This window comes from Rhipicephalus microplus, chromosome X (genome assembly GCF_043290135.1).
Source record: "Rhipicephalus microplus isolate Deutch F79 chromosome X, USDA_Rmic, whole genome shotgun sequence".
In the NCBI taxonomy this organism is placed as follows: domain Eukaryota; kingdom Metazoa; phylum Arthropoda; class Arachnida; order Ixodida; family Ixodidae; genus Rhipicephalus; species Rhipicephalus microplus.
In genome coordinates this window covers 459604690-459748868 of record NC_134710.1, presented here as the reverse complement: position 1 = coordinate 459748868, position 144179 = coordinate 459604690, and the positions used below count along the sequence as shown (strand labels likewise).

At 46.3% G+C, this 144179-nt stretch overlaps 1 protein-coding gene across 1 annotated transcript; it reads left to right on the top strand.

Annotated features, from left to right (window-relative positions):
* The first annotated feature begins 68325 nt into the window (after positions 1-68325).
* Awh (LIM/homeobox protein arrowhead) lies at positions 68326-143190 on the top strand. Its single transcript, XM_037414292.2, has 4 exons — positions 68326-68665; positions 129188-129405; positions 134237-134509; positions 141388-143190. The coding sequence occupies exons 1-4, from the start codon at positions 68469-68471 to the stop codon at positions 141495-141497; spliced, it is 798 nt and encodes a 265-aa protein (XP_037270189.2). The 5' UTR covers positions 68326-68468; the 3' UTR covers positions 141498-143190.
* The last annotated feature ends 989 nt before the right edge of the window (positions 143191-144179 follow it).

The following is a 144179-nucleotide window of genomic DNA, read 5'->3' as shown; positions in this document are numbered from 1 at the left end:
AGGGTTCTGTGTGGATGCGGAAGGAAGGCGCTACTCCGATGGACGCTGTGATTCCTCGCAGGAGCAGGAGCGGGACATGGAGCAGGAGCGGGACTCGAGGCGAGTCCGGGATTGGGAGCGCGTCCGGGATTTGAAGCGGGTCCGGGACTTAGAGCAGGTATTTGACTTGCGATGTGATTTGGATCGGCTCTTGCAGCGCGACTCTTCTGCTTTCATCGGGGTGCGCGAATGGCGGGTCTCGGCAGCCTTGTTTGACGCGGTATGGTCAGTGCAGGGTTGGAGTTGACACAGTTCATTTTCAAAGGCTTTCCGCACCCATACCATGTTGAGTGCCTGCCTCTCACGCCGAAGGCAGTTTGGATCCGTCGTAGGGTGAGGTCCGTCACAGGATTTGAAGTGTGGAGTGAATGGATGCGACTGGGTGGGGTTGTCTATGCCGCACGTCGTGCATATTACGTCTTGCGTAGGGCAATGGTCATCCAGATGACCCAGCTTGTGGCAAATCTTGCAGACCACTTGCCGGAGGCGATGTAGGTACGAGCGCAGTTCAACCCCGTAGAAGCGCACGTAGCGAGGGACCTTCAATCCTTTGAAATAGACCTTCGCAATTTTGGTCTGACCCATCATGCTTCCTTGAAATATTTGGGTTGCAGGAGCCACAAGTTCATCTACTAGCGTGTAAGACGACGTACCGGGCACGATGTCAGGAAGAGTACCTTTGCAAGAGTTGTTCGGAGCCGCAAAGTATATGTTGTGATGGGATAAACACGCTCACCGAGTCTCAGCTCCCGCACCCTGTATAACGCGTCGGCCACATGTGACCGGGGCGTGCTGGTGATTGCTAGGTTTCGCAGTGGTCGCAGTCAGAACATGATGTCTTCGCGATCCTTGGTAGTCAAACCAGCAGCACTTCAGAGAGCGCCGGCGAGTTTAAAGGACGTCCATTTATCCAGGCTAAGCCCTTCATGAGGGCGTAGAATAATCTTTTCATCGTGTGTAGAAAGTCGAGACAGATGCCGGTTCCCACTCTGTTTGCATACACTGCGCTGAGAGACGCCCGAGATGCTATCGCTTGATTTAGTTTCCCTGTGGGCTTTCATTTTGTGGGCGCGTCGCTTCTTAATGACGGTCTTCCAACAGCCATTTTTATCGTCGTCATCGGTGTGGTCAGCAGGACAGTTCGAAGCAGCATCGTCCGACATTCTTGCCCCAGTCAAAATGTCATTTTGTTGTCCGCAAGGAGAACTGATGAAAGCTGATTCAGATGTGAGCTTCACGCTGTGCGTCTCGAATGTCATTTCTGCCGCGCAACTCCCGGCAGCGTTCTCCGTCACCGACAACGACCCTTGCTCATTGGAAGACGGCATTACGGTGGTTGAATGCTCCATCGACACTGAGTCGTGAGTTCTCTGAGTGCCCTTTGTACTGATGCTTGCTACGGGCCCATAGTATGGGACGCGGAAACCACGCTGCAAGAGCAGCAGCCGCGTAGAGGCCGCCTCAGAGCGTCAGAGTTGCACGGATGGGTGGACGAAATATCAACTCACTGCGACAAGCTTGACTTCGGTAAGGTTACGACCACTTGCTGAGTTGAACGGTTGCACCAGTAAGGCGAAAAGTCTTAGTCGAAAAATGTGCATGATGCAGGCGAATAAACGGGGAGCGTTGCATGACACGCCGCAGCGTCTCCCTCAAACACAGGAGCTCCAAACAGCACGTCCACTCTCCATGGACGCGAGAGCCAGACCCCCCCGTCAGCGAGGAGGAGGAGAAAAAAACCTTTATTGATGCTGTCTGTGCCAGATAGCCCTTATCCCCACCGGGCTGGTTGGCATCCCTAGTCCGGGACGTCATTAGTCGAGGCCGCCACCCGAGCCCGCTGGACTAGAGTTCGCTGTTCCTATAGTGTGGAGCTATTGAGTAGGGTCGTCTCCCAGTCCTCTTTGTTGGGGTTGGGAAAGGGGGTTAATTTTGGGTTCATTTGGCAGGCCCAGACCATATGGTAAGTGTTGGCCACTTCCCCACAGTACTGGCACTGCCCACTTATTTTAGGGTCGTAATATTTTAGTATGGCTGGACAGAGCAGCGTATTTGTCTGTAGGCGCCGCAGGATGCGCTCCTCCGTTTTTGAGAGTCCCTTCGCTGGTGCGGGATACAAGCGGCGTTGCTCAATGTAGTATTCTTTGATTTCTCGAAACCGTGTTAAAGGTGTGGGACGTTCAGGTCTATCAGGGGAACGGGGAGTTTCCCGGGAAGTAAGCACGCGGGCCGCTGCATGTGCAGCCTCGTTACCCTGTAGACCCTGATGTCCCGGAGTTCATATAAGACGTTTTGGGGTAGGATCGCGGTTCCTGATGCTGAATTTTAAAAGTCTATTAGCCAATGGAGAGATTTCTCCTGCAAGATAGCTCTCGCAGGCTCGTCGAGAGTCTTTAACTATTTGTTTTGAGTTTGGTTGGGATACTGCCAGTGCAATGGCCACCTCCTCCGCCTTACTTGAGCTTGTGGCTTTGAAAGTGAGGCCGTCCACCTGCATTTCTTGATGTATTACCGCCACCGTGTAGTATCCCCTAGGTGACGGCCCGGCCACATCGACGTAGTAGACCCTATTACGGGAGCCAAGTCGTTGTTCAAGTGCCTCAGCGCGCACTTGCCTTCTACCCTGGTGCACCTCCCTGGTCATATTGCGGGGAAGCGGAGACACCCAGAGTTTTGTTCTCCAAAGTTCAGTAATACGCTCCGCGTTTTCGATTTCGCATTCGTGCCGGAACAAGAGGCGGTCCAGTAGGCGCCGACCGGGGGGCGTCTGCGTAAGACGCGTATATTGATTTGTGAGGTGGGCTTCTTGGAGCTCTTGTATAGAGTTAAAGACTCCCAATGCAGAGTTTCTGATTTGAAGTGCTGATGGGTAAATCAAGTGCGCGCTTAATTACATTCGTAAGAATAGCATCGACTCTGTTCTCTTCGTGTTTCCGTCAGCGAGAAGAAGCCGCAAGCCAGCGGGTTCGCGCGCCTCGACAAACTCGCGGCGCCGATGATGGGGACCGCGTGCCGCTGCTTGCCGCGCGATCGCGGCGGTGGGCGGGACGCCGTCGAGGCATGATTACCGCTAGTGTGCGCATACCTTTCCCGGCGGTCGCCGGCATTGCGAGGGTGAGCGAAGCCGATTGCGTTCACGAATGGTGACGTCAACACTGACGAGGTGCGAGCCAGGGAAGCCGAACGCAAGCGTCGGCAGTGGAAGACCAGCGACACCGACGAGGTGCTAGTCAAGAACACTGATCGCGTTCGAGAATACAGACGGCGCGTGGGTAACGCCGACGAGACGCAAGCGAAAAAAGCCGAACACAAGCGTCTTCAACGCGTCCTTCCTCCGGTGTCTTTGCGTTGCAAACAAACGTTTACTCCATTAAATGCTACACCGAGTTTCGCTTCAAACCGTTCTTCCAGCACCCGCGGCGATGCCCGTTCGAACCGAGTTAACGCCGTGTGCACCGCTGCTGCTTCGCATCCCACCAGGGTTCCTTTTGGGGAGATGGTCCATAATTATTTACTTCTCATGGCACTTGCACAGCGAAATGAGCTCTGTTCGTCCAAATTGTTTCTGCATAACTGCGTGTAAAAAAGCACGCATCCTTACAACTTCTTCCCTCCCCCCCCCCAAAAAAAAAGAAAGGGATGTCCAAAGACCACTCGAGTGTGCAGAAATGTGTGGCATCGCGGTGCAAAGATGGCAACGTATCGTTCCATAACTTTCCGAAGGGTGCAGACGACGCATAACGCAGAACGGCGCAAATCGGAAAGAAGGGGACACGATGGTATGTTCCAATCAGTTCGATTTCGACTACTTATTTCTTCTCGGTTACTAAACCATTATTTAGCGTGTGCAACTCGTATTAATATTCGGGCTTCTCGAAGCGCTAAGTACAGTTTGTTTATATGAGCAAGCACTTTAGGAAATTTGTTGCGTTACACGTGTGACTGTATTTTTCGCATATGCTTGTTTTTTGCGCAAGCAGTGGTGCTACTCATCCTTGAATTAAGCTGCTGTAATTGCTGCCCCGGAACATTTTTGGTTTCGCGTGTACGCACGCAAAGGCGCGCGCAAAGGTCGCGCATGCGCAGCGTGCGTGCATGTACGGTCGTGCGCATATATATTGTGTCCGTGCATACTTAGCGTGCCTGCTGACATCTGCTTTGAATATCATCTACACCAACACGAACAAGCGAGTGTTGAGAAGCACACGATCTTTTTTCATTAGAAGCCTAATAACATAGATTGGTGAACGAACAGAAAGGAGCATTCTTCTATTTCTGTTATCTCAAGATACACTGGCTCAGGCAAAGCTTTGTTCTCTAATTATGTGAATGGCACGCGTATTCAGCGTTCGACAGGAAAATGGGACTTAATGAGATAGATGCAGTCAGCAGCACGAGTCGCTGCGTAGTTTACTCCAAAACTGTTAAGGCATTGCCTGTCAGTGTAGTGACGCAGAAGTGCTATAGCATCTTTCAGAGACGCCCGCTACACAAGAGCAGTTGCCTTCTTCCTCCTTGGGCTCGCAAGACAGGTTTTTCACCTTGAAGTAAATCTGATGCGGTTAGCCGAATAGGCTAGACGTTTGCACGCATAACGCAACTATTTCCGCTGTAATGCCAATTAAATCCTTGCTTCATGACCAGCACCTTTCTGCCTTCGACCACGCAAAGCGATACCACGCCACAATTAAGAAATCTCAGCACAGTGCCAAGAGAAATTGCTGCGTTAACCCTGTTAAGCGTAGCTATCTTAGTTTTTCGGCCAGTGTTGCCAGCAGATGGAGCATTTCATGGAGTTCCGAATACCATGGTGCATGAATGGGACAGGCGTCGTAAGCGTTGTTGGTGAAATACAGAGCTGCGGAGGGATGAAATATTATGGTTAGAGCCACGATCGAGCCCAGGGATTCTACATGGCAGTGAGGTATTCGTTCATTTAGCTACGTGAGGTCAAAGCGGACAAATAGTATTTACGTAAGTGATTAAAAAATGCTCGCGAAGAAGTCCCTATAATGCGGTTGCGGTCAACTGCGGTTGCAGTGTTCGGTATTGACGTTTGTAATGATATAACAAACATTACATATTAACTCTCGCGAGTCGCCAAGCTATGGTCAACCATTTCTCAACCTGTAGAAATACCGCAGTATTGCTGCTTATTCTGTGCACATCTTCGTGCTCTAGCGTACAGTTCAAGTCAATAAAAACTGGCACCTGCGCTTTTTGACGAGTACCAATGTCACATCGGCCCATATACGTGCCTGTTATGCACACGATCTATCCCGTAGCCAGAAGAAAGGAGTGAGGGATCCTCAGAGCCCTCCCGTTCTCCCCCCCCCTCTAAAACGTTTTGCCTTTGAACTCTTTCCATTTAACGGCATTGCATGGAGCACTGTTTAAAAAAAAACGTTTATTTCTCTCCTTCACTCTCTTTACGAAACATGTACTTTCAACAAAACAACAAAAGAGGTGCTTTTCTCAAAGAGTCAAGTTCCTCAGCAAGGCCTCCCTTCTATCCTTAGCCACCCTGAAAAAAATCCTCGCTAAGGGCCTGCCTACGATATAACATAAGAATTCATTCTGCACGAGTAAGTCGGCACAACTGGCAACCCCCGCCGCGTTAGTCTACAGGCTAAAGTACTCGGCTGCTGACCTGCAAGTCGGGAGATCTTATCTGGGGTGCGGCGGTTGCATTTTTGATGGAGGCGAAAATGCTGTCTGCCTGTGTGCTGAGATTTGGTTTCAAGTTAAAGAGCCCCAGGTGATGGAAATTTCCGGAGCCCTCCACTACGGCGTCTTTCATAATTATGGTAATTTTGGGACGTTAAACTCCACATATGAATAAAATCAATCAACTGCAGCAACGCTTCACTCCAAAAAACAAACAAAATCAACAGAGGCCACAATTCGCCTCGCATGACATCAACTTCCAGAATGAGCGGCATCGGCAGAATGTTTGTTGTTTTTTTCAGTGTGATAACCACTACACACAGCTCATGCCATTGCGGCGACACAGCCTTGCGACGTCGAATTGGATTTCGCCTTCGTCACTTGCTCTCGCAATGTTTCGCGGGATCTCGTAGTTCCTCTCCAGCTTTTGTTTTCCAGCGAAAATTATTATATAGAATACTCCGGACCGTTTATGCAAGCCCAAGTGTAACCTGTTTTCAAAGGTGTGCTACCTTCTCAGGCTGCAAACTGTAAGCAGTGCAACAAATTTATGCGAAAATGAGCGCATCACAACTGTTATATGCTGAGTATATGCAATAACCATCGGGTATTTTTCGATGTAGTGCCTATAGCAAAAGGATCGCAAGTGGACATAGACTGCGGAATAATACATGTTGTACTACAGGTAATTGCAACGACAGCCCAAAGTAAAGAAATCGTTCGATCATGAACAATGCAACAAAAACAGGCTCGCAGAGAAGTAAAAAAAGGCTGAGAACATTTGCGGAAAAGAGGTCTCTCATAGTACACGGGTGGCCCTTCCCTTAGCTCGCTAACGTCTTTAGCTGCAGCTGTAACGGCTTTCTAGTAAAGCTGTCATTAGCCCCTGCCCTCCCCCATGGGGAAAAGGTGGAGGCGAGGCAGCCTTGGCCTGACGTCTCTTGTGATTAGAATAAAGTGCGCGATGCAGGATCTTCGCAACACCTTGGGTTCCAGTGGGAGGATCGCATACATCTTTGGGGAGGTCAGGACAGAAGACGCGCGGAGTCTAAACCAGAGCAGAGGAATCTTAGCTTGAACCAGTTGGTATATTGACACATAAGTGAAGAAATATTTCGGTGCAAGTTTCTTCCCTGAATCAGACCAGCTTTGGTGCCACTACTACCTTTTTATGGCACTTGATGCGGCGCTTGTCTCATACTATGCTTAATAAGGGCACGGCTTTTCCACATTTACATTGCTTAAATTCTTGATTGACCCCTCAGTCGGTCCTAACCCTCCGTACACTGTAAACAGAAATAAGCCGAGATTGGAGTAAATGACCTAGTCCTCTAGCGCACGTCCTGATGGGAGTTTTATAAACACCGTCAGGACGGAGTAGAAAATTTACTCCCCATCAGTAGGGGGTTTTTGCATGGTGCCAGGGAGGTTTTTATTTACATCCATCAGGAAACTTTTTCAGGTCAGTATAGGAGTAAATTTTTTGCATCGACTAAGAAAAAAATTACGTCAGCAGCCGTACCATGCGCAAGCATAGCATTAATTGCATTGCCTCCGAAGCACACAACGATTACAGTACGCAAACATTCTCTCAACGGTTACGTAATATTACAACACTCACACTCACTACAGCTTCATACCCGCAGTGCAGACCTACCATTCAGTCACCGACTATATATAGGCACCACATTCAGACCCCCCATGCAGCCCCGGAGGAACACTTTTTTTGCTAATATTTAAGAAATAAGCACGCACGATGTAAGTATGGAATTGCGTTGGCCTGATGTAAGCACTTGAACACACATGCCTTTCATCCTAAGCCAGCCTAATATTCACCATTGTTCAACTATAGCGAAAAAGGTTTATTAGTTGGCGCTCTCTCGTACGGGCTGAATTTGCATTAGCAGTACTGTTTCTGGATCCGTAAAATGCACTGAATCATACATAAAGCTCACGCGGCCTTGAATGAACACATTAACGAGGCACATTCAGCAGCTCCAGCGATGAACCGAGGTAGACCACCGCTACCGCGCTCGACGACTAGGCCTCACTCACGAGTACGGCACGGTGATTCGATGAATGACAGCTGGCGATCACGAAATGCTTGCTGATGTGCAGTTTACGTCTCATTATTTTTCCTATGCACAGAAATAGGTGTCCGCTATCCACACCGTTTAAGCTACAGATCGATTGACTTAAACGAACGAGACGGTCCGCAGTCGCTGTTCCCGTTGCTCGCATGCATTGCATGGACATACATACATGCCGTACGCTGTTTCTGTGTGTCTCCGCCTCGTTCGGCGCTCGCCTTTGAGTTAGTCATTTGACATCAAGTCTGTTATTCATTCCAGCAGACTTTATTTTTTGGTAAAACACATTCATTGTCCCGCCGGTAGTCAGTGTTATCACTCTAAAAAAAAAAAAAAGGGAGCGAGAATGGAGAAACAGGCTCCGTTCCTCCTTCGGCGCAGCGACTTCCTCCCTTTCGGGCGCTTTACCCGTCGCGCCCTCTCGCGGCAAGGACCAAAGGAGCAACGTTCCTCTTTCAGCGTTAGAGTTCCTCCTCCATCCCGGGGGTCTTGCTCGCGCGTATGCGCACGCCAAGCCTATAGCCGGCCGCGGCCAGTCGCGAGCGATTGCTTTTACCTAAGATAGTTGTAAGCAATGCAGGAATGACGTTTTCTTTTGTTTTATTAGTATAGAGTAAAAGCCTCTCTTTTTTTTATCGTCAGGCACTCGCACGATGCTCCGCAGACTTCCATGTGTGTCTCGTGTTGTTTCATACTACCAATTTGTCACGAATACAAGGAGCTCTGCTTCCCAAGCAGTCTTGCTTTATCGATTACCTTAGAGTGTAAAAAAAATAAGGATTTTTTTCAGGCCCACGCATTTTCAGTTTCGCACGGCACCAACAGCACTCATGAATTCAACGAGGCGCGTAAAAAAGCATCACACTTATTTTTTTCAATAGTGTAGGAAACCTGATACCACTCTACAGTCGTTATATAAGCTGGCGCGCTTTCATAGTAAGGTGTGAGTAAACACGTCGAGGTGTGGGCCGTTGGTGTGAATGGTTGATTGGGTTCTTGTTGCGTACTTGTTAGCGTATACGCTAGTGTATTTGTTGCGTACTATATGTGTACTATGTGACCATGTGTGCACTAGTAGCTATATGGATTGCATAACACATATTAGGCTTTCGGTGTCCGTAAGTTATCTTGAATGGGTTGATGCGTAAACAATCGGCAAGGGAGCCGTGATAGTGGGTAATAACAACGTACGTCGCGGCAGTCAACTTTTTTTTATTTTGTTCAATCCCTCGAGATGGCGCCACCTACCACCTACTTCATTGCTATGACGCTCTCACACCTCCAGTCATTTATGTAACGTTGAACATCTATCTATTAAAGCTGCAGTACGGATTCGGAATGGTTTTGCTGCGATCGAGTGTACGGTTTCGAGGCACATATCGTGACCTGCGGACCCGTAAGCGCATGGATAACGTCGCTACATTATGTGAATCTGCGAAAAATAAATACAGCAAGCCTAGCATGCACTCTTCAGGTAAGGGCTCTGCAGAATCCGTGTCTTTCGGAGTGAACGTGGCTTCGCTGACCGAACGAAACGTACTTGGTCCATCGTTCTCTTTCGCGATGTGTTCACCGCCACAGGTTCGTCTGCTTGTTTTTATAATCATTGCGTGCAATATCAAGCTCAGCGGGACCGTTTTTTGTAACTTTCAGTGCCGTGTACTCCTTACCAGTCGAGAATCGTTGCATTTGCTAAGCCTACTCGCTTCGCCGGGGGGCAGCGATGTTGATTTTTATAAAGAGGAACGTGTTTCTCCGTGGATGAAAAAGCAACGTTTCTCTATTTAAAGACGAACATTGGGGACATCGCCGTTCCTCCCTAAATGGAGAGTACGTCACTCCATTTTTTTAAGAGTGTAGCTAGCTCGCAGAGCTCGCCACGGCGGCCGGTTCGCAGTGCGAGCTCGATACAATTCCGGCTTGATACCAACGGCATAGCGAGGCTTTCCTACCGCTTAGATGCTGCAGCCGGTGAAATACCGGTGGCACTCTGAGAAGCCACTATCGGTGGAGACGGGCGAGCACGTCGCCGGCGAAACTCTCACACCGGTTGCCTGCCAGCCTGCCGTAGTCGAGCGGAGCCTACTTCAGGCCGCTTTGAAGTTTTTGACGGTGAAACCCCAGGAGCAGCCGCTTACGATGGTAACAGGTTACTTTTGCTACCATTAATTCATCTTCGAAGTTTTTTGTTACTCGGCACTTTGAAGCACGGCATTCACGGCGTTTTGTTGAGGAATCGGACCGATGGGCAGCGTGGTTTAACAGTGCGAAATACATTGAAATGTTCATAGTAAATAACAACCGGTCGTTGCTATTCTTCCCTGCACTTATAATTTCGTTGCTTGTTGACAGATGCTCCCACAGTTAGCAACACAAAGCACCTGTGTTTCACACCGACGTTCAGACATGTTCCCGTACACACACAAACATATGCCCGTACGCACAAACACACACACACACACACACACACACACACACACACACACACACACACACGCGCGCGCGCGCGCGCATTAAATTTATAATGGGTTTTAATGCTCCAATAGAGAGTTTGTAACCACGTGACCTGAAACTCCCTGGGGAGTTTGACAAGGTCATGTCGTTCATAAACTCTGTCATTAGGCAGGGGGCGTTTTACGACGACATGTGCCGAGATCGCTCCCTACCAGGGAGTAAATAATTGGGGCAGGGGAGGTTTGCTGGCTCATGTGCTGGAGAAACTCCCATCTCGGCTAACTTTTGCTTACAGTGTAAGATATTCGCTCGCGCTTTCACATTCTCTCGTCATGCGTCATGTTACGCTTTAGACGTTTTATCTCGATTGAAATCCAGAGTGTCATTCGGGCGGGGATTGTGTATCCTGTCCTATTGTTTTGTTGCGAAAGTGGGACAGCAGGTAGATAGTTTTCAATGTTTGAGCAAAAACTTACACGAAAGAAATCCTCGAAGCAGATAGAGATATTTTGCGCACTGTCATTCATACGCGCTCCACACATTGTGCACGTCGACTCCTTTGCAATGGAATTAAACTACTCGACAAAAAGTAACAGAAGAAAGGCGTGAAAAGTGGTTGGTTTCTTCGCAAGATACGTGTTTCTGGGAGCAAAGCCGCATCTTAGATTATTTGGAGTGGGCCCTCGAAATGTCACCTCAAACTGACCCTGTTCACCATCGTGTGTACACTGATTCCCAGGCTGCCCATCGGGCATGCGCTAATGTTCTTTACACAGATCCTGTACTCCAGAAGATCCGACACCAGACGCGCCTGCTCCGCGAATGTGGTCATGACGTTACCATCCACTGGGTCCCCGGGCATTGCGGTATCCCCGGAAACGAGAAGGCTCACAGATTAGCGCGCGCTCATCTCCTCACCGCGCTAGCCAGAGCTTCCGATACTCCTTCCACTTTTCTGGCTACCCCACCCGAGCTAGCAGATCCGATAGCAGATAAGCACATTACCAAACAACGTCGCGCCGCCTACCTCACAGCAGTGGGTAATCCACTCTCGATACCATTGCTTCCTTCGAAGGTATTCACACGGAGAGAGTCTGTCCTGCTTCGGAGAATTCAGGCAGGAACACTCCTTACCCCTTTCTTGCTGAACCGTTTCCACAGGGGTGACACGCCACCACCCGTGACAGGTCTCTGCTCCACGTGCAACTGCCGGGCTGATCTCAACCACTTGTGCTGGGAGTGCCCTGTGTACAACCCGCCTAGGCTCCGTGCCCTGGCCACCATAAAACGGGGACCCTGGCCTTCTTCTCTCCGGACATGGGCCTGCCCGGAGCCTTCGCCCCCTGATCGCGCCATCGAGTTCTGGCGAGCACTCATCATGTTCCTCCAGGACCCGGCCGCGCCACCGGTTGGCGACCGGCTCCGCGACAGCCACAAGATTCAAGCCATTCAAGCGGCCCCCACTTAGCTGCCTCCATGACGTCCGGTAATAAAACGGAGGCAGCTCTACCCCCCCCCCCCCCCCTGCTATAGTGCCCTGACTGTCCACCGCAGCGCCTTCGGCGCGAACAAAGTGGAATAAACATGGTTTCATTCATTCATTCCAGCGCCAAAAGGCCCGCGTGCGAGTGGGCCGAAAGGCACGTGGCCGTTCCACGATCGATGTCTCTGAGCCGTAATTCACGACGACGCGTGGCGGCTTACTTCTGTGAGAATGCCGTATGTGCGCGAGGAGGCTAGAGAGGGACTCAATGGTGAACGTCACTTAGCGTCTCGTGTAGGCAAAAGCCACAGTTGACCCCGCGGCGCCGATTGACGCCGCGTCTCAAGCGGGCGCGCGCGCTGAGAGAGGGCCCGCCGTTGTGTATACATTAGCAGGGACAGACATATGGCACACCTGCAAGAGCCGCGTGCTACGAAGATCCCGCAAGCTACTTGTCAACTTGAGCTGAAGAAAAAAAAACGCCTATTTTGACTTTCGATCTGGGCGTTTCTAACATTACTGAATTGCTAGTACAGCAGATAAGAGGCTAACCAGCAGGGTACTTAACTTATTTCTCCTATATCAGAAGCCATGCATGTCACGCCCGCTCTCCTTCCAGGAAAGAAGAAAAAAAATACGAGCTCACTGCGTTTCACGCGCGCAATCGGATGGCAACGCCGCGACCTGCACATGGACACGTAGCATGGTGGTCAATAATCAATTCTTGGGTCCCTCGACGTAGGTTTACAAGAGACTTACAGAGGTTCACATTTAGAGAAGCTGTGCATTGTCATTCAAACAAAATCACGCTGTACGCCAACACGATATGCGATGCCAGCATGCAAGGGTGGCACACCGTCACCTTGCAAGAAGCGCGCGTGGTATTTGGAAATCACGAACAGACATAAGGACAAGGCGATGTCTGGAAAATACCGCACAATTGTATGTTCCGACAACAGTAGCTAAATGTGGCTAACCATATTGCCGGCAAACAGACGCGGGTGAAGTGTAGAACACCGGGCACCAAGCACACCAACGTAAACGCAGGTGATATATATATATATATGTATATATATATATATATATATATATATATATATATATATATATATATATATATATATATATATATATATATATATATGTTTGTGTGTGTGTGTGTGTGTGTGTATTAGGCGTCTCAGTTGTCTTTTCTGAAAATACTGAAAACACACAGCTTTGCAGATAAGTTATCCATCCAGGGCAACACAAACTGTCTGTGCTCTGACGACATATCCCGCTGCAACCTTTAGTTGCGGCTTGCACTAATGCGCATGGAAGACAGTGAGCGTCTGGCCTGTAATCTCATCTCAAAACGGGTCGAAGGAACAGGTAAAGATGATAACGATTACTTGGTCACTACCGGCTAGCAAACAGGAAGCAGCCATTCCTCGTCACAACAAGCGCGAACATTGCGCCGATCCGCATAGCTTTGCACGGGTAACAGAGAAAACGTGCAATTAAATTTATGAGATGCATCTACCATTCTATCTAGCTAGAAGTGTTGTCTCGGGATCGCTCCCACTTCGGGGTGGTACCGGGCATTGCTTAGAACACTTTTGCCAGAAGAAACGCTTATTTCTCTTTCTTCATCAAATAGGTACTTTCAACAAAATAGGTGCTTTCTTCAAATAGGCAAGCGCTCCCGCCCCTCCACCCTTAGCCACCCCAAAAAACGTCCTCTCGACGGGCATGCCTACGGTATAACAACTATAGCAATAAACGAAATAGGCTGACGCCACTATTCGCCAAGTACGTCACATGACATCTATCTATCTATCTATCTATCTATCTATCTATCTATCTATCTATCTATCTATCTATCTATCTATCTATCTATCTATCTATCTATCTATCTATCTATCTATCTATCTATCTATCTATCTATCTATCTATCTATCTATCTATCTATCTGTCTGTCTGTCTGTCTGTCTGTCTGTCTGTCTGTCTGTCTGTCTGTCTGTCTGTCTGTCTGTCTGTCTGTCTGTCTGTCTGTCTGTCTGTCTGTCTGTCTGTCTGTCCACCTACACGCTTTCTACGGAATCCATGCAAACGCAATAACGCAAAAGAACGTTTCCGCAACGAGTCCCCGTAGCCGCTGTGTATCAGTGGCTACAGGGTGCTTGGCTGCTGTCCCGAAGGTCATGTGTTCGATCCCAGCCGCAGTGTTCGCATTTCAAAGGAGGCGAATGGTAGAGGCCCGTGTACATTGCGAGGTTAGTGCACGATTAAGATCACCACAATGTCGAGAATTTCTGGAGCCATCGCGTATAAGGCCTCCCTCATCATCGATCATATCGTGGTTTTTGAACGTAAAACACCTGATATCATTAAGGGTTTCGCAAATAAAATTTATCTGAACTTTGAAAGAAAGTTTGCAGGCGTTTTTATTTTGAAGACGATAGTCTTTCTTGGGGATTTTTGATGCAAAAATTTTGCTGTTTACATGTGTCTGCCTGCCACCCTTAACGGTACCCTAGACGGCACCAGACGATATCCCAGACGGCCAACCCCATCCGATGCGCCCACCAATATTGCTCAAGATTTGGCATTCATACTTGTGTGATGGTCAATTAAAAACAATTATTGCGCATATCAGAAGCACAATAACAACACGTCAATATTCTGTATATGCGTATTTTACCAGGAAAGGCATACATAAGTAATTCTAAGGACCGTAGCGTTTATCACGCTGCGATGACCATGTAACGCTTGCACGAAAAGGGCAGTATTTCGAACGGTTTGCTAAGACGACACGGTAGTGGCAACTACCCGTCGCCTTGCGTTCTACACCTTATCACTTCCGAGACGGGCATGCACGGCACGCGCTTCGTTTTCCAGGATAACTACCAGATAGCGCTCATGTCTCACGTGTGACGTGATGTCTCACGTGTGACGTTTGAGGCCAGGACGGGAGTACTGCGAACGAAGACATATCGGGCCAAATACGAAGGGGTAGACACAGTATGCAGTGCGTGTGGAGAGGAAGAAGAAACTGCCGAACACTTGATAATGTTCTGTAAAGGGCTTCACCCTATAGTTCAGGATGAAGGCGCAGAGTTTTTCAAAGCACCGGGGTTTAGGGACCGGGAGGGCAAAATAAACTTTAAGCGGGTAGACTTAACTAGATGGAGGTTATCTGATTGGGGGCTAAAGTCAAGGCACGACTGAAAATTAAACTCTTACTGTAAAGTACGAATCCTCAAACTCACTTTTTAAGGGAAAAAAATAAATATAGTTTTTGATTCATTAGGTATTACGGCTTGGTGGGGCTAGCCACCGCCCGATCTAAAGGGTACAGCCATATCCATCCATCCATCCATGACGTGACTTGATGTGCTCGTTCGCCTCCGCTGCACGCTCGAGGCACTCTAACGCGGCGCCTCCGGAATAACATTCACCGATTTTCTTGCGCAGAACATGAAATTTGTTCTTGCGCAGAACATGTTTTGTTCACTCTCTCCAGACGCAACACTATGGTCTTTCGACGACATTTTCAGTGTAACATTACATACAAGGCCATTTTTTTTTGTTTTGTTCTCTCATGACTGTTCTGAGTGTGGAAAAAAATACTTTTTTTCATTGCGTTGGAATCGTAGCGAAATCTGATCAGATTATACGAATTGCGGTTCACCAAGCACGTTGACAGTGGACACCCTTGCAAACAAATGCAGGTCCAGATCCGTGCAGTCGGCTAGAAACAGTTAAAAAACAAAAACGCAACCCCTTTTTGCTTACATTACGATCTATGCCCACTTAGCGTATTTTAACCATTCAAGAGCTTGCCAGTGCCGCGAAATGCGAGTATTCCAGAAAGGAAACCGATAGCGACAAAGTATCTCACTTCCGTGCGAGTCACTACGCCGTGATAGCCGCCGATGAATGGCGCGTTCTTTTTCAAGCGAGAGATGAGCAATAAATCACGCAGGTAAGTGCCTTCGCGGAGTAATGCGCCACTTTCACGGCTGCCATTCAACGCGAAAGGCATCGCGTTTTTCTCTGAACCCATTTGTCTCGCTTCGAAAAGTGGCCGCACAACAGCCTTTCTTTGTCTCGACGCATTTCGTTTCGCGTTTTGTCACGTTCCCTCAATGGTCGCCACGTGAAAAGAAAACAGCCCTTTCCAGCGAAGTGCCGATATTTCTTGGCGAGTGAAAACTGTAATTCTTTCATGAGGAACGAGCTAAACGTGCCGTTACTATATACCCGAATGTGTGGATATTTTAAAAGCCGAGTGTTCAAGCAAGAATTCTGTACTATTATATTTAGCTGATTTTTAAAACTATGTTTGTTGCTCACGTTATTCAATTCCATTATTGAGCTTTCTAGCATTCTTTTTATACGCATGCAAAATACACTTTTGCCAGTTTGCGAGCGTGCTAATTTTATTGTATATAGCTATTCACATCTGGTTAATCGCTCTGAGGTAAACGTGGTTCGTGATTTTATTTTAGAGTCAGTGTCACTTGAGAGAAACCGGGTGTCTCAATTCTTACATGTCAAACGAAGGAACCAGTTTATGAAGGTGATACTTTGTGTCAAGAACAGCAACCTGCAGAGAGATCTGTAGGTATTTTTAACTAACATCCGATAAACACGTATTTACAAAATACACTGCACCACCCATTTCTGTGATTTGTGGCACCCTTGCTCTTTGGCGCATTTCTCGTTCGCGTTAAAAAAACCTATGCAGTACCTAAGGAGCTCTTATATTGTCTTAATGGGAGGAAGTTTGAGTATACTAGTCACTCATTTAAATATGTCGTTGAAAATGTTTGTGGTGTGGCGGCGTTCTTTTCTGTGGTTCCTGCTTACGAAGTCGCAACAGCGTAAGGCGAAAAACCGGTTCTATGAAAGGCGCAAAGAGCGCCAATCCTATGAAGTTTCGTCTAGTAAAGCACTTGACAGTTACAGCCAAACCACGTTACCCATCCTCAAAGATGCTCATGAGTCATGAGACTCACGACCATCGCTTGCAGCAACGATCACGCAGTAGTGATGCGATCAATCACGTCAAGAAATTCTAAAAAAGGTTGTGTGAACTAGAGCGTCACTGATGTACGATATTAGAGGTTTCACGTCCCAAAATTCACGATAAGAATAATAAAGGTGCCATTGTGAAGTTCACCGAAATCTTTGAACGTATGCTGCTCAATAAACGTGCGCCGACATTGAGCCCGCGATCTTGGGGTTAGAAACTGAGCATCGTTGCCATTTATCCACGGTGGCAGATTTTCCGCGCCTTGTAGCAGAAGATAATTTAAAAAATTGCCCTACGTCCCCGAAGGGAATCCTGAGGAAATGCGAATGCAAGCCTTGCGCCGAGAGAGGGTATCGTTGGCGTTACACATTCGCTTTCACAGACTTCTGCCATCACCTTCAAAGGTTTCCAGCCAGCGAACAGTCGAGAGCGAGGAGCAAGCGAATGGGAGGGTTAGGGGCCAGCGTTTTCGGCTTACGGATGTTCTTGAGAGGCGCCCAGCCAGCGATAGGTCGAGAGGGAGGCACGAGCGGACGGGAGTTAGGGTGCCTTAATGCCCGCGCGCTCCGCTGAGAGTGAGAACAGCCGCGTCGTCTGCTTCGGCCGCCGCCATTGCGCCTCCCCACCACAACTCGACGGTATGCGAAGCGCGCTCCGCAACGCGCGTGTGGTGCCCTGATACGCCCGGAAACAAGTGAAAGCTAGCGAGCTTGTCTTCTTATTGAAGCTTGGACATCATTTAGAGTTAGTTTTGCCTGAATGCATGCAGAGAGCACATATTTCATGTAAGCTGACGGCTTGCGCATGAGTTACGCGCTAGTGGCAGACGCTGACTCTTTTATGTTGAAAACAAATCCCTACGCCGGACACCACAGCGGGGATTCTAAATCTATGTCGGTGGTGTCGTATATATGCCTTCTTTGTTAGGAACAGTGAGGGCAATGAGGAACAGGGACAGTGAGGACAAAATAGACTTTGAGCGGGTAGAATTAACTAGAAGGAGGTTATCTGATTGGTGGCTAAAGTCAAGGCACGAGTGAAAATTATACCCTACACTGCAAAGTACAAATCCTCAACCTCGCTATTTAAGGGAAAAAAATAAATCTAGTTTTTGCTTCATTAAGTATTACGTCTTGGTGGCGCTAGCCACCGCCTGATCTAAAGGGTACAGCCATATCCATCGAGGCACGCATCGAGGCACTCTAACGGGAGTGTGTGGTGCAGGAAGGAGAGAGAGGGAACGGCGAAAGAAGAAGCGGCGTAGCAGTACGCCTTAGAGTGCATTGATGCGCGCGCCCCCGCTTAGAGTGGTGTCAGCCTTTGTAAGGGCAGGTGCCGCCTTCTCGGCCTTAGCGGCGGCATGGCCGCCATTTTGACTCCACTCAGTCACTTCTGCGTGTTCGCTGCGCCCGAATAATTGTGCTGGCGCTCACTTTTCTCCGGTTTAATGCGCTCGCTACCGTCACCGTAGCGGGTATTGCGTGCCGCAGGGCACTAATCATTGCAGAAACTCTGGAAGCTGTATCGTTTCTTAAGAGACGCGAAATGAAGGCCTTTTCAACAGTGAAAATCAAACATGACAAGTGGCATCCGACAAACAGATCATCCATTCACAGCGTAAGTTTCCAGCCGGTATTCCGCATGCATAATTTGTACCGGCACCAATTTCGTGTAAGCAACAGACACGCTGATGGCTGTATGCTTGATTCTCGTGTGCATGAATCGCGTATTTCACTTCGTAAACATTGCTTGCTGCTCTTGGTTGGTACTGTATCTGCCCTTCATTCTTGGTTTCACTATGTGCGATGAGAACTTTATCATTAAATATATATTACACGTGTTTTTTTGCAGATGATATCCTTGTTTTTTTTCGTAATATTCATTTGTGGGAATAAAGCTTTGCGCAGCAGTGTTGTCGTACCAAATGAAGTTTGAAGAGTGTGTGTATGTTCCGGAATCACCATATGATCACGAGAGACGCGGTATACATTGGAGGACTTCGGAAATTTTGAACAGGTGTTTTTATGTAACTTGCACCTAAGTTTAAGAACTCCGACATTTCATTTCCATGGAAGTGGGGCCACTGCGGCCGGAATTCGATTACCGACCGTTCGAGCGCCCGAACCATTACAAAGCCACGCAGGTTCTTTCTTTCTACGATCTTTTCTTCGGTTTAGGTACGCCTTCTATACTGGTGTGATGACCCTTGTAAGAATGTGTGCTGTTCAATTTTTTTTTCATTGTTCCGGTACTTTAGGTTTTCTTTTCGTCCTGTCTAGAATCATTACGCAATTGATATTGTTTTTTTAATAATTTACGACCACTGCGAAGCAACTAGTGACAGGACTCAGTGAATTCAGCCATGGGGCGTATAATTTGAATTGCTTCTGGCAGCGCTGCTATAATGCGCAAAAATAAATTATTTCTACACTGGATGATAATAGGGAAAACGGCAAGCGTGTACACACGCACACACACACACCGCCAGTATTTAAACTCTTTCAGCATGCATTATTATTTAGGTAAATACTTTATTTATTAATACTGTGATCCATCAGGGATCATACAGAAGTGCTTATGCAAATTGTACTCGCAAAGCGTCCATACAAAGACAATGCATGAAGACAAGACGGGGCACCGCTGTGTAGAATGAACACGCTATGTCGCAAAAAAAAACAAGTCAAGTTGTGCGATGAGAAGATCGTGGAGAAATAGTTAATGCAATAAGAAAGGCGTCCGCCTCAGTGGTACCGTGGTCACGGTGCTCGGTTTCTGACGCGAGGCTCGCGGTTTCGATCCAGGCCACGGTGGTCTCATTTTGAAGAACGTAAAACACCGAAGCCCATGTACTGTGTCAGTGCAGGCAAAAAAAAAAAGATTGTCGAAATTGCCGCAGTACTGCAATGAGGCGTGGTTTTAGAATGTAAAAGCCTCAGATAATAATTAACACTAACATGAATGGATGGATGGATAGATATGGCTGTACCCTTTAGATCAGGCGGTGGCTAGCGCCACCAAGACGTAATACTTAATGAATCAAAAACTAGATTTATTATTTTCCCTTAAATGGTGAGGTTGAGGATTTGTACTTTGCAGTGAAGGGTATAACTTTCACTAGTGTCTTGACTTTAGCCACCATTCAGATAACCTCCTTCTAGTTAATTCTACCCGCTTAAAGTCTATTTTGTCCTCACTGTCCCTGTTCCTCATTGCCCTCACTGTTCCTAACAAAGGAGGCATATATACGACACCACCGATATAGATTTAGAATCCCCACTGTGGTGTCCGGCGTAGGGATTTGTTTTCAACATAAAGAGTCAGCATCTGCCACTAGCGCGTAACTCATGCGCAAGCCGTCAGCTTACATGAAATATGTGCTCCCTGCATGCATTCAGGCAAAACTAACTCTAAAAGATGTCCATGCTTCAATAAGAAGAAAAGCTCGCTAGCTTTCACTTGTTTCCGGGCGTATCAGGGCACCACACGCGCGTTGCGGAGCGCGCTTCGCATACCGTCGAGTTGTGGTGGGGAGGCGCAATGGCGGAGGTCGTAGCAGACGACGCGGCTGTCCTCACTCTCAGCGGAGCGCGCGGGCATTAAGGCACCCTAGTACGCCTACCCTCTCACGCACTCCCCTACATGCTCCCGTTGATAGGGGCGAAGATAAGCGCGCGTGCCCACAGCTGGTGCTATGGGCGCTGGAGTGAGAGTGGAGAAATAACACCGACCGGTGCGCGGACAGCGCCGCCAAAAACGCCGGATGCCTTACATCGCCCGACTGAGAAATACATTCGCATCAAAAAAAAAAAAAAATTGCGGTAGCGCAGTGGTTAGCGTACTCCACAAAGGAACCCTAGCAGCTGGCGCCGTTGTAGAGGATCAGATACTTCCGGTGGGAAATTTTAGTTACATTGACATTACGCTATACTATTGTGCGCCATTTTGCCGCCGAATCACCTCGCAGTGGCACCGCATGAAGAGAACGCGTAAACTACGCTAGTAAAACGTGCGCATAGCGCGCGTTCGCTGTCGAGCGTCGAAGCTCTGATACAGTAAGCTTACGTGCGCCCAATGTGTTGAAGAACTTGAAATTCTTCAAACGTAGTTTTGTCTTCTGCAATTCACATCCTTATATCACGGTAAGTTCAAAATTTCCTTATGCTTCGATGTCTTTTAGTGTATTCAGTCCACACACACACACAAACACACACACACACACACACACACACATATATATATATATATATATATATATATATATATATATATATATATATATATATATATATATATATATATATATATATATGAATATATTCAATTCCCCGCGACGGTGGTCTAGTGGCTAAGGTACTCGGCTGCTGACCCGCAAGTCGCGGGATCAAATCCCGGCTGTGGTGGCTGCATTTCCGATGGAGGCGGAAATGTAGGCCCGTGTGCTCAGATTTGGGTGCACGTTAAAGAACCCCAGGTGGTCAAAATTTCCGGAGCCCTCCACTGCGGCGTCTCTCATAATCAAATGGTGGTTTTGGGACGTTAAACCCCACAAATCAATCAAATCAATATATATATTCAAGACACCTGTTCTAAATCGTTTGAACCTCCTGCCCCAATGGCGCGCGCATCGAGAAGGACTGCGAACGACGAAGAAAAAAACGTCAGGAAATAGAACACGCTCTTTTCCAATGGATGCTCGGATTTGCGTCTCTTTCATTTGGCGCCTTTAAACGCCCAAGCGTGGTTTTCCCACAACACCGGTGGTTGCATCTATTATAAACTATGGTAGACAATTTGTGACGCGAGTAACTTTGCCCGGGTTCATAACAAAAGAGGGTCGCCATGCAGTTGAATGCGACGTGCGCATCTGGCGCTTAAATGTGATCTAATGCATCACACATGGTAACTGACAACCACCGTGGTAACTTGCAATAAGCTAAGGTTTCACGCTGCTATATAATCTCGAGGTTTGATCACCAGCCTTGGCCGCTGCATTTTGATAGCGGTGAAACGCAAGAGATGACGGTGTACTTATAATTCAGTGTATTAGAATGCTGGGTAATTAAAAGACTAATTCTGAGTCCCCCAGTACGGCGTGCTGTGTTCGTGTGTTCTAAATGTGCATGCATCGAAACTGTCACGCGCAAGTAAGAGGAACTTATACTTTCTTGATAAAAAAATGAAAGAAAGTACGACACCTCAGCAGACATGGTTTCGACAAATAGCAGGAGCGCAGCCTCTAAACGGTGCGTTTTCATAACTCTCTCCACCACGTTTAGAAACTGCTCAACGTACAGACGCTGCGACGTGCAGATGATTCGCACTCACCCCTAGTGTGTGCGGATCGCCGCGTTTCGCAATGCGTAACGCGCGAGGGGCCAATGTATTGCCATTTTTTCGACACGTTGTAGCAACTGTGCTGTCGTAAAGCGGGATTTCGCAAGAGAGCAGGCAGTGGCGTACTAACTGTTTTGCAAGTGAGGAGGCAAACCTACCTCACTCGTCTTCCACTGGGATATATATAAATATATATATATATATATATATATATATATACTCGCACTTTGATATCAATTTGCATACACAGAGGTAGAGGTGCCATGACTCGCTTTCCAAGGTACCACGAAGTTCAATAACATTTTAACTGAGGAATGGCACCCTTAGCCGGATTTCCGCGACCAAAACGATTTGCAACAATTTCGACGGAGCAGCGATGACGATATATTCTTTTTGAAGAAAATTATTTATTATTTTCCTGAAGCAGCAAATGATTTGACTGGTCTCTAAAATGTTTGCTCGTTCGCATCCATAACTTCATCAACAAGTGACAGCACAATAAAGCATGAACAATAGATGTAATATTATAGGCCCCTGTTAAGCGCTTACCGGCTCTGCAATACTGCAGCACAAGACTCAAAGGAGTCGCGTAGGCGACCCGCACCGCAAAGAGCCCACAAGGAAAATCATAACAGAGGAAGTGTTAGCAAAATTTCACTATGTTGTAACATTGCCTCGTAATTTTCATTCTCCCGTAAAAACATAACTGAGTAATTCCTGTTGGGACGGAAAACTTCACCGTACTAGTTGGGTTCCCCAGCGCGCATCAAGAGTGACTACTGTCATAAGCGGGGCGGGCGGGGGCTCAGGCCCCCCAAACTTTCCTCAGTGAGAGGATAGTGCCTCCCTTGCCCCCCCCCCCCCCCCGGCTGATGCGCCTATGAGAGCAGGTCAGCAGGCTACCACTACGCTGTGATTCTGTGACAACTGTCGGAATCATAAGAGACTCGAAGGTGAGACATGCAACCTTGCGCACCACGCTTCGCAATGCCTTCACTTCCCTTGTATGTCGCACGTCTTCTTAAGTACTACACTACATGTTGTGCTAGCATTTGTAGCCCTTTCATCAAGCCATCAGACTAGCTTGTTGTTGTGCGTATAGGTGCTCACCTGTGCCACAGATAAGCAATCGTAAAAGAATCGATAAATACACAGTGCCGTTTGGCTAAACGTTTCGTCCGTGTAACATCAACACCTCTTATTTCTACGCTGCAGCACAAGATTTACAGTGCTTGCAGCTAGAGAAATTTTTTATGTAGGGCAGGCAATGTGGAGTTTATGAAATTAGGACTTTCAAAATTACATAACGTAGAATTCCACGTGTCATAACTCATTCTTAACGCAGGTACACACAGCGTGTAGACAAAAACACGTTCTTTCCCGACAGGTAAATTTTGGGACGATAACTAGGGTAGCCTAATGAAAGCCGCATTTTTCCCCTGCAGGTGACGCATGCACATGCGTTAAAGCCAGGTTGGTAACTGAATCTAAGTGCTCTGTCGTAATCATTGCTATGTGGGGATTGACATCCCAAAACCGCCATATGATTATGAGAGACGCTGTAGTTGTGGGCTCCGGAAATTTCGACCACCTGGGGTTATTTAACGTGCACCCAAATCTGAGCACGCAGGCCTACAGCATTTCATTTTGCCTCCATCAAAAATGCAGCCGCCGCCGCCGGGATCCGATCTCGCAACCTGCGGGTCAGCAGCCGAGTACCTTATCCACCAGATCACCGTGGTGGGGCCGCGTTATTGTAATGCTTCTGGAAAATACTTGTCAATAAACGAAGTGACAAAAGATAACAGGTGCGAATTCAGCGTGTCGCCAGCGGCGGCTGCTCACGCCGAAGCAAACTTACGCCATGTGAGCGACAGGATAATTTTCATTTTCTCGTGATGATGTTTCTACGCCGAAGGTTAAATTGGCCCGTCGAATACATGTGTGTTCTATCCTGTGCGAAAATGAAAGGCACAAGCTTCTTACTACAACGACACAAGAATCAAGATACTCAGGGCTGTTTGTGTTCTCTTTGTTTCATGAACTTTGCATTTTGGCGCGCCAAACGGACTTTGATGGACTTTTGGACATTATAATTACGTTGGACTTGAATTCACTTGGTGAAAAAACTCGACAGTCACTTTAAACACTAAATCACGCACTGAACGTGCAGCTGGTTAATAGCGAACGTCTCCATCTACGTTTAATTTATTACTTCTCGAGTTGCGGAAAATGTTAACCCTAGTGTGTAGCCTTGGCGTAAATTCATGAAGACCACAAAGGGGGACAAACATCTTGCTGTGGCTGTCGTTTTGTTTCTATGCGTATACTTTATTTTTTATGACATGAAGCTTAAATTGCACATTCACATGTAATAATAATATTAATAATAATAATAATAATAATAATAATAATAATAATAATAATAATAATAATAATAATAATAATAATAATAATAATAATAATAATAATAATAATAATAATAATAATAATAGGTCATTTATTCCTTAGGTCTCAATAAGTCACATTTCATTATTATTATTATTATTATTAATATTATTAAGTCAGAAGAAATAGCGATAAGTAACCAACAGTGTGTATAAGCACCGTCACAGTTACTTTCTAATAGCAACTTGTGGGCAGGTGCTAACATTTTCGCAGCTGTATCATTCGTGTTAAAGCATGCAATAAAAACGGTAGCACTTTTTGTGATAACGCGTGAATGTATTGGCCATTGCATCTGCTGGAAGTGTACTTCATTTCGGCTCAATGAAAGTGGTCCACATATCAGACTTAGTTTTACGGAAAGTGCACTGTCCTTGACTGTCAGGCAATTCAACTGGGATATTGGGAATATAAATCTTGGTGGAGCACAATTGCACGGTGTCTTGCTCCCATCCTGAACACAGGGGAGGGGGGTTTCTCCACCTCATGATTTACGCCACTGGTACGCATTCCCTCAACCCCACAATGCAAGCGATAAGAATATGGAGAAACTAATTTTGACCCGGGGTGATTACGAACTGCCTTAGAAGTCTCCTCACCTCCTATGCCTATCGTCGGAGCTGCTGCGAGGACGTCTCGTGAGCCGCCCCTGGTCACTGTTTTGTCCCTTTTGAAGATGAAAGCTGAGCGATTACTTACGAATCCTCCCAAAGCATGTACCTTGATGTACAGGTCTGCCCGCTAGCGATGCCGATGGCGTCGGGGAATTTGTGTGGATTAATTTAATTTAGGCGTGCTAAGGATGGGTACCAGCTGTTTCGAGGTAAGTGCAACAAGACCACGTGTGCCGAGGGGTATGCGCTTCTGCGCATCCCAAACCTGCAGGACCAAATCGTGGCCGTCCAGTGCGGCTGTCACAGGGCCGTTATAGGCTCGACCTGCTGGTGCCCACGTGGGAGTAGCTGGGTGGCGCGGAGCAACCTCAGCGTCTACACCGGACTTTAATTAAGTTGTACCCTTACTCTCTCTCATAACAATGCCTTTACAGTCATGAAGTGTCGGTGTGGTTTGCTCGTGTACCGCGAAGAACAGCAATACCTTGTTAACTGAGCATACCTGGCATAATACAGTGCCCTCGAACGCCACATACCGCATGGAGGTGAAACACCGGACACGCTAGATTACGATAAGGTGGCGCAATGCTTTAAAAAAAGCAGCCTTGTTGTGAATTTCGCGAAGCCATAATATACCACCAAAATTTATCTGTCCTCGCATAAGTATCGTTGTGGTGCCCGTGTCGCTGGAGTAAAGTACTACACTGTGCAGTTTCGCAGTTCTCGCTGTTCCGCCAGCATCATTACTGTCAGATCAAGATCAGACGAAGACGTGCTGTTCTACTAGTGACGCCATGCGTCACATTTATATTACGTAACCCGAGTACCCCATATGAACGGCAAGTGGAAGTTTCGCTGCTGCGCCCTCTATAGAGCAAGGGCACGTGCTACAGCGCGCCTGGTTGCGGCACGTAATACCCAAGCCTTGCACTTACAGTGCACGGTGATTAATGATCAGGAAAGACTGAACAAAACCACGCGTTCTACTGATGGGCTCGGTTCAAGGTCAATTGATATCGTATTTTGCATCTCACGTTGCGGACCTATTTGCAGCGATGAAACGCGGAATACGTAGACGCAAGCACTGTTGCAGAACTCCATCTGACGAGGCTATGACCTTAATGTGATGGCTGGTCTAGAGAGTGTCTGCTCTAGTCCAACCATCGCCATGATTGCTTCTCTGTGAATCGTCTCTTAGGCACGCGTCCTGTGGCCGCACGCAACTGGGCAAGCCATGGTCGAGGGGATCTTCGAATTCCTCTCGACCATGGCTTGCACTTCTGGCGTTTTTTTTATTTCTGGCGTTTTTTTATTCAGGTGCTTAGGCCTATAATATAAATAATATGATAATAATAATAAGAACAATAATAATAAAATATTATTATTAGTATTGCTGAGCGAAGCAAACATGTGTCGTCATCAGGACCTTAGCCAGAATTTTTTTTCGGGGGAGGGGGGGTTAAATCAGACTTGTATATGTAGAATGGGACACTCCCAAGTTAGCCTCACACCTTTTCGACGCCAGTGGTGGTGATGATGATCAATACGGCGCATTTCATTGCACATTTCGTCAATAATTTCTGGATGGCAGTGAAACTATAGTGTGTAATAGGAGTGGCTAGACGTTGTTTGACACCATGACGAAACCACCGTTGAAACTTATACGTTGAAACCTCGACTATTTGAAGAGCAACGGAGAAAAAGGTGCCCCGAAAAGATGTATGTGTACCGCGCGGGCATGTTTTCGATGTCATATAGTATATATGAAACGCGTGGTGGCACACGTGAACAGCATCAATTAAAAGCATGCTGCAGAAGACGCATTGAGGTCGTTACGGGTTCAGGAATTTTGAGGAGGCAAAACTGCAAGATTCTACCGGCGTCTGTAACTGTAATCGAAAAGAAGAGAAGGGTTAATATTACATTAAAAAAGTTGCAACACCGTAGTGAAAAGGTTAGCGAGCGCGCGTGGCTGAGTTACTGCTCCTCTTTAGAAAAGAGAAACGCAGTTCTGACGGAGAGGCACGCGCCGGGCACATGCGGACGCCTGCTTTGTGCGGGTGGACGTTTATGGGCGCGCATCCATTGTGGCTCGCATCGACGCGCACGAGCCGACGTTGGCGGCAGCCGTAAACGGGCCACTCTGCATAGTGTCGACGAAAATGTTGTTCTAACCCGCATGTGCGCGAGTGTGTCTGGCGAGTCGGCGCATGCACCGCCTGTCTTGCAACGAGTTAACGGGAAAGCATCTCTCTCGTACAAAGGTTGCAACCGCCGGTTTCGACAGAATACCTCTTCAGCTTCCTGCTTTCTTTCTTTTTCTGCGCACTCACGTACGTGCTACCGGTGTTTCACGCAAAGGACAGCTGCGGACTGTTCTGCAAGACGCGCCCAGCTCAGGAGAGGGTCCGCAGCAACTTCATTCTTGGTTCAGTGCGATTTTCTTACGATGCGGCTGATAGAGATTAGTGGCTAATCTTATATATATATATATATATATATATATATATATATATATATATATATATATATATATATATATATATATATATATAGGAGAAAGAAGTGTATACCTAAGTGTTCATTTTTCCGTGTGTATACACAATAATAATGAGATCTAACAGCCAATATATGCCAAGGAATGTATAGGGGAAGTTATTAGACCAAAATGTAAGGTAAATATAACGAAAGAAAAGCGGGTGCAAAGATAGCTTGCCGTGAGCAGGAACCGGTTGCTGCTCACGGCAAGCAATCTTTTCATCCACTTTTCTTTCTTCATATTTACGTTACAATTGATCTAATACCTTCCCAAATACATTCTTGGCATTATTGGCTGTTAGATCACATAATATATATATATATATATATATATATATATATATATATATATATATATATATATATATATATATATATATATATTTATATCTATATATATATATGTATGCTAGCGGATGTGCGGGGGCGTTTTTTAATTGGGTCAAGATGCATTTTTATTGCTTACAAAACGCTGCGAACGTAAGGCACTCGTCGTCTCGGAACTGAAACGCGGAATAGCGCTACTGCTGTACTCTTCCAAGTTTTCTGGACCAGCGCGCTTTGTTGAACCAATCAACGATCAACTTTGCTTCCTGCTTGCACGTGTTTGGTTTGCGATAAGAGCTCGTATGTTATCTAATGCGGAAGAACCAACATGACTACAATCACCGTCGTGAACAGTGACCCCATTGTGGTGTACTGCTCACTGCGCTCATCGGAGGTTTGGTTTCGGTTCGCCGGAGGATTAGGTTGAATTTTACCGCTCCGCAATAACCAGGAGATGACGGTGTCAAAATCCTGAAACAGCAATCAGGTATTTGTGGTAAGAAAAGCAATTCTCCCATGTGACCCGGTCGCCTGTGACCGCTAATTAAAACATGATTATTTTTGATATTCTATTCACCATATATTTGATAATTTGATTTGATTTGTGGGGTTTAACGTCCCAAAACCACCATATGAATATGAGAGACGCCGTAGTGGAGGGCTCCGGAAATTTTGACCACCTGGGGTTCTTTAACGTGCACCCAAATCTGAGCACACGGGCCTCGACATTTCCGCCTCCATCGGAAATGCAGCCGCCGCAGCCGGGAATCGAACCCGCGACCTGCGGGTCAGCAGCCGAGTACCTTAGCCACTAGACCACCGCGGCGGGGCAGATAATTTGCGGACACATCGTCTGAAACACCGTGTACATAAGGTGACTGGTACAGCGGCACAATGCGGAGTAATGGAATGAAAGGTGAACTGTAAATTGATGCGACTAAACTGGGAAAGTTGCAGGCCCTCATTGTCAGAGTTGAACTGAAATTTCAATGAGATCGTTCTTACGAGAGCACGAAATATGCTGATGACGACACAGGGTATCCGTTGGAACCACCGCAACTGTGACCATGGCCAGCAAAAAAAAAAAAAAGTTGCAGTAATTGCATTCCTGTCGCGCCAATTGATGCTTGCACAAAAGGGCCCCGAGGAGGCCGAGCGACAGCCGGGGCTCGACAGACGCACCCTGAATGCCGTCTGTTGATGCGGGGCTTCGAAAGGGCCCTATGCACTAGCCATTAGAAGAACAAGTGTGCCGTTGAACGGAGCGGCTGGGGCCCTCGTCTCAATCGCTTACTGACTGATGCGATTTCACTCACTCAACTATAATGGATCAGTTGGTATAATAAAACAGTTGTTTCTTTCTGCGCCCCGTTTTAACACACCGTGGCTATAGTGCGAGTCCTTGTTCGCTCTTCTAACCTGACACAATTACCAAGCGGCTCTATCAGCACAATATCACGGGTTCAATGGCCCATCACGGCGTTTATGTTTTAATGCCCATGAAATGCCAGAGCGTGCAAGATGACATAAAACGACCAATAAAGCACCAGACCTAAATTGAACTCATTCACACTCGATTCTACGGAATTTTTTTTTGTGAATGGCCTACCGATGAGGGCATAAATTGCTCCCCTTATTATATTTACGTTGCGCAATTACTTGTTGATCAATATTCACTAATGACAAAAGATTCTTCACGACCCCTTGTTGAACTTCGTCAAGGCAGGTCGAGCGCAGCAGTTACCCCTCCTTTGTTCAGTAGATGGACAGCGTATCGTGAAAGGCCATTGTATATCCCGTGGTACACGAGGAACGCTGCAATCAGAAATCAAAATGCTTAAAGTTGGGCCGTCATGGATGTATTGATTGATTTGTGGGGTTTAACGTCCCAAAACCACCATTTGATTATGAGAGACGCCGTAGTGGAGGGCTCCGGAAATTTTGACCACCTGGGGTTCTTTAACGTGCACCCAAATCTGAGTACACGGGCCTACAACATTTCCGCCTCCACCGGAAATGCAGCCGCCGCAGCCGGGAATCGAACCCGCGACCTGCGGGCCAGCAGCCGAGTACCTTAGCCACTAGGCCACCGCGGCGGGGCGTCATGGATGTATTAGCTAAATATTTTTGAAATAACACACGGTTAGTCAATGCTGGTTTCATTGTGTTTGTTCGATTACTGTCCTGTTCGCAAATCACTTTACCTTCTAAATGGAAATTGCTAAACAGGCAGCGTACGTAGTTATTCAAGTGGCTCTAAATAGTGTGCAACGGTCTACCTGTCAAGGGAAGTGGCTCCTAATCGCTGTTCGCTTCGATGGAGCCCTCGGAAACGAAGCTGTGCAAAAGTGCCAAGGCACGGCATAGTTCTCGATGTCGCATTCGCGAGGAAAACTTCTAGCCGTCTCGGAGCGAGGCTCGCGCGTTCGAATCGACAACGAGAATTGCGCCGCTCTGCCGCGATGACGACTTTCTACCACTGCCAGCTGTCGCAGGCGTTGGCTCGTGTCGCCACAAGCCAAGCTCGCGACACCTCGAGGAAGCACGACAAACTAACCGCGCGATGAGCGGCCGCTTCGGGTCTTGCGAATCGCGAAAGCTTTGCGTCGTCTTCACCTCCCTCAGTGGTACACAGGTTACACTTTGGCTACGACATAAGGCAGTGATCTGGAAACTGATACTCGCTCTACTTCGTCGCCCATTGCGATTGATAACGCTTGGTTCAGGTAAGCTTTTTGAGAAGCGACTGTCCGCAAACATTCCTTTGTCGGCTACGTCACCTGATCATCACTTGTTAAAACAACCGTGGAAGGAATATATATATATATATATATATATATATATATATATATATATATATATATATATATATATATATATATATATATATATATATATATATATATATATATATATATTGTATAATTAAGGCCGTGGGGTTGAGTTCCAGCCGCGCGGGCGCGCCTTCGATGGAGGCGAAGATGCTTCGGGCACGTGTTCTTATATAGATATGCTCACGTGGTCAAAATTTTCGGAGCTCTCCACTACGGTGTCCCTCGTAATTACTTAAATTCCCGAGAATAATATTTTATTATAAATATGGATTTCACAAACCGTGTCCATTATTTAACTCTCGGGACCCCGCTAGGTTGTTAGAATCAGTATTCCAAATAAAATTCCTTTCAGTATTCATCTGATGATTGATTGAAATGGGGGGTTTAACGTCCCGAAACATCTATATGATTATGAGAGACGCCATAATGAAGGGCTCCGGAAATTTCGACTCCCTGGGGCTCTTTAACGTGCACTCAATCAAATCTGAGCACACGGGCCGACAGCATTTTCGCCTCAATTGATAATGCAGCCGCAGCAGCCAGGATTCCATCCCGCGACCTGCGGGTCAGCAGTCGAGTACCTTAGCCACTAGACCACCGCGGCGGGGCAATCAGGATTCATCCATATATAAGCTATAAGAAATACGTAATTTATTATGGTAGTGTTATGTCACATAAAGTTAACCTTCCCCCTCCTCATCTGCTTCACTGTCCCGACCCTTGCAGGACGGGATTTTTCCGACTGTGGCCCGCTAGCTGAATTAAGTATGGGACCCCTTCTATTAACCCCGAAAACGAACACTGGCGTCGCTGCGGTCACGGTGATGTGACGTCGCGGCACGGATTCGCCTGCGCTTTTTCAGCGCCCGCCGTGTACACGCTTCTTAGCGGTAAGGTGGTGATTATTATTCAAGTTCGTGACGCAAAGTTCTCAGCATACAAGGTGCAAGGTTTCACAAGTAGTGAGAGTTTTAAAAGCTGCAAGATGTTTCCGTAATTTAGCTTAGAATAGGCAGACTACCGTCCGAACGGAAGATTTATTATGAACATGGTGACGCAGGAGAAGGAGATCGTTGTTTTTAACGCGTACACCTCAGAACTGGTGCTAACAAAATAAGCTAAGTGGTACTAATTTTATTACAACTAGGCATAGACTCCGGGATTAGAACACATCTGTGTCGAAGTATGAGAAATGAAATTGGGACGTCTTCAATTCACTAAATACATTTGCACTTTTCCGTTCAAGTTGCGCCTGCATCTGCGAACGATCTAAATTAATTGACAGAACTGCGCTTTCTCCAGCAGGAGACATTACGCGAATATGACTGTCATAAGCACTCACGTAACATATTCGTGAAACAAACAAAATATTACTGCCGCACGCACAATGATTTCAAAAATAATGAGATATTTCCGTTCACTGGGACTCGTATGTACTGGTTTGTTCTCAACAATCGCCAGGAATTATGTAGTCCATGATCTGCGTGAAATCTTGGAGTGTTCTACCACCGCGTCAGGACGCTAATGAGAGCTTCACTCGGGAGCACCGCTAATAGCAACAATTTCAACACAAACGCCAGAAACTCGAAATGAACTCTCTGTATGGCGCACTCACGGACAAGGCCCAAGCATTGGCGTAACCAAGGGTTGTTCACCGGGCCTGTCCCCTACCACGCAAAATGTTTTTTCCCATCCAAAAAGATAAATGACCATTTGAAATAGGTGGCCCCCCTCCAAATCCTGAAAAACAATTCAACTCATAGGCTCCTGGACCCATGTCTAAACAACCTTCGCCTCGATGAGGCGACAACTGTTGTCGAACGTTATGTGCACCGACAGGTAGTCAAATGCAAAGAAATTTAACATATGAGGTGGCTATCTAAACTATCAGTTCGGAGCGCGACCACACCGTTGCTACGACAGATTGTGACCGCAATGGGGATTTCCACACATAACACCAAGCGCGCTTAACTTCAATAATTTCGGTCAATTAACGCATCAAGTTCTTGCGAGAGAAATATAAAACTAAACTACATGTTCAGTGAGCAAATACTTGAGAAAAACACACAACAGTGGCGGTGGTATTCTAGGGCGAGCACCTTTCGGTATGTGTTGCGTTACTTGATGCCGAACGCGAGCGCGAGGCTTGATACACTTTTGAAAGCGCTATCAGTATATGCGTGGATTCTTCCGGTACAATTTATTCCAGGGGAGAAGAAGCCCTGATATCCCCGAATGTAATCACCAATGCACATCTCAAACTTATAATTTCAAATATGGTGTCTTAATTCCTTCTGTAAATCACATCCGTCAATTAGTTTGATTGATATGTGGGGTTTAACGTCCCAAAACCACATATGATTATGAGAGACGCCCGTCAATTAGTTTGTTGTATCCAAACAGAAGCGTGTTCTTGATTTTCACACCCGTCGAAATGCGGCTGTCGACGCCGTAAATGAAATCCATCGTCTGGGTTATTAGCGTGACACAAACATTTTGACTCATTTACCATTGATATACGACACAGCGCGTGATTTTGCAGGAGCAAAAGTAAACTTTTTATCGTTTTACCTGAAACATTACAAAATCTACTTTCTCCATTCATCCTCAGCTTGTGACAAGCAAAAAGGGAACGAAAACATTGGAACAGCGCACGAAGCGAGCGCATCATCATGTAGACGCGCCGCGGCTCGCATCGAAGAGTCCGTGTCATGGCGTCACCCGCAACGCGGCGCCACTCCAACGCGGCTCATAAGGGCCCAGAGACCACCACGAGTTCGAGCACGCCGAGCCTAGCGCAGAGTGCTGCATCCGTGCTTTTTCATTTGCAATGTAATACGCGTGAGTCGCTTACTCTTAAAGATTTGAGACCCGCTATTTTAAAGACAATATTATTTTCTGAAATACCTGAACGCAAAAAAATGTGTCTCTCTGTCTGGTGTTTCTGTTTATCGCACGATTCATCCACCTAGCTAAAGTTTAAGCCCTTGCTCAACGCTTAGCCATCTTCATATGATGACTGCGTCCATACTTTGGACATTGTGGATTAAAAAGTAAATATTGCGCATATCTGAAGCGCAACAATAATACGCAAATTTTAAATAGTGTGTTTCTTTATTATAAAATGCACAGATACGTTATTCTAAACACCATAGTGTTTTTATGCTCCTGTCATATGGCACGGATAACGTCATTCGCAGTGAATGACAATCAAAACGAATGTCATTGCAATACTGCATTCTGGGTCTACACTGCTATGTGAAATGACATTCACAATTGATGTCAACGTTTATCGGCAGACGACTATGTTCACAAAAAGTTACAAATAATGCTTCTAACTTACATGACTTTGACCGGCTGGATCAAAGTATACTACCATCAGTAGAAAAATAACCTTCGTACATATCCAAAGCAAGACTAGCTTAAAGCTACTCAGAACATGTAGTCTGCAGTATACTTGGTACTGTGACAGCGTTCATGGCTTTGTGGCCGCGATGGCTGATGATCAGTGTAAACGAACGTTAACTAGCCTCCAGCTGCTGCAAATGAAGCATCAAAATCGACTGAAGCGCCTCAAGCTTGCTATTCAAAAAAAAAAAAAGATCATAGGCCACAAAGAATTCGGTGCTCTGTCTGGACTACAATTTATGTGCGTTGGCTGCTCTTTCGCCTTCGACTTCGTCAGCGGTTAACAGAAAACCGTGGTGCTTCTCAAAAAAGAAAAAAAAACAGTTTAAAAACACTGTCCTAAAACTGGTGTCTAACACGTGCGTGCATACTCTGCTACCTGCGAGTCTAAGTGGCGACTGCTGCACCAAAACAACAGTGAACGTGTGGGTGACAGGAAGCGCACTATAGCGTCAAGTCCAAGCTATAAAGAAAATATAGTGGCACATGTTGCCTAAACTATCGCTTTGCACGTTGAAGATTCACAGAAAAGTAAACAGCAACTTTTCATAAACATCTCAGCATCGTTCACTCGTGCATTAAGGTCTCAATTTTGTAATCTTTTGTCAAACGGCTGTTGATCAGAGCACAGATATCACGCTTCCATGAGTTTAGTGAACGTACTCAACGGGCGAATGTCATTCGCTACGCCCTTGTAGCAGCAACAAAAATGAAATTAACAACTAATGTAATTCACAGCGAATGACAATACATGTGTCGTATGACAGGACTATTAGGCTGGGCTCACAATGTGATGCTAAGAACAAAAAAGCGGGTGTTTCCTACGCTTCGCTAAAACGACAAGGTGCTGCCACCTACCCCGTTTCTTGTTATCACTGCCAGACGGCTCCCATTTTCACGCTGCGTAAAGACCCTAGAAAAATTGATGGACCATCTCTCCTAAGAGAACCTTGATGGGATGCAAACCAGCAGTTGTGCGCAGGCCGTTGACCCGGTTGAAACGGGCGTCGACGTGGTTGCAGGAAGCACGCTTTGAAGGGAAATTCAGTGTAGCGTTTATTCGAGTAAACATTTCTTTGAAGCACAGAGACACGGGAGGCGCGACGCGTCGAAGACGCTTGCGCTCGCCTTCCTTGGCTCTCGTCTCGTCGGTTTTACCCGCGTGCCGTCTGTATTCTCGAACGCGATCGGTGTTCTTGACTCGCACCTTGTTGGTGTCGTTGATTTTCCACTGCTAACGCTTGCATTTAACTTCTCTGGCTGGCGCCTCGTCGGTGTTGACGTCGCCATTCGCGAACGCGATCGGCCTTGCTAACCCTCGTAACGCTGACGACAGCCCGGAAAGGTACGCGCGCACAAGCGGGAAGTGTGCCGCAACGTTGTCCCATCCGTCGGCGCGATCGCGCGGCAACCAGCGGCGCGCTGTTCACATTGTTGTCGGCGCCGCGAGATTGTCGTGATGCGCGCATCCGCTGGCCCGCGGCTTCTTCTTCGCGGCCGGGCGTTGCGGCTTCAGACCTACGGCCCCACCGCACGTGGTTTAGCAAAAAGTTGGCAGATCCCACGCACAGTAGGAATCGACGATATGCAAAGCACGAATGAGAAAGGTTGATACGGGACTCTAAAATCAGCACAACGTTACGAGGAGGACGTAAATCATGCCGTACAAGACTTCCATGTTATCATTATCGTGTTTGGCCGTGTCATTTACCTTCGTCGTCTATTCAAGTCACATGATACTAAATTTGATATATGAGGAGCTAGCGAAACGGCCGCGAGCTTGCTATAAGCGTATGGCATGTAGTCATGTTTTACATGACAAGCAAATTATGATTATCATGTTGGGACGTGTCGTTTACCCTTTTCGTCTATTCACGTCACGTGATAGTAAATTGGTACATGGAGAGCTAGCGAAAGGGCCGCGAGCTTGCTATGAGCGTATGGCATGTAGTAATAATGTTTTACATCAGACGCATGCCATGATTATCACGTTTGGACGTATCATTTACTTTTTTTATCTATTCACGTCACGTGATAGTAAATCGGTATATGATGAGCTAGCGAAATGGCCGCAAGCGCGCTATGAGCGTATGGCATGTAGTAATGTTTTACATGAGACGCATGCCATGATTATCATAATTGGACGTGTCATTTACATTTGTCGTCTACTCCCGTCACATGATACTAAATTTGGCATATGTGGAGCTAGCGAAGCGGCCTCGAGCATGCTATGAGCGTAGCATGTAGTCGTGTTTTACATGACACGTATATCATAATTATGTTTAGACGTGTAATTTACCTTCGTCGTCGATTCACGTCACGTGATACCAAATACGGTATGAGAGAAGCTAGTGAAACGACCGCGAGCGCAATGTGAGCGTAGAATGTAGTTATGTTTTACTTGACACGCATGTGATGATTATTATGTTTGGACGTCATTTACCTTAGACATCCATCGAGGTAACGTAATACCAAATATGGTATTGGTGAAGCTAGTGAAACGGCCGCATCCGAATCATAAGTGTGATATGTTGACATGTTCAGACATGACATGCATTTTATGATTGCCATGTTTGCACCAGTCATATACCTTCGTGATTCATTGACGTCACGTAGCACCAAATTTGGTATATGCGTGTGAAGCTAGCGAAACAAGCGTGAGCGCACCATGAGCCTATCATGTAGTCATGTTTTACATGACATGGATCTCATTATTATCATGTTTGGACGTCTGATTTACCTTCGTTGTCCGCTCGCACCACAGAATACCAGATTTGGTTTATGTAAAGCTAGCGAACCGGCCGCGAGCACATTATGAGCGTGGCATGTAGCGATGTTGTTACATAACACGCGTATCATGGCCATGCCGCGGTGGTCTAGTGGCTACGGCACACAGCTGCTGACTCGCAGGTCGTGGGATCGAATCCTGGCTGTGGCGACTGTATTTTTGATGGAGGCGAAAATTCTGTAGGCCCGTGTGCTCAAGCTTGGGTGCAATATAAAGAACCCCAGATGATCGAAATTTCCGGAGCCCTTCATTACGGCATCTCTCATAATCATGTGATGGCTGTGGGACGTTAAACCCCACATGTCAATCAATCAACACGCATCTCACGATTATCATGTTTGCACCAGTCATATACTTTTGTAATCCATTCACATACCGTAATAATTACCTTCGTATATGTGAAGCTGGCGAAACGAGTGCCAGCGCACCATTAGTGTGGCATGTAGTCATGACCTACATGTCATGCTTGTCTTGATTTCCACGTTAGGGTCCGTCACTTGTGTTCGCCATGCGGTCATGTCATACCATGCCAGTTTTCGAATATGTCATGTGAACGAAACCAATGCAAGAGCATCAAGACCATGAAATGTAAATCATGACATTCATAGCATACATATCATGATTGTCATGTTATGTCTAGTCACTTATGCTCGTCATATAGTGATGTTATGTGATACCAATTTTGGTATGAATAACACGATCGAAACGGCCAGGAGAGCTAAATGTCGTAGGTGGCTAGATAGATAAATAGATAGATACGCTCAAGGTCGCTGAAGTTTGTAAAGAAATTCTTTGCATTAAAAAATACCCAATGAATTGGTCCGAGGACTCGATTGATATAGCTGTAAAATCGCTATTCACAGCACGCGTAATCGCTCTCCCCTTTCGGCGATATTTTCCCTTTGTTTTTTAAACAGAGAAATCTGAATTCATAACTATTTTTACAAACAGTCATTGCATTCTGTTAATCTTTGCTTTATGCCAATTTCTGGCTGTTGTCTCGGTTCTCTCTCTAAAAAAATCTTGATGCACTACAGCGTAAGAAACGCACGAAAGAACACACACATTGGCCGGGCACAAACGACGACGGCGAGCACTAAACTTTCAACAAGAAACAACCGAAAGTGTAGAAGATTGCTCGTCGACATTTGTCTACCGTCTGTTGCGTGTGTGTTTCTTGCGCTGCTGTGTAGCAGAATACTGCAGCAACAATACCAACTCAACCCTTTAACCTTAGTAGATCGCTTAATTTCACAACTTTGTGACTTTTGTTTCCCGTTGCCGATTTCGCACAAATATTGCTGTACAGTTCGGCAAAACCAGATGAGGTGGCTGACTACATTCATATTATTACCGATTTTAACGGGTATTGCAGGGTTTCGTGATGGAACCTGTACGGCATTACTTTGTTTTCCAACTTATCTAAATTATATCACGTATATATGGTTCCGAGGACATGTTGGTGCGCCGGCGAGCGGTCACTCGAGTGAATAAAAAAAATGACCCCTCGTCGCCGAGAGGAATCGTGTGAAAATGCGAATGCATTTCTTGCGCCGACAGTACACGGCGTAATAAATTTATGGCGTAAATTAATGACGAGATGAGGACTTGTACCGTAACCATTTATGTACACAATCATCAGCACCTGTTCGTGTTGTCACTGTACTTGACGGCCATAGTGCCAGCGTCTTATCAACAAAAACGCTACACAAATGCCGGCATCGCAAACGCTACAAACGCGTTTCAAACGCACTGCATTGAGGCGGCGGCAAGTCACGTTCAAGTCAAGGAGGTGGGGGCTCCGGTTGCTAGGGACAAGCATAAGTACGCGTGCCTGCAGCTGTTGCTGACAGCTACCGACGCCGAAGCGTGACATGTCGGGGGCCCCGGTTGCTAGGGACGCGCGTGCCCGCAGCTGTTGCTATGGGAGAGGGCGGTGGAAGGAAGCCGACGTACGCCTGGCATAGCCCGATAAAAAATTGCCTTCGCACTTAAAAACATCCCAGCATATCCACGAGGTGACTGATGACGAGTGGGACGAATCTCTCCGCAGCCCGTCGTCACGATAATACGAGTGCGTAAGACCAACGAGGAATGGGCAAACGTCAGTGCCTCGTCCACAGATGTCTGGAACCTCAACATCGTTCAGAGAAAGTACGAGACCAGACCGCCCGAAATGGGCGCATGGACAGATGAACGGACGGCGGATGGACTGACGAACGCTTCGCCCCCTTCATCATCATTCACTCTATGGATATCCTGTGACGCGGTTTTTGTTGACATGCAATGCAATGCAACTAGCTAACTAGGACGATTACGACGACACAGGACGTACAGCGGTGAGCACTGTTATAGTGAACACGTGAGCGCGTGGCTGTGCTTAGCGCAGCGCCAGTGTGCTGGTGCGGGCACGCATCGAAGCGTAGCAACTCATGCGCACACGGACACGCGGGAGCTGCTTTACGACATCGGCTACATCTCTTGAGAATGCCATTACGTAGTAACGTAGTAGCCAAGCGCCGAACTCGCTTGTCTGTAGTACAGCAAGAGCGGCACGCTCGTGTGCGCCTGCGCGCCACTTAGATTCCATGCGCGTCCGCGCCAACTGCACTGGCGCGCCGCAGAGCGCAGCCACGCAAAGCCGTGTTCGTTCTAACAGTGCTCACCACCGTACGACCCACGGCGTAAGGAGCTTCACCCCTATTAATAGTGCAAAATAAAAACGTTGAACCAACCGCAACTTTCTCCGTCCACAACTCATTCCACGAGCATGTAGACCAGCCGACTACCAACTGATTCTTTCTCCTGAAACTTGCATCAATCTAAACTAAGCTGTTCGAACTAAAGACACCACAGCTATGCAAGAGATAGCGACCACTGAACGCGATTCTAGTTAATATAGTGTGCACCGAATCAATTAAAAAATTGGCCTTCGTGCCAGGAGGTGGCACATCAGACTCGCTCCCCCCTCTTCCCCATGGGAGTTTTTTAGCGCCCTCGACGATGCAGATAAGTATCGCTGCGCGAAATGTGTGAACAATGCGGTATAAAACACAGACAAGGGTATACTGCATAGCGTGTTTTTTAAAACTCCACTGGAGTTCTTTACTGCAATGCAGAACAACGAACAGCCACAGAGGATGTTTTTACTCGGCAATTGATTTGTGTAACTTCGTCGTACATATACAGCTGCCACTTAAGGAAAAAATAAAAACAATGAAAAAACACGGAGGTAATTTCGAAAGCTCGGGAAATATTGCGCTATAAAAAAATGATAGCAACCTAATCCTAGCGTTGGCGTGCTTGAAGTATTGCTTTTGCTTCTCTCGTCCTTTCTTTCTTATTTTTATATTGCATCGCGTAATACTTCTAACTCTTCCCTAGCTCCATACCGGTGAACTGGACCGTCAACCACGTGTCTAGCAGCGCAACAGTTTGGTTGCGAAAGAGAACGACGATGCTCGTGTGTTTATATGCAGACAAGCACTTCTTTTTGTCATGCCGAAGATTCAAAAGTTAAAGAAAAAGACTACTACAAGAACCTCTAGGAAGTTTAACTTAAACTTGTCACTTCCGGTGATTCTTTTATTTGGCGCAATTGATTGATTGATATGTAAGTTTTAACGTCCCAAAACCACCATATGATTTTGAGCGACGCTGTAGTGGAGGGCTCCGGAAATTTCGACCACCTGGGGTTCCTTAACGTGCACCCAAATCTGAGCACACGGGCCTACAACATTTCCGCCTCCATCGGAAATGCAGCCGCCGTAGCCGGGATTCGAACCCGCGAACTGCTGGTCAGCAGCCGAGTACCTTAGCCACTATACCACCACGGCGGGGCCATATTTGGCGCAATCGCATTTGGTTTTAGCCACAGGGGCATTTTTACCGCTGTTACAAATTCTTACGAGAGCCTAAAAGAATAGAATGCTAAACGTAGCTATAGATTCAGTTGTTCTATGCGTAGACGGTTTTTTTTTCTCTCTTTTTGTGTTTATTAAGTCAACGTTTTCATAGTTTTTTGTTTTGTTTTAAAATCTTACCAATTTTAAATATTACCTGTATTACCTAATGAATTCAACCCTTTCCTTCAAGAAGTGAATTATTTTAAAAAGCAAGGCACCGTCTGAGTCACGGCCTATCCCCCTAGGTGGGTTGCGCCAAGTTGTCGAGGAACCAACAAACCAACAATGAAACATAATAACGATGGCAACGTAAAAAGGCAAGTCACTAAGATGAAAGGTAATTTTACCATAATAGAAGGTTGTGATCGCCTACAAACACAAAATTGAGAGAGCCTCAAACATTGCACAACGGCGCATGCAAATACGCGCGCAACCATTACACCTTTGAGGGCCGCATTTGTGCATGCTCGGCAGCACTGTTTTTGTGCTTGTGTATGTGTATGACTTCGCTTATAACACTAAACTAAAATACGATAGAGAGGTCTAACCACTATATATCTCGCACAAGATGAAACAATTCTTCAAAGAAGCAAGCGCGAGCTTCAGGTGAGAATCAATAGAAAATTCTACAGAAGAGCGAAAACAAAATACATCGCCGGATTGCCCATACTAATTTGTCACCAAATGCATCATCTTTAATACACGATAGTTACGCAGACGAAGCCGGCGCGTAAAATGCATGCCGAGAGACTCGCACACGATCATGCCAACAAATGAAGAAACAACAAAACATTGCACGTTGCCCACAGCACTTGCTGCACCCCAGTGGAATGCACGCTAAAATATCGAGGTCCATGAATTTAACATTTTTTTCGAATAGTTATGAAATGGAGGTTGGTAAAGAAATACCACTGGGACCTTTCAAGCGGCCGCATCGTATATTTGCAAACAAACATCGAAATAATGAAAAAAGGGGAGAATATTCTGCAATTTATTAGCTGGAAAGATGTGAATCCGTCGCACGCTTTGAGTTCTGTGTCCTTTCTTTTGAACCCATTGATGACCTCTACCACGCCTCGGTCATTGCAATCACGTGTACGGGGCAAAGTGTTTGCCAAAAGACAGCTGTCCTTACGCAAGGTCCATTTAGGAGCACGTCAAGATTGTTTGTGACGAGTAGTAGCGTGAGCAAGGGGGCGGGGGTGATAGCAGGATGTACTCCGGGTATAACCTCCTCGCCTTGGGTACGTGGTTGTGCATTCCAGACACTGCTGGATTTCTTTCATATATTTGTCCTCAAAGATGAAGTCTCAAATACGATCTGTTTCTCGCCCTCGAAGTGGTTCCACCAAATGCATTTAGATGAATATGAAAGACTATTTTTCGCTCATTGAACCAGGGAGAACTCTCGCGAGCTCGTGTAGATTTCGCCCTACCTCATACACGCTCATGCGCAGGCTTCATAACGGCTTACCCGTAACGTTAATACCTGCTAAAATACAAACCAAGCCAACTGATCCCGAAAAAAACCACGCTTTTCCTCGTGGTATTGGAAGATGGCCGCGCTCGTTGTCACGCAGCGGTGATTCAAGTAAAGACTACGTCAAAAGAAGACCGAGTCGTTTTTTATGCCAAAGCAAACGAACAATAAAGTGCACATTGTGAATTGTGACGAAATACTTATCACTGAATGAAACGTATTCTATTTTAATGAAAGAAGCAAAGAATTGAGCACATTAAATAAAAGCTCTGCATATACGTGCATAATGTAAGTACAAGTGGAATAACGGCCTCTGTGATTAACAGGTTGTGAGCATGATGTTTTGGTTCATAGTTTTACCACATGGAGAGAGAGACGTTGGTCTGTGCGTTGAATTAAGAATATCGATCCTGGCTTAGTGAGGGTTGAAAATAAACATGCTTGCTTGTGTCACTACAAGACACGATCTGTCTATCGACAGGGCTGATTCTACAGTGGCGTCCCTGTGTGTCCTTTTTGTGTTCCTTGCGTTTTTCAGTTCCACGGCTTCAGTTAGTATTAGCTGCGTTCATGTAATGCGCACCTTTGTATGTTGCTTGAAAAGAGCGCCCCGCAGCAAAGGACAATCTTGGAAACCGTGCTATTGGAGACCTCTGCAACAGGTTGTTCCATAACAGATTTTTCTACAAGAGACAATCGTATTATATGCATGCGACTGATATTTAGTAACAATACGATATCTATTATTTCTATTGCAACGCGTAAGTGGTCCTTCTTGAAATACGATACTCAGTCCATCCTTCGATCAGGGTTTTCGCTATCTGGCGCTCCGTAGGAGAGGAGCGAGTAAACATGTACTATAGGACAACAAACGCGAGTGCAATGCCTGCCGCTACATCAGGAAATCGAGGCTCCCTAAGGGCGAGCGCGCCCGCCGAGGGGTTCGATGATTCGAAGTAACAGTCAATTATGCACGCACGTTCCTTCCGACGTACGAAGTGGTCTATACCAACGATGAAGGGCCTTGAGCTCGAGTCCCACCAAAACTTGCCCAAATAGGGCACCCTGCTGAATCTCGTGGATAGAGTGAAAGGCGAGTGTTTCATGATCAGTTACCACCTTGTCAAGTCCAGATGTGAGGTACGTGGACGCTCCTTATGCCTTTCACAACTACACTGCAGACGCCCGTGCTCCCCTAAACTTATCAGTGTTTATAATTGCACCATTTTGTAAGTATACTCTCTCAACCCCTAACTCCCATTTGCTCTTCTATTGCTTCTTGCACAAGTTTTTGTAGCGCCATGTGGTGTCGAGATGACCCCTGTGTACATATCAGCGGCCAACACGACTGACCTCAGCCTTTGCGTGCTTCTTTAAACGGCGCCCTCTCAGTGACTTCCTATATATCGGAAACGCTTCATCGCTGGCTTTCAATGTTTCCCCCGGATTTCGAGGGGTCTCGCGTATGTGAAAGAACCAAAGTACAGGTCCAGGCAAGAATCGAGCTGCCTTTTTTATTCGTTGAAGGGAAGAACGGCTGAACTCGGAATCCCTCACGGAGTGGTTGCCGTGAAAACATGTTCTCACACAATGACCACATCCGAGAAGGACGACGTTGCCCACCCGCTTCACCGGTTCACTTGCCCTTTTGGGTTTCCGCGCTCGCTCGAAGCGGCACAACACAATCGGAGGCCGTACCACGCGGTCTACACATGGCGGCGTAAACAAAACGATCGGCGTCGCGTGCGCCTAAAAAAACCGTGAACTGAACCAGGACCGTGTTAAGAAATGCTGACGTGCTGGTCCCGTGCGGGAGTGACTGACGGGGTCTGTCAGACCGACCATGCTCACTTCCGACAGCCGATCTCTCCCGTCACAGTTGAAAAAATAGGCGCCTGCAGTGGACAGAGATATCGACTCGGTCGTGTTCACTCGTTACATTCTTTTTGCTTGCCCAGCTGAGTGTATACGTGCCTGCGTGCGTGGGGTGAAGAGGGTAGGAAAGGGTTTTAAGTGTACGTGTGCTTCTGCGTCTGCGTGCTGTGTAAATGAAGACGGCAGACGGAAGCCCCAGCTCTTCTACTTGCAACACGCAACAAGACGTCATGATAGTGTAACATCTTGGACGCGATGCAAAGTATCAGCCACGTTGAAGCAGTGAGCCATGCCACAGTTATCACTGAAGCCGTCGGTTACAACACCTTACATGTTTTTCCCCGCCACGGTGGTCTAGTGGCTAAGGTACTCGGCTGCTGACCCGCAGGTTGCGGGATCAAATCCCGGCTGCGGCGGCTGCATTTGCGATTGATGCGGAAATGTTGTAGGCCCATGTACTCAAATTTGGGTGCACGTTAAAGAACCTCAGCTGGTCGAAATTTCCGGAGCCCTCCACTACGGCGTCTCTCATAATCGTGTGGCGGTTTCGGGACATGAAATCTTACATGTCAATCACATGTTTAGACGTGTTTGATGTGTTGCTCACAATGTTCCAATGTGGAGTCACAACACTAAGTGGCACATGCGTCGAGCGGCTCTGTCAATCTCTTCTTGTTCTTTTTGCAATAATGATATGAACGAGAACTAACCGACAATGATGCCAGTGAGAGTGTAGGATATGTTTTCAGTGGCAATTGTATTGTACGTGTGAAGAAAGAAAAGTGGGCGAAAAGTTAACTTCCCGCCTGTAGGGACAGAACCTGTGAACTTCGAATACGTCGCACGATGCTCTAACGCCTGAGCCACCGCAGGATACGTCCCATTAATCACTTTCTTAGATACATATGTGCACTTAAACCTAAGAGTGTTAGTCAGTGCCACTAGTAGCCACGACGGAGGGTGTGGACCACTTTTTCTTCGGTCTATTGGCGTTAGCACGCGATTCTATTAAAAGCTGGCAGATGACCAGTAATCCCTCGTAAGAGCGCTGTTACAATAGAATATTTTGTGCTTACTTTCCGCGGTTATACCTACATTAGGAAAGGAACCCTCGAAATTCTGATGCCACAAATGGCACGTCATTTAAATTTTCCTTTTCTGCTGTTCTTCAGGCCTTTTTGGCTGGGTTGTATAAGTACGGCGGCATATGCGGTGCTGTGGAGAAATTCGTTTTTGAATAGAGATAAATGAACTTTGGAATCCTTGAACCATAAGTTTTCGGGATGAGGTCTTCTCTAATATCGTATATTTTTCTCCTATTACGGGTGTAAATAGCAAAGTTGATCCGGCATAATTATATTTGTTAATTGAAATATTCATTAGAGTTCATTGAAAAACTTGTAGAATAGACTGGTATTTTTAAATACTGCTTACATCCTCTCGGTGTTTGGCCATTCTCCCCGAGTCTATGAATAGGTGTTAATATTTTTCTCAGCATCACCAGTTCACTACGCGCGTTTTCCTACTGTTCAACGCACTGGCGCGCCATCTATGCTGACCAGAGTGTATACCAGCGCCTCTGCGTCACGCATCGAAGCCCGCCTGGCAAACGACGCGCCGATGAGTTGCCCATGCGCGGTGCGACGCCAACCGGCTACGTGCCGACAGACAGGAACGATTGGCCGCCGTCTTGACCACCGAGAAGTGTCGGGGCAGCCGAGACAGGCGGTCCATCCACGCGCATAGTGGTTGCCGTGGAGAGGTGGTGCTCAGCTTGGCAGAGTATGACACCGTGCACTGGCAGCATTCTGGCGACGCTTTCGATTGCGCGTTCCTAGCTCGAAACGGGCTGCTCGTCACCGAGCGAAAATAAATCACTCGATATAAAGCTAGTGCAGCGAATATATATATAAATACACACACACACACACACACACACGCACATATATATATATATACACATATATATATATATATATATATATATATATATATATATATATATATATATATATATATATATATATATATATATATATATATATATATATATATATATATATATATATATACAGTTACCCTAAAATTTCAACACCGAGACTAACACAACGAGAGGGAGTGATTTTTTGTAAGAGCTGAAAGGTCAGCTTGAAATAAAATGTTGTAGCCTGCGTGCTGGTAGTGTTAGAGCCACAGGTCATGTGGCTGGAAGGGGGACTGAATAGAGAAATAAATCAAATGAAATCCTGATGACGATCTCATTTTTAAGAATATAGGACGAAATGATGGCGACGGTAATTATTGCTTTCGCTGCAAACTAACGAGGAAGCGCTTCGCACTTTCAGTAATTACATAAAAAAGACACTTACGTCAGCAAAAATTTCACGTTCTTTTTAAGCCTTGCCTGAAGTTATTGGTGCTGGACTGGTGACCCGCAGTTCATGGGATCAAATCCCGGCCACGGCGGTCGCATTTTTGACGGGAAAGAAAATGTTTGAGGTCCGTGTACATATACGTATAGGTGCGCGTTACAGAACACCGGGTTGTCGAAGTTTCCGGAGCCCTCCACTACTGCGTCGGACAGCTGGTGGAGCCACGAATCATAGCCAGTCGGCACGCATAAAGTTAAGTGCATAAAACTTCACCATGCGCAAGTCCTGCAGGCACTCGCTCGTGTTTCGTTCCGTAACGCACTGTTTCATCATAAAGAACTTTGGGCGAGTGGCCCAACTTACTGTCTTGACGATGCATTGTTGAAAAAAAAAATATAGTTCGCGCAGAAGCTTTGCTGCAACGTACAGTCGTGGCCACATTTGTGTAGATCACGTGAACAGCTGGTTCTTGCTCTGCGGGGTGAAACCTTGGGGCAGTATGAGGCTCTGATGTGGTCAGCCTCACAACTAGGCTGTGTATATATACTCATGATACACCACTTCAGAGCCCGAAAGTATACCTCCAGGTTTCGGCCCGCAGAGCAAAAACCGGCTGATCGAGCGCTGTACTCAGACGTGGCTGCGGCTTTGCAAGAGAAGTGACGACGTGCTCCATGTAATGCGAGATACGTACAATTTCATAAAGAAAGCAACAGAATACGAATCAAGAAAGGTGTATAGCAGGGGGATACAATCTCCCCAATGCTATTTACCGCGTGCTTACAGGAGGTTTTCAGAGGACTATAATTGAAACAGGCATAAGAGTTAATGGAGAGTACCTTAGTAACCTGCGCTTCGCCAATGACATTGCATTGCTGGGTAACTCAGAGGACGAATTGCAACTCATGATTACGGAGTTAGACTAGGAGAGCAGAAAGGTGGGTCTTAAAAATAATCTACAGGATACGAAAGTAATGTACAACAACCTCGAAAGAGAGCAGCGCTTCGAGATAGGTAATAGTGCACTTGAAGTTGTAAAAGACTACGTCTACTTAGGGCAGGTAATAAGCGAGGAGCCGAACCACGAGATTGAAGTTTCTAAAAAATTAAATATGGGGTGGAGGACATTTGGCAAGCACTCTCAAATCATGACAGGTAGATTGCCCCTATCCCTCAAGAGGAAGGTATATAACAACTGCCTCTTGCCGGTACTTAGCTATGGAGCAGAAGCCTGGAGACTTATAAAGAGAGTTCAGCTTAAATTGAGGACGACACAGCGAGCAATGTAAAGCAAAATGGTAGGTGTAACCTTAAGAGACAAGAAGAGAGCTGAGTGGATTAGGGAACAAACCGGGGTTAAGGATATCAGAGCTGAAATCAAGAACAGGAAATGGACATGGGCCGGGCTTGTAGCGCGTAGACAGGATAACCGCTGGTCATTAAGGGTAACTAACTGGATTCCTAGAGTAGGCAAGCGGGTTAGCGGGAGACAGTTTGCGGGTATAAATTGGCAGCAGCAAGCACAGCACCGAGTTGACTGGCGGAACATGGGAGAGACCTTTGTCCTGCAGTGGACGTAGTCAGGCTGATGATGATAATAATAATGATGATCATGATGATGATCATGATGATGATGATGATGATGTTACAGTGCGCAGCTAATCGATTATACCTTCACATATAGCTAGGGTATGAGAGATTCAACTCTTACACCCTCGTCGTTGATCTCGGTTCCAAGTTCTCCCTTCCGATTTGGTGTGTTTCTTCATAATGTTACATTAGTGCTGGATGATATCGCGCAGAGGATTTGGCCTTTCCTAAATCTGTGCATCCCAGGGTTCAGCCTATGGAAATGAACAGCGATTCCGCGTCTGTTTACTAAAAATGTATTTGGCTACAGAATGTCCATGCAGCACAATTGCGTCAATGTCCCCATGAAACTACCCGACAAAGCTGCGCTCATTATCTGTCAGTCTGATTATATTTCGTCTAACACAAAGAACCGATCTCTCGATCAATGACCCTTTTTCGTTCAGTGCGTTCAAGTGTACTATAATCACGGAGTGCTCGTAATGGCCACTGCACCAGTGTGCGGAAATGAAGCCCAAAGAGGGTCTCTGCAATCGGCAATCTGCAATGAGTCGTTGTTAAAAGGGACCGACAACAGGCCAAAATGTGTGATTATATCGTCTTAAAAATGCAAAGACCACAAAATGCAGTGACATACTCCAGCATTCTTTTCACGTTGTGACTAAGATTTATATTTTTAAATCTTGCTTAAATGTGACAATAACAGTTATGTCACGCAGCCTAGCAGAAGAGCCTTGAAGCTGGAATATAGAATATCGAGTCAATCCCTCTGCTGTAGGCAGTCGCGTAGTTTGATGCTGTCATACTTGACAGTCCTCGAACTTATTCAATATTATGATCTAGCTGCTCTCCATTCTACGTAGCTTAGAACGTAAAAAATATAGCATGGTGAGAAGCAGCGCTGCTGCCGCGGTTGCTATTAGGCCGAGTCGAGCCGCGGTGCATGCGCGCAGTGTGCACGCGTGCTCAGTAAATCACTGCCCTCGAACACCACAGAGTTAATGTACTGACTCTAGAAAAAAAGCTCCCCGTAGGGCTCCATGTATTAAAACCTAGAACCACTCCAGTGCGCTACGACTGAACGATACTCAGCTCTCGTGTGACGTTTCACTGGCATTCATCAGTAAATGGTGCAGTACCCTTGGAATGTTTTTCTGTTTCGTGAATTTCTGTTTCATCGCAGTTGGAGACTCACATTAAGTCTATAAAAGCCTACTATCTACAACTGCGATTGGAACCACGGCTTTTAAAAAGCGGGCATTCGACGATTGCAACTCTCTGGTGGAGTCACACGCAGCGTTTAAACCACGACACATTGCAGACTATATACCAATCGCAGCGCCACAAGCAGCTTGACCCTGTTGGAGCTTTACCCTTCGAAGCTTTTGACGAGAAGTTACCTGTTCTAGTACACTCTAACCACGTATACATCAACACATGAGCTCATCAAGAGTGTGTGGACACATCTGAAATACAGATAGCGATGTTGCGACCGCTGTATCAAAAAGCACATTCTAATTTAATGGCCATGGTATTGTGAACTAACGAACGCTGCACGTGGTCCCACTTTAATGCCAGTCGGCCTACAGTAGTACGGTGTCAGCTTCAAAATTGCTGGCAGAGGATGAAAAAAGAAAGAACCTTTGGCTAGGCGGCTTCTCTTTAAAGCTTTGCGCTACTTTACGAAAGTTCAGGAGCTTTATTATAATAGTGATGGTGCCGCTATCGAAAAGGGTTGGCGCTTCGAAGCGGCTGTGTGCGACACAGTCATGAGTGCGTTGGGCTAGTGGTAGAGACGCCAGTAGGAAGCGAAACGCTTTTGCGCCTTCGAGAAGGGTACTGCCAACTATGCCTCTCGCAGTGATGAATCTAGGCGTGTCACCTCACATTAACTTGTTAAGGTTACTCCGAGATGTTCAGCGAAATGGCAGTGGGTGCCAACATAGGTGCACTCACAAGCCTGCCATCAACAATCAACAAAGAATCAACAATAAGCGTCTGCTTACGCTGACGACTGGAGTGAATGAGAATTTTTCGTCTTCAGTAATTAGAACCGGCATTGACATAGACAGAAAGCACATCTCGTTCGCAAACACTCAAAGCTCACATGAGTGGATTAGGCTCAGTATGTGTCGCGCTGATTTGCGCATAAAGCCTGATCCTGTCCTTGCACCTCTAGGGACTAACCAGAAGGGGAGGCAGTGAATGAACTGCAGCGTGTTGAACTGCACCGCAAGTCAGAGGTGTTCACACAAACCCGTCGTCCTCCGAAAGCACCTCTAAGCGATCGCTTAAACTGTCTTTGCTGACACCTATCAGGAATTTCCTGCCGCAACCATGATTTGTAAAACAGCACTGCATGGAGTTCACTTTAACGACGCCCTACATAATGCGTTTTATATATGTTTTAAATACTATGGACTCCATTACCCACCGTTCGCCTAAATGAGCTGAGCTTTAGAAATTACTACATTCAGAATTACCCATCTACAAATGCGGAAACTTGGGCATTCAAATATTAATATATATCAGGTAGAAACCTGTATGGCTGACTAGCAGCGAAAAATGCGAATAGCGATGTCCAGGTGGCACGTGGACGACAGCGACGAGCGGCTGCCTGACTCGTCGACTGCCATACAGGACCGCGCAGTTTGCCGCACTTTGTTCGCCGCCACCTCTGGCGTGTCTGGCCATACGCAAATGCGGTGCGGTGGTCCCTTGCCTGTAGAACCGGGGTGGTACAAGCAGGTGCTGTGGCGTGACAACATCGCGATTCCCGTCCCTGCACGGTGTTATTTTTTTCTTGCAGTTCGCTCGCGGACAATCGTGCCACCGTGCAGCGTCGGAGGCACCGTGCGCTCGCCGAGTCGCAAAGCGGGTGACGCCGTTCTCGAGATGTCACTGCGGCGGGCCCACCCAGGGCAGTTTGAGAGGCGCGTCCGGACTTGACACGTTTGACACGCACGCGACGTTTGGGCCGACGATCCCCCGCGGCGCTTCGACTCTTCTTCGCTGGACCAACGAGTACGCCGCCGCCAACGATGCCGCGTCGGCGGCCAGGACGCTGCCGCCGCGGGGGGCCAGCACCACCGCGGCGGCCGTCCGCCGAGAGTTTCTCGTATGTGCGCGTGAGGCCGGCGAGTGTTGTTGCGTGCTGTGCCGTCCGAATCGCGGCAGCGTCAGCGAGCGTTCTGCCAGCGTGCGGCCCTTCGTGACCCCTTCGGTCTCGGTCGCGCCTCCTTTACGAGGCAGTTTTTGGATTCCACGCGCCGTCTGTCCGGCCAGAAGGAACTCCAGTGCTCTGGTGGTTCATGAGATACTTGCAAGTTAAGGTGTCTGCCCAATCAACGTATTGTGTGGAGCAGCTCGAAGAAATTAGTGGTGTTCGACCACGCGGGTGCCGGACATCGTCGTCTGCAGTTCAAATCTGGCCGCGCTCCACCATAGCACTGCGCGAAGGCGTGGGACAGCGATGTCCCGCCACCACAGCTCGGACGCCGTGCGTATCCCAGCCGTCACGCTGAGCAGTTCCCACACACGTCAGCGTGTCGGCTAGCTCAAGCAATACTCGCAACATGATACTGGCACGCGTCGTTATCGTGCCACGCGTGTCAAGACACTTTAGCTGCTTCCGAGACAGGGGCTCCTTGATACGCAGCCGAGATTCGGTACCGAAGACGCCAATCCCTGAAATCTTTGGGCTCTCCAAATTGATCATGACCTTTGCATGGCGGGAGGGTGACATATAACAAAGTGCATCCACGGGTGGCGTTATGGGGCGTATTGTGCACCTTAGTGGGCCGCTCATACTGTGCGGCGAGACTATACGGGTAAACAGTGGGATCGGGCGCTCGCCTGCGGAGTCCGACAATAATAACATTCCTATTTGTAGTATAAAGCTCTGTTTCTTGCTGCTTTAATTCGAAGTTGTTACGCAAGTTCAGGTGCAATCTTTTTAAATCGGATACCGCGAGCCAAATTTTCAGTCTGACCTTAGGTTCTATTCACTTTTCGGGGCTCTGCATTATCGGTGAATGAAAACGTGAAGCCTAGTTTTAATTTTGCAGTTGTGTCCACCTTGGTGGATCAATGGATAGGGTGCTGGGCTGCTAATCCGAATGTTTTGGGATCAATCTCGGCCGGGGCGGTCCCATTTCAACGGAGGCAAAATGGTATAGGCCTCTATACTCTGCGAAGTCAATGCGTGTTAACAAACATCAGCTGGTAAAAAAGTCCGGAGTCATCTACGGCAGCGTTCCTAATAACCACATCGTGACTTCGGGCTGTAAGGCCTCAGGTATTATTATTATTATTATTATTATTATTATTATTATTATTATTATTATTATTATTATTATTATTATCAATATTATTAGCTTTACAGTTGTTTATATACCAGCTAAGAGTCCCCTTAAGAAGAAATGTTTAGAGCACCCCTTGCGTGCCCTCACCTCAGAGATTGAATGAAGGCTGGGCTCTGAGGGGCTTTGCCGGCACGCGATCGGCGTAAAATAGGTTCGTTAGAAGTAATGCAGAGACTGTTTTTCTGCGTGCATGATACTAGCAAGTAATGCAACGGCGGAAGGTGAGGTCCTCTCGGTTGTTCAACGCGCATCGCTAAACAGCTATGTTGGCCCAGTACAGGTAACATTTGATGAAAGTGGCTTCACTAAGGCTTAAAAAATTTTTTGCTAAAGTGCTCGTTTTTATGCCTTTTGCATTTCGGAAGACTCACAAAATATATGGCTGCTTACCGGTTTTCTTTTCAGGTAGAATAACAGTAAGTGTATAAGGTGTGTGAATAACGAACTCCTACGCGAAAAACTGTGGAACAAAGTAAGCTTGCCTTTCAGCAGTTTATATGTGCCGTGTGTCTACATATCGAAATTAAGCGTACACGTATCCATTACGAGAAGCTTCACTGTGTAAACATGTGCTGTAGGATGCGCCGGACGCTGCGGTCGATTGAAAGAGTTGCTTGGCTTTGGAGACACACAAGCGTCCGTTGAATGTAAAAACACGAATACGTAGAACGCAAATATTACAGTGCCACTGGGGTGTTCGTGCTAGGAGTACAATGTTGAAGTCCTCTTATTTACCTGTTTTTTTTTCTTTCCGATGTTATTTCACAAAGAAGGCGAGCGGCTAACATGGCCAAATATTTCTCATAAAATTCGCTAAGGAAGTTAGTCTTGAAACCCACGTTCTCGATCTTCTTTTGTGTATCGAGGCCGTGAGAGGCGGAAGATATGTGCCCTCCACAGCAAATTTTTGCGATGAAAGTGCGGCAAAAATTCAGTGACTGCTGTGACCAAAAAAACTATAGGCCCCCCCCCCCCCTCCCCCCAAAAAACAACAAAAAACAAAGCAGCCTGTAGAAAAGTGGCATGCGTTGAAAGCTATATCCGGGATAAACGTATCAAAGCTAAGTCCTCGATTATCTCACGACAAACCCAACAGCCGCAAGCAGTTGTGCCGCCCCTACCGCAGAGTGCATTCCAATATAGTACAAATTTGAGTTCGTGAGCTCTGTTTCTGGTTTGGCGGGAAACTACGTTTCATTGCTGTAGCTAACAAGTACGGCTGTTGGCCACACATTGCGTGCAAGTCAGCTATCAACAAAATCAGGAATATGGTTTACCACTGCCGGGTAACCACCCGGAGAATAGGTACAAGCGATGCCTGACCAGACAGCTGGTCTTAAAAGGGTTGGTGCCACCAAATATCGAGACTATAAACGCTTGCTAATAACTTTGTATGCAAATGCCCTCAAGGCGAAGTATTGGATTCAGCAAACGTTTAGAATATATTTTAGTTTGCTTCTAAAGTGGGCTTAAATTCTTATTCTCCGAATCGAGACTCATTGCTAGCACGACCAACACTGACCTTGCTGTGTCAGAAATGTATCGAAAGGTTTAGTGACGTCATACAATATTGTAGTAACTTGCAATGACCAGCAAGCGAATTCGCTGCACATAGAAGCCGAGAGTGCATCACCTTTAAACCTTGTTGCCGAAGTAGACAAGCTGGCTAGTATTTCGCAAAGTGTTTTGCATCGTCACGAGCACCTACGAATAAGACCTTAGAGTATTTATGTTTGTTTTCAGACTTTTTTTTCTTTATTATACTAGGTTGCCTTAGCCGGAAACCTGAGACCATGTAAGTGGAGCTACCTGGCGGCGTTAAGATCAACCAGTTAAGCACAGAAGTATTGTTGCAAAAATTAATATATTCCACCTTTATATGGCTGTAAGTTCAAAGCATTGGCATAGTTCCGATTGCGTTGCCTTTTTGAAGACTTTTTTTTCAACTCATCGAAAAAAATCACTAGAAACGCACCTCCAATTGTAGTTCAACGAAGCGTCACAAGATATCTGTGCGATCATCCGGTAATCCAGTAGACAGCAAGAATCTCTGCGCACGCCGGAATTCCGTATGTCATACTGTCTATTATATAACTTTAGCGAGTATTGAAGGCATCCCGACGGCTTTTGAGGCATCCCGACGGTTGCGATGTTTGACTGTGCGAGAGCAGACGATGCAGTACTGCGAGCATCACAGCTTTTTGGGCCCATGCACTCAAGCTTTCTACACAGTGATGTTACTGTCCCACTCAATGCCCGGAAACAAAAAGCGAGAGTCCTTCGATAAATAGGTGGATAGAAAAATAATTAGGGATGACTCACGACTATCGTAGCGTTTATCTTGCAGCAGTAAAAAACATTTACAACAAAGAATGCTTAAACCAGAAGTTTGATACCACCTTGCCTTCAAAGAGTATGCTTGCTTGGGAGATCGCGTTCGGATGGATTAATGGTGAAGAGCATAAGTGCGATGCGAAATTCCAAAGCTAATGCTTCCTATTTAACAGATAATTGTCTAGGCATCTAAAACTGCTACAGAATCCAACGCGTAACTGGATACTGCATGCGTTCTTATACTAAAAAGCATCTTCACAAAACGAATATCCTGGTCATTTTTGTCCTCTGAATATGCAACGCATAATACGGCCCACAACTTTTTCCGCACGCCAGAGGGAGCTTAAAATAGCCAAGAGAAAAAACGTAAAGCGAACAACACAGCATCCAAGGGCGCACGCATTCTATCGCGTTGTACGATGCGTATGCCACTGTGTTACGTGGAGATATTGCCCGTGCATGCTTGTTCTGCGGTGAGCGATTCGCTTAAATCACATCCTCATGTTTTCTTTTTCCAATCGTGCGTCAGCCGGTGCGTAGTAGAGGGTTAGCAGCGTCGGGACAGTGCCAAAAGCGGCGGCTATCGGTGTTCTGAGGCCGCACACGCATCGCCGGCCTCGTGACATGTGTCTCCGCGCGTTGGCCGCACGCGCGCTTTATGCCGCACCGCTGTAGCCGCGCTCAGCGGGTGGTCCCTCTTGTCGGTTGCGTGTAGTGGTGGCTGTGCATACTTTCCTCTCTCCCAAGGTGCGAGCGCACACTGCACGATGGTGGGTGGGGACGGCACCTTGTGCGCGTTTTGTTCTAGGCTCGATGTTTCGAGTCTCCCCGTCATCGTGTATCTCGCTTATAGAGCCCAATGCTGCAAATTGGTACGTGAGTGTTCGAAGAAAGAGAGGTTTCCTGCATGAGGGTTGTACATTACATTTCCTTCGTTTATTCATTTACACATTTAGTTATTTATTTTTAATGGGTCGTACTGAATAGGAAAGTTTTGCAGAGGCATACACAGATTACTCCCGATCAATTTAGTGAAGCATCCTACCACAGCAAAAACAAAAAAAAAAGGGGGGGGGGGGAGCACAAGAAACAACAATGCGTTGTAGTGTCAACGAAAAACGATCTGCGCACTCGAATAACTTGTTTTTAGGCGAACTGGTGCTTCAGTTTGCCGAAAATGTTTTAACTGGCTCAAAGCTATCAAAACATGACAGATGGAGCAGAAAGAGAGAGGCAAGCACCAAACTACGAACTGTTTATCACCAGCGCAAGCTTGAACACATGTAAACTTCCACACATGAGCAGTGGCGTGGAAGAGTTAAAACAGACATGTCATCACGTGAGTAGTTCATTAAATAGGGACAACTCAGATTGAAACGCTATAATGCAACATTTAAGCAAAAAACCTTCCGTACCGGGAGTGTGAAGATCATGTGCAACACGCCTTTGTCTGAAGCGTCTTTTCAACAGAGATCTGAAGTTTGGAGTTAAGCTGCTAGCGCTGAACCGAGGAGCTGCAGGCAAAGCTTCGTTGAAACAATGTGAGTGGTGTTTGCTGGACGGGGCTGACTGTCTTTAGAGATGTGCTCCAAGAACAGAAACTGAACACCACGTGCGCACATTTAATTGTGTAGTGTCTTTTTATCAGAAATAATTACTTTGCACCTAATTGGGGTTTCTTATTCAGCCTACATCTGTTTTTAATGAAAAATCCTTACAGGTTGATAATAAAAGTGTCAAGAGTGTAAAAGTGAGCCTGGCGAAAGTGAAGAAGAATGAAAGCAAACTTTGTGACGGAGTAAGCGCTGAAAGTTTGTCCAAGCACATTTCCAAGTCCAAAGCGGATGGTATAATAGCTTTTTAACGCTTCTAAGACGCACAAAATGGATATTCTCTTCAGAACGATAAATAGTGAGCGGGACGAATGGCAACATGGTGTCAATAATTGGTTTTTTGGTAATGTCACTCAAGTGCCTTGTTTTCGAGCAACACTTTTCTGATGAGAAATTCTGCTGAAGTTGTCGAGTTCTTTCCCCGCAATGATAACACGGGTTATCTTTTGTCCTACCGATGTGTATGATATTTTTTCATTCAGCTAACGCCCTCAGCTCTTTGCTGCTGATAACTCGTGCACTGAAGAAAGCGGTGAGACTGATTTTGTGGCGTGTGCTGAAATGTCGGGAACCACTTTCATTACTATATGGAAGCGTACCTCAAAAGTAATTTAGTTTCTTGGGAAGCATTTAGCTGCATTTATTAGCATTTATTGCCAACACAAAGACATTTGCGTCATGTTCAGTGTAACACCAATTTTATGTATTATCTCTTTATCAGCTATTGACCTAGGACTACAACGTGTTGCCAACTCATTGCATTGTTTTATACAAGACGTGCCCTGTGCCCTACCATGAAATGGTGGAAATAAATCTAGATATTTTAAGACAAGTGCCAAAGAACTAATTTTCTTTCATCAGCTTCCTACTGACAATGTTTTGCAGTTTTTAGACATTAACCTTGCCGTGAAAGCCAATCAAGTCTGTTGCGCTTACATGCCTCGCAGTAAAGAACTTTTATGATTGATATGTGGAGTTTAATGTCCCAAAACCACCATATGATTATGAAAGACGCCGTAGTGAAGAGTTTCGGAAAATTTGACCACCTGGGGTTTTAACGTGCACCCAATTCTGAGCACACGGGCCGACAGTATTTTCGCCTCCATCGGAAACTGTGCAGCCACCGTAGCCAGGATTTGATCCCGCGACCTGCGGGTCAGAAGCCGAGTACCTTAGCCACTAGACCACCGCGGCGGGGCTAAAGAAAGAGCTTTTGCCATATGATTCCGCGCATTTCAAGATTGTAAAACGTAATATTGCTCTGCATTGCCTTCAGTCCGCACTGCGCAGATTGTGTCCGCACGTTATTCAGACTAGCCTTTGTAATCAGATCAGCAGACTCGAAAAGGCTGGCTTCCCTCGGGCGGTCCTGCCTGCCGTTGCCGAATCTTTGCTACGGAAGCTGAACATCAGTAATCGGGAAGAGCACTCGAGAGAACTGGAGCGCGCTAAACCACAGGTGGTGCAGCGTTTGCACAAGTTGAGCCATAACCTCAAGAAGGTGGCCACTTGGCTTACAAATACTGTTGTGTTTTCGGCTCCGAAAAAACTGGCGCCCTCTTGCCGACAAATCTCTCGTGCTAAGCAGCGAGGGTGCCAAATAAGTCACGGGAAACCTTCCAGGCGTTGTGCCGAAGCTGTTGTATATGAAACTTCCCTAAACTGCGGCAAGTCCACATTGGACAGACGTGCTGGTGTATGAACGACCGCCTCAAGGAGCGAGCTGATAGTATTGGTAAGAGTGATGACGCGCATCTTACCGCGCATGCCAAGTCATTCTCGTGTGGGCCACGTTGTGCGCAGGCTCAGATTACCGGCAAAAAGAGAGATCAAATAGCAATTGATTGATATGTTGGGTTTAACGTCCCGAAACCACCGTATGATTATGAGAGATGCCGTAGTGGAGGGCTCCGGAAATTTCGACCACCTGGGGTTCTTTAACGTGCACCCAAATTTGAGCACACGGGCCTACAACAAGATCAAATAGCAAGTACACTACTAAAGGCGTATCATATTAGATGTAATGGGTCCACTTGTGTCAGTGACACATCCATTGTACTCTATCAGTCTAAGTTGTCCTTGAATAAACTGCACACGGGATATGTCTGTGGTAACTCTTCCACGACACTGTGCATCTGTATGTTTTTTTTTCTGCCTGCGTCGGCAATCAGCCACGGAAAGTTAGAGTGGCACCGCATGCTGGGAGGCCTGAGTGACGTCAGAGCAAGGACTCTTCGACGCCCACATCTACACGCCTACATACATGCGCTCGCCAATGCACTGTCCCATTGCTTGCATGCATTCGCTTTTGCTTATCTCAAGCTGGGGAAAAATAACAGAAATAGCATCGATAATGTTCCTCGTAAAGCAATAAAAAATCGCTTTTGCTTTTGTCCACGATGACCACGCTTGGTCGTACGAAAATTAAAATCAGGTTTGGGTCACACTGGTAATGAATGATTTCAATTTCGCCCTTGGCAGCCGACGCGAGTAGAATGGAAGAACATGTTTGCGCTTGGATAGAGCAAATTTATTGCCGCATAACCACGTGATTTGAACCCGCAAGACACTGCGTTTGCATCATTAGGTTAAGTTGTTCAGGGGTGATTTTATTTTGCGCGCACTGAGATTATAAGTATCGGCGTATCTACGGACAGTGTTTTTCCGGTGTGCCAAGCGTTGCACAAGCGCACTCCATACCTATAGTCTCGCAAAATATTTTGGAGGCGCTCACCCTATATAATTTTTACCGCCGCAGCTATTAGGTTTGTTGTTCTCGCATATACCTGCTTAATCACCATGTTCATTAGTGTCGTGTTTTTCTCGCAATAGTTTCTTTGCTTCATTTCACTGAATTACTGAGTATAAGCGCGGGAAACCTTATTGCTCTCAGTTTGTGTCATCGTGAAGCATCGCAGCCGACGTATGCCCAATTTAAATAGCTATTTTGTCAGTTAATTGGTTTTATGTTTAGTTTATCTCCCTTGAGCATCAATCAACCTTTTGGTAGACATGACGTGTGAGACCAGTCGTTGCCTCAGTGAAGCGAAGAATGTTTATTATTACGCGGGCCACGTCCCTGGCTGAGAGCGTCAACGAAAAATTTGGTTTCGACCATGGCGTTTGTCTAGCAAACGTTGATATCTGAGGCGCTCGCACCTGAAGTTAACAATACCCTTTGTGACGCCACAGTAGATTGGACGAGCATTTCACGAAAATTGGGGTTACAACTAAATAATCCCCGCTGACTATTGAGAAGAAATCTGTGCATAGGGTACGAGTAAACGGAGAACACATCATTTCCAAGATTGTTGTGTCCGGCCGCAATATCTTGTGTAACTTTCCGAATACGTTAAATGTTTATGACAGGCAGATTCATATGAAGTATCCCGTTGGAGAAAGCACCATTTGGTAGAATCACCTACAGTTTTTTGTTTTTTTTTTGCAGCGGCAGTCGTGACATTCATGCTAAACAACACCGCAGTTAATGCATAGAAAACGGCCAAGCCTAATTTGTAGTACTACGGCCCACATGTATTAACCCCGCATGCAGTTTAAGATTAGTTGTGTTGAAGTTAAAAACACTTAGCATATTATCATAGCACCAATTCGTTGGAGTATTCAGTCAAAGCAACAAGCTTCTTGCAGTCCTGCGCCCCAGTTTTCACTGTTAGTCTTTTATTTGGATGGGAGTCGACCTATATACCAAGCTACATTATCCAAACATTCTACAGCCTAAATAAATTTCTCTTGTTATGGAACCTTCCATCTACAAACTTGAAAGATTCACATCGCGAAATCTTAGAGTAATCACCACCGTATCACTGAAAAGCGTGCACACAACGAGCGCAGAAAAAAGCGAAAGGCGGCGGTGGGGCAGGCGAGTTCTTGCCGTTCTGCTTGGCAATCAAGTGTTCTACCACAGAGCCACGCCAGGCCTCAGATATAACCTTAATATATGCCCTAACGTTCGTGTAGCGTCCATTGTGGTTGAAGTACTGGTTATCCAACTTTATAAACGTTACATATGTACTCTTATAACACAGGCGTCACGCCGGAATAAAGTGTTAGGCGCCATCTGTTGAAGTTATTTTGTGTAGCAGGATTGACCACTACCACTCTGGCGCGGACCAGCGCAAGCTCGAGCGCTTCATATAAGCTTGCCGTTGTAATAACACTTGTTGTTGGACTAGTAAGTGCATTGCATCAGGAAGAAATACATCCAGCCAAAAATAACAAACACAGGAAACGAAGAAGAGAAACGAAAGTGGCTCGAATGTCCAGCCATTTTCCTGCCTCCTTCTTTGTTTCCGGTGTTTGTTATTTTTTGGCTGGGTGTATTTCTTTCTGATCATCTAGTGTGCATAATATTTATGTGCAACTCCAAACGAATGGTGATAGAAAATATTTGCGGCTGTTTAACCTATCTGGGCACTTGTACATATATGTAACGGGAGAAGGTAGCGATCGTTGGTGGAAGCTGAGGAAGAAGTGAGAATAGAATAAACATGACGTATGAGCCAGATGACGTCTCCCAGTCGTCATAGCGTCACGCAAGTCGGGGGGATGAAGACCTGCCAGTCCCTTCATCAGTCGTTCATCATCGACGCAGTTCTCCACAAGACGCTCTGACCATACATCTACCGAATCATCTAGCAGTACACAGCAGCCAGAACCATGCCAGAACCCTCGGACGACCTTGAAATCCCCAAGAAAACCGGATCAGCGGAAGACAGACCCGTACAGGACTGCTTTATTATATTTGATCTCCACGACACCGCTGCATCCTGGTCTGAACGAGAGATGGTCACTTACTTCAGCGACTACGTCACCAGTGAGGCATTTAAATTTTACCTCACCCACATCTTCGAGAACGACGAATCGCGGCAAAAAAATGAAGAACAGATGATTGCGCGTTTTAACGACTATGACAAAGACTTTCTCATTACCAATCATCTGGAGACAAGCCCACTCAGCCGCCACAGTTCGCGCTCTTTCCTTAAGAGACGTAGCTTTACAACAGGCTTCTGTTGTTTTCACAACAGGCTTCTGTTAATTTCAAAGTTGTTGCTCCAACATACGACACGAGATGTTACTCACCCTACAGATGCCCTGCATGCTTCACCTCGCATACATGGTCGACCACCTAGTTTTCTATCACGTAGCTCTTCAAAGGCTCCTAACGCTCACCATTCGTGCCATAAGGACGCCTTGTTCACGGTAGACGAGCTGACGCATGAGGCAAATACCGAACAATGCCTTGACGACTCGAAGAGTCAAAGTCTGTTTTCACGCATTGGAGCAGCCCCATTTAGCACACTTGGCCCACCTCCTGGTTTTTCATCGCTTGGCTCTTTTGTCAACCACAACGCCCAGCTCATGTCTCACACGCTCACTATTGTCAGGAGAGAGATGCGAAACTTGGAACATACTCAGCCAAGCCCTAGACCTACAGTTCAGATTCATGTGCCAGAACAGCTTACATTGTTCGTTGCAGAGAAAGACAGCCATTCCCAACTGAAATCTGACCAAACCACGCCTGTAGCGGTGTCACTGTCGAGTGTGGAGCGATCTGAAAATCCAAACGCAGGAGGCTCGGATGTATCAACTCTCAAGCACTGCCCTGTGCCGGAAGCGTCCATTAAGAATGGCGTTGCAAAACTCTCCGTAGATCTTTCTGTCGATTCCGGCGCACTACCTTCATTGCCTGACACGAATCGTGACACCCTAGCGAGTACCAACTATTTGCTGGTCACATCAACTTGCAAAAAAAGCGGGCTCATGTTTCTAGAGGAAGTCCACCTCGTCAGATGCTTCAACATCAGCGAGGCCAACAAAAGCAACAAGGAGAACCCTAACAGCTAAAACGGCCACACCAACAACGACAACGGAGAACTAAAGCTACATCGCAAGCATGCTTGCAGCTTAAAGAGTGACGTGATCAACGAACACTAAAGAAAATACTGATTCCGCATCTGAGTGCTCTTCGCAGAAAGAAAAGCCAAGGACCTTTTCTGCACCAGCGTTCAAGATTGCGCTTTCAGTCGGAACATCTGTGCCATCGCCATAGAAAACTCCCTAAAAGCCACAAAACAACCACTTGTACTCTGCAGCAACACAAGCAGTGCCAAATCAGCCACCATCAACGGGCACGCAAACGGCATGCACGGCGTTTGTACTCTTATGGCAAAAAATACGACGCCTACAAAACTGTCGAAGGCTGCAAGGCATTCCAACCTCGTTCATTCTTCGCAAGAATGCTGGCTGCAATTCCATCTGTTTCCACTCTCAAAGCATGCTTATCTTGTCCAGAGCGTAACAGCCAGCCTCGCCCACCAGAGCTGTACTTGATAACCCCGGATTCCTGCCCTCTCCTGTGAAGTCTGTGCGACCTTACGTAACTTCTATTTGATGGGGAACTACAGCCCATTTGGACATTTTTTTGTGTGTGTTCTAAGACTGCTTGTTCATCATGCATAACAATATACAACGCTCGCGATTTTCGGGGGAGAGGGAATCCCATAGCGTAAGAAGGTATAGCGATGGTTAGTAGAAGCTGAGGTAGAAGAATTGAGAATAGAATAAACATGGCGTAGGAGCCAGGCTACGTCTCCCAGTCATCATAGAGTCACATATATTTAGCGGCGCTTTATAACGTTTGGCTCAATAAAAAAAAACACATTCACTTTTCATCAGCATGCTTCCCATAACAACGATTTCCAAGGTACGTGGGATCTGCTGAATTTTCCTTTTCAGTCAATGTACTGACTCCCCACCCAACGAGCGATTTTAGCTTGCCTAAAGTGTGCTGGTTGGCTAGTGGGTTGTTCATTATACCGTTTGGCAGCGCGCACCTGGTAAAAGGACGAAGGCCAAACTGAAGGACAACTCAAGCGCTTGTATTGACTTTCTGTTTCTTGTTTGTCCTTTCTCATGTTGTGCGCTGCCAGACGCTATACTTTAACCACATAGTTTTATAGGGGCAAGCCATGTCCGTGGAAAGTAGTCACGCAGAGCCACCTCATTGAAAGGGCGTCACGATGGGTCAAGTGGACTTGCAGTGCCCCGGTAGTAGAGCTAGGTAGGAACGGAAAATGGCTGTCATCCCCGAGAGGGGTGGGAGAAGGGTTCGCTCAGAGTGGGAGAGAGCGTGCATTCAACGACGCCTCGCTAAACTCATTAGGCGAGGCTAGCATGCCATTCAGGGCAGCGTTCGAGGATAGCCGTAATAGAAATACGCGCTTTGAACGAGCGGCCAGCTGCAATGGGCCATGATTGCTCTAGAACGCCATCGTAGCGTTTCAGGGCTCGCTTGAAGGAGCATATTGTTGTTCAAATGGCTCAGTGGCATCCGAATAGCTTTACCTGAAGAACAAAGAAATGCTTTCCGTACGCTGCCAGCAAACTCTTATGCCTCAAGAAAGAGCTGTGTAGAGTAAAAGCAGATGTAATAGTATAATATATATATACTTCCCCCACTTAACATAGTGTAACAAATAAAGAAGATTGACACAACACAGCCGTGTACAGAGAAGACTTGCAAATTAGAGAAACTCAGCAACCCGAGAAAAGGGGGCGTCAGCTTCGCTCTTTCGGCGGCTTTCGAAATAGAAAGATTTTTTATTTACCTTACTTTTGTTGTTTCATGACGACGGAAATTATTACTGGTGGCGCGTTTTTGGCGTCGTTGTCGGCACCACCGTGATTATGCGTATAAAGCACAAACTGATAAGATTGCGTCCTTAGTTGTACATTCTATGAATACGTGAAGGCGTGCGAACACAGCCACACATTACAGCTTTGTACGTAAGTGCATTGCTTGATTGCTATGTGAGGTTCAACGTCCTAAAATCACAATATGACAATGAGAGACGCCGTAGGAAAAGGCTACAGAAGTTTCGGCCACCTGGGGTTCTTTAACGTGCAAACAAGCCCGAGCACACGGTTATATAGCATTTTCGCCTCCATCGAAAATGCAGCCGCCGCAGCCGAGATTTGATCCCTTATACGTTTGTGTGCAGTTTTCACCGCTTGGTTTGCGACGAAGTGATAGACAGCACCAGGGTATCTTGGATAGTTGCAGTGGCGTAAAGTTCATACACCAGTGTTTTGTCGGCTTACGCAGGTTTCAATGATAAAAAAACTGCTTACCTTACTTTGCAGATAGCATTCGAGTTAGTTGCTGTCGCAATAAATGATTCACCGTTGCAGAAAAACTGTGACGCTTTGGAGTAATTACGGTGCCTTAGCCTGCCTGAGATGAACACACCTGTGAGCTTCAACATTGTTATTTCTGCCTGCTTTGCTAATGTTGCGCTACCTCCATAAAATGTGTCCAGCCTTGTGCACTGACATGTATTCCTCTAATAGCCGACGCTGCAGAAGTAAAGAACATTGCACGCCTCACTTGGTGCTGAAAGTAAGTGGTAAAGAAACTTCCGGCGACATAGTTTTAGTAGTTGTTGGAGTTTTACGTCCCTAAGCCATGATGGGATTGTGAGAGGCGCCGTAGTGGACGAATCCGGAAGTTTTTATCCCCTGGGGTTATTCAATGGGCGGACCACAGCTATAATATTTTTAACTACGGCTCGTTAATGCGGCGGCTGCATTTCCGATGGAGGCGGAAATGTTGTAGGCCCGTTTGCTCAGATTTGGGTGCACGTTAAAGAACCCCAGGTGGTCTAAATTTCCGGAGCCCTCCACTACGGCGTCTCTCATAATCATATAGTGGTTTTGGGACGTTAAAGCCCACATATCAATCAATCAATCATCAACGTTAAGAACTCGCTTGGTGAATGGTCGCTTAGCCGTTGGTCGGTGCGAAGCCGGTCACTGAAAAAGCTCGCGGTATCGCCAGTGCTACCATGACATAACCACAGCGCCTGCGTCGTCTGTTTTGGGAGCACCGATCAGAGCTGGAAACAAAATTTTAGCATGCCACCTACGTGGCTAGCATGATTAAGGTGGCTGACCTTTTCACATTTGTAATGTGACTACACATGAAAGCGCTCTCGAAGGTGTCTTATTAGGTAGACCAGTACATGGTACCGCAGCGGAAAACGCACGCGATGGAACTAGATATCGGCCTTCACACATGTCCGCCAAGCAAGAAGATCTGAGACGAGTGGACTGCGAAACTCTGAACTAGGAAAGTGTCCTTCCTGACCCTTCTTCTGAAGCAGCCAAGAGCATGGCTAGCGTTGGCAGTGATGCACTCACCGGGATGATGTGCGTACGGATACAGACACCTAAACATGTGTAAAACGATACAGACTCCGGAGACCCGTTATAAAATGCAACGAGGCCTAATCAGTCACGAATATGGCTTATACAAGAATGATGCCGATGGCATGAGCGGACACAATAAAAAAAAAAAACTGAACCCCAGGTGGTTGAAATTTCCGGACCCCTCCACTACGGCGTCTCTCATAATCATATGGTGGTTTTGGGACGTTATACCCCACATATCAATCAATCAATCAATCAATTAATCACAATAAAACATGGCGACAGAAGCGCTTTCAGAAACGACACTTGTCACCGACCCCCGCTTGTCTGCTTGTACTTTTAACCATGGACACTGTGCTCCCGTATTAGTACAAGATATTCTGGCAAGGAAAAGGCACGCACGTGCGTGTGCATGGCTTCAGGCGGAAACCATTAACGACATCGGCTCTTGCCTGTACAGATGACTTTGCACTGTTAATCACACAATCATCAGTGAATTAGCAAGCATTTGATAATAACAAAATGCATAATCGAAAAATGCGCGTAGTAATAGACAAATCTAGGGGATCACACGAGAACAGAAGAAAAACGTCCATACTATGAGCAGGAAGGAATTGAGTGCTGTTAGAAAGAAAAACATGAATTCTATGACGCTCATTAGAGTGTAAATTTACTTGGTCATGTCCAAAATGTTGCAAATAGTTTTATAAACAAGTTTTTTAAAGACATAAAAACAGGGCGTTTTGTTAGAAATCCAATCAAGTGACAGTACTGAGCGCAAATAAAACGATGCGTGCTTCTCTCCGTCAATGATATTTTCCCTTGTGAACCGGGAATAAAATCCATGTTGCTCATCACGTGATATCAACATTCATTAGCCGTGACCAAGAGTCTACCAAAGACTGCTAGTTTTTTTAAAAAAAGTAAGACTTCTTACTTCTAAGTAAGATGGACTATTCGCTACTCCAACTCGCCACCTGGCGGCCACGCCTGGAAACGGTGCTCACAAAGTCAACCTTGAAATGAGAAATGATACCACGTTGCGTGCGCACAGAAGTGGCTGCACAGCTCCTTTATTTTCGCCATGACGCACGCGCGAGCCCAAAAAAGAGGGAAGCCATGTCCAAAGACCATTGCAATGTGCCGCAGTGTGTGCCATCACGGTGGAAAGATGACAACGTATCGTTCTATCACTTCCCGAAGGACGCAGGCGATGCGCGACGGAGAACGGCGCGAATAAAAAAAATTACGAATAGGAAAGAAGGTGACGGCAACTCCGGTGTTTTGTACTAATTATGTCGATCTTGACTACCTAAATCCCCTCAGTGAGTACTCCATTATTTAGCGTGTGTGCACTGTTATCAATATTCGGGGTTCTCTAAGCTGGGAGTATATGGTTACTTTATATAAGCAAGCCGCTTAGTAAATTTGTTGCGGTACGTTTGTGACTTATTTTTCGTGTATGCTTGTGTTCTGTGAAAGTCGTAGTGCTACCCATTCTCAAGTTAAGGTGCCGTAATTCTTCCCCCCGAACATTTTTGATTTCGCATGTGTGCATATACACGCACACAAACGCTCGCGCAAACGTGCACGGCGCGTGCGCAGTTTGCATGAATTTATCTGCTTTGAATATGAAATACTGCCAAAATGAACAAGCAAGTGCTCTAAAACACATGAACTTATTCCTTAAAAACCTAATAACAAAGAACGCGAAGAAAAAGAAAGCAGCACTCCTATTACAATCGAAACTACGCTTTGTTTTATCTCAAGATACTCTGGCCCAGGCATAGCGTTTTTTTCTCTATTCAAGGGAACGGCATGCACCATCAGCTTTTGATGGGACAACAGAACTCAATATTAAACATGCAATCGACAGCACGAGTCGCAGCGTACTTACCTGGAAAACTGTTAAGGCGTTGCCTGCAGCAGTGTAGCAATGCGGCGCAAAAGTGCTAACACCTTTCGGGGGTGCCCGCAGTTGCTTTCTTCAACCTCGGGCTTGCTAGACAGGTTCTTTAACTTGAAGTAAGTATATTTTGGTTCGCCGAAAAGGTTAGATGTTTGTATACACAGCACAGCTATTTCCGCGGCTTCACCAGTGATATACTTTATGCCGATGACAATGAGGCAGTCAGCGGGAGCACCCTTTCACATTCTATGAAGCAACACGATTTGTCGCCACAATCAATAAACTTTAGCACAGCGCCAAGCGAAGGTGCCGCATTGACACTGTTAAACGTAGACATCTTTGTTTTTTTTATCAGTGTTTTCACCTCACGGAGCGTTTTATAAAGTTGCAAGTAGAGCACTGGTTACCGAGAACCTATCCCATGTTTGTGAACAACGGTAGGCGCCGTCGAAATAGTGAGGTGCTGGTAGCGACGTCGGGGTGCGCAGGCTCCGCTCAGCCCATGGCTCACTACCGCCTTCTATGTTCAAGTGACAGCTGGCACAGTAGCTTCAAAGCTGCCTCCTAGCACAGCGCTTCGAGTCAGGGAGGACCCTCCTGCGCCGTGATATCACTACCAGCGCATCAGTATGTCGACGGCGCCCACACCTACTTACAAGCAAGGATTGGGTCTATACTACACCAAACTATTGCTAAAGATTAAACTTCTTCGGGAAGCATGTATGCATACTGCCTGTGAGCGTATGAAAAATACCTGATGTTTTTTTCGCAGAGCGAGGCGGAGCTGTGCAGTGCGTGCGGGGAGCTGATCGCCGACCGGTTCTTGCTGCGTGTGAGCGACAGCTCGTGGCACGCACGCTGCTTGCGGTGCTGTGTGTGCGGGGCACCCTTGGACCGGCAGCCGTCGTGCTTCGTGCGACACGGAAGCGTCTACTGCCGACACGACTACGTCCGGTAAGCTGCATACGCCTGCGTTGACACGTCTGTTTTAGTCGACGTAGGCGGCCTGAGTTAGCCGCGGAAGCCCCGTTTCGTGGAAGACTCACGCTCAAAGTTGCTAATAGCAAAGATGGGCGCAGAACAACAGTTTCTGTCTGGAAATATGTGTGGACGCTGATTACCGTGATCGCTCTATATAATTCGAGCATGTGACAATTATTAACTTGTCATATCCGGTTGCGTGTTTATTATGTGAATTGAGGTACTTATTCTTGTAACTATGACGTTGAAAGAAACAACCAATACGCAAGCTATTGCATAAGAGTTCACTCATGGCATAGCAGGTACCATGCGCATGTGCCTGTGATACTTACCCCGAGAGTTCAAAAAAGGCTCTGAAAAGGCGTGTGTCGCATTGTTTCTTTCTGCTTCGTCATCACCTTGATGGGATGTTTTAAAGATGGTATCCTAACTACGGCCGAGCAGTGAACACGCCCGTAGTTGCACTGCATCGCAGAATGGGTGACTGCGTTATGGGCGTTTCTCTCACGCTTCAAGCGCCTTCTCTCTCCTTTCGTACTGGCGAACGCGCTGACATTTACGCAGGGAGGAGAAATGACAAGGGCACAAGAAGTTGCGTCATTTCGTGAGCGGGCGCATCACCTTCCAGCACTTATGTTTTCTTTTTTTTCGAATGCTCGGCTTACCCTAATCGTGAACTCACTGTGGCGGGATCCCGTGGCAGGCGCGGTAACTATGCAGCTCACGATGCTCGATTCAGGCAACGCTCGTGAACTTTGAGTACATGGTGTCTCAATTTAGGTCTATGGAACCGATATTAAGGAGAAGAAGGTGCTGTTTCTAGCTGACCGAGAATTAATTTTAAATTTCAGGAAGCATGCTCACAATGTTTGGTTCGCGCGTTCTTGGCAGCATCGCCTAAGATCAGCAGCGCTTTCTGACCATGCTCAAATAGTTTTACAGGGCCCCTTTAAGACAGCCTGGCGGAAGCAACGCGTTTAAGTGCCCTTGGCACTGTGTAGACAATACCACTGGCGGACTGACCAACCCCGGAGAAATAGGTCGCTGTTTTATGGGGCAAGGCAGCACGGCTTGTTGGCGTATCTTGTCGCCGTCCTGCTACATCATAAACGGTTATGTGCCACGATAACTCGATAAATGCCACTGCTTGCCGCCGGTCTATGCTATGCATGTCGTTTGCTGACAGTTCGTCGTTATTGCATAAAACAATATGGTGCGCATAGCAGTGGTGTCAGCATTGTCTAAGAATTTTGCCAAGACCGTGGAACTTTTATCTGGAATCAGAGACACAAACTTACATCTTCTTTACGGTAAAGTCATATTTAAAACACAACTTATTTAAACATATCTGTAAAGTAATGGTACCAGCTTCGTTATGCGACATATTTTATAGAATTGTCGACTTTTGGTCCTAGAAGTTTGTTAAACCTGGCTCATGTGCCAACACAACAAATATTTTCATTCTTAACATCTATTTGTCATTCGGCGCCCACCTTCGGTATTTTTTATTGAAATTTTCCTCGCCCAAAACAGTCTTTTCTTAATGCGATCGAGTGCCACAGCTCTACAAGTCCACTTGTTCATCTTTTGCTCTATGAAAGCTTACGCACAAAGTGGCCGACTATGAGCTGTCTAACTCACAGAATTCTATAGGGCGCGCTATTTAATTGCATCCACACCTTTCTTGCGGAGACAAACCTTGAATTCTAGCGTTGTCCTAAACCATCTTTGAGCTACCAGTCCTGAAAAGCTGATGCCCATCGTCACGATCGACGACATGGGTGGGGGTAGTGCTGGATTTTTGTTTGTTACCGAGCTTGGAACACCAGTGAAACGAGATTTAGTGCTTAAATCGGAGCTACAGTTTTTCTCGGTATCAAAGTTACACATATATAATGCTGTTAATTCTATTGTTCGTTATGCAGTTTGATTTTTGAGCGTCGTTCATCAGTGTCCTTGTTACCAGGAGTGAGCTATCCACTTAGAGGCTATGGTTCACTGAGCGTGACTCCAGTGTAACCCGCCTGTCGAGCATTTTAAGGGGGCTCAGCTTGTAGTCTGTGTCCGTCTGAGCGCTCGTGTGCCGCGATGCGCTCGTTCCTGGCCCGAACCCGCGACACCGGAAGCGCCGGCACCATCCCCGGGGGGAAACTCGATGAAGGCCGCTCGGCGAAGTAGCGCTGGTAGCGCTCGCTGCGTGGCCGGGGTGCAAAGCCACAAGGGACCGCCGAGCCTGATTTGATTGCCAGCCACGTGCGTAGCCAGGAATCCGGGTTGAGCGGCTGAAGTCCAGTTAGGCGCAGTGGAGACGATTCGGCTGCATGCTAGTGCTGTGCTTGTCGCAGCAGCAGGAATTGATTGCAGGTATCATGAAAAAATGCACTCACGCCTGAGTATCATGGTACATGAGAGCGAGCGATAAAGAAAGAAAGAAGCGGTTTGAACTTACGCAGCTTATTAGTCGTTAAATATATAGACTCAGATGCCTATGTAGAAGAGGCTTCATACTTTATGGGATGTCGCCTTGTGAGTTATGACTATTAGGCTGTATGTAAAGTACTTGGTGATTGAAACGCGATACTCGACCGCGTGGCTGCTGGTGGTCAGAGTAAGGACGAGGGCGTTCATGACACGTGCTGGCTGCATTCGGTGTGAAGTCGCTCACCACGTGCTTCTCGGTGGCGCCGCCGTAGCGCTGTAATCCTTCTTCACGTACGCCCGCCAGCGTGGCAGTCTCGTCGAGCAGGACGGCATGTGAACGCGGCGTTCTGAAAACATAAAATGTAGCGCACCGCCAGCTCCATCAAGAACCAGACTCAAACGTTGTGTACCTCATGTATGATAGACTACTTCATAGATACAAATTCGGAAACTTTATAATCGGTCGTTTTGCCAACCGATCTTCAATTTTCTGATTGAAATATCTTTCGTAGCTCCGTTGCCCTAGAAATGGCTTGCTTGATGCTTACGTTATTAAGCAATGAAACAAAAACGCTGGAAATAATGCGGCTTACGCAATGTAATTCTAAACAACATGCGTTTGGTCACGCCGTCATAAACTGCATCGACACATTTTTAAAATCTGGGTAGAGTTAGCTGGGGGCTCTACGTATACACAGTGTACCGACGCGTATACCCCCAAATCATTATTCTAGCAAACTCGATAATATTAAACTTGTTTAAATGTGCAAGAAAACTATCATAATTACAAAATATTATTGCGGCCATACCTACAAAGCATCTGGTCGGCAGCATAGCGAGCTTGCTGATCACTTAGTTAAAAGCCACCAAGAATTGTCTTTAGCAGAAAGAAGCCAGTGTACAGGAAGTTGCTAAATATTCTCTAAACATTTTCCCGGAAACTGCAAAGCACGTGAGAAGCTAGCACAACATTATTATATTATTTTACTCGCGAGGATGGTTTGGTGAGTTGGTTAATTTGAACATGGGTAAAGATAGAGCAGGCAATATCCACGGTAATTGATAGTTTACATGGAAGGGGCAAAACAGACATACACCAAACCAGCCAATGGCAGTGATCTCGAAGTCAAACAGCTTGAAAATATAAATGTACGACTATCATCATTTGGCACTTTGCCTCTTGTAGATCTATACACCAAATTATATAATCTCCTCTTTTGAGAGCTTCAAAGAAGCAGTGCTCAAACAATTCTCTCTCTCTCGCTGTTGATTTCATGAGCGTTTATCACTTCACTTGTGAAATTTTGCTTCTTTTTTATACACTGCCTGAAAACGAGTACGCAGGCTACACTGGCACTTTAACAATCTAAAACCAAGCAGCCTTGAAGAAGGGTCTTTCTAACAATGTTGTCTGCGCTCCCTCGGGCCGTAGCTCACACACCTACCTGGTTGCCTGATATATCTCTTTCCGCAGCTCCAAGGGAAAGAGTCCGCTGGGACGAATGCAGAGTTCAATTGCTGTCCATCGTTTAAAACTTTCGACAGCGTGATCACATTGGGACACACGTGACATCGCGCTCTCATTTTTACGTCGCGTTGCAGACGTTGTAAAAAAAAAACACATTCAAAGAAATTGTGCGCACCTTGTCAGTGTTATGTTCGTAATTTAGGTTGCAATTATTTGTTATTTGCAGCTACTTCAAGAGATTGCGGTAGCGTAATGGGTGGTGAATTACTTGACCTACAAAAGTAGCAGCAAAATTTTTTGTGTCAGATCTAGCTTCGTCAAAAGAGTGCATCTGTTGATGTCTGAATTCACGCTCACTGCCTTGCCGTCAAAGTGATCATGATGCATGCAGATTGAGCACAACGTCAAGATGCTCACATGGCTATGTAGCTTTTGTTTTTCTTTTCATTACGTGTTTTCCCCTATTTTAACACAAATGTGTTTTATGCCGTAGTTCACGACGACCTCACTAACGCATTTTTGTCACAAATATGACGTCAGTAAAATGCACACTAACAGATGAGTAAAGAAAAAAAACTAGCAGATTAAGCTCTTCTACCGGTAATTGAACCCACGACCTCTTGGTCTGTGACATGGGCGCCTGGCGCTCTATGCAGGCTATACGATACTAACGCACTTGCCGAGGCTATAAAAACGCGTCTGATGTCTCTCACTGCCCCGCCGCGGCAGCCTAGTGGCTAAGGTACACGGTTGCTGACCCGCAGGTCGCTGGATCGAATCCAGGCTGCGGCGGCTTAATTTCCGTTGGAGGAGGAAATTATGTAGGCCCGTGTGCTCAGATTTGGGTGCACATTATACAACCCCAGGTGGTCTAAATTTGCGGTGACCTCAACTACAGGGTCTTTCATAATTATATGGTGGTTTTGGGATGTAAAACCCTCATATCAATCATGTCTTTCACGCATTGAATTTCGCGCGGTCCTCTCAGTTGGTGAAGCTAGGTGGTTTGGGAAGTGCCGCCGCCTGTGAAGTACTGCGTCATGAACGAAAACTTATGGGGAGCGATTTGGCGTCGAAGCAGATAAGGCGCCTCGATGCCAGTGAAGAACGATGGCCGAGCGTCGACGTATCACTCTAAACGCGCTAAAGGCCGAACTATATGAGAATTGTACCTTCAACGAGTTGGTACGGATTCATCTTGATTTTAACTGCTCACTGGGGACCGAAGACTAGAAGAAAAGTAGGGGAACAACACAGCGCTCGTGTTGTGCCCTCAGTTTTCTTCTAGTTTCAGTTCCCCAGCGCTGTTAAAATCGAAACCGAACTATATGCCGCGTTTTCGCCTGGGTATACAAATGCCGGCGTCATTATGCATCAACGCTATGAGTGGTTGTGGCCTAAACGTCCAATGCTGGACGTTCCAGATTTCCGCAGCGTCGGCGTCGACGCCGGAAGTGGTTCGATGAAAGAAGAACCAATAAGCGTGGGACTGAGAGCGACTTCCGCCCCGTATTGGTATTGTTACTGCTGCCAAAACGGCTGCCGCCCGCTTCAGATCTATTAAGTCATCGCCGTGCTCTGTTTGTCCCGCAAGTTTTCAAATGATGACTGTATTTGACATAGCTTGTTTCTCTCGAGCTTCTACAGCGAATGTCCGGAATTTTTTCCAACTGTCTTCGAGCGCCATCCTTCAATTCATTGGTAAGCTTAGCCGTCATAAATGTATCAACTGAACACATGGCCTCAAAAATGTGCAAAAGCTTTAAAGCTCAGAGGCATTATATTACGAGTTCGCGGCTCTTCGTATTCTCAGTAGCTGGCGCTAGATGTAAAATTAAAAAAAAAAAACTTCTTTCGGCGGCACTCTGACTTGTGTCTGTCACCTCAGGATTGCAAATGAGACATAAAACCTGCAATCAGGAATATTTTTTGTTGGTCTATCGACGGCCATTGCCCACTGCATTGTGTGGTGTCCGGTTTATTGCCTTTGATTGAAATGTATGACGCCTGCGCCTGCGCGGGCCTCAGCGCTTTCCATGCGGTTGGCTATCCTCTCTGACAGCGTTTATATGATGACGCCGAGAGACGCAAAGCCAGGCAGCACTGGCAGAAACGCTGCGTATATTTCGGCCTTAAGGTTCTTTGCGTTTCGCTTCGTGTTAGCGTGCGACTGCTCGTTGTCGGAGTAGTGGAGCTTCCTCATGCACCAACGGTGTTTCTTCGTCGCCTACTGCTTGGAGTGTGATAGCGACGACTAACAAAACCGCTTCAAGAAGTGCTGCAGCAAGACAACTATGTCGACGTGGGAATGTCACTCTTTGGTGGAGCGAGTTAAAGGCCGATGCGAAGTGGAACGTCTTCCAGCATTCATGGCTCAAGCTACGAACTTCAGCCTCTATAGAGGCTGAAGTTCGTAGCTTCAGTACAACTATAGTTGTACTGAAGCGCAGCGTGGTTGTGAATCCATGAGCACCGGCTTGCGTTGGCCTACTACTCGGGAGTGCACATCAAACCGTTTCTCTCAGCTGACGACTCTTGAACGAGTGCAGAACGAGTACCAGTTTTTATTATAATTTTTTTCTGTAATCTGAGTACGGGATTCACGATGCACTGGGTCCAGCTATATTTTAACAGCTTCAGCTGCCAGAATGAATAAATCATGATCGTGGGCGTTAGTCGCCATGGTGGAGTAGTCCCGCTAAGCGTCAACGTATATTGGCGCCTCGTTGCTGAACGGTGCCGAACACCATGAGACATTCTACAAGCTCTCATATATCAATAAAAATTGAACACTCAACTATTTTATGAACACACGTTTGACTTTATATAGTCTTAAATCGATTCTTATATAGGACGCAAGAATACACCATGCTTTCTTTTGTTTTTTGTTTGTAAAACTCTGTTTCATTTCGCTTAACGTATACTCCGCTATCCGGCGAGTGCAATGTATGAAAACTGTTATTTACCATACGATGATCGCTCTCTCTGAAATAAATCAGTTTAGTCAAGTTTATTATTGTATACTTTCAGCCTCATTCTTCTCGTATCATTTATTGTTTGACTCCAATACACTGACCTACTGGTTCAGTTTTATTATGATGAAGGCAGCAAGAAAAGTTTCAACTCAGCCCTTGGAAATCCATTGTTGCCCTTATCTCCAAGACGTTCGAAACCAAGCACGTACCACGAGATAGTCGAAATATCAGACAGGGCAGTTACTTTCCTATGTAGTTTCGCTTCAAAATAATCTTCGAGGCTCTACGTCCCTAAACAACAACATTATTATGATGTGCGCCTACTAATGGAGGAATTTCAACCATGTGTTGTTCCTTACGGTTTACCGAAGGGTAAGCAGATGAAATATTCCTCCTTTATTGAAATGCGGCTGCCGTGGCCGGGATTCCCAGTTGATCACCGTAAATACTTGACCATTGGCGAGTTACTAGTGCTTATGCAACGGTAATGTCGATGCACTGGGGTGTGTTATTTGCAATACTTCTCTGTCTTGAGTGGAAGTCTGCAGGTAAGGAAAATACCGAAAACATAGTTCTCCCGTGAATTCATTTTCACACGAAATAATTGATCTTGACTGTCCGTGTTTTGGCTAAAAAGTTTCAACAGGGTGCTAGCCCGCAAGGTAAATAATTAGACCACTTATTTGGTATATTTATACGCGAGTGCGCACTGAGGTGGCCACGAATGTGTTGTCCTGGAGGCATTTCAAGTTGCCGCGCTTTGCTGAGAGACGTGACAAGCCTTTGTGACTAGAGGAGAGCTTCGTATGTCTTGTGCGATGTGGCCGTTACTATCGATGTCACATCGTGGCGCCGTTCGACGCACCGCCCAGCATATGACGCAAGTTAAAGAAACGAAGGAAGCAAACATCAACCACTCAGGAATAGCGCAACACAAATCGCCATGTGATAGACTTATCTTCTGGTCGCTAGATTGTTCAACTGGACGAATACGAGCCGCCGTTTATAAATCCTCGATGCTGCCGCGGAGTGTAAGGCTCGCGATGGCCTCGGCACCGGTCTGCCTCCACGCGTGCTGCACGGAATGTGGGATGCGGTGCCCATGGCAGGCGGTCGGCCTCCCGTGCGCTTTTCAGCCGCGCCCGCAGAACCGCGGCGGCGACAGGCCGCGTTTAACGCTTAATTACAGCCAATCGTTAGGGAGCTGGGCGCAACGTGGCCGCCGCTAATTGGGCAGCGCACCGGCCGCCCCCTTCGTCGGGTGAAACCGAGGTCAGTCTTACCCCTCCGGCGCCGAGCGACTGCTCAGGGGAACAGATTGGATTAGGGAGAGGCCGACGTGAGCTGCGGGAAAACGGGTCGCCGGCTGCGGGACTCCACGACAGTTTCCCGCGCCGTTATTGAATCCCACCCGGCCCTGGCGTGCGTTTCTCGCTACCGCTCGCACCTCTCCCACCTCCGCCAGCCTGCCATTCGCCGTGAAGCCAGCTTCCAACAGACTTCGTTATCTCCCGTACCCCGCATGTCTACAGAACTGTATCTCCATCTGTGCCCCGCTTTAGTTTGGAAATTTTACAATCGTGTTTTGTCTGCGCGCGCTTCTTTGGCGGTTTCAACCATCGCGGTGAGACTTGATTAGGCTAAATTAGTGCTCCGAACCGAGATTCGATAGCGCTTCAGCGGGGTGCCTAAGGCGATTGTAAAGCGGCGACAAGAAGTGTGGCAATTTGGGCTAGTTGGCGACAAGAAATTGAGACAAAAAAAAAAAAGAATCCATGAGAAGCGGGATCTCCGGCCCTAGCTTCTGAGACGGGGCCGCAAGCGCCATCATGCTCATTTTTTTTTTCTGAAAACGACTGCAATATGGATTGCAAAGATCGGGCACGTACGACGCTTCATTTCTTATGGAATCTCTAGCATCACTGTCTGGTTCTAGCCGACTAACGTTTATTATGAGCCGTTAAACCGTAATTCTTGTTATTATTATTATTAAGTTCATTATAAATGACTCGCGTTACACGCGCAAAAGACATTACGTGATATTGCAGAAGTACATCTGTTGCAGCTCTGAAAGCATGCAGCATTGGCATCTTTTAACGATTATGCACCTCTTTCTCTGCAGATGAAGTACGCACCCTTTGAATAAAGATGCCCATGTGCAGCTTTACGAAAGCCGTATCGATATCCTATCACTGCTCTTATAATACGAAAGTCGTATTGGTGCATAAGTAGTAAAAGAGAGTGTTTAGGTCAAAATTTTACATCTCTTGCATGGAGCAGCTGTATTATGTGGGGCGCGACTGATCACAGAAACGGACGACTATGATAATGTCTCGCTTGAGTGGGCTGTGACCGCTGGTTCAACAACACTTATGTTACGTAACACGCAGCACCTATAGTGGTGGTCGCGCCTATTGATGGTAGCTAGGTCGAGGTTATGCAGGTTTACTCTAAACTTGAGTGCCACAGTAGAAGTAATCAGGCTCGTAGAAGCAGGTGTTCACCATCCCCAATCAAAAGGCAATATGCACACTTTGGAGGAACAAATGTTTTCGGCCTTCTATCGCGTTGAGGCAGAGACGTAAAATGGGCGATTAAGTAAGGCACTTTCGCGCGTATTTGCGAAATGTGATTTGCGCACCCGCACCCTCTGTAACCAGCTTGTGAATGTAAGAGACAGGTTGCCAAGTGACTCGCTCATGGGGGAGGTGAAATAGATAACGTCAAGTAAACATTTGTGAAACAGGAAAGTTTTTCCGATGCCACTATCGTCGTAGTCAAAGATAAGAACGTGTCATTCCACACGAGAAACTGCGTCAAAATGCGCTAGACACGTGAAAAAAACGCAAGATGGGCGCAGACTATAGCCATTCTAATGTTTAGCTTTTATTTACTCAAACAGAAAATGTAATCTTGCGATTATTTCACTCACGACGCACAACAATATCTCCCGATCTCTATATATGCCCCAACATGTTACAAACAGCTGCTGAATGTAGCGCTTCTGTATTGCAGCCCTTTTTTCCGCAGGGGTGATGATTAGGGCGCATAGAGACCAGATAATTATTCGCAAAAGGCCATGATATTCTGCTGAACTTTTTTACGTATTTATGTTTCGTGCCTTTTCTCTCTTACTAAGCATCTCCTCACGGCAAGCGTGGTTATGCTGTAAATGTGAAGGAGTAATTTATTAACGTGAGGCAAATCGTTTACGTCGGAAGGCCTGTACATTAAAATACGGCTCGGGAAGTTGGAGCACGAGCCGATTGTATCACCGCTTCAATGAAATTTGGCAAACATTCTGGAGCAAAATCTTTTCTTTTATTTTTCATTTAGCTATGCGTGTCGTCGTCTCAGCTGCGTTTGAGCAAATGTGCCCACTTTTTATAGTATTAATAATAATTTTTATTTGCACTTAGAAAACAGTAACAAAGAGATAGTGAATAGGCCTTCCAAAGCCTTATTTGGCTTGAAGGGCAGAGCCGACAGACAGCAGACCACAAGACCTAATATATAAGAGCACATAGATGCAGACACAATTTTATTTTGTGTATGTGTACAAAATAAAGACGTGGGTGTGCGGCAGTGCAAGATAAAATAAATCTGGTACAAGTAACTTCACCTAGCCTGTCAATCGATCATTCATTAGCAACAATACAGTAATACGACACCATCAGATTCTCGCTTGTATCTCCTAGTAGAAATTTGGCATTTCAAAATCACTCACGACAGCTTTGGAGTCTATCGAGGACTGGGATCCATGCGGTGGTAGTTGGTATACATATGATTTTGCCAAGGTGGTCTACTGGTTATGGTGTTTGACTAGTCACCCGAGGGTCACGATATTGAATCACCGGCTGCAAGATTGTGGCCGATATATCTAGATTTAGGGATGCGTTAAAGCACCTCAGGTAGTCGAAATTTGAGGAACCGTCTTCTACGCCGTTTCTAACAATCACACCGTGGTTTTGGGGAATTTCGAAATTCCAACAGTTATAATACTTGTGTTTCAAAGCCAAAAAAAAAACGACGAAAGTCGATTTGGCTACCTCGGAGGCGACCTCGACTGGCTCGTCCTCATGCCGTAGGAGTCGCGGATATACCTCACCAGAGAAACCTCACGAGCACAGTAACGCCAGCCGTGTAGGCTTCGTCGGCGAGGCCATGCTTCACGTTCCTCTCTGAGGAAAGGGAGGATCGAAGGAGGGAGGCGTGGCGGAGATATTTGCACCTGCGCCTCAGCATGGCTTGACACGGCGCCCAGTCTCATTAGCATAGCACCTGCGGACACAATGCGCCATGCGTCTGCTCTTTTCCTCCCTACTGCGTGCCTCTTTTTCTCGCAGTGCCATTTTATTCATGCTCTCGTGCCGCGATACCCCCTCGCTCATTTTGTATGTGTCATTTCCCTTCTCAATGCAGCCGTCTTCGATTTTTTTTATTACTGCTTCTTGCGCCGAGCCGCGTGATTCCTCTATTTTCTACGCTCAAAGTTCGGGAGCTGTCTTTTTAGATGTCTTTTAGGCGTTCTAGGGAGACCGTTCATTTTGTATGTTTGTACAGCGTCCCGAACACAAAAAATGCGTAAAATTTGCGCAAAAATTAGTTTCGAAACACCTATCTTTCAAAACTTATACCTGATGAAGCTGTTTTTGCGGTACTGTAACCCTTTTCAAAAGTGGGCGCTATACGCCGAAATAACGCCATCCCACTTCGTAACCTTTGGGTCGAGAAAGGAACGTGACAACTTGGACGTGGCTTATATATTTACGCAACAGCTTACAGGTACAGGAACTGCGTCCACCTGGCCTTTCAATCTACGCCCTTACTCGTTTTTATGGCCTCATTTTTGTTGTTTTTTTTTTCTCTGCTATAACCCCGCTCCGGAATACAGCACGCGACTCAATTGACAAGCACAGTGAGATATGTCAAGTATCGGTCCTCGCTCGTATCGTTTCATTGCGGTCGCTTTCGTGCGAGGTGTCGTTTTGTTGTTGTTGTTGTGTCCGCCGCTTCATGTTTTCATTTCTTTTTCCGCCCCCACCAGTGCCTTCGCAACGCTAGCTTCGTTTCCAAATCCAGCTCGCGTCGCAACTCGATTGACAGCCAGAGAACGTGGAAGCAGCACACGGAAAAAAAGCGGCACGTGTCAGCCTACAAGTCGATATTGCGGCCCTGTTTCGACATCCATTCATCGCGTGGCGGCAGGCTGCTGCAGGGACCGGAGCTAAAAAAGGTGTACAGAGGAGACAGGTTGGAAAGCGGGGCCTGCGATTTTTTTTTCCAGTTTGATGACGCGCGAATTCTCGGAAATCACTTGCGGCATCGTCATACGGAAGCAAATCTCTGCTCGCTCGTTGATTAAAAGTAAAAGCAATAGTGACGCTTTTGATCTGCATATGCAAGAAACTGGCACTTTCACAATGGTGTGAGCGTAAACCTTTCAACGCAAGCCTTTCGGTGTACCCCGCCGTGGTGGTCTAGTGGCTAACGTACTCGGCTGCTGACCTGCAGGTCGCAGGTTTGAATCCCGGCTGCAACTGCGGCGGCTGCATTTTCGATGGAGGCGGAAATGCTGTAGGCCCGTGTGCTCAGATTTAGACTCACGTTAAAAAACTCCAGGCTGTAAAATTATATGAATCCCTACACTACGGCGTCCCTCATAATCATAAGGTGATTTTTGGGCGTTAAACCAGACATATCAATAAAAACTTTTTGGCGTAAAGGAAACTGTGATGGCCGGCGCAGATAACACCAGGGATAATGGTGTGGTGTTTAGCAATCTTGTTTCTGGCTGCGCAAAATTGTGTTCAATGGGCATGCGCCTTGCTATTGTTGCTCTCTGTCCGAGGTTTACGAAATAGCCTGCCCTTGTGGTGTAGTATAGGCTCGAGTGTTAACTTATGATCGAGGGATCAGATTCCTGCCGCATTTTCGATAGACGCAAGATTCGTTAGGCTCGTCTGCTTATTATAAAGTGCGCGTTACAAACAACCAGATGTTAAAAAATTTCCCTAGCTTTCCACTACAACGTTCTTAAGAATAATAAATCATAGTATTCATGCGTAAAACTCCAACCATCCAGCGAGAAGTACAGCTCTGACAATCAGCCTTTTCCTCCTTTCTGGAAGGCGCACGACTGCGGGAAGTGTGCCTACTGGCACTTGAATGCATGTGCGGTGCTGTCTATTCATTTTTTGCGTCTTTTATTCCGACCCGTGGATTCGCTTTACTTGTATTGCAGTGTATGCCAAAAAAGCCAAATGGGAAGACACTGCACCGTTTACGGGTTGTACTAAATACTCCTAAAAACTAAAAAAAACTGAAAAAGTGTCGCTTCGCGTATACGAGGAGGTCTTGTGCTTGACACACGTTATTAGCAAGTCTGGAGTCAGCCCGGAATCACGGAAAACGGACGCCATCGCCGATTTTTCGCCAGTCACCGAAAAGAAGGCGGTACGACGATTGCTCGGATTGTGCGCCTATTACAGCCGTTTCATCAAGAAATTTTCACAGGTCACCGAGCCGCTTACTCACCTCACGAAATCCGACGTCGAATTCAGGATGGGACATGGCACAAGCGGAAACTTTCTAGAATTTAATCGACGATGCCTGTGGACCCCACTGGTACTTACGCGTTTCGACGAATACGCCGAAACAGAAATACACACCGACACAAGCAGTGTAAGACTCGGCACCGTTCTTGTGCAAAAGACCGATGGCATGGAAAAGGGCATCAGTTATGCGAGCCATTGCTATATCCGTTGCTATATCCACAACATAAAAGAAGTGTCTTGCCATTACATGGGCAGCGTCAAAGTATCGCCCTTACATCCACAGCAGTCTTCTTAATGTTGTGAGTGACCTCTACGCCCTGCGTCAAAGTATCGCCCTTACATCCACAGCAGTCTTCTTAATGTTGTGAGTGATCTCTACGCCCTGTGTTGGCTGGAAAACTTGAAGGACGCTTCAGGTCGCCTCGCACGGTGGAGCCTAAGACTTCAAGAATGTGACATTACAGTCGTGTACAAGCCTAAAAAGAAAATTTCCGACGCCAACTGCCTGTCTCGCGCCCCCATCGATCGACCACAGCAGGATGACCCGGATTATGAGTGCTTCTTGGGAAACATAAGTGCCGACGACTTCACTGCTCGACAACGAACTGACCCGGAACTTGGGGGCCTAGTGGAATACCTTGAGGGCTGGACCACCGCTGTCCCTAAAGAATTCAGGCGAGGACTGGCGTAATTTTTCTTGAAAGACGACGTCCTCATAAAGAAAAACTTCCCTACTTCTCTCCAGCCTGAGCCGGCTATCTTATCATTGTACATTTGGAAATCTGACCAGAAATTCTTCAGGCCGTGCACGACTGCTTTACGGCTGCCCACCTCGGTTTTTCCCGCACGTTTGTGAGGATATACAAAAAGTACTATTGGGCGCGCCAAAAATATATGTTGCCTCTGCCGGGGGGCCAGCAGAGGCAACATACATTTTAGGTTGTGGCGTAGACTTCACCCCTGGGCTGACCAACCCAGAAGAAATTGGCAGTCGCATTTCGCTATTCCGTTTTCTTTCTCTCCCCTCATCTTCGTATTTCTATATTACTTTCGATCTTTCCTGTTATATTCTCGCTTATTTTACTGCCACGTTTCTCGGCGGCAAGGGTTTACCTGGTTTATACATGCAACTTTGGCTATATATATTAGTTATAGCGGTCATGTGCTGGTGGTGCCTACGTTTCCACCGTGTCCTAGCGTTCCCTCATTGGGCTCCGCGGTGAACAGCTGACATTGCTGCCGAAATAAGTATGCCTACTCTTATAATCCTCTAACCTATTCCAAACCGATCGCTCCTTGAATCTTTAAACTGCGGCCCAATCACTAACTCGCCCAAATAAACCATTTTGCTAAGAAAGAAGACAGCATTCCCTAATACCATATTATTCAATGCCAGACTACAGAAAAGAAAGTGAGAAATATGTCACCTTCTTGAATCAAAGTGTCTCGTGGACGCACTAGGTGTGGGCTACAAAGCCAACAGGACAGCCGGTGGTGAACTGCTCCTTGAATAGAAAGATCATCTACAATCCCAAAGACTACGCAGCTTGGCAGCATTTGGTGATCATCCAATAACCCTTACTTCAGACCGTACAATGGACCCTGTAAAAGGTGTCGTATCGAACGGTGGCCTAATGGAACTATCAAATGACTAACTGCTGGAAGGCCGGAAACATGAGAATCTCATTCATGTAAAGTTTATTCAAATTATGAAGAGACAACCGGAAAATTCCCACCAAACATAATATACTTAGTTTTTGTTCCACAAGGCTTTCTTCTGAAATAGCAACAGGCTACTTCAAACTACAAACGAGGCCTTACATTCTGAGCCCTCTGCGCTGCTTCAAGTGCCAGCGTTTTGGTCATGGCACTCAAAGCTGGCGAGAGCAGTTTACATGTGCAAAATGCGACAGCAGAGGACATCCCGCTGACGAAAACTGTCTGTCTCAACTGCACAGTGCCAACTGTGATGGTGACCACCCGGCGTTTTCCAGGTCCTTCATGGCCTGGAAGAAAGAATAAGAAATCATCACCACTAAATTCAAACTCAAACAGATGATTTCGCGAAGCGAGACAGTGTGCGGGGAACACATCATGCGCCGAAGTGGTGCGAGAGGGGACGCCACCACTACGGTTTTCGGGGATGCCTCGGGCCACGCCTGACGTGCCAAAGCAAACGGCACAAGACGCCATGGCGAGAACAGCCTCAGCTGGCCTGCCCTACCTGAACACAGCCCCACAGAAGGCCCCTGTGAACCCTCGCAGCAGCCAGGGGAGCACATAAGCTAAGGAGGGTCCATCGTCTTCCGGACAGGCAGTGTCGAATGTTCCGTTCATCGTGACGCAGTCTACCATACGTGACCATCCGGCGCCTCTCTAAATGGACACAATTGGTTCACCAGCGCAGAGTGCGCCGAAGGAGTGGTGAGATCCACTCACCCGCCCCCCAAAAAGACAAAACACCAATAACAGGGCCTCCTAAAGGCTTTGTAATATAAGTCACTTTTCTCTTTATCAGACCCCAGTTACTCCCATTTTGTACACACAGCACTTCTTTACTCTAAATATGGAGACACGAATTATACATTGGAACGTCATTGGACTGCTTCGATACCTCGACGATGTCCACGAACTTCGATACAAATAGTCTCCAAAAGTTCTGTGTGTACAAGAAACGCAACTAAAATGAGAGAATACATTTTTTTTGCATCAACATGTTATGTTCTGGAAGGTCAGAGATGATGCTGTTGCGTCATATGAGTGTGTAGCCATAATTGTCATTTGAGGAGTAGCATGTACTCGTGTACCGCTACAAACATCTCTAGAGGCAGTGGCTGTTCGAGCAGTTCTATTAAATAAACTCGTTACCATCTGCTCTCTATACATAGCCCCAAAACACCGCCTTGAAAAACATAAGTTCCAGTCTTTAATAGAATAATTAGCAGAACCTTATCTGGTCTTTGGGGACCTGAATGCGCACAGGAGTTTATGGGGTGACTGTCGCTGTGATGCACAAGGTCGTCTTATTGAACAGTTCTTTTCATCAGGTACGTGTCTGTTGAATTGCAAAGAGACAGCATATTACGGCCTCGCCAACTACACGTATTCGTCGATAGACCTCAGCATTGCATCTCCATCATTTTAATTCCTACTCTAATGGAAAGTCATAATTAATCCTTTCAGAAGTGACCACTTTCCCATTGTATTAGGCACACCAGTATTGAAGGAGTGTCCTCCATAGGTTCCCAAATGGCTCATAGAAAAAGCTGATTGGGACCAGTTTTATAAGATTACTAGTTTAAGTAGGACTGAGATATTATGTTTAAGCGTAACTGAAGCTGTAGAATATTGTACGGCCTTTTCAACTGACGCTGCAATTCAATGCATCCCTCAAACATCTAGACAGCCCAGAAAACCACGTGTGCCATGGTGAAAGAACGAGTGCATAAATGCTCACAAGCAGCAAAATAAAGTATGGAAGTTGCTCCGCGACTCTCTGACAACAGAAAATCTTACAAATTTTAAAGACATGAAGTTTCAAGAAAGAAGCACATGCCGATAGACAAGAAGGGAATGTTGGCAGAAATTTCTATCTGGCATTACCTCATGTACATAAGAGGTTAAAGTCTGGAACAGGGTTAGTAAGGTGATGGGAAAACAAGCGCATTCGCTCCCTCTTGTAAACACTCAAAGAGACAGCTTCGAAAACCAGGCGAACTCTCTAGGCGCTTACTTCGAGCACGTCTCCAGCTGATCACAATAATCATAAGCTTTCCAAAAGTAGAAAATGATAATAAAAAAACAGAAACTAAAACGCAAATGTACAAAGAGTGAGACATACAATGAAGCTTTTAGCTTGACTCAGCTACAGGCATCGCTACATACCTGAAGTAGTTCCGTCCAGCTCCGATTTGTCCAGCTCTGCCCTATTTGAAACCCGTCCTTCGTTAAGAAAGCCCTCCTCGCTTGATGTGAGGGACATAGCTGAGGAAACTGGTGCTCCACTGTCCGAACACGCTCTAATGGCTGCGGTTGCACGTCTCCCGCCTAGGCAGTGGTGGCTGACAGAATGTGTCGTTTTTGCATGTCACGAAACATCGCCTATTGCACATATATCTACACATATTTCCTGGGATTTCAGAACAAATACAATGGCCCTGAATTCTTTAAAGATGCATTAAAGTCTCACTCCTCGGTGTGATACGCAGCGGTCAGTCCATTATTTTTGTATGCCGATGCTCTGCATCCTAATATGAGCATGTCCACAGTTTTAATATTGTCGTTCAAATATTAAAATATGGAAAGAATCCGTTCTCTGTAGTGAGACAGCCCGATCGCATTAACGGGTTGCCTCTGTAAGCTTTGCGGAAAGATGATTAACAAGACTAATATATTTCCTGAAAACAAACAACCTACTTGACCCATACCAGTGTGCATTTCGCGAAGGTAGATCGAACACCTATTACTCATCGAGGCTCAAATACGTGACGCTTGCGACCATAAACAATTTTTCCTTTCAGTATACCTCAATAGAGAAAAAGCATACGACATCGCATGGCGCATACGCCTGTCCACAGCATCGCATACGCCTGCTCACAGCACAGGTGTATGCTATACTTGCAGCTGTTAAACGCTTTAAACAATAGAAATACACAAGGCAGTAATTTTTACCGATTTCTTAAGCGTGGTAGAGGAAACTTTTAAAAACAAAAAAAAGATCGTCATTGTTTTGTTTTGCTAACTATTATGCACAGTCTACACACTCAAACAACATATCATAGGTGTGATTGGTGCCAGGGCACCACAAGATCCTAGTAATGTGATGGTGGACCAGCTTTCTGCGTCCGTTCACGAAAACACTGCTAATACATTCATAGTCATCCCAGCGCTTCACCTCAAACCTGTCCCCAAACGACAGCTCAGGGCCTATTGGCAAAGCACATGGTACAGCCAAACTGGAAATAAACTACACATTATCAAGCCTCACCTTGGTGACTGGCTGCCAGTGTCAAAGTCTTCGCTGAGATTAGGACACGCGCACAGTACACATTTATATCTTCTGTTTGGTTTTAGGACAATAAAAGGAAAAATCACTTCCCGTCACCCTATACCCAGCGTAAATACCACTTCATCCATCGATGTTCGTCTGCAGCAATTGAATTTTCAATCCTTATTATATTATTTCCGTTTTTGAAGGTGTTGGTAGTTTTAACGTCATTAACGCTGGTAATCGGTAGCATGACTTCCGAAGAGAGGTCACTGCTGCAGAAGATATATTACAAAGCACCTGTCTCGCGGCCCTTGGAGACAAGGGCATTAAGAGACATTCGTGCTGTACAATTTCTGTATATCAATATTGTCAGAGCTGTTAGGCACTCATTTTTACTGTACACATTTCATGACACTCGTGATTTTAATACCTTTATGTTTTACCCGCCTTTAACACGAAGAATTTTAGGCTTATCTACAGCCACTCATCACACCCATTGCCCACATCTTCTGTATTTTGTACTGACCCTCTTTGGCCATCACATGGCCTTGCGCTAACAAACACCACATATCATGATCGTGACAACCTTAGACGACGCTACACAGAATATCAGCCTGGCAATTGCGTCTGGGTCTAGACTCCAATACGACGACGCAAATATAGCACTTCGTCGACGTTACTTTGGTGATACAAAGTTCTTCGACGTCTCGACGCCCTGGACTACGAGGTTATGCAATACGGCATTACGAACACTCAACGGCGCCGTGCTCGAGCTTAAGTAGTGCATGTCGTGTACGTTAACGAACCTGAGCACTGTGCTTTTTTCATAGTTGCTTTGTTATTGTGCTTTACTACCTGTACTTGTTTATTTTTCTTGCTTAAGTATTTAACTTTCATCTGCTAATAAATCATGGAGACGATATCTTTTTGAAATGCGGGGGGGGGGGGGGGGGGCGATGCCCCATTCTTGTGTCAAGTTTTGTTTTCGCCTCGTTACATGTGAGTGCTGCTTTGCGCGAAACCGCGCCGATGGACTGAGAACTACCGAGATAATCTAAGAACCTTCCTATGCGATTACGGGCCCAACGCGATTACTACAGCTTGTTCTGGAACATATACGTGGCTACTAGCGATAAAGCTGGAACACTCTACGCCACATTTATAAATGCCGACGGGCATCATCGCTGGTCCGTTGTTCGAAGGCTGACGCTCTCGTCGCTGCTGTCAGTGCCAGTGTGTATCTCTGTAAGGGCCGGTTCACTCTAACGGCAAGCCTGTCCTGACGACGTGGCACCGTAGAACGGCGGCCTACGCCGTCCGCAGGAGAGCTGTTCGAAGTGCACGGCAAGCTTCGCCTGCGAGACATTTGAGCCTCCTACAAACATGGCTGCCTTTCCGAATGCAGTTGTCGACCGCCGTGCGCTCAGTAGCTCGCATACAAGCTCCGAGCTGATGCTTCCATTCGATTTAGATTCATGTCCTTTAGCTTCGATAACACAGTATTCGAATCAATTCGGCACCGTTTTTGAGAGCCATACTCAAGTATTTGATGTTGTAGGCTTAAACAATCCTTTCGATTCGCCGAGGGCATACAGTACACGTTTGTTACTTGTTGCTGATACTGGATAGTGGGCGCCACTTGTTCAAACGCCTGCTTTGGGAGAAGTCATTTTGAATTGATGTACTCTTTTTTAAATACCAGACAAGCTGAAATGCTCTATTCACTGCTGGAACGTAGTCTGGGAACAACACATTCGACATAGCGTGAAAACCACAGAGCCAGAAGCAAGCAACTCAAAGTGTCCCGCGGCAGAAGCGTACGATGCGGAGAGTCGATAGCAGACGACGTGGCTCACCCATGTCGCTCCTCCGTCGCTGATTGGTTACGTCACTCTCCGGCAAATGGCGAACGATGCGAAAATGAGTCTCGGACCCATTTTTCGAACGGCGAAGAACGGCAGACGGTAGCGAAGGAAACAGCCGCGCACGGCTGCCTGAGAATGTCAAATTGTGAGGCATGCTTCCGCTAGTGTGAACCGGCCCTGACCCGGCTTTCGGTTCACCGACCACGGGTTTGGCCACATCAACAGTTTCATCATGGAGCTACAGTCTGCTCCCTTATTTCACGTCAACACCACATAATAATATCACGGTTTTCATGCGTAAAATTTGAACAAACCGGCGAGGTGGACAGGTCTGAGAACTAGTGCTTTCCTCCTTTCTGGATTGTGAACGACTGCTTGGAGTGTGCCTGCTGAAGCTTGGATGCATGTGTGGCGTTGTCTTTATTCTATATTTTTTATTCAAAGGTTACACCGAATTGCCCATAGGCGTTATAGCAGGGGGGTTACAGAAACGACATAAGCAATTCTTCATTGTTACAGCAAATTTGCATGGCAGACAATTCATTCCACTCTTTCACAGTTCTAACAAAGATGAATTCGCGGACAGGGGGTTACAGAAATGACTTAAACAATTCTTCGTTCTGACAGCACACTTGCATGACAGACAATCCTTTCCACTCTTTAACAGTTCTAACAAAAAATCAATTCACGAACAGGTTCGTCCGGGTGCGTAATTCTCTTATTTTAAAAACATGGTCAGTTCTAGATTAACGGTAATGAGGTTCCTTAAATTATTTTTCTTTATTAATTCCTGTTTTATCATTGCATATCTGAAAAAAGAACTTCAGTCGCAGGTTTTGCCGACGCGAGGAAAACAGTTCCCATTCAAGCTCATTTTTCATCTGAGTGCAGCTCTCCCCTCTTTTGTACCGTCCCAAGACGAACCTGGCCGCCCGGTTTTGAATTTCTTCAAATTTATGAATCAATGTGGCTTGCGAAGGATCCCATACGGCACAAGCGTATTCCAGTATAGGTCGTATGCATGTTAAATAGGCTGTCTTTTTTATGTTCAGTTCCGAAGGTTTTAAACTACGTTGGATAAAGTTTAGCGCCTTTCTAGCTTTACAAACCACATCATCTACATGCGCATTCTACGAGTAGTCGGATGACAAGACTACCCCAAGGTATTAATAACTATCAGCTCTTTCTAGACGTTCATTGTTTAAAGTATACTCTGTTTCCACAGGTTTCCGCTTCTTTGTAAAAGAGACATGGACACATTTTTTGTTATTTAGGTTCATTTTCCACGTAAAGCACATATCTTGAACACGTTCCAAATCAGTTTGCAGTTGGGTAAGGTCTCTGTCATTCTTTACTTGTCTATACACAACACAATCGTCTGCAAACAATCTAATATGTGATGAAATACCTGCTGAATTATCGTTCATGCAAACTAAAAGTAAAAGTGGTCCTAAAACTGAACCCTGTGAAACTCCCGATGTCACATCCATATAATCACAGCTTTTGCCGTTTAAGATGACGCATTGCCGGCGCTGGCACAAATAATTTTCGATCCAATTTAGGACAGCAGAATCTATATTTAGTAATTTAAGTTTGTTGCAAAGGAGTGAATGTGTTACCGTGTCGAATGCCTTGCGGAAATCTAAAAAAAGAGATGCAGTCAGTTTGCCCCCCCCCCCCCCCCCGAATCAATGGTGGATACCAGATCATGATAAAATTCAACTAGTTGTGTGGTGCACGACAACCCCTTTCGGAACCCATGTTGAACATTAGTTAATATATTTTGTCAGTGCGGTGTTTCATTATTCCAGAGTAGAGAATGTGTTTCATTACCTTGCACACTATTAATGTTAAAGAGCTTGGTCTGTAATTCCCAGCATCCTTTTTCGATCCGCCCTTGTGGATCGAAAAATCGGATTGGAACGACATGGGCAGTTTTTCAATCAACTGGTAGGAGGCCTGATTTCAAAGATTGTTTATATATTATGTGCAAGTAAAGAGAGATTGGTTCGGCGCACCGTCTCAGAATAAGCGGAGAAATCACATCTGGACCAGTTGCTTTCGTTTCGACTGTTTGCTTTAATAGCTTTTGAAAGCCACTTACGCTGAACTCAATTGGGTTCATTGGAGGTATTCTACTGGCGTCGACCGAATAGGCAAAGTCCTGTATTGGCAAAAAGATAGATTTAAAATAGTTGTTCAACCAATTCACCTTCTCTTCATCATCTGTGATAGTTTCGTTATTATAAACAATTTCATTTATACCGACAATCTCGGAACCGCAACTCTTGATATACTGCCAGAAATGCTCAGGATTTCCTCTCAGCGTGTCGTTCAATTTTTTAAAATAGATGCCTCGGGCATTTTTTATACCATTTTTGCATTCTTGCGTAATCTGCAATAACTTTTGATAGGGGGTAGTCCGTTTAGTTCGTTTGAATTTTGCGAATAACCGCTTTCTCTTAATTATTAGCCGCAACAGACATGACGTCATCCACGGCTTTCTTCGTTTTTTTCATTTTGGAGAAATCCGCTCTTGGCACATGTGCCTCAACGAGTTCAAGTACCTTATTTTTCAAGAGACGCCACAATTCATGCACATCCTTATCATCCACCAGGCATTCGAAGACTGGTAGATAACTATACAGTTTTTCATTTATGCTAGAATAATCGCCTCGGTCAAAGAAGAATACTCTTCTATTCCCTGTGTGCTTCACACGATGAATTTTTGTTTTTATAGATGCGACTACAGCGTGGTGGTCACTTAATCCCGGAATAACAGTTGTTGAGTTTACAAGGTTTGGCGAGTTGCAAAACAATAAGTCTACGATACTATTTGCACAGGTTGGCTCGGTTACATATTGTAACAGACCGTGGGTATCAATAATGCTCTTCATGTTCATGTTAACCCGACTACATTTTCGGAATACACAGGTATTATCACTCCTGTGAAGGTCTGGTAAATTAGTTTCGCCACCTACCAACATAACCTGACCTGAAACCTCAGAGATAACTTCACCAAAAGCATGTAGTGGCGCCACGTCAGAGCTCGGTGGCCGATACACCACCCCTGCAGTAAGTGAAAAACAATGAGATAAATGCACTTTACACAACAGAGATTCCACCGCATCATGGCTGATAGCAAGAGCAGATGAGCGTAAATCAGATCGGACAAGCAAAAAAACGCCGCCACCACGACTCAGCCTATCTTTTCGATAGACAATAAAGTTCCCTAAAAAAACTTCACTGTCGCTGATGGAAAGATTTAGCCAAGATTCCGTGCCGAATACTATATCCGCCTTTACAGACTCTATTAAGGCCGCAAGTTTATATGCTTTGTTACTCACGCTACGCCAATTCACAACTAGAGCAACCAGGTCGACATGAGGGGTTACCTTAATTAGGGCACTGCGTCAAGGTTTTGTAACAGGAACAACTTCTTCCTTTTCTTTGTCCCAACTATAAATCCTGACGTTTATAATAAGCTTATCATGACTTAACTTCACTTTGTTATTTATATCTTCCTATTTAGCTTTCGCATATTCCCACAGGCGCTTGCGTTTCCTACGTGTCTCAGGCGAATAATCGTGAGCAACGCTGCAATTGGTCCCTTTAAATCTTTTGGCGTTTAGTAGAACGTCTTGTTTTTCTATGTAACAGGAGAAATTCGCAATAATTGGTCGCTTAGCCTTTCCAGTGAAACGTCTAACCCGGTGCGCTCTTTGAACCGACTTCAACTGTATTCCCATGTTATCTTTACAAATCGTCTGGATTAATTTTTCTGACTCGTCCGAATTTTCTAACCGGTCAGTGTCGTCCACCCCATAGAAGACCTATTGTCGAACAATTGTTTGCGTTTTTTACGCTGGCCTGCGGATTAGCTACCCTTTTGTTTCACTGTAAGTCAGCAAAAGGGCAATGGAAAGTCGCTGCGTGGCTTACCGTTGTACTAAATGCCGCAAAAAAAGAAAGAGAAAAACTACTGTCTGAAGACATATAAGGCGCACATCGAATTACGTGGAGTGTCTGCAACTGCCGAGTTTTCAAGTTACATTGTTTGTGTTAAAAGTCAGACATTGGCAAGTGCCGCTATATATCCCTAATTCCCCGTACTCCACGCAGTCAAATGGCCATCGAGCATCACCAGAATGGCGAGCAAATATATGCAGTCGAATGGTAAAGCGCGATACATCTATGCGGCTTAGAATTCTTCGGGACCCATGAACTAACATACCTTCGTAGGCCACTGGTGTTGTTTTCGCCCCCCTTTATTGTTATTTGTGTGTAATATTTGATGTGCTCGTTCTAATAATGAGCCTTACAGCTCGGCTCAACAGCGTGATAACTGCACTTAATGTAGGGGTATTCACACGAATGAAAAATCGCTGGCTTTCCAGCGGGTTAACTATATAGCATCGTTCTTATAACTTGTGCTCCGCACCGGCCCAGTAAACCCCGTAAATCTGACGAACACTACATGAAAAGGACTCAGCCGCATTCTCGTGGCGATGTCAACTTCCGTGAAACAGCAGGTAGTATCACAGACAGACATGCGTTATTCGTGTAGTAGCCTAGCCCGTCATCTGTTCAAAAGCCTTACCAAAGCACCCTCGTTCGCCACCTCAGCAAATGTCGCATTTTTAGTCCCTTTGAGTCTCTCCAGGCGGCGCCAGTTACCCCCTACTTCATGGCTGTGGGGTTGTCAGAGCTAGATTCAATTACATGTTGCAGAAGATTGATCTCCCGAGGCTGTGTGTGCTTCACTCTACCAATTATGTGACGCGATTAGGAGACGCACGTCAGGGCTGACTATCCCTTAAACGCGGGGATAAGGCCGCTACGCTGACTGTTGTTTTGAGGAATGAAGAAAGTGAGCCCTATACGTTCAGTCGATCGGTGAAAGTTCTTTTGCAGCACATCGGCCTGTTTACACCAGTGTTGTACTCGTTAGCAAAAAATAGTGACTAAATACGTTACTCGTTACTCCAACAACAAAGGAACGCGTTACCACCGCACGTTACGTTAAAAAAAATAATAACGGCGCTACCACTACCGTCACCGTTACTGTCACCATTACTCCACAATATTGTTTTATTGGACGTGTTTTTGTTGCATGAACTCACAGTATTTTGAAATCTCAAATACTTGTTTCACATAAAACGTATAACCCAAAGAAGGATTACATCCTAAAGTCTTATTTAAGAAGAATAATTTATACAAATTTTTATGTACCGGGCATATCAATTATTGTTGTATATATAGTAGCTTGACAATGCCTGCAAAGTTACACGTGATAGCTTCTGACTGTGGCACATGGTGAAGACACTTTTTTCAAAGTGACATTATACGCCATAATAGATTCAGTCCTCCATGCTATCAGCAAAAAAAGCATCACTGAACTCTCAAGAAATAAGCAGTAATCAGCCTTTTGTGGATCCGAACAACACCTCCAGTAGAGGTCGTCGATATCGAACTTGTGGTCCTTCCGAAATTGCGCGCTGCCCGCCAGTATAGGCGATCGCGAAACCCTACATTGGCGCCTTTCTTCTTTTTGTTTTTAGGGGTAGGTGTGGGGGGGGGGGGGTATAGGGAGACATTCGTACGTTTGTGACACAGGAAGACCTATCGTCCACATCTAAGCTCACGTTTCGGCCTCCAAAAATCATGCACATGCGCGGTCTACCTACACTTGGCAGGCCCTCCTTTGACAGCGTGTTTGCACTAGCAAAATAGATAGCAATTATGTAGAAGTGAAGAAATGCTCTTACCGCTCACTCATCGCAAAAATATATGCGCATAAACAGTTTTTTTTTTTTGCCGACCTACGAGCGTCAGCATCCAAAAATAGCCACAGGGGGCGGAAAAGTGAGCGGCAAATAAGAAGGAGTGCGCGACGAGCCCAGTGTCTTATAAATGCCCTAGTGGGTATCAATTGCAGTAATTTCCCAATAAGTGTTTTGAAATGCTCTGAAAGGCCGCTATTTTAGCTTTCGCTGTGGGCCTGGCATTTTTGTTGCCCATACATTAAGTACACTCGAAATGTCGTCTTTGTAACGGTATTATTTATGTGTTACATCATCGTCAACTTTCGAGAACGATGGGTAATAAAGTTGGTACCTCCGAGTTGAGTAGGTTCCATATTTTTTGCGTCTTAAGTTAATCACTAAAAAAACTATGTTCTTTTGCTGGATACTGCGTGGTATATGAATAAAATATAAAATAATCAATCTGTCCTAAAAAAATGCATTTTCGTATCTGTGTCGATCTCTCACGGAATCGTCCGTTTCTGATACCTACAATTTGGAGACTAACTGTGCTTATGTCTGCCTTGTGGCTACCTGTCCCCGTGGTCAGCCGTAGTGTTCGTGTGACAGGGTATTAACGGGCAACACAGGGACGCCAATCAAATTAGCGAGTAAAACAATTTCCCACTCACATTCCTTTTTTAAGGCTTTCCTCGCTGCCGTGGTGTCACCCTATTCTCCACGATGCGCGAAATTCCATTGAGGCAGCCATTCGATCGGAAGCACACCTGTAGACCTAATGTAATTACCGGCTCTCTCCTGGATAGGCCGGGATTCTCCAAAAAGCTGCTTATAGTATATGGTTTCTGAATCGGGGACGCCAAACTACTCAAATTCGATGTAGTGGTCGTTCGCCGCACTGTGCTCAGCGATTATGCTGCTTTTCACAGGACATTCTGGACGTCCTTTTTATGTTGCTCTCTTCGAAGTTCTTTCTCTCCCCTTCAAACCAAGCGTCACAATGAAAACGTGGTATGGATTAAACCGGCCCATGCGCTTTCCCTTCGGGAAGCCTGTCTTTTGGGGCACGGAATAGCCAGGCGTTAGGAATCCACTTGCTGCAATCGACTTCCACGAAAAGCTTGTCCGTACAGTTTGTCATGGTAAATTCCACGGCTTTCTTCAAGCTTCGTATGGCGATGACCCAACCTTCGCCACAGCGAGATGGCGTGTCTTAGGAGATTTACACTTGCGATTTCCACAAACAAAACCGCTTCCGCCCGCGCATTCTTTGTCTAAACCTGGCAGGCTAACAGCTGTCCTACGCTGCGTCAAAAGAATTCATGAAGATGACCTCTGGGAAACGTGCACCAAGAAGACAAAAAAGTAACGAGTAACTTGACATCACACGTTACCGAAAAATTGTAACGTAAGTAGGTCACCCGGTACAGTTACGAATTTGTAACGATTACGTTACTCACCAATAAAAGTAATGCGCTACCAGTAACGGCGTTACTTGTAACGCGTTACCACCTACATTATAGTTTAAAGTGAACGCTGGTTCGTAGACAGAGCGAAACGTCACATTTCCGTCGTTCGGCTTCTCGAGGACCACACCTTTCCCTTCTGATTAACTTGACTGTGACGTGGTTTTATATTGAGCTCAGCGGATCGTTTTCTAAGATTCTAAATTACATATGCTCTTTGAAAGTTGACAATTGACGCAGTAGGTAACTATAACTGTATTCCTCACATCACTGGCCTGGCAGTTTTCTTGATCTTGATAAAGGAGGAACGTTTATATGTAGGGTTCAACGTCTTAAAACCACCCTATGATTATGAGAGACGCGGTAGTGGAGGGCTCCGGAAATTTGACTACCTGGAGCTCTTTCGTTATTATCATCATCATCACCATCAGCTTAACTACGTCCACTCCAGGACAAAGGGCTCTCCTATGATCCGCCAGTCAACGCGGTGTTGTGCTTGCTGCTGAAATTTTGTACCCGCCAATTTGCTAATCTCGTCTACCTACATAACTTTCTGGCTGCCCCTAACCCACTTGCCCTCTCTGGAGATCTAGTTAGTTTTCCTGCCTACGCGCTACATGCCCGGCCCATGTCCAATTTCTCTTCTTGATTTCAACTATGATACCCTTAACCCCCGTTTGTTCCCTAATCCACTCTGCTCTCTTTTTATCTCTTAAGGTTACATCTACCATTTTTAAAGTTAAAAGACATTGTCTTTTACAACTTGAAGTGCACTATCACCTATCTCGATGCGCTGCTCCCTTCCAAGGTTGTTGTACATTACTTTAGATTTCTGCAGATCATTTCTGCAGATTTCTGCTCCCCTTGTCTAACTCTGTAATCATAAGTTGCAATTCGTCCCCTGAGTTACTTAGCAATGCGATGTCATCGGCGAAGCGCAGGTTACTAAGGTACTCTCCATAAACTCTTATTCCTAACTGTTCCCATTCTAGGCCTCTGAAAACCTCCTGTAAGCACGCGGTAAATAGCATTGGGGAGACTGTATCCCCTGCCTCATGCCCTTCTTGATTGGTATTATGTCGCTTTCTTTATGGAGCATCACGGTGGCAGTTGATCCTCTGTAAATTTCTTCCTCAATGTTTATATCTGCCTTTTCAACGCCCTGATTCCGCAGTGTTTGCACGACTGCTGATATTTCTACTGGATCAAATACGTTCTCGTAATCTATATATGAAGGCTATGTATAGTAGTTGGCTGTATTCTGAGCGTTTCTCTATTACCTGATTGATAGGATGAATGTGGTCAATTTTTCAGTAGCCTGTTCGAAATCCTGCTTGTTCCTTTGGTTGATTGAGTTCTAATATTGTCTCAATTCTGTTAGCAGTTACCTGTATACGACGGAGAACAAGCTGATCGGCCTGTAATTCTTGAAGTCCTTGTCATCTCCTTTCTTTAACGTGCATCCAAATCTGAGCACGCGGGCCTACAAAATTTTCGCCTTCATTGAAGATGGAGCAGCTGCTGCAGCCGGGACTTGATCCCGCGACCTGCGGTCAGCAGTCGAGTACCTTAGCCACTAGACCACTGTGGTGGGTTAAAGGAGGAACGTTACACTCTGACGTGGGGGAGAAATAATTCACTATTTAGAGACGAACGAGGACATCATTGCCGCTTCTTCCTATGGGCGTATATCACGGCTTCGCTGTCAAATTGGCCGTCAATGATATCACACAGAGCCTGTGCGTCGTTTTCGTTACAATTGATTTACAATCTCGGTGTACGACATCGCGTTACATTTTCGGTGCATTATCAACGTCCTCCTTAATACAGGTGTTGAGATATGCATCGCCTACGGCTACTACAGCGACTTTCGCGTCTTGCTGAGCACGCGAGGTGCAGGGAGAGGAGCATTGGCTCGCTCAGCCAGGCGGTGGCGCACTTTTCCGTGCCCCACCGGAGTCAGTCTCGTGCGTACGGAAGGCTATTTTAGTGATTTTAAGATAAATATTGGTATTAGTGCATGGCTATTTTTCTTGAATACATTACTTAGACTTCAGACCTTTGTTCAGTTCAACCACGTTTTGTGCATTTTTTAGCTCATTGTAGGATCTACACTCGCGCACAATTTTTCGCGCAATGGCGGAAAGCTATGAGCGCGGAGATACTGCACATCCACTACTCCGTGAAGGTGTCAGGTTGGGCTCGCGTTTAGAACGACGGCTGTGTTGGTGTAACATCATTACATACCAGTTTCATTGCCTGTTTAGACCGTCATGTATGAATGAAATTTGTCACAGGCTACTTCGGTGAGTTGTCGTATAAACTGGAGGGCGACGAGCACTCATCTAACGACGGTGACATTTAGCTATTATAGGCGCACGTAAATTGTGCGAAGTATTCACACGGGCAAACACGTGAAACAAAACTGCATAAAGCGACACAAACATAAATACTTTTTTGAAGCGTGCTACATCTGTTTAAAAACGACATATCAAAGAAAATTAAGCTTATATCATTGTGTTTTTGTAATTTTCACACCCAAAACATGGACGAAATGATATTTTTGGGCGGTTGGCTCACACCCAGTTTGGCTTCGTAGCCTTTTTTCGTTGCCAAAAAAGGTGTCGACGAGTACAGAGAGCACTTCACAGTGAGCATAGTCGCACCACATGAGATGGATGGATGACTATCCGGAAGCCTGAAGTGCCGCGCACTCTAAAGTGCCGGGAGGAAGTGCCACGGGGCCGTCCTCGAGCATACATTAAAAAAAAATGAGACACTTCTCGTTGGAAAAAACAAGTTTTATGCTTGCTTCCGTTTTGTTTACGGCCTGATATGTCCGAGATCACTGTGTAATGAAAATATTCCTAGACTGTGTTTGAGATGCAGAGGCTTTACCTGACTTCCATCGTACGACTTCAAATCTGGAAGGTCCTGCAGAGACATTCAGGCCGTTTCCCAGCGGAGATGTTACAGGCTGGTTCATGAGAAAAAGTTAGTGCTAGAAAACTATTGCCAGTTCTTTTACGCTGGGTGACGGTATTCTTGTTTGTCTGCGCAGCTTTATTCTGATGTAGGGCGAGCTAAGATAGTGTTTATTTAGCGCCTACCAGGACTCCAGAAGGTGGATCTGCCATGTGGCTGGAAGCAATTTTCCGCCATACGTTTCCATACGTTGCTTTGTTTATTATGTCTCTTTAACAGGTCGACATGAATAGTGTTAAGGAAATCTTTCCTAACACTATTCATTCTCGTAAGTGCGTGTGCTAGAAGTATACACTCTAAAAAAAGGCAGTGAGAATGGAGAAACGGGCTCCGTTCCTCCTTCGGCGCAGTGACTTCCTCCCTTTCGGGCGCTTTACCCGTCGCGCCCTCTCGCGGCAAGGACCAAAGGAGCAACGTTCCTCCTTCAGCGTTGAAGTTTCTCCTCAATCACGGGGGTCTTTCTCGCGCGCATGCGCACGCCAAGCATATAGCCGGCCGCGGCCAGTCCCGAGCGATGCTTTTACCTAAGATTGTTGTAAGCAATGCAGATGTGACGTTTTCTTTTGTTTTATTAGTGTAGAGTAAAAGCCTCTCTTTTTTTATCGTCAGGCACTCGCACGATGCTCCGCACACTTCCATGTGTGTCTCGTGTAGTTTCATACTACCAATTTGTCAGGAATACAAGGAGCTCTGCTTCCCAAGCAGTCTTGCTTTATTGATTACCTTAGAGTGTAAAAAAATAATGAATTTTTTCGGTGTCCACCTACTTGGTAAGCCCACGCATTTTTAGTTTCGCACGGCACCAACAGCACTCATGAATTCAACGAGGCGCGTAAAAAAGCATCACACTTATTTTTTCAACATTGTAGGAAACCTGATACCACTCTACAGTCCATGCGTGAAAGTGCGATCATATACGATTGATAGAGTTATACGTGCCACTACCACCATATAGATGTTCTTTGCAGTTTACCCCCATTCGAATACGGCCGCCATGGCCGGAAGTCGAACCTGCGTCCTCCAGCATAGTCACACGACACCCAACAAGGCTATGCTACCACAGCAGGTGAAAGCACAAAAAGAAACAGGCTGCGAAGTTTCACCGAGCGTTTATTCGCCAGACTAGATTACAACCATCAGAAACTTTTTAAACATGATCATAACTAAACTTTTGTGAAAAGTGAACCAATGACCTCTGTAGGTTAAACCAAATTCTCAATCGCATTGGTTTTGAACTGCCCATGCCAGCACTGAGAAGTAGGAAGGAATTATGCACGCGAGCAGTATGCCTTTCTCGTCCATGATTCTCCTTTGTCGTGAGAAACTCAACACAAAATGCACTTCTAGTAACAGCTGTGCACAGCAAGTAAGTACTAACGCTCACTCACCTTTGCGAAAAGAGTATTCTGAATCCAGAGTAATAACCACCACAGCCACAGCGCTAACAAGAAAATTGTGGGACGCACTATGATTGCAAGTTGACACGCGAGGCGAATCGCGAGAGGCATCTGAAGCAGAAAAGTATGCAGGCACAACATTCTATAAAGTTATAGTAAACTTGCGCACTGCAGCGATAGTTCCTCCACTCAAGTATGAAAGCTGCTTCGACGCCAACAGCCACTGTCATAGCTCACGAAAAAATACCGTCGGATGCGATGTCATCGCTTATTTCTCTCGCAAGACCCACGTTGTAACGTACGTATACACTACTGGAACGGTCGTTACGACATCAAAAACATTGTCGTTGAAGGGCTAGTGGTGTACTATATCCATTGCTAACGGTCACACTTGTGGTACGCACGTAAAAAGAATATAAGCAAACGCTAAGACGAAACAACTAAACGAGGTCGACGTGACCACAGAACACCTACCACGACGGAGACAAAGTTTGGTCTGCATGCTGCGGCCTCTCCAAGTAACAAGAAGAAAAAAAAACGTGACCTCCGAAATGGCTAACGCTCGGCAAGTGTTTGCACTCTCGGAGGCTTCAAGAAAAAAAGTAACTGTGGCAGTGCTCGACAGATGGCGCAGCGTTCGAAATGCCGTGGGCTTGGGGGTATTCGCCTTCGTGAAAACCTGATAAGCTCTAGTAATTATTGCGTTCATCATTGTGCAACCATTGATTAACTAAGGTTTGCCTAATGTCACACAGGTCCCGTTAATTAGGGAGGCGATCGCCGGGCTAATTTCAAGGGCCAAAGTATCAGCCCCCCCGAACCGCACCACGAAAGCGTGGACAATTTAGAAGTGGTCCTTTTTGGCGCGCCAGCGGACGCTGGCTGTGGCCCAAAGAACAAGTCAGAGCCGAGAGGTGATAAACCAACAAAATTATATTCTCAATAATGGCAGATCAGAAAAACAATACACAAATATGCTCACTCCACAATCGCTGAGTACAATATGTCACCGATCAAACAACGTACTACACTGTACAATTAGCCACTCTTGCACAACGGACACAGACAACAGTACACACTACAATGCAGTCACATGCATTGAACAACCAAGACACTTAAAGACTAAAGAGATAGAAAACCTATTCAGTCCAAAGTCCTTGGAACAAAAGTCTGAATGATACTCTTCCGAGAATCACTCACTCAAAGTCCAGCGTTGTTGCCGTTCCGCTGCCCCGAAGTTTCTCTTCCAGGATACCTCGCGTCTTCAATTGGCCACTCTCCAAGCTTCAAACTTCTTCGCCGGAAACACGTCGGATTCACACACGCAGCTGTTGCCACGCGTCTTCGCTCAATAGCGGTAAACACACACTCTCTTGCCTGTAGCTCGAGTCGTCACCCCTCAGGTGGAAATCATCTTCTTCTCCTGCTTTGTCTCTACGGACAAAACCTTCGCCGACTACACGGCGGAATCCCTACGCGCTCTGGCGTTAACTTCCGTCTTCTCCTGCTCTCTCGTCTCAGTCGCTCGATTAAATACCTTCCGCGCGAGATTCCAGAAGGTTCTCGCCATTTCGTCGGCGCGATACGCAGCGAAGGCTGGGGAGAAGGCGAGACGGTTCGAATGCCCTCCGCGTCGGATGACTCAACTCGGCATGACTACGCCTATTTCCTTCTGGAACTTTCCAGCGCTTGCTCGGCTGCCGTTGTGGAGTGAGGAGGTTCGTCGGCGAAGCCACACTTCTGAGAGGAGAGGCTCGCGCGCCCGGGGAGCCCTTAGATGTTTGTTTTCTTTTTCTTTCTTTTTCGTTGACCTCGCGGCGTCACTCCGGCGGTTCGTCGCGAGAATTTGGCGGCGCGCCCCTTTTGAGCGCTCGTTCTGTGACACTGCCCCCACTTTAAGAATATTATCTCATATTATTCAAAACCACACAAACGAGCGCGAACAGTCACCACACACCCTGAAAGACTGTAACACACACCGTCGCTCATGACACTTCACATTCACAATATATCACTCAATACAATTGGACATTACAATTCAATCTCACACACATGAAATATAACCGCAGGTACATGAGTACAACGCTTCATCACACATTCTAACCAATACAAATGTACAAAGTTCTGTCTTTACAACAATCATACAACACTATACATCACATCACAGCACAGACACTTCGACACTTGTGACACAGGATAACACAACATTAACACAACATATGGCACTCAGCACTGCCAAACACATTCTGATTCGAGCTCAGCACTTATCCTGTGTACTTTGAGCGGCGCTTGCGCCCTTTCTTGCGGTGCTCGCTTGATCTCTTCTTGTGTTTCCACGTTCTTTTTCGGCGAGCCCTTTCCAACGACGATATTTGAGGCGGCGTCTTAGCCATCGTTGTCACTTCCGACACCGTTAACGGGTCATAACGTTCAACGGGTCTTGTCGGTTTATTTACCAGCTTGTTCATGTCACGGCATTGGGCCTGGCTGGCCGACTCCGTCACCTTTACACTGTCGGTCGGTTGGGGTCGTTTTGACGTACGTCCAGCTGCCCAGCACGTGAACTCATTCAACTCGATCGTCTTCTCATTCGCTGTTTCTTGCTCCGCGGCTTCACCTTGGGTTCTAGTGAGATCCGTCACGGGATGCTCCTCCTCTGTATCTCGCGGTCGCTGGGTTGGCGAGGGCTCTATCTTAGGGTCTTCTCCCAAATATTCCGGATCATTCGGTCCTCGCGCCCCGTCGATGTTTCCGATGATGAGGTCGTACAGGGGGGTCGTCATGCATAAAGCAGTAACCTTCCCGCTGAAGTACGGGGTTTCAACTTCAATTTCTGCTTCGGGAAGCATCCGAACTGTACGGTCAATTAAGCAAACCGGTTTCGTTTTGCCTGTTAATTCCCTTTCCCGTACCAAATCTCTCCGCACGATAACAGTGGAGCTGCCGGTATAGCTTAACACCGTAATCTTTTTGTCCGCAACTTTTCCAGGCAGCGTTGGCATTCCTTTCGAAACACCGGTTGGCTGTTTTGTCATTACGGCACCCACAATAGGAATTTTCTCCCCATTTTTCAACTCTACGAATCCATCGGTGACGGCATTATCACCGCATTTGTGTGCCGCTTGCACACAGGATACCTGGTGAGTTTGACTCGCTCCATTTCGACATGCGTCTGCTTTGTGCCCAATCTGTCCACACTTGAAACATTTTACAACCGTAGGGCTCGTAAAGATCGTTCGACAGTTTTCCGCGCGATGACCCACTCGGTTACACAGAAAACATCGCGGAATGTTCTCCGGTGCACGCTTCTTTTCTTCGGGAGCCGATTTCTTCGAATCCTTGGGACACTCCTTCTTGACTTTGGCCAAATTAGTGCCACCTTGCGCTTCCAAGAATTGATCAGCTAATTCAAGCATGTCTTTAAGTGACTTAGCTTTCCTCTCTTTCAAGTACAGCGACAGGCTTGGGTGGCAACTAGTAAGAAATTGTTCTCTAATTAGGAGCTCTCTAAGCTCATCGTACTCCTGTGCTGTCCCTGAAAGTTCAATCCATCTGTCGAAATAATGGCAAAGTCGGGCGGCATACTGCGTAGCCGTCTCACCATCAGCTTGCTTTCCTGTCCGAATTCTGTCCCGGAAACCTTCCACAGTAAATCTAAATCGCTTCAGCAAAGCAGCTTTCACCTTGGCATAGTTGGCTGCATAAGTCGGCGTCAGCCTACCGTACACACTGAGCGCTTCACCACTCAAGCAAGTACTCAAAGCAGTTGCCCATTGATGTTCCGGCCAATTCTGGCTGCTTGCAATCGTCTCGAATCTGTGAAGGTACGCGTCAAGGTCGTCCTTCTTTTCATCAAATGCTACGAGCAACTTGCTTGGGTTCAAGCGGAAGCCATGATCCTCTCGTTCGCTGCTTTCAACTCTAGCTTGGACCAGAGTTTCACTTCGCTGTTGCAAACGGAGGCGCTCGAGTTCCATTTCGTGTTGCCGCTGCCGTTCCCTTTCAGCCATCTCCGCTTCTCTTTCTTCTTTCGCCCTCTCAGCTACCAGTCTTTCTCTCTCCATCTCCAACTTCAATTGTTGCTCTCTTCCTTCAGCTGTCGCTCCTTTGCCTCTCTTTCTTCTTTCGCCCTCTCAGCTGCCAGTCTTTCTCTCTCCATCTCCAACTTCAATTGTTGCTCTCTTTCTTCCTTCAGCTGTCGCTCCCTCGCTTCTCTTTCTTCTCTCACCCTTTCGGTTGCCAACTTCTCTCTCTCCAACTCCAACTTCAATTGTTGCTCTCTTTCTTCCTTCGCCCTTTCAGCGGCCAGCCTTTCTCTCTCCAACTCAGCTGCTTTTTCTTCCTTGGCCCTCTCAGCTGCCAATCTCTCTCTCTCCAACTCAGCTTCTTTTTCCACTTTGACTCTTTCGACCGCCAGCCTTTCTTTTTCCAGCTCAGCTGCCTTTTCTTCTTTGGCCCTCTCTTTTTATTCGTTTTACTTCTGGGTGACCCACTTCCGTAGCTCGGCGCCAGAAAGACCCATCTTCTCACCAAGAGCGACTAACTTTTCGAGATCCATTGTGTCTCGCAAATAAAACTTTGCCGCGTGCAAAAAAGTATCTGCCTAAATCAGTCTATCGGAACACCCCCCTGCACTCGTTAACGAGAACGCTGAACAACACACAAAATCGTTCCGATAGCACTATCAACAACTCGAGGCTCTTTCTCACTACTTTGCGCACACTGTGAACCAAAAGGTCCTGTCGCGGACGCCAGATTAATTGTCACACAGGTCCCGTTAATTAGGGAGGCGATCGCCGGGCTTATTCCAAGGGCCAAAGTATTGGCCCCCCGAACCGCACCACGAAAGCGTGGACAATTTAGAAGTGGTCCTTTTTGGCGCGCCAGCGGACGCCGGCTGTGGCCCAAAGAACAAGTCAGAGCCGAGAGGTGATAAACCAACAAAATTATATTCTCAATAATGGCAGATCAGAAAAACAGTACACAAATATGCTCACTCCACAATAGCTGAGTACAATATGTCACCGATCAAACAACGTACTACACAGTACAATTAGCCACACTTGCACAACGGACACAGACAACAGTACACACTACAATGCAGTCGCACGCATTGAACAACCAAGACACTTGAAGACTAAACAGATAGAAAACCTATTCGGTCCAAAGTCCTTGGAACAAAAGTCTGAATGATACTCTTCCGAGAGTCACTCACCTAAAGTCCAGCGTTGTTGCCGTTCCGCTGCCCTGAAGTTTCTCTTCCAGGAAACCTCGCGTCTTCAATTGGCCACTCTCCAAGCTTCAAACTTCTTCGCCGGAAACATGTCGGCCTCACACACGCAGCTGTTGCCACGCGTCTTCGCTCGATGGTAAACACACACTCTCTTGCCTGTAGCTCGAGTCGTCACACCTCAGGTGGAAATCATCTTCTTCTCCTGCTTTGTCTCTACGGACAAAACCTTCGCCGACTACACGGCGGAATCCCTACACGCTCTGGCGTTAACTTCCGTCTTCTCCTGCTCTCTCGTCTCAGCCGCTCGATTAAATACCTTCCGCGCGAGATTCCAGAAGGTTCTCGCCATTTCGTCGGCGCGATACGCAGCGAAAGCTGGGGAGAAGGCGAGACGGTTCGAATGCCCTCCGCGTCGGATGACTCAACTCTGCATGACCACGCCTATTTCCTTCTGGAGCTTTCCAGCGCTTGCTCGGCCGCCGTTGTGGGGTGAGGAGGTTCGTCGGCGAAGCCACGCTTCCGAGAGGAGAGGCTCGCGCGCCCGGGGAGCCCTTAGATGTTTGTTTTCTTTTTCTTTCTTTTTCGTTGACCTCGCGGCGTCACTCCGGCGGTTCGTCGCGAGAATTTGGCGGCGCGCCCCTTTTGAGCGCTCGTTCTGTGACACCTAAGTATCAGACACAATATATTTACGTGTGCGCATGTTGTGGTATTGATACCAAACGCAAAAGAAGTGTAAGAAAACCTACTTGTAACCTGTGCCACTCAGGTCAGTCAAAATTCATCGCTATATAAGCAGATGCGCTGTCTTAGTAGGGTGTGAGTAAACACGTCGAGGTGTGGGCCGTTAGTGTGAATGGTTGATTGTGCTCTTGTTGCGTACTTGTTAGCGTATACGCTAGTGTACTTGTTGTGTACTATATGTGTACTATGTGACCATGTGTGCATGTGTAGCTATATGGATTGCATCAGCACATAGTGGGCTTTCAGTGTCCGTAAGTAATCCTGGATGGGTTGATGCGTAAACAATCCGCAAGGGAGCCGTGATAGTGGGTAATAACAACGTACGTCACGGCAGTCAACTTTTTTTTAGTTTTGTTCAGTCCCTCCAGATAGCGCCACCTACTACCTACTTCATTGCTATGACGCTGTCACACCTCCAGTCATTTTATATAACGTTGAACATTTATATATCAATGCTGCACTACGGATTTGTAATGGTTTCGCTGCGATCGAGTGTACGGTTTGGAGGCACATCTCGTGGCCTGCGGACCCGTAAGCGCATGGATAACGTCGCTACACTATGTGAATCTGCGAGAAATAAATACAGCAAGCCTAGCATGCGCTCTTCAGGTGAGGGCTCTGCAGAATCTGTGTCTATCGGAGTGAATGTGGCTTCGCTGACCGAACGAAACGTACTTGCTCCGTCGTTCTCTTTCGCGATGTGTTCACCGCCACAGGTTCGTCTGCTTGTTTTTATATTCATTTCGTTCAATATCAAGCTCAGCGGGACCGTTTTTTGTAACTTTCAGTGCCTTGTACTCCTTACCAGTCGAGAATCGTTTCATTTGCTAAGCCTACTCGCTTCGCCGGGGGGCAGCCATGTTGATTTTCATAAGGAGGAACGTGTTTCTCCGTGGATGAGGGAGCAACGTTTCTCTATTTAAAGACGAACATTGGGGACATCGCCGTTCCTCCCTAAATGGAGAGTACGTCACTCCATTTTTTTAAAGAGTGTATTTAGAAATTTAGCATATATTTGCCCATGTGCGTGACACCGACTAAACATAATGGCCGCATATCTGCGCTTCTCTACAAATGTCGTAGAAAGAGGGTAGTCTTCTGCCAACCGTACTACATGAGTCCTGGTATGATTTGCGGCCACCCGTGATGCTGTTCCCTTACCATTTCAGTCCTGCTAGATGGCAGCCCCACCTTGTAGGCAGATTACTTTTTCGTACATAACGTTTCACTTTCAGTACAGCGTAGGCAACACAAGAGCCGTTAGAATGACGTATCCATGCAATTTCTGGTAAAAGAACACACCAATTATACTCAAGTATTGATGTTGCGCCTCAGATATGCTTAATATTTGCTTTTTCATCGACAATGTTCACAGTAGTTTAAGATCGCTGGGCGTTGAGGAAGTGCTTAAACTTTGGCCGGGAGAGGGAATCGTGTGACAGACAGACAGAGAGAGAAACAGACAGACAGTCGAAAACCGCTAAACCGTCACGCAGTGGTTGGCGTATTCCTGACATCCACACTACACAATTCGGTGGCATGCACCTTAACTTATACACCCAAACGCGCAAAATTAAAATATAACGCGCTTGCGGCCTCCTACCTTGATCTATGTACTATTTCTCTTGTGCAGCGGGAACTGCTCCATTCTCGAATACCTTATTGTAGACCTGCTTTGGCCCCAATGTTGGCCCAGTGTGATTCTGTGATCTTCCCATCTGCCCGAAACGAAAGCGTCAGCACCCTGAACACTGCTTCGGGCGCCCGCGCAAGAAGCTATCGCCAAATTTTCCGGAACGGCTTCCATCTGGCTGTACTTGGGTGGCCGACTCTCTCCGTAATTCCGCGCAGTAGTCTGCAAGCGGACGTTGCGCGCCTACGCTATGATGCGCTCACGTTAGCGGGGGTGCCAGACGCGACTTGCGCAACTGCAGAACCTTTAAACTGCATGAACGCGCTTGGGGCAGTGGCAGAGACTTGTCTACGTGCAGTCTTACACAACTGTGGTCGAACGCGTTCTTCGGTGACCCGGAAACCCTCGGAGCTCACTGCACCCAAGTGAGAAACTGCGGTGCCCTGGCCAGTCCGTGCCTTCCCCGCCGTCTTCTGTTTGCCCGCTGCTTGCTTGCGTGTCTCTGCGCCGGCTGCTTTCTCTTTCTGCGTACCGTGGAACTTTTCTCCCTGGAGCGGTTCGTTAGCGCCAGCGTTAGCCTCCACTTCCCTCCTTCGTCTGCAGTACGAGACAGTGGCTGGCACGATCAATGCAGCCTCGCAATCAGGCCTCGCACTGCCGCCGCGGGGCTGCGAGCCTTGTAGCGACTGGCTTTCAGAGCTCTGGGGGCTGCCAAGGTGATTTTTCCCATCCATCTAAGGTCACGACGCATGGCGGGGAAGCATCGCTTCTGCGGTTACGCCCCGATGGCTCCGCCCCGTCGTCGCTTCGAGCATTTTGACCGTTCTATGCGCGAGAACCTGGTAGACGATCAGTACGAAAGAGACTGCCCGTTTGCCTCAAGTAAAACTGACAGAATTCAGTAAATAATCGCCTTTTCTGCGTTTTCGCTGAAACACTGTCCAGATTCTAGACTCGCTCATTGTAGTATACGTATCACCGCACACACATTTTCACAGCCAGTGCTGCCTATATAATGGAATAACGCAGTAAACAGTCTGCAAATATTGCGAGTCTTTGGAGCCTTTATTTTATTGCTAAGAAGTACCGAGGACGCTGAGAGTGGAGCTAAGTTTCTTTCTTTGCTGACTTGCAGAATCCTCGCACTTGCTCTGCATGTTTTGACAACGACTCAGCTTTCTCGCGCATAAGTTAAGGCACTCGCTGCCTGCGTCCTTCGCTCAGCCGTCACTTCAACTTGACTCCAGTGACGAAAGGTAAGCCTGTTGCCCAGCCCTCGGAAGCTTCCGACTAGGCGACTGTTACCGCGGCAACAACGCGCGAACACGTCCGCTGGTGCGTCGCGAGACGCAGCGAATGAAGAGGAAGTGAGCGTTGGGTCCTTTTGCCGTGAACAGTATACGCGCTAAACTGTGACCAAAGTTGCAGTTCCGCTTATAATAGGCTGATTTGGGATTTATTTTTCGTTTTTTTCGCAAAAAACTTGTATAACTCTTTAGGCGCTTGTCGCGTTTTTTTGGTCACATTTTATCAGCAAATATATTTATTTTAATCATTATCACGGTCACCAATATGGCGTTTGTGGTTCACCAAAGAGCGGTTTGTCAATTAATGTGCACTGGAAAACGTGCATTCAACCTAATGAAGACAATGTGAAAAAATGAGTAAGTTTGGCGCTTTCGTTCCATGCTAGCGCACATTTTTGATTTACCAATACTTCAAGTGATTTCTTGACCTCGTCCTTATTGTTTGAGGGACATTTTTTATATTATAAGGAAAATGCATCCAAGAATGCTAAATTGAACAAATGTCTGCTTCTTTTGGGTTTCTGTTGTGACGACTAATTTCGTTGTTAGCTCAGTAGCACCTGGCAACTGCACTGCGTCCCACAGCCATCAGAAATCCGTGGTCGAGAAACCCCACATGAATCAAGTGACCCTCGTGAATATGCTTGCTGTTGTTGGAAAGTCGAATATCTGGAAACTAAGCTTTCGAAAACAGAACGTTGGCGGGCCATTCATTCACTAGGCGGCGTGGTGGAGGCATAGCAGAATGTTTTTCGGTGGGGCGGGGGGGGGGGAGAGGTTCACACCGACGTGACATAGAGGGGGGGGGGGGGCACAAGCATCGGCTTTGTTGTACAACGTGGCTATCGGCAGCAGTTCGACGAGATTTTGTACATGCATATCAAAGTGATTGGTCTCCCTCCTCCCCCCGTTGCGTATGCTTGTAAAGAGAGTAAGTAAATCTAAAGTAATCGCAGCAAAATGGAGTAAGCGATAGGTATTGTGGCCAATCGGAGCAACGGTCTGTCGTCGCATCATTGGATGGACTAGTCTTCGAAAACGCATCATTGCGATGACCCACCCGGTTGGAGAAGAAATCATGAATCATTAATCTTTGTTGAGCGTATATAGATGATATAGTCCTCGTCACGGCGAAGTGCGTTTCACAAGTCAAGGACGGCTCTGTTTACAACAGGAAATCTGAGGTTTATACGCAGCATGTTTTTCTACATTTATATAGACATTTTGGTGTTGCTTAGTTTGCTAAGCGAATTTCTTACTGCCGATGTTTGTTACTACATATCTATGGGAAGCATTTCCAAGTTAAGCTCTAGATACAAATTAGCTCAGACGCAGTGATAGCTTTCAGTCAGCATTTTTACTTTACTGCGGGCCAAGCATGGTTCCGATGCGCAATAAAGAATTTTTTCGTAAGTTATGCTCCACGTTGGAAACAGAATGTAGCACGCGTATTTTTGGGCATACTTCCTCGCAACTACGTGTGAAAACTTTGAAGTCTATGAAATGGACAAGATTAAAGAAAAATGCGTGAGTGTAGCCTCTATAGCTTGGTCAGCAAAAGAAAAGAAGTATCAGTAATCTTCACTTTGACGTTGGCGAGGGCAGATTGTCGCAGTCGGTTATGACGTTTCCATGAGCTGTGCTGCATCTTAACAGAATCTTTTCCAGGTTTTATCGGTCTACTGTTGTTATATAAATGGCATGCATGTGATCGCAAATAAAATATTAGTAGCAAGTTAGCGCTTTTTTTGTGTGTGTGTGTGTGTGTGTGTGTATGTGTGTGTGTTTGTGTCATTGTCGTAGTGCGCTATACCCTTATAAATGATGGACCCTGACAGACTAGCCCGGCAACGTGCCTTAGCGAATTTCGCTGTTCTCTATAAAACGATAGCGTAGCCGCAAGGTGTTTTCGGTTGTTTGCGAGCGTGCAGCCGTCATCTTCCTTTGCATCAACAGATTCAGAACTATACAAGATATTTCACTGCGCAGCATAGAAATCGCTTGTATACACTGTTCTAACTATGCATTCATGTTTGCAGCATTTACGGAGGCGTGAACAGGAGCAGCCTCGTACCCCACACAATATCTAGTGATCGGTTCACTATAGCAAAGAAGGAAGATATTCCGGTCTTGTTCAAAGCATAGTGAATCATAATAATTTCTCAGAACGCGTGAACTCTGACGAGAACTGCCAGCGTATCCAATGCGAGTTTACTTACGCCATACTGTACACTATCCACGCCTGTCACGTGTCTGTTTCGAAAATTCTGGTGCGAGTCGCAGGAATTTTGCTGCTGCCGTCAACTCCTTCGCGTTCGTTCCCGTTTTTAGTGTGGGATCACAACGCAACAGAAACTATACCAGCCTTTCGTAAAGGTGCAATCTGAAACGCGAGACGTTTCGCGCGCAGAGTAAAGGCTGGTGCACACCGGCAACTAGCAGCGGTCGCGCGACCATTTGCGACTGGCGACCAAAAAGCGACTGATGTTCACAATGGCAGAGGCTGCATGCGAGCGACAGGAAGTCGCAATAGCGGAGAGTGACGTCCGGATCTCGTTAACAGTGAGAACTCTGGAGACCGGCGCCGATCAGCTGATCACCGCCAGCTGAGTGAGTGGAGCAAACCGAGCGCGCCGCATTTCTTGTTTTTATCCGTTCTCGGCAGCGCAATAAAAAAACAAAACAAAAATTGAGCATCGCTTATTGGTTCCATCAGCTTCACGACCGTAGTCGCGCGACTGAAAACTCGGTCAGGTAGCGACTAGCCAAAGCAGTCACTTTGCGACCGTTTGCGACCAGTCGCAAATAGTCACGCGATTGCTGCTAATCGCCGGTGTGCACCAGCCTTAAGATACTGGGCGACTGCGACCTTGCCGGCGCTGAACTGAAACGGAGGAAATGTATAACCGCGAATCTCCCCGGCAGGGGAGAACAGAGGCGGAACTTACCGGCCTGCATTAGTCGCCAAAGTACACATTTCTCGCAATAATTCACTGCCCGCACTTTGCTGAGCGTGTTGCTCCCTAGCAATGCAAAGTCAGCCTCTTGAAATACGCTGCTTACACGTATTGATGGGTAGTTCGTGTCCTTTGTCAATCGGTGCACTTCTATAAAACTCGATGGCCACGCCAAAATGAAGTAAGGTAATGCTTGATGATCGTTTGTCGAAAGACGACGCTACTCCCAGTGCACACTTTTTAGAATTTATGTTCGTTATTCTGGCGCTGTTTGCCACACTGCTGAACAATAAAACTTGTGCTCTCTACAGCTGCTCACACTGCACTTCTCATTACTCTGCTTTACGTTTATGACCACCATCTCTTTACTTATCGTCTTAGTGTACATAATAATTGTACTTGTAGGCTTCTCTAAGGTTGTGGTTGGCCTGCACGTTGAACCTTCGTCACTAGACAACACTTCAAAGTGCCTTTAGGCGTTACGGCATAATAAAGATATGTATTAATGTATTAAAGAATGGCATACAAGAGAAGTTCGGTGGGCAAGCTGAATATTCTGTCGCGCGCGCTTGTTTGTGTGGTGTGTGTGTGAGTGAGTGAGTGAGTGTGTTTGTGTGTGTGTGTGTTACGAGAACGTGCAAAGGTTCAATAGAAATGTTAATCTCGGCTTGAGCATGTCTTAGCACATGTGTGGAGTCACACTGTCATATACTTGAACGTGGGCTATCAGACCCTAGAACTGTGCATGGCTTTTACCATTAAAACGAACCTCTGTCTAGTGAAAATTATCGTAGTGGCTGACTCAGGTGAGATCTGTTCCAGCAGGTACAAGTATTGATTGATTGATATGTGGGGTTTAACGTCCCAAAACCACCATATGATTATGAGAGACGCCGTAGTGGAGGGCTCCGGAAATTTCGACCACCTGGGGTTCTTTAACGTGCACCCAAATCTGAGCACACGGGCCTACAACATTTCCGCCTCCATCGAAAATGCAGCCGCTGCAGCCGGGATTCGAACCCGCGACCTGCGGGTCAGCAGCCGAGTATCTTAGCCACTAGACCACCGTGGCGGGGCAGCAGGTACAAGTATGACTACTGCTGCAGCACTAATCTCATATCCGAGCCTACTTCCAACGTGCGCGGCCGAGATTCCTGCCAGAGATCTCACAGATTCCCCAAGTGTTGAAAACACCACGACAAGTTCTTTTGTACGCAGATATTATCCACTGTTAAAGCACCCAGGAATGATATTGTGATAGTAGCACCGCTTAGTTTTTTCTCATGTCAGCGCGAAGCGACGGGAAAAAAAAGGTGGGTGAGTAACGGGAAGGGGGAATGCGATAAGTTTAGGAAGGGGGAGGGCTGAACTGCCCACCCCCTTGGCTACGCCGCTGTTACCGACCAGGAGAAAGGAGGAGATTCGCTCGCAGGATTTCAAGCTGGACGGTTGTGCCCTTGCGATCTCCGACGCCAGCGTAGCTCCCGCCGACTGATTCGCCCTCTGTGGTCTCCTGACGCCGTGCAGCTCTCTTTTTCCGTCGCTTGCCTGTCTACTTCTTCGTCTATTTTCCTTCTATTCTTTTTATCCCTCCTTCCCCCCACCCCTATAAGGCACTGCGCGGTGTCGCCTGAAGGCAGACAGAAATTAGGTTCCTTTTTCCTCTTCTTTCTAACCACTACCACCAAGAGAAAGGAGCGACTGCGGAGCACGCACGGCAAGCTGTGGCTGTTGCAGTGAGGAAGGCTACTGGCCCATGTGGAAGAGTTTCGTAGTCACCTCGCTCACGCCGGGCAAAACTGGTGAAAAACCTCCAAGACACGCATGACTGAATGACCGAGACGACACTGTTCATGTGGCAAAGTGCGAGCTTAGCAGCCTTTCGAGACAACACTACAAACAGCGATAAAACTCAGCGTCAAGTATGAAAGTGCTCTCGCGTGTGCGAATCATGGTATTATGCTCCTCCTGTGCTTGAAGAAGCAGCAAAAGTGAGCGCCGTTGTCAGCACGCCAATGGTCCAAACTCAACATGAACAAAATAGTCCCCCCCCCAAAAAAAAGACATAAAAGTCGCTCGAAAGTTACGGGATAAGTGAATGATTGTGTCGGTCAGAATACAGAAAGTCGTAGGAACTTCATGCCACATGACATCGCCATGTCAAGTCAATGCATTCACTGATGAAAGATAACTGAAATTTGTGGCGCCTAAAGAGTCAATATTTGTTACTACGTCATAATATAAGGTCGTGTGACGACGGTCACGTGACGTCTTGTTCGCTTAGCCGAACGTGAGCCGATACCAGAAACAGTGCCACAGGACGTCAAGTGAAGTCTAAGCGGACCAATGCAATTGACTAAAAAAAGAAGCAGAAAAGGAACAAATATTTGGCTCTGACATTCTAGTCGTCTCAGGTGAATGCATAGAAGACCTCTGGTGATATCAAAGAAAAAAAAAATTCACCCACGGTTACGACAATGCAAATTCTGAGCGCAGTTACGTGTTGTGGGAAGAACTGTGTTTGAAGTTGAGGCTTTCCATAGGCTTATCGGCTATGTCATAAATCGTAACTTACGTAAAGGAGGATAGCATACACTATGCCATTATTCGTGTTTCGGTGGATAGTGACGCACTCGAAATCTGTAGATATCTATAAAATATTCTATGCACATCGTTGAAGCAGCATATGGCTGCTGACGATGAAAAATTACGGCTGAGCACTTTGCAGAGGGTGGCAAGCATTGCACCACGCACTCGCAGCGCAATCATCATTGTGTGACGACTGGCTGCTAGTTTACTCTTCTGCCACACTATATTACATAGATTACCGTGATTCCTTGGCCGACATGACGTCTGTGTAGTCTTATTGCTGTCGAGTTTCAAGGCAAGCACATCCTATAGAAGATGTGTATGCAAGACCGCAACGCAGAACCCACCATGCACGCATTTTATTAGAATGGCTGTTCACCTAAAAGACATTTGTGATGAAATGGACTTCAAACAGGACTGGTACCTTATCTTGTTGTGGTGCTTGGCCTCTCACCACATTTTGTGTATACCATCACTTGAAGAACTGTAGCTGCCCTAATGCACTTCGTTGATCGTCGAGTTTCCTCAATAACGCTAGATCACTTATTGTCGCTGTGTGATTACAATTATGTGCCATAACATTAGTGTTATTTGATGTTAATGTAACATACATTTAAATAAATACCATGCAGAAAAAACACCATTACCCTGTGGTGGAATGGTCCAATAGCACGCAGAGGATCCGGGTTCAAATCCTGTTAGATCCGGTGCGTTTTTTTTCTCCCGATTTTATTTGTTTAGTGTCTGTTAGTTGTGCCACCGACGGCGACGCCACTCAGATGAGAAAGAGTCACCGAAGAGCGGCGCTATAAAAAGGCATCGACGGCTTGTATGATCTACAGGTGCAATTACAGCGTATTGTACGACACGTGCACTACAATGTGGAAGCACAAAAAAGCGTTTCACAGAAGGTGTGGGAGGACGGGAGAGACGCTGAGTGCTCTGAAGACGGCGAGGGAGAACAATAATGATAATTAAGGAGGTATAGTGTCCCCAAACGACGATATGCGTATGAGGGACGCTGCACTCGAGCACTGTAGAGAGATAGAGAGGAAAAGCAAGGCCGGGAGGTTAAGCAGATATTGGCATCCGGTTCGCTACCCAGCACTGGGGGTGGGGAAATAGAGGCAAGAAAGAGAGGGTAGATAGATAGAGAGAGAGAGAGAGAGAGGAAAGAAAAACGTACGTGCACTGCAACTACTAGTAGAGAACCGCGGGTTGCCGACCGTATAAATACCCTACTTGTAGGGCATTTCCATAATTTTTCGGCCAGTCTGAGATAGTATAACATGATATAGAGTCATTACAACATTTCACTCGCCATTGTTCAGTGAAAATGTGGAAGATCCGCCTGACATATCTGAAGGTTACATTTCTGAAGAGATTCGAATTGTATTTGCATTAACTCAAATGACAATAAAGCAGGTCAAATACAAAAGATAAATGCGTCACTTACCCTTGACCTAGGTCTTCTTAATCTCAGGGATGTTTTTTTCTCTCTTTGTCGCCTTCAATCCGTTTGTTGCGTGGAGGGGCTCTCAAATTTTGTGAAGGCGGTCGGCTTCGCCAAATATAGCGAAATTATCAGATGAATCATCATACATGAAAAGTAGTGGTTGATGTACACAAGAGTGTTGCGAAAAATCATCATGATATAACGAGGCTGCCTCATTTTGTCATCGTGGCATGAATTATGGCCAGAAGTTTTGATGTCATCATGAAGTGATTGTGACATCACTGGGGCATTGCAATGTGACGCCAAATAATTATCAGATGTCATCGCCACACGGTGCCATGTGACGAGCTTCCACGCATGAGATGCCGCCTGTCTCCTTCTAATAAACAAGTTAAAAGTTGCACAGCGCGTGTGCAGCCTCTCCCCTGCCCGCGCCTACAAAGCGCGGCCACATCATCGACACGCTTAGTCTAAGTGCGTTGGTGCACAGTTCTCTTCCTCGACCCTTGCGATGCTCACAGTACACGGGCACCTTATGGTTTGCGCTCTGGCCTCCTCCTTTTCCACCACCACACCCTATCACTTTCTTTCACTCTCATTTTCATTACCCATCTCCTTGCTAAGCTATTCTATAAAAGACTATGCAATGCTGTACTCTCTCCCTCCTCCCCTCACTTCTCTTTCCCACCCCCTTGCTATACTATACAATGCATACCTATGCTTCGCTAGGAGCAGCTTGGTTCACATTGGTGCTATGGCGCATACCCGCCTAAAATTTGTGTGAAAGACTATTCAGGATTTTCGCAACGCCTAAATAATGGCGTTCAGTTGTACGCGCAAGCCCTTTTGCACAATACATGGAAATGCGTATTAGGCGTAAATTTGAGAAACTCTGTAAAACAATCGTGACACCCAGGAGTGCGTTTCAAATACTTACAAGAAATGCAGAAATTCGGTCAAAAGCGAACCTGACGGCTTCGATATATCAAAGACTAGGGCCGTTTTTCGCAGCCGAAACCACGTGTTCTTCCTTGAGCCGTTAATCGTTCGCAATAACTATCATAATCGTGAATGACCTCTGCCTCTTTAGCACGTGCAACGCAATAACATGGCCGGCGCACGGTCTTCCGCTGCGCCCATTTTTCCGGCATGGGATATGAAACTGGCTAATAAATTAATTTTTGACCCTTTCATTGTGTAAGTCAATTAGTTGAATAGGCAAGGCACCGTCCGATTGATGGTCTGTCCACCTTACTGCGTTGCGCAAAGATGTTGATGAACCAACCAATCTCGCATAAGGAAGACAACCAGTACAGAGAGAGTAAGAGACAGAAAAAAAAGGAAAGAATAGAAATACACTCAATGAGAAAGGGAATGAAACATACACACCCACAAAAGAGATCGGTAAAAAGCGAAAACTACACAAAGAGAGAGAAAAAAAACACAGAGAGAGATAGGAAGAAAGAGGAGACAAGTGCCAAGGAGAAACAAAAAACGAAAAAAACTTGGAGCAGCTTTCAGTATACACCGTGCAATTCTTGAGACATCAAAACTAGCCGATTCTGAAGACTAATCTGTAGCTTCCAGGTCATTTATTGGCCTTATCCAGGTGATGCAGGTTGTTTCCAGGTCTTTGTTGGCCTTAAACGAGTGAACAGCCGCTATTTCTTCTTGCCGTTTCTTCGTATGCTTAAGTTGTACGTAGCGACACCACAGACTCGAGCCAACGGGGGGATTTGACCTCTCCCGCGCCTAACCGTGCATTGCTGAGCCATGTCTGGGGAAAAGGGTATCCTGGGGGTTGAGTCGACGCTGGGTGATCAGGCCATTAAGGCTCCCCGGCAGAGGCAACACACTTCTTTGGCCCTGGCTTCAAGTAGACGGCACCCCTGGCCTGACCCACCCATGAAGGGGAAATCCGCAGTCACCTTTTCCTATCTCTCTCCCCTACAATTTTGTCTTTATCTGTCAATTATTCTGTCCTGTCTACTTCTCTCTTTTGTTTACTTCAAGTTTTCCTGGCTGCAAGGGTTAACTGTGTCCAAATGGCCTACCTTGGTCTAGGCGCATTGGGTTATGGCAGTGTTGTACGACTGACATCTGCAAGCTTTCAGCATCCGCAAACTTGCAGCATCCCCCTTTAGGCTCTGTGGTGGGTGGTTGCCAACGCTGCTGAATAAAAATAGGACCGGCATGAATAGGGCATTCCTCCTATTTACCGAGTGTACCGGCTTGAATCGGGTACGCACCGATGACATTCATTTTTTCAACCAGCCAATAGAAAGATTTCCTCACATCAACGTCATTCACTGGGAGAATACTAGAATGCAAGCCAGGACCGTATCTCCATTCGTAATTGCCCGGTGTCTTACCAAAACTCTCGGGGCTGGATGCAAGGTAACCAATATTGGTAGCGGGGACTTTCTTCTCGAAATTCGAGAAAAAGAACAATTTCAAAAGCTAGACGGTCTCTCAACTTTCGGTGGCGTACCGATCACCGTAACACCTTACATATAAATGAGCATAACTCGCGCAGTACTATATGACGCAGACTTACTTGACCTGACCGAAACTGAACTTTTGGAGCGGAGAAGAGCCAAAATGTGACTAATGTACAGAAAACTATCATCAGAAGAGATAAGGAAACACCAACGCAACATTTATTACTCATGTTTGCTTCCAGTAAACTGCGAGAATTCATTCAAACAGTGTACAAGACGACCTCTCTTAGGATATACATACCAAAATCTCGTCGTTGCTTCCAATGCTAGGGGTATGATCATGAATCTAAGAGCTGTCGTGGTCGCCAGACTTGTGCACAATCTGGAGCCCTGGGCCACGCGTCTGAGAACTGCAAAATGAAGCCGCACTGCGTAAACTGTGAAGAAAACCATGCCACATATTCACGCTCCTGCGCATACTGGGAGAAAGAAAAAGACATAATTATTTTGAAGGTAAAGGAGAACATTTCATTTTGAGGAAGCATGGCGACAAGTCTCACCATTCTGTGGACCTACATATGCCCAGTTACGTAAGCTGTAGGGCTAAGTGGTGTGTAACTGCGTAAAAACATCGTTGGCGCAAACTTGAAAGAAGACGACAGAAGAGACTCGGAAAAGTGCAAACTCGCAACTGATTTTTATTGAATGGAAGCTCATCTTATGAAAACTGTCACGCATGCGTACAACCACATGAAAAGTCCAACCTACTATGATCACAACCTATCATATAGAAAAGCAAATTCAGTATCATGCAATGACAGGGACGGAACTCTGATACATTGTTCGCCAAATTGCCTAATATACATCGCCGCTGCCAATTCACGTGTCACTTTGTCTTTGCTTATTAGCAAGATTCTCGTGCAGAGCATATATGTGGATGATTTTCAGTTGTCTTGAAAAATGAGTTTTATGAACCCTAATCTCAATGTGTTGCTTTTGTTTTACTTTAGAGCGTTTAGACAAGGGCTCAAGTTTACCCACGAGTTTACCGTCAATGACAGATTGCATTTTTTAGATCTTCATTGCAATCTTGACAAAAACCCTGTGTGTTGGATGTATCACCCTCGTGCTCAGAAAGGTTTTTTGCCGTATCATTCCGTTCATTCTAAAGTAGCGAAAAGGGCCATTGCTAGCACGATTTACAGTTGGCTCTTACCAGGTCTGGCCACCACGTTCTTGAGGAAAGTTTCAGAGTGCAAATTTCCGGGATCGTGTTTGCGAGTTTACTTTTATGGGTGGTAACGTCAGTATGTGAAGCTTTACTGCCGAAATTTCGGCATGACGCCACCGGCGATTAAGGCACCAGGGGAAAAACACAGAAGTGCCCTGTTGTCATTCCTTATGTACACAGAGTGGCCCGTTCTTTGAAGAACGTCGCCTCTCGTTTTGAGGTCCCGGTCGTGTTCTCGGCGCCTCGGAGGCTTTCGCGTTTTTGTGCTCGTTCATGTGGCGTACCAAGTGCTGATTATGTAAAGAACCACGAAATAAAGTTTTTGAGTTGTTTGGTAGGTGTTGTCTACTTGATCCTGCTCAGTTGTGGCAAAGTGTACATTGGCCAGTCGGGCCAATGTGCAAACGATCGCTTAAGGAAACATGCGCTGTCAATGAGAGACGGCACGGGTTCGCGTTTGCCGCAGAATTGTAAGGAGTGCTCGCGTGAACCATTACTTGCGAATCTTGCGAGGAAGCAAAGACAAGGAGGCACGTAAATTGGCAGAGGCGATGTGTGTTAGGCAATTTGGCGAACAATGTATCAATGTTCTGTCCCTGTCATTGTATTATAACGAATTTGCTTTCCCATCCAATAGGTTGTGATTATAGTTGTTCAGGCTTTCCGTGTGGTTGTATGCATGCGTGAGGGTTTCGTAAGATGAGCTTCAGTTCAATAAGGTCAGTTGCGAGTGTGCACTTTTCCGAGTCTCTTCTCTCATCTTCTTTCAAGTTTGCGCCAACGATGTTTCACACACCTACATATGCAGATGCGGCGCGTCAGGGGGCACCGCCGCACCAGCCCTCGTCACTCCTTCGGCCTTCGCATACCGAGCTGGCGGTTGTGGCACCTGCCCCTGTAGTCCAGAATACTCCACCTACTCCCAAACAGAGACCAGAGACTCCAGGGTCTTCAGGTCTCAAGGCCTCGCCTCACTAGGCGAGGTCCGTAATTCGAACAACCAGCTCGCACGTACGGCCATCCAGTTCCTCCGAGGAGGCAATAGATACGTCGGTACCCTTGGTGCCGGAAGAGCAGCGTGGCTCCTTGGAGTGCACCAAGAAAAGAAAAAAAAGCAGATAACGGGGCCTGATGACAGCCCTGTTACTTGAATTCAAACTCCCCGCCTAGACAGCCCCTCGCTTTTTGTACACACAGCTCTACTTTACATTCCCCATGAATACTCAAATTATGCAATGGAACGTCAGGGGTCTTCTCAGAAACCTTGAAGACGTCCAAGAACTTTTACACGAACACTCACCAAAAGCGTTGTGTGTACAAGAAACAAACCTCAATTTGAAACACACCAACTTTCTACGCATATACGTTATTTTTCGAACAAACCGTGATAATGCCATGACATCATGCAGAGATGTTGCCAATATAGTGAATCAAGGGATTACATGCAGACACTTTCAACTCTGATCATCTCTTAAGACAGTGGCTGTTCGAGTTGTGCTTTTCAACAAACTGATCACAATTTGTACTCTTTATGTACCTCCGAGCTATCACCTACAAAAACGTAATTTCTAGTCCTTAATAGACGAACTTCCCGAGCCTTATGTTCTCCTTGAAGACTTGAATGCGCATAGCAGGCTATGAGGTGACTCTCGTTGCGACGCGCGTGGTCGATTGATTGAACAGTTCCTCCTCTAGTCGAGCGCGTGTCTTCTGAATCGAAGAGAACCAGCCTATTATAATCTCGCTAATAATACCTACTCCTCGATAGATTTTATCATAGCATCACCGTCTCTTATGCCGCTGCTTCAGTGTAAATTTATCAGTAATCCCTACGGAAGTGACCCTGCCCCAGTAGTTTCGAGCACTACATCAACCTATTGTCCACCACGGCATCCCAAATGGCTCTAAAACAGAGCCGACTGGGAACAGTAATATACCACCACTCGTTTACGTTAGAGTGACATATGTACTTTAAGAATAGATGCTGCTGTCAACTACTTCACAGTGATTTTGATTTATGCTGCAACAAAATGCATCCCACAAACGAATGCACACCCTGGAAAACGACGAAAACAACTCTGAATGCCGAAACGCGCGCAAACAGCAAAACAGAGCATGGAGGTTGCTTCAAAACTCACCGACAGCAGAAAATCTTCACAGCTTTCTGAAAATAAAGTCTCAAGCCAGGAAAACGCGTCGGCAGGCCAGAAGAGAAAGCTGGCAGAAGTTTTTGTCAGGGATCACTTGATATACACAGGAGGCTAAAATCTAGAATACGGTTGGTAGGGTAGCAGGAAGACAAGTACACTCACTCCCCCTGGTAAACACGCATGGTGACAGCTTGGAGTATCAGGCGAACTTCCTGGGCGCACACATTGAAGATATGTCTAGCTCGGCACACTATAGTGATTCTTTCCAAAAATACAAAACAAGAATAGAAAAGCAGAAACTAGACCCCAAATGTACAAAATACTATAGGCATACAACCAAGCTTTCAGCTTAGCTGATCTTCAAACATCACTAAACTCTTTCAGTAGTTCTTCCGCCTCAGGTTCTGACAGTATATTTATGAAATGCTAAAACACCTATCAAACGAAACTCAAAAAGCCTTACTTTGTTTGTACAATGCTATATCTGGTTCTCTGGCGCTATCCCTACTTCCTGGAAAGAGGCTAATGTTATTCCCATTTTGAAACAGGGCAAGGACACTTCTTCAGGTTCGAGGTAGAGGGCTATTGCACTTGCAAGCTGCCCGTGCAAACTTTTCCAAAGAAATGATAAAATGGCAACTTGTACATTTCTTTGAAACAGACCTTTTGCTCGACCAATTTCAGTGCGGGTTTCGAGAGGGTAGATCCGCCACCAACCACCTTGTTCGTATCGAGGCTAAGATAAGAAACAATTTCGTTCACAAGCAATACTTTCTCTCTGTTATTTTCGATATCAAAAAGACATATGATACAACATGGCGCTTTGAAATACTAAGAGACCTGCCCCACCTTGGCGAGCGTGGAAGAATGTTTGCTATAATAGAAAGTTACTTGTAAAACCAGACATTCCGTGTTCGAGTTGGCAACGTTCTTTCCCAAACATTTGTCCAAGAAACAGGCTTGCCCCAAGGTCGTGTACTTAGTTGCACATTTTTTATTATCAAAATGAATTATTTGCGCTTGTCCATACCTCGCAATATGTTTTAATGTACATATGTCGATGACGTCCAGCATGGCTTTAGATCTTGCAATGTGGCCATGTGTGAGCGCCAGGTTCAGCTTGGTTTGAAAAAAGTCTCCCATGGGGCTGAAGAAAATGGGTTCCGGCTGAATGCACAGAAAAGCACGTGTGTCTTGTTCTCCAGGAAGAGAGGTATTCATCCCGAACCCGATATTCAACTGCGTGGGCAACGCCTTTCTGTTAGCACCGAACGCAAATTCTTAGGCCTCATCTTGGACACCGAGCTAACCTTCATACCACATATCAAATAATTAAGAAACAAGTGCATAAAAGCCATGAACTTTCTAAAAGTGTTCTGTCGCACAACGTAAGAAAGCGACAAAAAGTGTATAATAAATCTGTATGAAAGCGTCGTACGTACCCGCCTAGACTATGGGGCAATATCGCATCAGTCTGCGACACCTACAGCCCTTAAAATGCTTGATCCTCTTCATCATCTAGGCATCCGCCTCTCTACGGGTGCTTTTCGCACTAGCCCCGTGGAAAGCCTGTACGTAGAATCGAACGAATGGTCGCTCCACCTACAGACGCGGTACATGTCTTTTAAATATAATCTAAATATGAACGCATACAACGATCACCCATCACATTCGAGAAATAATTACACGTCAAGTAATGCTGTGTTTGAAAAACGGCCTTTTATGGGACAGCCCTACTCACTCCGTGTGAGGGGCTTAGCGAACGAAGCCGGTGTGCCACTCGAACACCGCTTGATGGCTCCCGCAGTACGCCTGCCACAGTGGCAGTGGCAGGCGTTAGATTGCGACGTGTCTTTGTTAGAGGTTACGAAGCGCGTGCCAAAAGCACATATTCAAACATTCTTCCTGGAACTACAACATAAATACACATGTCCCGAGCACTTTAGAGATGCCTCAAAGTCCAACACTTCCGTGTCGCGCGCAGCCGTCAGCCCATCCTTTTCGGAAGCCGGCCTACTGCATTCCGATACAAGAATTTTTACTGGCGAAGCTTGTGTGATACTTGTGGTCGTTAAACACATTATACAAATAAAACTACCGAACGCCATAATATACACATTATCCCTAAGCGTAGTAAAAGCTATGAAAACTCTTAAAGCGCACAAAAACATCGTTCTTGTCTCATTTTGCTCACTTTTATGCTCAGTCTGCTCGTCCAAACAGCATGTTGCAGTCTGCTGGGTACCAGGGCCCCGCGAAATACAAGGTAACACTTTGGTGGACCAGCTAGCTGGATCTGCCAACAAAGCCGCTACGAATACGTCGAGACCAATTTCTGCACTTGACTTGAGACCTTTTCAAAAACAAAATATCAGGGGTTTTCGGCAGATCACATGGGACACACACAGAGGTAATAAACTGCATGTTATGAAGCCGCAACTTGGTCACTGGCCACCAGTATAAATATTACGCCACGCAGAAGTGATACTTACAAGGTTAAGAAAGGACATGCATACACAACACATTCATTTCTTTTATGTGGTGGTGATACACCTTTGTGTAATAGATGTGGAGAAGTGCTCACCGTACTTCACATTCTGATCCAGTCTAAATAACTAGACACGCTGAGAAGACAACACTTTCCAATACCCTACCGACAACAGATACCACTTCACACTGTAATGTTCGTGAGTAGGGAACCATTTTTCACACATAAATCGTTGTTAGCTTCTTTGAGAGACGTACGTACCTTTCACGTGATACACATGCATTCCGTAGCATGACCTTTCCACAGAGGTCTCGGCTGTGATGGCTACACTGAACAAACACTTTCCCCGCGGTCCTTGGACGCAAGGGTGTGAACGATCGAGGCACTTGTGCTAATGCCCTACGTGCCCACCATGGTTTTCATTATCCCAAACTATCATCATTCATTGATACCACACATATTTCACGACATAGTCATGATTTTATTGACTATGGCATAGTCATATGGCATACTGACTATTGACATAGTCATGGTAGGTGTAACCTTAGGAGACAAGAAGAGAGCAGAGTGGATTAGGGGACAAACGGGGGTTAAGAATATCATAGTTGAAATAAAGAAGAAGAAATGGACATGGGCCGGGCATGTAGCGCGTGGACAGGATAACCGCTGGTCATTAAGAGTAACTAACTGGATTCCCAGAGAAGGGAAGCGGGTTAGGGGGAGACAGAAGGTTAGGTGGGCAGAGAAGATTAAGAAGTTTGCGGGTATAAATTGGCAGCAGCAAGCACAGGACCGGGTTAGTGGCGGAACATGGGAGAGGCCTTTGTCCTGCAGTGGACGTAGTCAGGCTGATAATGATGATGATGATGATGTTTTTGCCTGAATTAGCTCGAAGAACTTTAAGGTCCTTATACAGTCGCTAATCACAATCATTGTCCACATCTCTAGTCCCATGAACCTGCGCTCTTTGACCATCAGATGGCTCTTGCTCCACAAAACACCAAACATCATCATCAATACGCACGCAGTCTTAGGCTCTCCGCCGTCGCTTTATAGCCATTTGTTGGGCTAACTCCCGCCTTTTTTGAAAGGCGAAGCTCCTTGGGCCCGCACCACACCACCAAATATTTATGCAATATGAATGCTTCGCCGGCGGCACGAAAAGACAATGAAACGACCCATCAATGTTGAACCCCTGCGCCAGCGCTAGACAAGTGCGCCAAGCAAAACAACTGGTCCGCGCGTGAGCACAATTCGCTGCGACAGGAGCACACCTTCTTTATTGGTCTCTGCCATCTCCCCTGAAACCAGCGAACGCATCGCTTCGCCCTGTCGTCCAGCCAGTGGATGCTCAGTTGCCTTTGCTGGCTCGCACTGCGCTGCGCACGCTGCATACTCACTCGCTCCGTCGTGGCCGCCTGCGAATACAGCAGCGTCTACTCTCCACCTTACCGCGTTCATAGAAGCTAGCAGCGAGATGACGGGCAAATTCGTTTGCGTCCCATTTCTCAGGCCCATTTCTTTGTCCCATTTCACTTCGGTTTTATTCGCACTAGGAACAACTGTTATTTTTTGTTCTTTTTTAGTGGGAGTTGTGTGTAGTTGGCTTTGCACATATTCTGTGGCATATTTATAGCGAGAATAGTTTTTTGATAGTCCACAAAAATGTTGGTGGCACATGCCAGTTCACTTGGCTAAGTGTGGCTACATGAATTTCCACGGACCATTTGTGAGAAGCGGGATGAACTCACTTTTTGTGGTACATGCCCGTTTATAGTGGTGACAGTTTTTCGGTACCGTGTGAACAAGTAATGAGCTGCTTAAGCAGCTTTGCTGTTAAAAAATATATAGTGATGAGATAGACAAAACGACAAAAAAAGAAAAGTAAAAAGAAACAAGGACGGTCGCCCTGCTCCGTTGTTTATTTAGGCTTGACACCATTGATGGGAAGCTGCCACAATATTTTATTTTCTCTACACCAAATATAAGCTCTACAGGACCTCACGAGACCGACAACAATACAGAACAGTGAGAAGACGTACAAATTGCAAGTCAGTAAAGCTTGTAGGCGCTTATTTCTTGGAATGCGTGCTCTGGGATGATTTCACGAAATATGTGGCTTTCGATTATCTACAGTTCTAGAATTTATGACACGGGATTGACACACAATCAAAACAATTGATAAATTGACATTAACCCCAGTCTTTTAGAGCTGAATCCAACGTTTCGCATATGTTGTCCATACTGATGGTGATGCTGAAATATCTTTATTCTAGCCCAGAGAGGGCACAGGGGAGCCACCCGACTAGTTCCACATACGGGCCGCCAACCGAGCTTGGCAGCCCGATTGCGCAGACTCCGATTGTCAATTATGCAATTATTACGTATATACATGCATGGATTATCAGCTATTCAGAAGTGCTTAGGCACTTATCACCAACCTCCCGAAGGAACACGGTACGCGTAATTTAAACAGTTGTTTTAAATTTATGATTATCTTTCTGCGCTCTACATTTGGCTAGCAAGCTTTGTAAAATATAGGTAAAAGAAGCGTGTAGCGATTATGACAGCTCTAAATGGACGTGACTTTGAATAGGAGTGAGTGCCTGCAAGCAACAATAAAAAGTCACAGCAAAGCGAAACGTGCCTCGCGTTTCTCACGCACAAATGACGCATCAAACGTACTCACAGACATATGAGAACGCGAAGATAAGCGTCTCAGCTCCTACTTCGCTGTGTCTGAAAAGCGCGCCCTTTTCGCAAACGAAATGACCTTTGTGCACCCCAAAACTACTACAGAATCGTTTCATGACGTGTGATCCTCCCCACTGGAAGAGAAGGGCGCACGAGGGATCGCCCACTTCTGCGCTGTGTGCGCGTGTGTGTGTCTCTCTTTTTGTGTCCTTGTCGTGGTGCGCTGTACTCTTATAAATGATGATCCCCTCCTCTCTCTGGATCAAAGTAAGCATGAGAGATGAGACAGCTGCTGCACGCTCATTTTTACATCTTGCTGACAAGGGTGAAATCACAGTAGTTCTCCCTCCAAATGCCCGCCAACAGCGGTGAGTGGTAGATATAAATAGCTTGCCGTTTGACTGATTGATTGATTGATATGTGGGGTTTAACGTCCCAAAACCACCATATAATTATGAGAGACGCCGTAGTGGAGGGCTCCGGATATTTCGACCACCTGGGGTTCTTTAACCTGCACCCAAATCTGAGCACACGGGCCTACAACATTTCCGCCTCCATCGGAAATGCAGCCGCCGCTGCCGGGATTCGAACCCGCGACCTGCGGGTCAGTAGCCGAGTACCTTAGCCACTAGACCACCACGGCGGGGCTTGCCGTTTGACTGCTGAAGAAGATACCCCTCGGTGGCTCAGTGATTAACGCCTCGCATTCACGACGCGGAGGTCCCACGTTCGATTGTGCGCGCCAAAGCGTTTTTACTGAACTTTTTTCTTCGCGTTTTCATATATACACATACGTATACTTATACGGTGCATGACATCGATGCTGACGCCCACGTCAACGCCAGTGGCCAAATCTAGCCGAGAGTGTCTATATAATTCCTATCGCAATAAAAGGAGTACCTGCAGTGTCGAATAACATCCGTCGCGATTGAGTAGATGCAAATATGAGTGACTGAACAAAGTGAGTGGATTCGTGAACACCAGTAAATGTGGGGAAGAGTAAGTCTGAGTAATACAGAGGAAAAAGACGTCAGTGCGAATGCGATTATAAGCGTAAGTAGACGTCACAATAACAAGTAGACGTCAGTACGAGCATGAGTGAGTTCTGACCAACGGTGAGCGCGAGCAGCGTGAGTGAATGCGAGAAGCAAGTGGTGAATGACTTTTGCATGAAAGTGAGCACCGGTGATAGTGAATAGTGATGAAAATGAGCGTTAGCAAAGCGCTTAAGAATGAAAGTGAGTCAGAAGCTGTGCGTATGAACAGATGAGAGAATAAAAGTGAGTGAGCAGTTGTAAGTTTGAACAGGAGTGAGCGGCCATGAGCATGTGTATGAATTTAGTCAGAAGTTGTGATTGAAATTTGATTATGAGCGTGAATACGCGCGTATGTATCAGCGTGAGTTGGCATGTGTGAGTACATGTAATCATGAACATGAGTAGCTTGGAGTGGGAGTAAACATGAATATTAACGAGTGTGAATCGATGCGAGTATGTAACTGAGTACCTGTGAGAGTGAACACATTTATGAACACGAGTGTGTACGCATAAGTGTGAGTAGACATTTGTATGAACGTGAGTGAGTGTGAAGCGTGAGATAAATTAGCGTGAGTGGTGAAGTACGCTCATTCCATGTGCGAACATATGCCTGTATCATTCTCAAAGCTTCTTTGTTTTGCTCGCGCAGCCAGTTCGCTGCCAAGTGCGCCAAGTGTAGCCGGGCCATCGGTGCCTCCGACTGGGTCCGGCGTGCCCGTGAGCAGGTCTACCATTTGGCCTGCTTCGCTTGTGACGCCTGCAAGCGGCAGCTCTCCACCGGTGAGGAGTTCGCGCTGCATGACGGACGGGTGCTGTGCAAAAGCCATTACTTCGAGCTACTCGACGGGGCTTCCGGATCCAACGACGGTGGGTATACATGCAATACTCGCGTATACGAACCATCTACTTTTCTCAATAATATACCCTTCAGATGAATGGGGGACTCTTACTACCGTGGTTTCGTGAACGGACACCTTGGTACATCTGTATATACGCACACCGCAATACGACCACTGCTGAACCTACTAGCTCTGCAGTAGAACACAAAAGAACTGGGCACTGTCGTCATTGTTGCACCCTTTTGTGGAAAGCATACATTATCTTCACATCAATTTCGGTGTGGCCAGTTCAGGGAATTTCGGCTCGTACGAGTCACAGCTGATTGCATTTGAACACTGCCTGTAAGCATACGAAAACAAAAGACCTCGCACCATTCTGAGGGTGTGCTCCACAGATGGAAAATAACACCCCCTATAAATATCGAAAGTTATTGACAAATAAGGTTAGTTTTCTTATTCGTATATCTTCATGATATTTATTGAAAAGGAGGCTGTTGTCATAGGCAGGCTGAAAGAAGTAAGCGTGAAAAGTTTTCACTCAGAAGTACTTTGCAGCGAAGTATGTTGCGTAGTGTAAACGCTACAAAGAACAATCATGAAAAAATTACAGTGCCGTCACATAACGGGAACCCGGTTTACGCGCAATCGGATCAGTGCTATCTCTTTTTGTAGTAAGACGGTAGGTTGGGCCAGTTGGTTGGGATTCATCGTGAGCTTGTTTGCAGGGCAACACCAGAAACACAGGTGTTTTTGCTCTTCTCCTGTCCCGTGTTTCTGGTGTTCTGCTGTAAACACGTCTATCTCTTTTTCTATTGTACAGAAAATGATGGAAAATCACGTTTGTTTTGTGTAACTGTGGATAACTTATAGATGCGTGTTGTCGTGCTCCGGATGGCATCACATCGTGTCTAGAGCACGGGAATTGACGCCTTCCGAACGGAAATGATCTCTCACAGGTGACACTGACATTCACACACAAAGCACACGCGCCAAACTAGGTTGTTGATGAAACCTCCCGAAAAAATTGCGTAGATACCTCGTGAAATCTGGGATTCTGCTAGGCCTTGCGAACGACAGTAACTTTATTTTAGCCTTGCGACAGCCAGTATGGACGCCCAACTAATGACACTGCCTTCATTGGGCTTCCATACTGGCTGTTGGTCATTTTATAATAAGCGCCCGTCTTGTGACAGCCGCTTAAAACGTATGTACCTCGCTAGTCTTTTGTGCGATATTGACTTTTGTCCACATTGATGGCCGAGTGTGATTTGTGTCGGCCAAATCACGCCCAGGCTTGCACCGCTTGCGTCGCTGCTGCATCGTTCTCGCTCTGCGGTGAGACGACCATGTGGACCCGGTACTTCCGTAGCACGAACATATTCTGTAGCCAGTTCCGAAGGACAAGGCCACTCGGTTTTGTGGGAGGCAGCAACGCTTCATTTCCTTCCAAGACATGACCGTGGTAGCGAGCCTAGTAAAGGCGTCTACCAGCTACCCATTTGACCCAGCTACTGATCATCAGCACGAATTAAGGCCGAGCTTGGCTGTAATAGGTGAAAAGATTCGCCAACACATTCACTGTGCGTTTCATGGGGTATACCTGGTGCGATGGTGTCCTTTTGCCACACACAATATTCCATCCATTGATGTGACTGCTCGTGCAACGTGACGCTCCCACAGGTTTTTTTTCCCGAAGTAGTTCAAGTACTGTTGTTGCCTAGTAGGAGAATATTTGGATACCACACATAATTGCTAGATTAGATTTCTCGTAATGATGACTAAGTAAAAATTTGTTGCAGTAAATCTTCAGCGTGGTACTCGTAGAAGGGGCATGAATGCTTAGATGCATAAATTCAGGACTTGAAAGGGTTAACGCCGAAAAGGCTAACTGCTTTATTGTTTTGTCACTTCGAATAAATCATAAATCACATGCTGTCCGTAACTATGATCAGTTGAATGTTCACTGCATCTGTATACGTACGTATTCCTGTTTTTGTCCTGTCTTCTGCTCGCAGTTAGTTTGAAACTTTGTTGATTTTTTCAGTTGAAGCTGCTGCATGGCACGATCGTCATGTGAAAATAAGTGTCTAAAAGTTAACACTGCAGCACTTATGAGAGCAAGACAGAGTGGGGCGTACAAAGGCGTCATTTATGAAATGGCTACAAGAACGCATAGCGGTGTCGCAAACACATGTGCGGCGTTTTTGAATGCACGGCCGCGTGCGAACGCGTCAGCACCGCCACTTAGTCAACATTCACACAGTGCAGCCATGTCCACGAGAACGTCGCGCGATCTGTTGGCCAACGAAACATCGTCCCTCCAACGGATGTGTATCATGGGTGTTTGTGCTCTTTCAGGCAATTTATTTCGTGTCTCTTTAAGTATGCTAATTTCCACTCTCGAAGGGAACAATGGTGCCCAGACAGCATGGGCGTGCAGCTTGTTTCGCTTCTATAGAAGACTAATAGAGATAAGCAAATGAACAGGCTACTGCTTCTTCAAAAATTTGCAAGTGAAGATTTCGTCTATAGTAACGAATCTGGAGAAAGGGCTTTTCCACAAACAAGCAAAATTGTAACATTTATGATGCGCGGCGAGTTTGACAGCGAGACATAGTAGCTGCGTGATGAAACAACCTCTAGTTCTTCATCATGTGGTCAAACTCTGTGCGAACTATGGCGCTCTGTGGCGTGGCGCAGTGAGCACAGCAACGCGGCAATAGTAAACGAGGAGAGCGGGCGGGCCCGATCCACGAGTGTCTGTTAAACTGATTGACGCGCAAAACAGGGCGCAAACTATTCTATTCTGAGAAAGTCTTAGTTAAACTTGTGCTGGTGTTAGTGTCATGCGGTAGATGCTAAGTAGCATCCCCTCCGCACATATATAAAAGTGTGTCAAAGCCGCAGCCATCAGCAGTACTTCTGATTACCTAGTTTTCCAACAGCCCACGTAAAAACGTAATTTTCCTCCTTTTGTCGACCTAAACAGGAAGTGGGAGCCTTGTCTGTGCGATAAAAGTATCATACCTCATCAAAATTATTAGCTCCATTATTTCAGGTTGTGAAATAATGGAGCAAATTATTAACTCCATTATCTCAATTGTGAAGAGCACCCAGTTTTTTAACGATGACTAACCTTGCAACACTTTTTGAGCATGGTCAGAAAACACTGCCCACCGGTAGTAGAAGCTCCCGACAACACGCGAGGCAAATAATATAGCTCAGCACGCGACCTGAAATTCACAAAAATTGCTTTCTCTTCTCTGCCTGACTTGAACATGGCGCGCTCGTTCTTTACAATGATCGCCGCGTAAGGCTGCGACTTGTGCACGCATGTGCGCGGTCACACTAAAAAAAGCTGCGCATTTGAAAAAAAATAGAAAAAAAATTGTCAAGGTCACGAGGTGCACGTGACGTTTTTATTTGCCCCTGCCATTCCTTCCTACTTAGCTTCCAGCGGCTTCGTCGGTACGAGAGAAGAGAGAATGCAATTGCAGCATGCGACAAATCTTTGTAACTCCAATTGCACTGAACGGATTCTCAAAAATTTTGCGGCGTTAACTTCGTTAGGCAATGAGCTCTTCCAGTGCATTCGTTCCGTGGTTACTTAAAAAAGTGTGTCAGGGCCCCGTGGAGCAACGCCATGCATTCGCCAAACACTGCGACGCAGACAAGGTGCTTGCTGCAGTCACGTTGAAGTTTTTCAAGAAGAATCAGCACATGCACCTTATTATTTTATTTCCTGTTTCCGCCAGAGAGACACGCATTCAAATATACAAAAAGATTTTGCTAGAGTGGTCAGAAAAAAGTGCCATTTTTTTGCCCTTCACACCTTAATCCAAGCATCGAATCCACAAATATTTAAAACACTGTTTTCATTTAAAACACTGTTTTCAAATTGTCGAGATTAGTAGTGCACTTTGATTACGTCGTTAGGTAAGAGATATGATATCGCAGACGGTAAACAAAAACGTGTGACGGTGAGCTTGATTACGACGAACGATTAAAGTAACTAGACACATGCATTGTCACAGTTCTGTCGCCATTGAATAATGAGTGCGACCTTGCCACCAGCTTTCTTTTACACGCGGTAACGTAGCTGGTGAAGGTTGCGTTCTAACTGGAAATTAAATAATGTAGTTTTTTTACGAAAAACCTGTCACGCTGTATCACCGCATGCAGGGGTGAGCGACAGCGTCCATTTAAGGCAAAATACGCCAAGGGCTCGTTCACAATTACCATGAGGGCCGACCATTGGTTGAGAACCTTACTCATCAATTGACGCACCAGACTGAGATCAAATATTGAGTCTTAGTAAAAGTGAGTCTGGTTGAAGAGAATTCTCGTTAGAATGTGCCTGAGTGAGTCTAATTGAAATAATATATACCGAGTTTAAATCAGAGTGAGTAGTATCAAGAAAAACTTGCTGAGTGTTACTGCGAAGTGCAAAGTATATTGTTTGATAAGTCAGAGTGAGTTTGACATATTTTTTTAACTTAAGGAGCAGACACAGTGTGGTGTTCATGAGTCCATGAAACGGAGTGCGCGGAAGCTATGAAAGATTTGATTGAAGACTATGTCAAAATATTTTAATACCCATCGTGTAACCCGTAGTAACAACTGTGGCCGCTTTTCAAGTAGGGCTGCGAAGAATAAAGAAGGTTTTCCTTGTCACAGTTCAATTGAACCGTTACATACTTACTAGTGCTCGGCGATCTCCATGTAGCTGCTGCAACGATTTGAATCAGTGGCTGCGGTGTTAAGCATGCTGCGCGAATATAAGGCTCGTTTCGGTGCATGTTTGGGAAGCAATCCACGAAAAATACACGAACTGATTTGTGTTTCTTCGTGTGCCGCAGAAAACAGCGAACAGGAGTGCGGGTCAGGAAGCTCTGGTGGTGGCTCAGGTGGAGGAGGCGGCTCCAAAGCCAAGACAAAGCGAGTGCGTACAACCTTTACCGAAGAGCAGCTACAGGTGCTGCAGGCCAACTTCAACCTGGACTCGAACCCGGACGGGCAGGACCTGGAGCGCATCGCGCAGATCACGGGGCTCAGCAAGCGCGTCACCCAGGTGTGGTTCCAGAACTCACGCGCCCGTCAAAAGAAGTACTTCAACAACCAGGCAAAAAAAGGTGCGCCTCAGTTTTCTCGCGCTTGAGCCGCATTGCTGATTCGAGGACGCTAATTGGTCAGCAGTGTGTGGCAAGGCCGTGAATAGAGAGCTCATGAGCTCTGCCGTACAAACGAACGGTGCTGCCTACGGCACCCTAATTGATATCGGAGAGGCGAGAGCTCCCTATGCTGAACTTGATATTCGCTATTTTAATGCTTTTGTTTACTTCATTTGCTGTTATGCCTCTAGTACTAAATTTAGGAATGCAGATGTGACTTAGTGCCTACGTTTTAATTCGCTGCACACACAGACTATGGGCCTACTGCGAGTTCGCACTAAACGTATAGCTAAGGGTGAGTTTCGGTGCTACACTCCCCCAGAAAGTGAGAACAAATGTCAGGGCTGGGCTCTTGTTGTCAAAAGTGCTTTAAGCGTCCACTGTAGACTATCTTTATTCAGATTCACTTGATGCCACAGAGTAAATCAATGTTTTTCACAAAACATTGATGGTTCGCGCCAAAGCGACGAGGTGCCGTCTGGGCTGGCTGGAGAAACAGTGCTGATGTGGACACCTAATTGCCTTCTGCTACAGGGGCAAACAACGTGATTTAAAGTGATTCCCGGTGTGGTGTAGTGCATTTTTTAGTATCGCATTGTAGTAATCGTATGCATATTCTAAGCGTGTCATCGTGTTCCACGTGAAAACCAAATCGATAATTTCACCCCGCGTGTCGCACGTTCTCTATGTGCGAGTGAAGGCCTGTGAGGGCTCCCAGCAGTTGAAACTCAAGCGGGTATAAAACGCACTGGTCTTTTTAGTCCGGCGAATACGCGTATAAGGATACCACAAGGAAGAAGAACTGAGCGTGCTTGGCTGCGCTGTATAATTAGAAGGATTTCAGGATCGCTGGTACCATTTTTCGCTTTGAAATATATGAATGTTTATAGTACCTTTCTATATAGAGAGGTTCTTACATTGACGGACACGAAAGGCGATCAACGACACAAAATTATTAATGAATCAACTTGTTACCAGTGCTGCGCAATATATTGAGGAAATAACTACAAACAGGAAAACAGAATGACTCAACTCATTATATTCTAGGGAGCTGCTGCCGCAAGGGCTACTATATGCTATATGATAGCCCTGTGATAAGCCACGTAACTCATAAATCACCGAATTTCAAGATCCTTCTTAGATGTTTTTCATAGACTTAAAAAATGAAAACTCAGAAATTATGAAAGTTTCGAAGAAATTAGTGCTCATTTCACAAGTGAAGACAAGTCCATTTGGCTCCAGGGAAATTCCCTGTTTAACCATCTCTTATACACTTCAGAAAAAAAATGGGCTAAGTACAGGCATCGGTACTCTTGAAGCTTTGCGTCATCAAGAACTACTTCGAAGACAAAATTCTTAGGCAACATCTACAAATTTTTCGCAGCCACTTTGCTGCTTGACAAAAAAAAGCGATGGAATCACAATACAGAGAGGAATTAGACAAGGTGACACCATATCGTCAATGTTCCCTCTGCATGCTTAGAATAAATACTCAAATGAATTGGCTGGGAAGGAATGGAAAAATCGACAGGCTCTGTTCTAGAAAGGAGGACACTGTTCTAGAGAGAAGGAAACCTGGCTGCACTTATGCAGATGAATGCATGCACACTTTTGTTTTCATCAGGTCAGTCCTTTGAACGCCTCACGCGAGGTTTTATTGTTTGTCTTTCTCAAAGGTGGGCAGATTTCATCAAAGTACACAACACCAATGTAAAAGTCAATGTGCGCGTCTACGTACCCGCACGTCTAAATTATAGTGCGGCTGATGACAGTGATAATAAGTTATTTCTAAACCTCTTCCAAGCGGTAGCACGTATTACACCATTGTTTCAACATTCATTGTGCGCCATTTCTTTGCTGTGCAGAAGTGGACGAAACCGTGTTTGTGCCAAGTGAATTATAGGGGCGCCGAGTCTCTTATAGGGAAGACCTCGCTCAACTCCGTTTCCACAGGCGTTCGCTTACGTAAGAGCAACAGTCCACTGTGGTGGTGTGATGGTTACGGCGCTTGGTTGCTGACCTGAAATTCGCGGGTTCAATCCCAGCCGTGTGGGTAACCTTTCGATGAAAGTGAAATACTGGAGGCCCCGTGTAGTGTGCAATGTCAGTACACGTTCAAGAGCACCAGATGGTCGATAAGTTCGTAGCCCAGCACTAGAGCATATCTCATATTTGTATCTAGGTTTGGCACGCAGAACTCGAGATATCTTTACTGTAGAAAAACTAGGCAAAGAGACAGCACCCGTTCTTTGTCAGGCTGTTCTGTTCTCTTCTTGTCGTCTTCTTCGTCTCATAAATATGCGCCTGAGCCCGATCGCCGCTTTGTCATCACTACACTACACATCGACATACGCTGGACACAATCTTTACTTTTGTCGTCCATGACGATTTCACAATTGCGGAAACTTTGTGTCGTGTGGAAGAGACACGTTGACTTGCCTGCTTACGAACACTGGCAGCGCAAGAGTCCTCCAAAACTTGTTACGACAGTCAAGACCAGCATGTAACCTATGCTCCCGGTGATCTAGTGTGAGTGTGGACCCCAATACGCAGACGTGGCTTGAGCCAACCGCTACTGGCATACTCCGCCGGTCTGTTTGTGATACTCCATCGTCTCAGTGAGGTCAACTATGGAACTGCACACGTCACCACTAGTGGCCGACGTTCATGCAAGACAGAGGTGACGCATGTTGCCCGCCTGAAGCCGTTTACGCGAAGGATACAAAAATGACTTGCCCTGAGGGCTTCGTCGGAGACAGGAGAAATGATACGAAGTGTCACTACTAGGAAAAAAGGAAGCGTGGGCAGAGAAGGAAGACGACGTTGCTTCTACTGTGATCGCAGTCGCAGTGCTCATTAAAAACCTCCTTAAGTTACCTCACCTTACGTAACCATATTTTAAAGGACTGACGCGTACGTGCAGGTAGCATCGCGGCATATCAGCACCTAAAACTATACCGTCTTTAGGCAAAAAAAAAAGCCATTTCGTACAGTGTGCCTCTGTACATACTTTTTCTTTGTCTTTCTTTTTTAACGCTTACACCTGCTAGAAGCACGTTGCACATACGTGTATTGATAGAAATGTTATTACGATGTAGCCTAAAGCGCATAATGAAACGATATCGAGCACGTTAAAGAACCCCATGTCTTCGAAATTTCGGGAGCCCTCCACTATCGCATCTCTCATAATCATATGGTGGTTTTGGGACGATAAACCCCGCATATCAATCAACGATATCAAGCACTTCATGCAGTGCAGAGAAAATGTACGACAAGCAACTAAACGCCCTTGATAAGTGATCACATCACTCACTGTATGAGTGATGCAGGCACTTACACAACATCGCGCATAGCAGTGTGAACTCGTTAAGTCACACGTTTAATCGGGCATCTGCAACAGGCCCGCGAACGCATGCTGTTGTAAATGGCTGGCAGCCTACTTCGGCAGAGCTGCTGCAGACGCCCAGCTAGCGCTGTGTGAATACTACCTACGAAAACAGTACACTCACCGTTAACAGGCCCATGTTGTCCGTGTCCGCCGCTCTATGAATATTCCTTAATGCGAGCATCACTACGAACACGGAGTCATGCGTGACCACCATTGCAGATGAGCCTGTTCTTTGGTACTCACACAGTGACCAAGACCCCAGACCAACGCAACGCATTGGAAAGACGAATGAGACAAAAAGAGAGAAGAAGGAGGCACTGGCAGCGGCGTCGCAGCTCTTTTGAGTCTACTCAGCCGTTGCTGGGGCAACCCTGGCCGGGATGAGCTGTAAACCCGCAACAGGGCACCGAAAGGCAAGCGCTATGGCGCATACGGTGTTGGCTTCGACACGAAAGGCAATCAAATTGCGCTTCAAGAATGACTCCTTGGTAATGGCAACTCTGCTTTCCAGCAGCCACGCATCGGCGCAGGTTAATTGACGGCCTCGCGTTCTTTGAGTATTTTTACGGAATGCGACTGCGAACAATAGTGAAGCAAAACTTGCGGAAACCAACCCTGGAACGGCCAGAAACGATAATTCTTTCGTCCTCAGTGGGATCAGTGAGAAAGCATCGCTACACCTTTTTTAAGATGAGTTCCTTTCCGCATTGTCCGTGTCTGGCAATTCCGTATATAGTGCCGCAAACACTGAATGCGTAGTCGAAGCTGGAACAAATCAATCCGCAGCCGCGGATGTTTAAAAAGCTTGTAACGCACCACGAAACGGGCTGAGGTTTTACCACACTTCTTGCTCACCACATGATGAGCACATAATTCCATATGGTTGCCCAATGAGCTAACTAAGCACCTGTAGCAAAGGCAGGGCACGTTCTTGTTAATTGTTGTTAATATAAACAATAATTGTGCACAAGCGCAGTTACAGCTTTCCGCGTGAATTGGTCATAACCCACGTTTTCGAGTGTAGCAGCGCCTCAGTGTACCTAATCAACTACCACAGCAAGTTCATAAGCAATGATGAGGTACGAGAATTTGCAGCTGTTTTCCACGTAATGAATTGCCCGTGTACAATGCGTTGACCACCGCCACTCCTTAAGCCACCTCTCATATAGACTCCAAGTCTGAACAGGTGTGGGACCTTAAACACTAAGAAGTAGTGAGCCCCCCTCTCTCCCCACACACAAAATTCGAGGGTGCACGGGCTGATACACACGCATACACATGCACAGGCGCACACACATACACATATACACACATACGGCTGCACGCACATGCCACCGTAAATGTACACATGCATGGATGTACACATGCGCACAGGCACGCTTAATACAAGCACGGACTTACACATACACAAGCAGGCATGCATAGGTGTACACACAATCGCGCTTACACACGAACACATGTGCAGGTTCACGCACACAAACACACACATACTCGGGCGAATATTATGTGTGCGTTACCTGTAGCTTATAACCAACGCTAAGGAAAGCTTTTCTAACATGAATTGCAGTTATTTGCCATTATAGATGAAACGCGATTTGCTTCTGCTGGCATTCTGCTGTATTCGGAGAGCACCTTCACACATGCTAAGTCAACTAGGCCGTCATTTAACGCAAGGTCCACATATTCGTACAGTAGCTACGCTGCTTGGCTGTCAATCTGAAGGTTACGGGTTCGATGCCGGCCGTGGCAGTCGCATTTAGACAAGGCGGAAAGGTAGAAGCCAGTAAACTGTGCGATATGAGCGCCCGTGAAAGAATACCAAATGGTCAAAATCTCTGGAGCTCTCCACTACGGCGACCCTCATAATCATATCGTGGTTCTTAAGACGTGAAACTCCAGATAATATAATTCCATGTGCTTCTTTTGCTGCATATTTCTTCTGATCAATCGTCACCTACACCCTTCTCAGACACAAAAACACCCTTAGAGCCAATTTTATGGTGCTATTGAGGCAAGCACCCAAATAAAGGGGTGCTTTTCTAAAACTCGATCAATTATGGGTGTTAAAGGGTGTTGCAAAAGTTGCTTTACCGTTAAAGCCCCCTTTTTACACACTTTTTGGTGTAAAAATTTTTACTGTGTAGGGGTGCCAATTCTGCTCATGCCTTCATTTAGTCGCTACTTTTAAACCATTCATTATTGCGCAGAGCTATGACTCAAAAAAGACACAGCTCTAACTGAAGGAATTATGACGCCATGCAGCGTTAATTTGGGGCTTTTAACGAAAGCCAGAAGTACAGTAGAGGCTCCATTATGCCTTTACTCATATAAAACGTGAACTGTAAAATATTAGTACGGGCCACAGAAGTCACCAGCCGCAAATGTCACCCACCACCAACGGCCACTATTTTTCCATACCGCCTGTGACGTCACGTGCAGAAAGGAGTGACGCCATGGTCTTCTACTTCGATTGCAGCCACTGCCGATCGCTCAGTTTGTGTGCCTAGCAGCAGCAAGCTCAGACGTCCCGATTTCACGCGCCGCTGACAACGGAAAATTACTGTTAACTGATCATCGACAGTAGCACAGCCAGCTGCTTGTTACATCTCGGCTAACCAGTGCGTAAGTGTTGCCCAACTTTCAGGCCTTTAGCGTGTGTGTAACAAGATGAAATTAGGTGCTCAACCAAACGCGTTAAAATTACTTCAGCCTATTTGTGAATGATCAAAATACTAACCCTTATAACACAGGTTATATTGAAAAATTGGGTGCCATAACTCCTTTAAGAATGAAGCAATGAATGTGATAGTAATAAATTGTCATGGTATACGAAGTAAGGCAAGCAGGTAATAATTTCGCTCTATCTCGCATCAATGCACTGAACGCTGTACAAGAAATACGGCCACTCTAGATACCGAAGTGGTTTTTGTGGTATCAATTCTAAAAATGCGAAGTGAGCGTTTGAGGACTCAGCAAGTGTGCGAGTCCTTCTTGATGCTTGTTGAGATAGCGCGCACCAGCCACCGCGTCGTTCGAGCGATGAATCTCCTGCCACCGCTCTACGCTCCCTCTTGCAATCCTTAATGTTCCTTACAAAAGAAGGATATGATGCTGTTTCCTCTTTGATTGATGGGCAATCGACAGCAGGCCTCGCACGCTACACGTTCCCGTATATGCCAGGCAAGTGTCGGAGACGGCAGCCTCGTTTTGTTTCTGCTTCAGCTGCACTCGTCGCGAGTGATCGCGAGCTGCTCGTGATTATAGGGCATAGGATGTGATGAATTTTGACTCTATAGGGAAATAACGGCGACAATGACAGCGATAACTCATCGAGACGGTGCATGTGTAATTGCTATCGCAATAAAAAAATAACAACACTAACAGAATTCCAATTGATTGGGAATAGGCTAACCATAGTGTATACGCTTTCCTCTGGTTCCCCCTGATGCAGTGAACACAGTGAGTGGTGGTGCGGTGTCCGCTGGTCCGGCCTGTTCCGGTTGTGGCATGCTGTACTGCCTGTGCGCGCACCAAGGCCTGCCCATGGGACAAGTGACGTGACCAAGCGCTCTACCGGGACCCGGCCGAGGGTGCTCCAACCCCGCCACTTCACTTAGCCGGGACCCGGACTCGTGCGGCAACTGCACTGGTGCCACCTGTGGCCTCCGGTGAACGTACTGTGAATGGACAGCGTGATGACGGAACTCTAGTGCGCATGTGCGCGAGGTTTCGGTCGTCAAGCTGTGAGGTGTGCCGGTACATATCAGCACCTGTGTGAAACTGGAACTCGATCATTCGGTGTCGCAGTGCTGTGACGTGACCTTTTCACTCTAGCACCACTGACCCAGCGACCAAAAATGAGACATCCCTGTGATGGCTATAACTGTCGTTGGTGAAAGTGTGTCTTATAATGTTTTCACGTGAAATATATCGAATTCAGACGTGCGAGCGCACGTCTGCAGCGTTTCATAAGCCTTATAGGCGAGAACAAGCTAGAAATGCCGTAATTCGTTGCGCATTCCTTTTGATCACCTAAAGACGGCGCCTTATGTCGCAGACTGCGAGTGCCGACTGCCGGCCTAGTAGCGCGTGTTAAAGTTAGGTCTATATCATGTCGAAGCTACACAGATAGCAAATGGGCACTTGACCGCCATTACGAATGGTTTCGCGCTGTAAGTGAAATTGCTTCGTTCCTGTGGTGAGGGTAACCTGATTCTGTAGTCGGTGTTTGCGGTAACGAAAAGTATCCAAATACGAAGCGCTGAGATCACCACGGTGCTTTCCACGCAATTGTGAGAACAAATTACCGTAACTGACCGTTCTTTTTCATATGCATTTATCTTTTTTTTTCTTTCTGGAAACAAGGCCCTCTATAGTTACGAAACGCTTGCTTTCAAAGAGCACTCGCGCAGGAACCCAAGCGAGCACTTATTAATTCATGAGCCGGCGCTGAATGCGAAGGAGTTAAGGGATATAACCCGCAGTGGCTTTCGCTTGAACTTTTGGTGCACCTCAGAGAAGCGCCGACGTCTGAAAGTGTACAAGCAAATAAGAATTGCGAGCTGTGAAACTAGATCACATATTATTCGCCCTTTGTTCCTTGCCTATCTGGTGTGTCTGTCTTTAAATATGCCTAATGTGGCTAGCTTTCATTTAGCGCACACTCACTCCTTGAGGGTTTGGTTTTTCTCGACTGTCGCCGCATATATTTGATATTAAGCACAGAGTGGGCACATCATAGTTCGCGAAGCGACGTTGGTCGAGTACTACGCGCAGCGTAGTATTTTATGGCGAGTTGTTCCACGTTGCATTTTCTGTTCCTCATGCGCAGGAACACTAGATTACGAATGTACATATCGGCGTTTTGATTCGGTTCTTCTCGCATGTAGAAGAATGCGAAGAGTCGTCAGTCTGGACTAATTTATTCCCTGCTGGTTGCGCATTGCTTTGCACGGCTTCTCGAGCGCCGACTACGCAACCAACCCCGGTATTCTAATACGTTCTTTGACAAAAAGCTCTGTTCCTCTGAGTGCCGACAACCCACGTCCCCGGTTTAAAAATGATTCTTCTCAAGAATAACTGTGGGGGAGTGACATAAAGCGTAGTGGCGATTTCCATCTAGGTCTGGCTGCCATTCACTCTGTCGCGTCCCGGCGAGCATTCTGCAGAGGAGCACATTAGAATACTAGGGTAAGCACTATGCCCCACGGGACTCCATTGCTCGAAATAAAGTATATCTGTTTCCGAAGTTTTATTCTGGACTCGTCTTCTCTCATCCGCCAATCACTGAACTTCCTACAAAGAGTGCATCGCAGGCCACAGTTCTAGGCGATAAGCAAGCCGTTGTAAGCTATACTCTTACCATAGAGATTAGCACACTATTTACTGCAGTAAACACTCATGCTTTGGTCATTCGGCAGCCGAGGGAATCGATTGTCGTTGTGCTTACGGCTGAGATTGCGCTTGTGGCTTTGCTTTTCGGTGTGTTGTGGCTTTTGTGTAGGATAGAGAAAATGGCTCGCAGTCAACCCCATAAGCGGAGTTGAACGGGTCATCCTAAAGATGTGAAGGTCGTCAAGTGAGTCTGCTGAACTTTTCGTTAACTTCCTGAATTTCATCGCGCGACAAAGCACCTGGCACACGGTAGAAGACAGCAGGGTAGAAGACAATATCTGTACCAGGCGACGCCGGTTTTCCTGCCTTTTTTCAATGTGCTGGTGCGCGAGTGTGAAAAAAAAGCAATTGCTGTGTATGTTTCACTTTAAAACAAAATAATCGTTACCACAACGTGCACATGAACACATTTATCGGTAAGTCAGTTTTTTATTTTTTATTGATTGATATGTGGGGTTTAACGTCCCAAAACCACCATATGATTATGAGAGACGCCGTAATGGAGGGCTCCGAAAATTTTGACCACCTGGGGTTCTTTAACATGCACCCAAATCTGAGCACACGGGCCTACGACATTTCCGCCTCCATCGTTTTCTTTTTATTTTTATTTTTTATTGCATATCATATAAGTAAAGCAATGAGCGGAAATTCATGGTTTAGCGAGAAGAATTTTGGTGATTGACATAGCATTTCAGCTAGTTCATCATTAGGCTAGGTTTTTTTTCCGACCATTGACACTGGACGTTGCAACGCATACACTTTATCCTGCAAGAGAGAATATGTTTTACTGCGATTAATTACTACAACTACCAGGTGCTGAAACTGTATAGGAACATCTGTCAGCACTTA

Coding starts and splice junctions, on each gene's coding strand:
- Awh (XM_037414292.2), top strand. CDS start 68,469: ATGTTTTTTTCGCAGAGCGAGGCGGAGCTGTGCAGTGCGTGCGGGGAG. Junction 68,666..129,187: donor TGCCGACACGACTACGTCCG/GTAAGCTGCATA, acceptor TTGCTCGCGCAG/CCAGTTCGCTGCCAAGTGCG. Junction 129,406..134,236: donor GGCTTCCGGATCCAACGACG/GTGGGTATACAT, acceptor CGTGTGCCGCAG/AAAACAGCGAACAGGAGTGC.